This window comes from Magnolia sinica, chromosome 17 (assembly GCF_029962835.1).
Source record: "Magnolia sinica isolate HGM2019 chromosome 17, MsV1, whole genome shotgun sequence".
In the NCBI taxonomy this organism is placed as follows: domain Eukaryota; kingdom Viridiplantae; phylum Streptophyta; class Magnoliopsida; order Magnoliales; family Magnoliaceae; genus Magnolia; species Magnolia sinica.
The window spans coordinates 11,935,136-12,052,186 of NC_080589.1; the positions used below are offsets into that span (position 1 = coordinate 11,935,136).

Here is a 117,051-nt window from a genome sequence, read left to right on the forward strand (position 1 = left end):
AATCTATCATGATATAACTCAAAATCTAAACGGTTACTGTTTTTTTTTTTTGACGCTGCTTGTTGGGTGACGTCACCTAGTTATGTGGCCCCATCATGATGCATGCGTTGTATACACACTGTCCATCCATTTAGAGAGATCATTTTAGGAAATGAGCCAAAGAACGAGTCAGATCAAAATCTGGAGTGTACACACCACAGAAAACAGTGGGGAGAGTGATGCCCGCCATTGAAATGTTACGAAGGTCCACCGTGATGTTTATTTGAGATCCAACCTGTTCATAAGTTGACAAAGACATTAAAGAAGGGGATAAAAAATATCAGCTTGATTGAAAACTTTTGTGGCCCTTAGAAGTTTTTAAGTGAATGTGGCTCTCTCAACTGTTTTCTATAATGGGGTCCACTTGAAGTTTAGATATGACTCAATTCTTTGGCTCATGTGCTGAAATGTTCTCTCCAAATGGATGGATAGAAAAAATACAACAGGGTGGGACCCATAGAACTAGGTGATGTCACTTTAATAGCAAGTCGAGTTCGTTTTTGGAGTTTGAAAAAATTTCGAGCCCAGTACGAGCTTGCCCAAGCTCGACTCGGATTGAACCTCAACTCAAACTGACTCGAATCAAATTAGATCGGTGACTCGGTTATTTTCATATGGATGTTGCTTGCCGAGTGTTTGATGAAATGACTTAATGAAGTGTTGGCTTAGGGAAGAATGAATATGTTGGGTCTTTGATTTTTGATGCTGCTTTCTAGGCATTTGATTTTGATGCTACTTGTTGAGTGTTTGATTTTATTTGACTTTGATGTTGCACGCCGAGTATTTGATGAAATACATGTAAAGCGTTGTTATTGTTTTGCATTTTATGAGAAATTTCAGATGCATTCCAAGTGTTTGATAAAATGCCACACACGCTCAAACTTGGCTTGAACTAACCCGAGTTGTTGACCGAACCGAGCCGAGCTGGCCAAGCAAGCTCAAACTCAGCTCGAACTAGCCCGAGCAACTAACCGAACTGAACCGAGCTAGCCAAACAGGCTTGAACTCGGCTCAAACTGGCCCGAGCTGCTGATCGAATCGAGCTAAGCTGGCCAAACAGGCTCGAGGACAAAGCCGAGCCAAATTCGAGTTGGGGTTAGCTACTGGCCAAGCCGAGCCATGCTGTGCCAAGCTCGACTCAGATCAACTCATGTACAGCTTTATATTTAATATCATATTCTTAATATTAAAATTAATTTATAATAATAATTTAATAATTAGTAATAATTAACACTTATTATTTACAAATCCATATAAGGAAAAAGATGTTGGATCTCACCTTCTTTGATATAAAAAGTATGCCCACCCTTTGAGTACATTGTGTATGCCATTGGGATTGATCCACCTAAGAAGTGGGCCCACTTTGGTGTGCGCTTTATACATACCATACAATATAGTCCCTCTGATGGTGCTAATTCACCATGTAAGTAGGCTTCTCAAAATTCACTAAATCTAACAATAATTTGAATAAACGCATTCCATGTGTACATTAATTAATCATGTAATGAATACAAAGCATAGTTAACATATTTTAAAATTTAAAATTTTAATTTAAAAATCATGTTGTTATTTTTTATATTTTTAAATAAAATTTACGTTTTTTTTACTAAAAAAAAATATATTAACATTGATTTTTTAAAATAATAATAATAGTGGGTACCCAATACCCTAATTGGTCCCTACTATTTCAGACCCAACATGTAATGAATCCAAAACATCCTTAAATATTTTAAATTTTAAATTTTTAATTTAAAAATCATGTTACTATTTTTTATATTTTTAAAAAAATAATACTAAAAAATTAATTTTTATATTAATAGTGATTAAAAAAATAGTGGGTACCCAATCGTCTAATTGGTCCGTACTTTTTCAGACCCAACATGAGTGTAGGTATGGTATGGGTGCGTGTATATGCCATCCAACCCCTTCATATCCACCCCACCAGGATTAAGTGGCAAACCCCAAATTTGGTGGGACGAGGTTTGGCTACTGACGCTGCCACCAGCCAGGTGGCTAGTGGTCGGTTCTATGTGGACCCCACCATGATGTATGTGTTTTATCCACGCCGTCCATCCTTTTTGAAAGATAATTTTAGGGCTTTATCCCAAAAAATAAGGTAGATCTAAATCTCAGGTGGACCACACCATCGGGAAACAGTAGTGATTGAATGTCCACTATTAAAAACCTCCTAGGGCCCACCGTAATGGTTATTTGAAATCTAACCTGTTGATCAGGTCATACAGACTTGGATGAAGGGAAAAAATATATATCAACTTGATCCAAAACTTTTGTGGCCCCCAAGAAATTTTTTAATGGTGAAAGTTCAATCAACACTGTGCGGTCCACTTGAGATTTGGATCAACCTCATTTTTGGGCTCATACCATAAAATGATCTAAAAGAATGGGTGGACGGCATGGATGAAACACATACATCATGGTGGGGCCCACAGATCACTGACCACTAGCCATTGGCTAGTGGCAGGGTCAGTAGCCTATCCGTTTCCAAATTTGGTGAACCACACCACGTGAAGATAGAGGCTTGATTTTACGTTGCTTCGTGAGAAGTCCCCCACCTGAGTTTTGGACGAACCTGATTTTTAGGCTTCATCATCGGCGTACCTTACAGATGGGGTGGATGGATGTCATCACATATTTACGGTGGGCCCCCCAGAGCTCGACTGCTCTATGATAACTTACGATGGGATGGGGCACTAGGTGGGCCACCTCGGTCCCCCCATAAAACAGGAACGTGAATTTCCAACCACTGTTCTTTTGTTAACCCATGCAACAAAAAACTGTGGGACCCACAATGATGTGCACTTGAAATCCGGTCCGTCCATTGTTAGGATGCGAGCCCAAAACGGCCTGAGTGAAAATTCAGTTGACAACGGTGGAGGGAAGAGTGAGGATGGGATGCCCACCGTTGAAACCTTATTAAGCCTACAGTGATGTTTATAAGCAATCCAACCTGTTCATGAGCCCAACCAGGATGAACGGACAACCATCAGCCTGATCCAAAACTTCTATGGGCTCCAAGAAGGTTTCCATGGTAGGCATTCCCACACCACTTTTTCCAGTTGTGTGGCCCACTTAAGTTTCTAAATGGCCTTAATTTTAGGCTCACGCCCTAACTTGAGCTGCCGCAAATGGATGGAGTGGATGTCAAACACACATCATGGTGGGGCCTACAGCATTTTGTTGCACAGCTCAACAGGCTCCCTGCAACTATTGTTGGAAATTCACTACTCCCAAAAATAAGAAGCACCCAAGTGGGCCCCCACGCATCCAAACGGGCCCTAACAGCATACTACAAAGGGAGAATAATCCAATGTGGTGCATCCTCACATATTCTGATGGAGTTGGATGCTGCCCATTGGATAGGAGGGCCCACTTGAATCTAAATGTACTCTGAGTGGATTGCACTAACCAAGGATCAAGAGCCTGAAAATCGACAGTCCGTACTCAAAATTGAAAACCAAAGATTTAAAATAAAAAATAATAATCCGACTCCAAATCCCATTGATCCGTCGGTAAGGATCAGCACCCTAACTTACAGACACTGGGAAATCCAAGGAGCATCCATCCAACAGTCAGGTCAATCAGGATGCAGCTGACCTACCTGACCCAACGGGCCAGATGAGTCAAAGCAGGCCACCTAAATGAACACAAGAAAATCTGCACCATAATGTGGATCAGCAGTGTCTTCAGAAGAGTTAACAGATTTTGATTCATGTGAGAAATGCTTGAAAAAGCTATGATTCACTATGCTTGTCCAAAACACCATCAAAAAGCAGAAGAAGAACGAGGTGGGGCCCGCTGAGGAGCATGGGTTCCATTTCTTAGCTCTAAAAGCGAAATACTGATTAAAACATTGAAATTGATGGCACCAAAATGAGAAATGTACAACGAGAAGATATTTGGAGATTGATAGGAAATACCAAAGTAGGAAGACATCACAAGGCATTGATCATCCCCTTCATCTCGGATGACCTCCTTGGATCAGGCTCATCAATTGCTCTCTCAGTAAGCACGTGCTTGATCCGGCACATTGATTTCCTCACCTGCATTTCAGCAAGAATGTGAACTGTTGATGAGCTAATAGCTAACATAAAATCATTTGAAATAACAACAGCAACTAACTAAAATCTGCTGAGGACAGAAAAGAATCATGATAGCACCTAAGGACGGAAGGATGGGAAATGGTGGAAAAGAAAATAAAGGCAGAAAAAGCTGTATACTCTTGTCTAATATCCTTTTCAATTCAAACAGGAAGGAACTTCTGAAGCACTTCTCCCCTTTCAGAGAGAACTGATATCTTCATCCCATTGAACAAAATCTTAGGCAGGCATTACAGTTTCACATTCGTAAGATTCAGACAGGAATGGGAAGCCAAGAGAGCTGAACATATATCAACCCTAAGAGTGTAGGCCAATATTATTCAGCGTTACAGGGTATGTGGAAAGAACTGAACATATATCAACCCATGTTGACTGATTATGAGACCATGAGATATGACAGAGAGAAATTTCGTGTTGCCAAATTCGTCTCTAGTCTTCGTTTGGAGTTTAAGACGATGCGAGCTCAGATTCTTCGAGATAGAAATTCCATCCATTACGGAGGTGTTTGCCCATGTTCGACAGGCAGTTAGTATAATACAGTGTTCATCTACATCTGATCACTCGGTGTTTGTTTCTTCATCTGTTACTGAGATGGAGGAAATTGTGGTGGCTATGCTCATGACCAACAGTTTGGTGGTAAAGATTCAAGGGGAGGTTTTTTTGGAGATAAGAATAATTGAGAAGGTCATGGTACAGATTTTGGTGGCAACCACAGATATGGTCATGGTAGTCGATAGCGTTCTCATCGTGATCTTTCTAATCACACTGTTGATACGTGTTAGAATCTCACTGGTAGGCCAAATTGGGCAAATCAAGTTTGATCTTCTTATGACAGTTCTGAGGGCTATGTCTCTCCAAGCCCATCTCAACCCATTCCAAATCAGGTACATAGGTACAGCAAAGAAGGATTCCCTTGTCAAGGCAGGAAACGCTTCCACGGCAAGCTTCAGATCATTGGCCAATTCTCCTCTGCACAGAAGAGATGAGAAGTGAGCCTCAACCTTTTAGATTCGAAAATAAATTGTTGGGCTTTCAAATTTTCAAATTGCTAACCGAAGAATGGGGAGAAAACCGTGAAACACGAGAATGGGCAGCTCACAGGGTTTTGAAGAAATTCCAGTGCATCAAAGCAAACTTAAAAGAGTGGAGTGCAACGATAAACAAGGCAAAAACAACAGGACAGATCCATCGAAGAAACCATCCAGGCCCTTGGCACAAATGAAGAAGTGGATCAATAACCAAATGAGAAGCTGTTGATACTCAATTATATATGTGACCTTAACAAGTTCTCCCTACATGAGGAGAAAACATGGTGCTAGAGATCGAAGGCAACTTGGCTTAAAGTTGGAGACCGTAACTATGATTTCTTTCACAAGATAGCAAATGGCTGAAAAGGAAAATTGTCATATCCAAGATGATCGTCGCTAGATAGCTTTTGGAAGACAGAAGAAATCAAAGAGGAAGCAGCAAACTTCTTCTAGCAACTATATGTAGGAGGCAATCTTCAAAGACCCACCACCTTAGATGGGATATCCTGCTTAACTCTTTCTGCAAAGGATGCAACAACTTTGAAGAGAGAATTTAGCAAGGAAATTCACAAAGCAGCCATGGCAATGGGTTCGGACAAATCCCTAGTTCCAGATGGATTCTCTATGGGAATCTTCTACCATTGTTTGGACATCATCAAAGATGATCTATTGGAAGTATTCAAGTAATTCTTCTCCAGAGCTAAATTCAGCAAAGTTTCATTTGCTTAATCCCTAAGATTCCAGGAGCTAAAAGAACGTCTAAATTTAGACCCATCAGTCTGCTAAGTAGCATTTATAAAATCAATGCAAAGGTTCTTTCGAACAAGCTAAAGTTGGTCATGACAAAAGTTATCATGCTTGCCAAGGAGCCTTCATCTCTAATAGGCAAATTCTCATGGTTGATGAATGCATACACCCTACCAAAAGAGAAAGCATAAGGGTGTGATGTCCGAAATTGACATAGAAAAAGCTTTCGATCATGTTGATTGGACCTTCCTATAATACATGCTCAGAAGAAATGGATTTGGGGATAAACGGTGCAGTTGGCTTTATGAATATATCTGTACTACATCCATTTCTATATTGATCAACGACTCTCCGATGAGGTTTTTTCCGGCCCATGTTGTCATGCATATGCGATCGGAACATGTATGCAATCGCATACTTATACATGCGATCCTTATGCGATCACATACTGCATATGAAATCGCATAATGGCCCAACGGTCAGAAATACGACAGTTGAGACTTCTTCTTCTTTTTTCTTCTTTTTTCTTTCCTTTTTTTTTTTTTTGACAAATTCAGCCACTTTTGCCTATAAATAAGCACTCGAATCTCTCCATTTTCACTTTTCTCCACACTAAAGCTTACAATCTCTCTCTCTCTTACTATAATCTCTCTACAAGACTGCAACTCCTTCAAGTTTCTCATTCTCTATTACATTTACTTTTCATTTTTCATCCAAGATCAAGACTCGAGAATACCATCAAGATGAAGTATTACATCGAAGAAGGAGACAACTCTAATGACAACGGTGGTGGCGATCAGATGCCAATCATGCCATAATGGCAACTGGATCAATGTATATAGTATTAGTGTATTACTATAATAGTAGCCTATGTTAGTATGTTTATGTTTATATTTGGTAAGTTGTGCTTGTTTTTTGTAAATTGTATTTGTACATAAAGTAGTAAGTTGTAAGTTGTTTCAAGTTATCAAGTTATCAATTTATCAATAAAATTTAAATGTTCGAATCTTTTAATAAGTAATTCTCTCTTAATGAAGCTTGTCGATTGTTTTGTGAAAATTTATGTAAATATAATATAAGTAATTAAAAACATAACTTAATAAAACACTCTAGCAAAAATGAAATTAGTGAAATAAGGTATCCAATCACTTAGGCAAGTTTTCCCTAATTTTTTAGAATTTTTTTCCGATTTTTCAATTTTTCATTTTTTGTTTTTCAAAAAAAAATAATAATAATAATGCAATTGCAGATGACAACAGCAAATGTTCATCGCATGCAATCACATATGCAACTTGACAACATTGTTTCCAGCTCTAGAGGCTTAGATACAGAGATCCTCTTTCCCTCTTCCTCATTGCAATTTGTTGAAGGCTTGAGTTACATAATAACCAAGGCGGAAGAAATGAATCTGATCAAGGAAATAACAGTGAGTGCCTCCTTCTCTACTTCACATCTTCAATTTGCCTATGATACCCTTGTCATGTGTGAAGCTAAGGAATCCCAAATCCAAAATCTGAGAGGCATTCTAAGAAACTTCGATGTAATTTCTGGGCCTAAAGTGAACCTGAGAAAAAGTTGGTAGGCAGGTATAAACATCTTTAAGTTTGAGGGTGAATACTCTGGCTTCGGTCTTGAGCTGCAGAAGCAGATCACTTCCTATTACCGTTAGGAGGGAGAGTGCCTGCTAAATCTACTTGGAAGCTGATCACAGAAAAGTTATTAAAAAAAAAAGGCTCGTAACTTGGAAAAGATGTTACCTACCTCTTAGCAAGCATATCACCTTGATAAAGGCTTCCTTAGTGATTGGGCCAATCTGCTACCTCTTTCCCTCTTCAAAATCCCTACTAGGGTGGCAAAAACTCTAGAAAAAATCCAGCACAATTTCCTCTGGAATGATTTTCAGGAAAAGAAGAAAATTCATCTCGTAAATTGGAAGAATGTTCCAAGATCCAAAAAGTATGGAGGCCTAGGTGTAGAGGGCATCCAGGAAAGAAACTGGAGTCCTTTGCAAATGGTGGTAGAGGTTCACTACCGAAAAGCAAGCTCTTTGGACAAATATAATGTTGGACAGATACGGGGTAGAAAACATGGGCTAGGGGCTTAAATGTAAGCATTCAGCAGCATCTTCTAAAGGAGGGGAATCTGCGATATGGGGGACAGTAACAAGATTTCAGGTAAAACACTCAAAGCAAAGCCTTCATTTTCAGGTTAAAAAAGGAAATAATGTTTACCTAGGGGAAGATGAATGGATTGGGGACAAATCTGCTGTTGAAGACTCAAAAAACTCAACAAAGTTATTCGATTTGACTTGACAAATTTCGAATAGAGTAGAGTTTTCAAGTTTTAAAACCTTGGTCTCAAGAGATGATGGTCATTCCAAGTAATTGGGTAAAGTTTCTCAAGCGAACCCTTCGACCTTGAGCAAGCTGTGAGGAAATTTAGAAAAGCTCTCTCTCTCTCTCTCTCTCTCTCTCTCTCTCTCTGATGCAAGGACATGTGATAAGCTAACCCTAGATGCATGTATAATCAAGTTAAAGAATGTTCAAATAAATATACCAATTAACTAACCATTTCCAATCAAAGGGATTAGGTAAGTCTCAACACAAAGATGAGATCATTCTGTCAGGATCATGCCCCTTAGCATAAAATTACGTAAACAGTAAAAAGGGAGGACCTAGGGATATGAGGATATCTCAGATCTAGCATAAGTCAGTCCACAGTCAAGTTTGGATCTGATTCTACTGACTATCTATCCCTCTTCTTCGCTCAAACTAGAAAAGGGATAATATCCAGAGAGGAACGAAAGGGGTAAAGAATGAAGGGTTTGAGATGAAGAAAGTACAAGTCATTTTGTCGTCAAAAGAAAAGGAGGATGATTCTTACCTTTTCCTGCACCTCGAAGATCTAGAAAGAAGGGAACCTGAAATCAGGGTGGAATCCTCAACACCCAAGGGCCAATCCTCGAACCCTAATCTCTTGAATAAAAAGGAAGAAAATATACGAATTTGTATTCATTCAATAATAATGAAAATAGGGTTTCTCACAACGTATATATAAGATATGGAAAAAGTAAAAGTGCACTAAAGCCCTGAAAACAAAAAAAATAACAAAAAGACGAAATTCATCACGATGAGGACAAAATTACAACAATAAGCTTAAAAATTAAGTCAGGCTGGCTACAGCTTTTGAACTTAGTAGTTTTGGTAGCAATTTTACGTATGACTATATGACTAAATGAGCTCTTTGATTAGGGCTGTACACGAACCGGGCTAGCCCGGTTAACTCGCTCGACTCGGCCCGACCCGGAACTGAGTTCGGGTCGGGACGGGCCATTTTCTTCAGCCCGAAACTGAGTTCGGGCCGAGTTCGGATAGGTCCCAGTTCGGCCCGACTCGGCCCGAAACCCGACTCGGTCGAGTGGGGTGTGTGTGTGTGTGTGTGTGTGTATTCAAAACCCTACCCGTCCCTTTCCCCTTTACCCTTCTGGGATAGTTCACCGCCCATCTTTGAAGTGACAGTGACTCATCCACCTCACAGACGTATAACTTGAACGGCCTAGATTCATCCAAATACAAAAAGGAATTATAATGTCCTGACTAGTTAGATTTTTTGTGGAGTCTATAGTTCAACTATCTAAACCGTTGATCGAGGGCCTTGTAATGGGACGCGGATTACCTGCCAAAGCCCTTCCCATGAACTTGCTGTAAGGTCTGAAACTGGCCCGAACTCGCCCGATTGCTGACCGGGCCGAGTTCGGGTTGGACATGTTGGGCCGGGCCGGGTTCGGGCTGGGTTTGGCTGGTGACCGGGCCAGGCCGGGTTGAGCCCAGTTCGACTAGGATCGACTCGTGTACACCCCTACCTGCACTCATAGCGTGTCAGAAAATGGGTCTGATGGACCCAACGTCCATACACATCAACTTCTCCGCTCCGGTACTCTGTCAACAACGCCGCCTCCTCTGGTACACTCTAAAGGGTGCACCACTGATCTCTCTCTCTCTCTCTCTCTCTCTCTCTCTCTCTCTCTCTCTCTCTCTCTGTGTGTGCTGAAAAAGAATAAATCACACCATTTTGGGTTGCTACCAACAGCAAGTGAGACATACCTTGGGGATCCGCTCCGGATTGGGAAATCGTAAGTTCTGGGCATGGAGCATTTGGCGCTGAGTCATAAGCATGTTTTTCTCCTTCAGAAGAACATACCATAGCTTCTGAAGATCATCCCAAGATTTAAGACGCAGTTCAGATGCCTTCCAACTTCGGCCTAAACACGATAATGCAATATGAGAGCTCTAGAAGAACCTCCAGACAAATAATTAGCCTACATTTCCAAGCCCTATTGAATTGAATTGCAAAAAATAGTTAAATAAAGCAAAAGCACCAAACCTTAATACCCTTCTCGATATTCCTATTTTGCAATGAAATGAGGCTCCAGCTTGTGGTTACATAACTTTCAAGGTGGACCTGAAAAGAATGGAACTAGGCTGCTTTCTCTTTTTGAATACCCGGAAGTCTCATTACAATTCACCCATGCCCCCTTGGCTGAACTGAATGTCTGTGCTGCAATTAGTTGTGTATGCAAGCACACACTTAGTAACCCACCAGCAATGCTATGTCATGAGACAGCATCTCTCCAACATTGTTTGTGTTGGATACTTGATAATATAACAAGCATCTCTCCAACATTGTTTGCGTTGGATACTAGTTAATATAATAACCTGAAAAGTCTTTAACGGAATTTAGCTTTTCCTTTCCTTCTTGCATACATGTACAATCTGTACATTGGACATGGACCAGGTCTGTGATGAAAACACATCACCTAATTTTTCACAGCTCATGTAAGCAAATGATAAATTGATTGCACCAATAATGCCAGACGGCTACAACAAGAGTGTGCAGTTTCAACAAGTAAGCAAAGGAGTATATCCTGCATCTCGACAAACTTGGATAAGACCTCATTGCTAAAATCAATCGGGCAGTCCATGAGAGGCCTTTTTTCTTCTTTTTTTTGGAGAAATACTTTGATACTTTGGCAAAGCGCAATGGGTGATAACAAGCAGTTAGAAATTACTAAGATATTGCATTTGTGGCATTCAATTAATTCAAACTAACCATCCAAATTATGAGCACCAGTTTAGATGTATCATGAACACAATATTAATACCAATTATCCAATGGTCTTGTTTGAAACAACAAGTGTCCAAAAATTGGAGGTTGGATGGTTAAATCAATCTAATTTTTACACTAACTTAGTGACAATGTGTTTCACAATTTAGTCAGTTTAATTTGAATTCGTACATGACATGTGTCCTACTGTTCGGATTCATGATGAAAGTTATGGCATCGGTATGATGACAACTGCCAACCTGACACAACCCTCCTTTATGCAGGCTGGGGACCGGCAATGAGAGCACAAAACTCCCACAGGTGCAATGTAATGGCTATTACATAGGTTGATTATAATCAAGCGCTATCTACTAGTCTACTATATAAAATAATATCCTCACATTGGATAAGGAAAAGACAAATGATTCTTCCTATCGGATGTATTTTATGCTTCCAAGATGAGGAAAATGTGGACCATCTTTATTCATTTTTCTTTTTTCTTTTCTTTTCTTTTCCTTTTTTACTTTTTTCTTTTGGAATTGCATTGCACTTTCTCAAGGAAAATGTGAGAAAACCTCTTCTCACAGTTAGAAGTTAATCTGGCCATGCCTTTAATGCAAGGGCATTTTCACACCGGGCTCAAGCGGGGTAGGCCGTGGGATGTGGGGACACACTCAGGGGGGTGACCCATGTGATTTGGGGCCCACGGGGGAGGTCTCATGTTCGACACTCCTCACCGAGGGTGATTAATGCGCATTTCACACCGGGCTCGAGTGAGGTTATAGAGAATGCTAGTGTATTGTGTATGTGGTTAGTGGCCCCTTTTAGTGTAAGTGCATGTGCACACTTCCCTCTTCTCTTACAGTGTACTATATGCTTTATTATAATAAAATATTATGTGTTAGAGCAATCGTGGGATGCGGGGACACACTCAAGGTGGGCGGCCCATGTGATTTGGGGCCCATGAGCCCACGAGGGGGGTTCAGCCAAGGTCAATAATTCCCAACAACAACTCGTATACTTTTTCCTTTTTTTCTATATAAATATTGATTTCGATTAATGAATTTTGGGAATTCGTTTGTTGATGCTGAATTTGGAGGTTAGAATCATCTTATATTCTTTAATCATTGAGCTTAAAGGAAATCATAAATTTAGGAATCTCAAGATTTGTGACAAATGTTTCATTACAATTCGAGTCAATACACATTTTGTTATGGGCTAGATTTGGGTGCACTGCTGGATTGAATTGTCATTATTAGACTAGATTTTTATTATTACAATTACATTACTTTTGAGTTGGAGTTGAAATGAAAGCAGTGGAAGCTTGTGTGCTCATTACGAATGATAGGAAACTCACTACAGTTCAGTTATATCTAATTGCGAATGATAGGAAACATCACTACAGTTCAGTTATATCTGCTTTATCGAATTGGTTTTTTACAATTCAATTCAGTTGTGCATCCAAATACACACAGGACCAATCAAAATGTAGATGGTGTTTGCTACAGCATTTGAAGGATGGGCACTAATGGCCTAGTCCTCTTCTTGACTATTTTCACACATTCGTTTCCACATTACAGGTATTTTGAATACTTGGGCACACTTTTATGGCCTACCTGATGATTATTTTAATCTAAGAATTGGCTCAACCATTCATCTAGATGGGCTCAACAAAATAACATACTTTTATCCAAGCTTTCTTATATGTCAATCTAATTTTTGAACAATTTCCTACTTCAAGCTCTGGTTGGTGTGAATATACAGCTTCTTACCTATACTAACTTACAAGTTAACCAAGCACAAAAACCAACTTACCTGTAAGTGTAGGGAAATATTCCTAAATAAAGAATTTTGTATACCAAAAAATAAAATAAAATGTTGATCAAAATCAAGCTAAAGCATGTATCAGATACATTGTCCTTAAAGCGTGATTCGTCCCCTCCTCTGAGATTAGAGATCGTTGGCAAGTTGCTGAAAGATTGCTTCCAGGATACAACAAGCCTTGTTTGGTCCTGTGCATAGCAATCACGAAGGGACCACCGTAGGAACTAGGCTAACGCAATCGCTATCTTTGGCAGACTCAGTGAGTTTTCATATTCATAAACTTAGTGAAGTTGAGAACTCAGTTTGTTATGCAACTAACTTGGTAAAAAGGGAAAAAGAGAAATTTTAATCTTGTTTATTTTTCTTTTAGACGTAAGCACTGGATTCTGGATTGCTCATGTCTCTGGACCTGGAGGGGTCAGATTTATATAGACAAAGAGAGTAGACCATTACACCTCAGGCTATCAAAGTTCAGAACGTTGCAAAAATATTTCTAAACGTTGGTTCATTAATCTAAGCGTTTTAGACCGTTGGATCCTTAATTTGATCATTGGACTAAAGATTTAACCATTTGGATCACTGAATGTTTGGTCGTTTTCAGACCGTTAGCATTAAGCATCATTATTTTCTAGTCGTTCTCCGCAATGGACTAATTAGACCGTTTTCAAAAACTAATATAAGTTAGCCTCTCTCACACTTCGCACCTTTCACACCGTCTCACAACGATTCGTGTTAGGTCGCGAGGGAGCGACTACTCGCGACATGATGTGCACTTGCGAAGCGCCACTAGTGCCACTACAGCCACAGCCACACTGCCTCACTACCCACGCCCTCACTAATGACCCCAAGTTCTCTCTCTCTCTCTCTCTCTCTCTCTCTCTCTCTCTCTCTCTCTCTCTCTCTCTCTCTCTTCTAAGGAAGATCATCAGATTCATGAAGATTTGAGCGAATCAATGTAGAATCTAAAACGATGATGACAAAATCTATTTTTTTACACTTTTTCAAAATTGATTTAGAGGGGAAAAAAAAAAAACTTCAAAAATTCAAAACCTATTATTTATTTTAACCAAAAGAATTCTCAACAATCCTCCACTTGGTCAAATTAAATAATGGAAAATTTTCCAGACGTAAGAAATAGTTCTTATGCATAAAGAAAGATATCTTTCGATTTGAATCTTCTCTTAGTGTAAGTATTTCAAAATTTTATCGAAATCCCTGGTAGCCACAACCTTAAACTAGTTATTGCTTAATGACAGAACCAGAGATACCACACGCATAATTACATTTGCATTATATGAGTTCACTTATATTACTCACTTAATACTTTTAATGGCAATGTGCTTATCATGTTTCGTGAACAATCCCGAGAGAAACTCTAACTCTATGAAAAGCAGCACCACCTCTACGTTTGCATAGGTGAAATCCTTATAGTGTCCTTGTTACTATAACACTTATCCTTTAGACTGGATTTCATTAAAAGTTCTAAGACTCAGTCCTCTATCTGTAACGGCCAGCACTATTTAACCCGGATGAGATCATCTTATTTTTTAATGCTGAAACTTTCCACTTGTCGGTGACTTGTTCTTACCTTTTGAACCCGAACTTAAAGATTTTCTAATGTTGGATTGGGTTTCCATCACTGGTGGAACTTTGAGTGAAGAGTTTTAACCACATCCCTCTAGATGATGTCCTTACTACCTCTCTTATTAGAAGTTTAGTAAAAGAATCACCCAAGTAATTGCTTGACTTCACATATGAGATCGCAATGATTCCATCTCAAATCAACTGCCTTACATAGTCATGTCTCAAACTTGTGTGCCTGGACTTTCCATTATATGTGCCGTTGTAGGCTATCACTAGAGTGGCTTCACTATCACAATGAAGTGAAATAGTCGGTATAGGCTTCGCACAGAATGGGATTTCTAGTAGAAGATCCATTAGCCATTCAGCCTCTTTACCTGTTGCAGCCAAAGCTATGAACTCAGATTTCATCGTCGAATGCGTTATGCATGTCTATTTCTTGGATCCCCAAGAGATAGTTGCACCTCCTAAGGTGAATACCCACACTATTGTGGACTTATTGTCCTCTGTACTCGATATCCAACTCGCATCAGTATATCCTTCCAACATGGCCAGAAATCCCGAGTAAAATAGCCTTAGTTCTTTGGTTGCTTTAAGGTAACCAAGAACCCTACTAATTGTCTTCCAGTGTTGGTGTTTCACATTAGGATTACCAACATATATTATATCCGGTCTAGTGTACTACATAACATACATAAGACTACCCATAACACTCGCATACTCAAGCTGTGCAACTACTCTTCCATCGTTTTCTTTCAACTTGATACTTGGATCAAATGGGGTATTTGCCTCTTTGATTTTCAAGTGGTTAAACTTGCTCAGTATTAACTCCCACTATGTTTTTAACTTTGATACCTAATATCGTATCCAGGTATCCAAGATTCTTCATTTTAAAAACGGAATAAAGAAACCTCTTTGTTTCAATTACACATTTTATTTTATTATTGATGATTAGCATGTCATCAACATATAGATATAATAATAATGCAATTACTAACACCTTAGAGTAAATACACTTATCAGCTACACTATGCATGAAACCATGAAATAGCACTTTTGAATTGAATTTTTCATGCCATTGTTTAGGTGCTTGCTTCAATCCATACAATGACTTAATAAGCCTACATATTTTCTTTTCATTTCCTGGCAGAACAAACCCTTTCGGTTGCTCCATGTATACCTCCTCATTCAGGTCACCATTCAGGAATGTTGTCTTTACATCCATTTGGTAGATGTGAAGATGATGTATGGATGTCAATGCAAACAAAATTCTAATCGATGATATTCTAGCCATAGGTGAATATGTGTCAAAGCAATCAATTCCTTCTCTCTAACGGAATCCTTTTGCTACTAGTCAGAGCCTTGAAGGTCTGGATAGTACCATCAGTGTGGTCTTCCCTCCTGAATACCCACTTGCATCCTATAAGTTTGAAACATGAAAGTAGATCTACAAGTTCCCATGTTTGGTTTAACACAATTGAGTCCATTTCATCGTTAATGGCTTCATTCCAAAAAATGGAATCTCTCGAAGACATTACCTCATTAAAGGTTTTAGGGTCATCTTCTACAGTTAAAACTATAAGTATCTTCCTAATAACCTTTTCGCTATCACCCTCAACAAGATTAAATGAGATATGCTGAGAGTCTATCTGATTAGGGATCAAGAGTCTTCTTTACCCTAGCCTTATGACTTCTACGAGGTTTAATAGGAGTTTTAATCTCTTGTTGAGTTTCCTCAATAGGATCACTATTAAGAGTTCAGATCGCAATATCCTTAGTCTTCATAGAGAGTGTGTTCTCAAAGAACTCTACGTCTCTAAATTATATAATCATATTAGATTCTAAGTCTAGGAGATTATAGGCTTTATTGTTTTGTACATAACCGCCCACAAACGCGCACTTTACAGCTCGAGGACGCAACTTGGTTCTTCTAAGATCAGGTGTTCTGCAATACGCGAGACACCCTCATACTCTAAGATATCCTAAGTTTGGTTTTCTTCCTTTGCATATCTCATATGAAGAGGTCTTAGTCTTTTTAGATGGAATCCTATTTAGGACATGGTCTGCTACTACTAGCGCTTCCCCCCACAAAGTAAATGGCAACTTTACTTGTATTTAGCATTGAGTTGACCGTTTCTACCAAGGTTCTATTTTTCCTCTCTGCCACATCATTTTGTTGTAGTGTGTAAGGTGTTGTGCATTAGTGAACTATGTCATTTTCTTCACAATAGCTAGAAAATTCATTGAAGAAGTATTCTCCTCCTCGGTCACTTACAAAGAATCTTTATTTTCTTATCCAATTGATTTTCTACTTCGAATTTGTAGATCTTAAATGCATTAAATGTTTCATCTTTTTATCTCAACAGGTACACATAGACATATCTAGAGCAACTGTCTATAAATGTTATGAAATACCTTTTGATGCAGGACACCTAAAAATTTGCTCTAAAAGCTCGAACTGATAGAGCATGGCAAATCAATCCCTTTATCTCATAACCCAGGCCCCACATCCCATGGGTTAGGTCCTCGGCCAAACCCCCTCATGGACCCCACATCACATGGGTTCCGCCTCACACGGGTTAGGACCGCCTCACACGAGCCGCCCACCCCAAGTGTGCCTCTGCATCCCACAGGCCACCCCACTCGAGCCCAATGTGAAAATGCCCATGCATTACCTTTTGCATCCTCGGGTAAGAATGTTATTTAACTCATATATTTCAGTGTGCACTAGGTCCAACATTTTATATGATCTCTCAACACTAGGGAACGATTTCTTAGTCATCTTACATCGTATGCACACTTCACATTTATCGTCCACACTTTCATTGTAGGAAATTAAGTCATTCTTAGCCATGAGTCTTATGGTAATATAACCTACCTTTGTTAATCTACCATGCCACAAGAATATAAGCTCAACCATATAAGCAGAATAATTATTTTCATTCAGCAGGAACTTAATCATCCCATTACAGGCATACCCTTTTTCCAACAAAATTCTCATTTCTATACGAGATCAACTTACCAAATTCATATACAACCCTAATCCCGAGTTTGCTTAGAAGATCCCCTGAAACTAAGTTCCTTCTCATGTCTGGAACATGCAGCAAATTGGTTAGGATTACCTTCTGTCCAGAGGTAAACACAAGTTTCGCGGTTCCTTTGTCGATGACCTTCAACCGACCTTCGTTCCCCATTTGAACCCCTTGACCATTAATCACGTATTTATAGGTTTTAAAGGCAAATTTGTCGTAACATACATGGACTATGGCAGTTGTATCATACCACCAACCGAAAACTTTCCCTTGAACCATGTTCACTTCAGTGATCATTGCAACAATGTCATCTTTCGCTGCACTAGCTTCTTTCTTAGGCCTCTTGCGATCCCTATAAACTCGAGCAAAATGCTTGGTCTTTCCACACACATTGCAAGACCCTTTGGGTTTTCTGTTCTTCTTCTTTTGAGACTTTTTGATTTCCCGTTATCTTTATTAGGTTTTAGGGATTTGTTTTTCTCAGGGTTATTATTGTTCTAGGATAGCCTTTCTATTGCATTTACCTTGGATGAGGACACACCATTTGCATCATCTTTCTTGTCTCGGTTGCGAGATTCTTCCTCAATTCAGAGATGTTTTTTAATCTATTCCAAGGTGAAATATTCAAATTCATGCAGTAGTTTATTCTTGTAATCTTTTCAACTTAGAGGCAGTTTTGCTATAATGGCTCCGACTTGGAAGGATTCAGGAAGATCGATTATTAAGGCATGCATCTTATTTACGATCATTTGCTATTCTTGGATCGGTACCAGTAGAGGCTTATTGTCTATCATTGTGAAGTCGAAGTACCTGGCAATTAGGAATTTCTCTACTCCTTCTGCCTTGTACTTGAATTCCAACTCATTTCAAATTTCTTTAGCTGAGGATGTTCCTGTGTACAAGTCATATAGATGGTTGGAGAGGACATTCAGGATGTGATCACGATACAACAACTCGTCTTCTTGTTGCTGGAAGTTGCAACGATCTGTTCTGAATAATCGTTGTCAGTCACTTCTAAAAGTGATGGCAGGTTCGGGTCTAAGATGTAGTATATCTTCAAGGTGGTAAGGAGGAATTTCAGCTTGTTTTGCCACTTAGTGAAGTTAGTATTGTCAAACCGGTCAAGTCTAATCAGGTCCTGATTCATCAGCTTGATTGACGCAACACTTTCGGTATCCATGTTGGAATCACGCTTTAAGATTGTTGATAATTCTTTTGGTTAAAATAAATAATAGGTTTTGAATTTTTGAAATTCAAATTTTCAAAAAAAATCATTTCCCTCCAAATCAATTTTGAAAAAGTGTGAATAAAATGGATTTTGTTTAGTCCCACATCACTTAGAGATAGGATCTTTTTGTGGCTTATGAACCTTCTCGAGATTAGTTTACTTACTTGGAAAATAGAGAGAGAGAGATAGAGCGAGAAAGAGAGAGAGAGCTCCGCACTGGAACGCACGCACACATGCACGTGCCCTGGCGCTAGCGAGGACAAGGGCATGGGCAATGAGGTTGTGGGGTTGCGTGGTTGTAAGGGCGTTAGTGGCACTTTACACGTGCACATCGTGTCGCAAGTAGTTTCTCCCTAGCGACCTAACGTGAACTGTCGCGAGATGGTACGAGAGGTGAAAGTGTGAAAGGAGGCAGCTTATATTAGTTTCTGAAAATAGTCCAATCCGTCTATTGTAGAGAATGGCTAGAACTGATGCTAGATAATGGCCAACAGTCCAAAAACAGTCAATCATTCAATGATCCAAACGGTTAGATCTTTAATCCAATGGTCAAATTAAGGATCTGGCTATCTAAAACGCTTGGATTAATGAGCCTGTATTCATAAACATTTTTGCAACATTCTGAACTTTGATGGCCTCATGTGCAATGGTCCACTCTCTTGGTTTATATCCCCTCCAGGTCAGAGACACAAGCAATCCAGAATCTAGTGCTTTCGTCTAAAAGAAAATTAAACAAGATCAAAATTTCTCTTTTTCCCTTTTTACTAAGTTGCATAACAAACTGAGTTCTCTAACTCACTAAGTTCCTCAGTCCAATAACTCACGGAGTCTACTAGAGACAGTGACTATATTAGCTGAGTTCCTATGGTGGTCCCTTCATGATTGTTGCAAGAATGACCAAACAAGGCTTGTCGTATCCTGTAAGTAATTCGCCAGCAACCCGCGAGCGATCTCTAATCTCATGGGAGAGGGAGCGAATCACGCTTTAAGGACAGCATATCTGATACATGCTTCAGCCTGATTCTGATCAACATTTTATTTTAATTTTCGGTATCCAAAATTCTTTATTTCGGAATATTTCCCAACAATAAGTAACTTACAGCTTATATCCAAACAGAATTGGCTGTAACTTACTTTCACATGTAAGTATACAACTTTAAAAAGTTTCAGGCATCCAAACACGCCCTTAGCCCACGACCCATTTACGCATGCATTTTGTATATTTCCAGTGGAAATATTGGAAACGATAAAAAAATCCAGGTGTAGAAAAAGGGATGTGCCATAGAACCGGTTGTCGGTGAATACTTCTCGGTTGTAAATAGTAGTTCCCGTAAATAAAATATAGGTATGTAGAAGAAGGCAAAGTGTAATACCATAGACAACAGGTGTGTCCTCGTCTTGGCTTCTGTCTGCCTCAAAGAACTCCTCGAGGGGGTTATGGTGTATTGCCTTTACTGCTGCTGCTGCACCAGAAGCTTCGGCTCTGGATGCGGCAGCAGATAATAGCGTCCTACCGAAAATCCTTGAAATGAACATTGTCGCCCTCTCTCTCTCTCTCTCTCTCTCTCTCTATCGGCCTCGAGTCGAGCAATGGACTCTGGGTGTTTGTGGTTTTGCCCCAAAGAAACGCCTCTAGCTAGTAGGTGGAGAGCTTGGCATCTAGACATTTGAGGGAGGGCAATATGCTTTTAAAGGGGCAGTAGCCTCGCGCCGTCCCTGCTGCTGTACGCGTTTCACTGGTAGCGGATTCGGTCGGGTCGGGGTAACACCGAGTTCGGTCAGGCCGTGATGTGGGGCCCACCTTGATATATTTGTTGTATATCCACGCCGTCCATCCGATTTTCTATATCATTTTAGTTCACGATACCAAAAATAAATCAGATCCAGGTCTCAGTTGGACCACACACACAGGAAAAGTTTTGATTGAACCCTCACCGTTAAAATTTTCTCAAAGCCCACCGGAATGGTTATTCTCCATCCAACCTGATGATAAGGTCACACAGACCTGGATGAAGTGAAGACAGAAACATCAGCTTCATCTACAACTTGTGTGGCCCACGAGAAGTTTTTAATGGTCAATCAACATTGTTTACTGCAGTGTGGTCCACCTGATTTACTAATTTATGATCATGTTTAGAACACATGTCATACATGTATAAAATTCTATCTATCCAATGCATTGGCTCACCTATGAAGATTGCTTGTACAGTCAAAATTGGCCCATTCCACTCAACGGTCATGATGTCTCCTTTCGATCCCATCAGGGGTTGTCCATTGATTTGCATGGTGCGGCCCATCTACTAGGCTAAGTAGTCTTCGCAGCAGAGAGGGACAAGTTCAATATTGCACACTTAGGCAAGAAGGAAATTTTGACCTTAATTCAAATATTTGAAAGTTGTTTCCTTCACGGGCCATCTAATCCGTTTATATGGTCAAACAAACATGGACCAGAGGAATACACTAATATCAGCTTGATCCAAAACTTCTAAGGGTCCCAACACGTTTTTATCAGCAAGCATTCGATTCCCACTGTTTTCTATGGTGTGGTCCATATCGACCTGATGGAATCTTAAAAAATAATTATGCTAATAAGTCACATACATCATGGTGGGCCCCACATTTTTTTAAAGTATTGAAAAGTAAGTTGTCACCGTTTGTATTGAAAACGATGCAATAATTACCTACGTAAGTAATACTTATAACCCATTTACAACGTAATTGCAGTTGAGCTGAAAAATCAAACATTCCCTTGAGGCATGTTTGGATACGACCGAATAAGTTACTATACCACTAAATAAGTTACCTTCATACTTACACTGGTATATAAGTCACTTAATTTCGAGTACATAAGTTTGGTTCCTGAACAGTCATAAGTAACTTTTTTATTTAAAAGTAAATAATATTTCAGTTATTTAATTTTTAACTTTTCTACTTTTCATGGGTTGCCAAAGAGATGCATGAGGAGAGAGGAAAGAGATGAGAAGTTGATAAGTATGTTGTTGGCCGAATGTACCTATCTTCTCAATAAGTACGTGTTAAGATGATAAGTAACTTATCTCAAAAAACTTACCATCAAAATCCCCCTTAATGACTTAAAAAGTAACATTTTTGGTAGTATCTAAATAGGTGCTAAGGGGCGTTTGGATCTTAAGTTACTTGAGATAAACTACTTATGCCTCGAGTAACTCGTCTCTAATTTATACCTATTGAGTTGAAGGGATAAAATAACTTTGAACAAAAAAAAATAATACTAACAATAATAATTTTTTAAAAAAAAAAGTAGAAGAAGAAGAAGATGTTGTTTATAAATGATCATAAAAATAAACTTATATCAAATAAGCTACTCATCTAAGTAGAGAAAGTAACTTATTTAGTAGCATCCAAGCAAGCCCTAAGTTACTTTTATGAGTTAGTTCGATGCCACATGATGGATAACCTTAGATTAACGTGGGTCCATATAATGGGTAGTTCATGTTAAAGGCTAACCCCTAATAGTTAATGACTTACATCCAAAGTAGGTTGACATGGTGTATAACACACTTCGAAGGTGAGGCCTACACGATAGACGCTCCATAAGTTGGGCTTCATGTGATGGGCAATGGACACTAAAATAGGGCCCACGTGATGGACACTCCACATCAAAAGTCGGCCATTAACGATGAATGACCTACATCTAACATAAGCCCTGCATGATAGGTGACCCGCATTGAAGGGGGCTCACATGATGGATGGTCCACATCAAAGGTGGGCTCCATAGGATGGGCAATTAATAATGAATGCAGGACCCACAAGATGGATGATCTACATCAAGGTGGGCCCCACACGACGAAAGGTCCACATTAAAGGTTGGCCCTAATGACCAGTGGCCACATCCATAATGGCCCCCCATGATGGACAGTCCTCACGATAGGTTGTGGATATTGATGGTAAGCCCCACGTGATGAATAATAACATTGATAGTGGCCCCCACATGGTGGATGACGAACATCGAGGGTGGGCCTTCATAGTTGTGAGTGCACATTAAAGGTCAACCTCTAATGATAAGTGGCTCACATCTATAGTTGGCCTTGCATGATAGACAGCCTACATGTATCAAAAGTTAGCTCCTCACGGATGATGAAGGTGAAAGTGGGCCAAATAAAATTGAGGGATAAATACTCACGTGACACAATAGTGCTTGTTGGACATCTATACCATGCATTTGGTAGGTTACATTTAGATTATGGTATGTCTCAAAAATCAGTGAGTGGGCTTGAATGCTTCTAGATGCATGTAAAATCATCCCTTAAAACATCTAAAAGCATTTGTTGGTACCTGTCTGCCTGAATTTTGAAAATGACGTGAAGGGTAGCGTGACCTCTCATTCAAGTGAGATACAAATAATGAATGGGTTAGATGTCCGAACTAAGGAAGCGGATTGGCTGGTGTACCACACACCACCAACCTAGCTGGTGTAGATACGTGTCATGCGAAGACGAGCGCTGACGCTCCTCGAGCTCTGCGTGTTAGGAATGGTTCGGAGCAGATAAAAGTTAAATGGGCCTAACAATGATATATTTATCAGATCCAAACCGTTTATCCATTTGTCAAGATCATTTTACACACTGAACCCAAAAATGATTCATATCCAAATTTCAAGTGGACCACCCCAAAAATAGAAGTGGGGACAAAAATTCTCACCATTAAAACACCGACAGGTCCCACCATGTCATTTATTTTCCATCCAATTGGCTCATGAGGTCACACAGACCTGAATAAATAAGAAAAACGAATATCTTATCGGTACAAAAAATGTTGTGACCCTCAAAGGATTTCAACGGTAGCCATTCAATACCTCATTGCTTTTTATAGTGTGGTCCACTTAAATTTTGGATCTGTCTTATAATTAGGATCAAGCCTTAATACTAGCTCGCCAAGTGGACAGATGGTTTGGATATAATTCATACCTCATGATGCGACCATAGAACTTGGTTACGCCGATACACCAGCCAAGTTGGTGGTGTGTGGTACACCCGCCAATCCGCTTTCCCGAACAACATGAGTCTTTGATTTTCCTAATTGTAAGGAGAAAATTACTACTGTAAACTCTACCTTTTATCCAGAGTCTTTTATGGGAAATCCAAAACTTACCTTCTCAACTTAGACCTCTTACGTACCGACAGAGCATTTGAGGACGAAAATACCGCTGCTTTTCAAAGTGATTAAGCGGTCCTGTAGACCTATAGCTACGGATTATGACCGTAGCTATCTGTAGGTTAAGCAGTGGCATTTTCGTCCTCAAATGCTCCCTCGGTCTAAGTTGGGAAGGAAGTTTTGGATCCTCCATAAAAGACGCTGGATAAAGGGTGAAGTCTACAGTGGTAATTTTCTCTAGGAAAATCGGAATAAATTTTTGAGCCCTACCATGATATATATGATATATCTTTACTGCCCATCCGTTTTATTATAACATTTTTGAAGCATGAGCCAAACAATTAAGTTGATCCAACACTCAAGTAGCCCACACTATAGGAAAAAGTGGCACCAATACATTTGTAATTATAGACGTTCGATTCCTTAAATCTTACAATATGGTCTACTTGAACTTTCCATCAGCCTCATTTTTTATAGTCAAGCCCTAAATTCAACTAGCATAATAGATGAGCGGTATGGATAAAACACAAACATCACCGGCTGTGTGTGATTTTCCAAACCTTTGGTAAATACACTCAAATGCGTCCACATTCGATGCTGTGAATGTGGGACCCATACCATATGGGCCCATAGAGCTCCAGCTCATGGAACCTTTTCACACACGTGACGGCTGCGTGCATGATTTTATATGGCCGTGCCATTAAAACTCATTAGTTGAGCTGATTAGTGCATGCCCCTTCTAGGAGCGAGATGCAACTCAAGCCTCCTCGGTTCAGTTCTAGAGTGCATCAGTTCCAGTTCCAAAAATTAAAGAACTGTTTAGTTCGGTTCGGTTCCAGTTTGGGAGTATGTAGAACTGAATTGAACTATGAATCCGAATCGTGGAACCGAACTTGGAACCGAACTGTGGAACCAAACTTAAAACCATGAGTATACAATATATTTTAGGTGTATATTTGACTCATAATTTATGGTTTACAATGCACCCTTTGCGTGTTTTCATAAATATATTTTTTTACACTATATACAATATCTAAACCATTCATCAAATCGATCACAACACGAATAGACATGAGCTAAATTATAAAATAGAACATGCAATTGGGCAGGATTATAAAAAGCCTAGAACCATGGAACACTCAAATGCGTCCACATTCGATGCTGTGAATGTGGGACCCATACCATATGGGCCCATAGAGCTCCAGCTCATGGAACCTTTTCACACACGTGACGGCTGCGTGCATGATTTTATATGGCCGTGCCATTAAAACTCATTAGTTGAGCTGATTAGTGCATGCCCCTTCTAGGAGCGAGATGCAACTCAAGCCTCCTCGTTGTACAAATGGCTCAGGCCTTTCAATGGTCGGGCTGGGGATTGTTTGTTTTGGCTCGTCACAGGCTCACAGCCAATCTTGGCCATGATTTGATATATGGGCGAGGCTTGAATAGACCTCGGGTGGGCCAGTTGAATGTGGACATTTGCTGTACGTAGTTTCATAAGCATCATTCTCTTGTCCAAAAATCATAAACCCAAGACTATTCCGTCAAGGTCATATACAAAACACAGTACATCGACGGTGGAAACCAACAGATCAATGGTCCTGATCACCGAACCAAGGGTCCCACTGATCGAAATTGGAAACCGGTGCACACTGCACAAAAAATCAAGCACGCATCGTACGATTCACCCCGTCCTCGCTCCCCTCTTATTTTCAGCCAATGGACACTCGGATTCGGATCCTCAGCAACACATGTTTTACTCATTGCACAAAACGCCCAATTTTGTGGGTCTACCATGTCGTGCGGAGACCGAATTTTAGGACGAAAATACCCCTCCTTTTTACATATGCATTGCTTTCAGCGTTGCTTTCACCCCCTTAGTGGAAAAACAGGTGCTTCTAGTCCTACACTCTCTTGGAACTAAGAACCGGAATACGAAGGATTTTCTTCTCATTTTCCTGAGTGAAATATCTGTGAATCATTTAGATATCATCATTCTATATTTGTCATTTTTCATCTTGACTAGGGTTACGTGAAATCCCACGAGCTGGTTGCATCTCCTTGAAAATGTTCAAAATATTCTCTCACTCTAAAGCACCTCTCTTCAACTTGTATTTGACCGATACTGCAACAGTTGGAGGTTCAGATCTTGAAAAAAAAATGCTACACTTGTACAATGGCATTGCATGCGAGGTTCGGTCAATTCCATGCGTTAGGCTTAGTCAATTTCATGTATTAGGCTTAGTCAATTTTATGCATTGATTGATCAAATCCATGTCAAACTCGCTCAATTCAATTTGAAGCTCACTCAATTCCATTATAGGGCTCACTTGATCTCATGCTAGGCTCACTGAATTCCATGTTTACCCTGCTCAATTTCATGCTAGGATCGCTCAATTTAATGTTTACCCAGCTTAATTTCATGGTAGATAAGGTCAATTTAATGTTTGTCTCGATAAATATCATGCTACGATCGCTCAATTTAATGTTTGCCCAGCTTAATTTCATGGTAGATAAGGTCAATTTAATGTTTGCCTCGATAAATTTCATGGTAGGATCGCTCAATTTAATGTTTGCCCAGCTTAATTCCATGGTAGATAAGGTCAATTTAATGTTAGTCTCAATAAATTTCATGCAAGGATCGCTCAATTTAATATTTGCCTAGCTCAATATTATCCTATGCTCGCTCAATTTACAGTTTTCCCATTCAATTTCCATGCAATGCTCGCTCAATTTAATGTTTGCCCCGCTCAATATCATGTTATGCTCGCTCGAAGAAATGTTTGCCCAACTCAATATTACGCTTTGCTCGCTCGAAATATCGTTTGCCCACATCAATATCATGATATGCTCGCTTAATTTATCGTTTGCCCAGCTCAATATCATGCTATGCTCTCTCGATTTAATGTTTGCTTGCATAGTTGAATTTATAGTTTGTCACGCTCAATTTTCAGTTTGCACCATTCAATTTCATGCTTGCCGCGCTAATGTTTCGAATTTTCCCGCTAAATTTTTCAGTTTGCCCCGCTCAATTTCATGTTTGCCCCGCTCAATTTTCATGTTTACCCCGCTGAATTTCATGTTTCCCCGCTCAATTTCAGGTTTCCCCTGCTCAATTTGTAGTTTGCCCCGCTGAATATAATTTTTTCCCCGCTTAATTTCATGTTTGCCCCACTGAATTTCTAGTTTGCCCCGCTGAATTTCATGTTTACCCTGCAAATTTTCTAGTTTGTCACGTTAAGTTTGATGTTTCCCCACTGAATTTCATGTTTGCCCGGCTCAATTTTCAGTTTGCCCCACTCAATTTCATGGTTGGCCCTCTGAATTTCATGTTTACCCCGCTCAATTTCATGCTTGCCCCACTCAATTTCATGTTTGCCCGGCTTAATTTCTAGTTTGCCCCGCTTAATTTCATGCTTGCCCCGCTGAATTTCATGTTTGCCCCACTTAATTTCAAGTTTGCCCCCCTTAATTTCATGTTTGGCCCGCTCAATTTCCAGTTTGCCCCGCTGAATTTCATGCTTGCCCCACTCAATTTCCAATTTGCCCCATTCAATTTCCAGTTTGGCTGCTCATTTTGATGCTTGCCCCGTTGAATTTCATGTTTGCCCCGCTCAATTTCTAGTTTGCCCCGCTCAATTTCATGCTTGCCCCGCTCAATGTCATGTTTACCCCACTCCTTTATGTTAGTCGAGATCTTGTCTTAATTCTTGTGAAAATCCTTCCAAAGAAAAAAATTTCCTAAATAATACACTCGAGAAAAGAACAATTGGGCATTTTTTATCTAAGACATACGAGGAAACTTAATTTTTTACTAATATAGTGAGGAACTCATGTACTTGTTAATGGAATAACATGTTCATGTCCACCAATTAATTGACATGAAAAAATTAAGTGCCAAAATGAATGATATTGAGAAAGACTTGTGCTAACATATGTTACTTAATAAACTAATAGGGAATGGTTACGAACCTCTGGATTTCTTGACACCTAGTACATGTCCCCATCAAAATCACTATTTGCCATCTCATCTGCCAATGATCACGGCCCTTTGGTTGGAAAGAAAATAGCATATTTAGAATTTCCAACAACATTTATCAAATTCCCGATATAAGTCGCAGTGAAAACATGAATATCTCCAAAGTGTAGTCCAAGAGCCTTGTATACTAATATATTTTCTGAGATTTGCCCATTCTCTCGGTATTTTAGTGAGAAATAAAGCATGAAAATGTTAATTAGGTAACAAATGCAAACATATCACATTAGTCTAAAACAATCAGAGGAATCACATAAACAGAGTAATATAGCAACAAAATTAGAAATATATTAACACAAACTTCAATAGCTTTTAGCATTCCAGTCGGATCTGCAGTTCCCATAAAATAGTAACACTCACTGGCATGAAGCCTTCCTCCCTTGAGACTTTTCAATTCTTCTATCATTATCACTGACAAGTGAGCTTTCAAATACAGTTCATCAAGAGGAATTCCACAGAGAATCATTCTCAACGTAAGAAAATCATCCATGTCTCCGTGATTCAATGCAGCTGCAATTGTAAGGACTAGTAATTAGTGGAATTTATCATAGAGGGTGTCAAAAATATTTTCTTAAAGAACAAATTGCCCAAAGAACACTTTTTACCTTTTAGGTAATTCAGCTAGAACAAGTGGATGGCAACATGTTCAATTTCCTATTTGGCCCACTCAAACAAGTGGATGACAACATGTTAAAGCAATATGGAAAGCGTACAATGATTAGTAAATCAGTTGTTTTCGTCATTCCTTTGAATTTCAGATGTTCTAATTGTGCAACTATACAGTTCCTTGTTAGATATTTATTTGTCAACACATTAACGAACAATATCTTCAATAAGATGTATCAATGATACAAGTAGGCACTATTTTTGAGTAGGGAGGTAGACCCAAATTTACAAATGTCATGTGAGACTCAACCATGGATAGATTTTCAACTGGCATCAAGTTTAGATTGCCCCGCTGAATTTCATGTTTGCCCCGCTAAATTTCATGTTTGCCCTGCTCAATTTCCAGTTTGCCCTGCTCAATTTCATGTTTGCCCCCCTCAATTTTTAGTTTGCCCCGCTCAATTTCATGCTTGCCATGCTGAATTTCATGCTTGCCCCGCTCACTTTCATGCTTGCCCCGCTCAATTTCATGCTTGCCCTGCTTAATTTTATGGTAGATAATATCAATTTAATGTTTGCCTCGATAAATTTCATGCTAGGATTGCTCAATTTAATGTTTGCCTACCTCAATATTATCCTATGCTTGCTCGATTTACAATTTGCCCATTCAATATCCATGCAATGCTCACTCAATTTAATGTTTGCCCCGCTCAATATCATGATATGCTCGCTCGAAGAAATGTTTGCCCAACTCAATATCATGCTATGCTCGCTTGAAATATCGTTTGCCCACATCATTATCATGATATGCTTGCTCAATTTATTGTTTGCCCAACTCAATACCACTTGAAACCATTCGTTAACGACGAAGGCTTAATCTATATAAGATCTGGTTGGTTTTTTTTTTTAAATATAAACGCGTAGCTTACATTTCATTTCCTTAAGCTCTTTATCATCCTAATCTATAATAGAAACTGAGCTGTTGGTCCTTCATTATTTAATTGAGTTTTGTCATATGGCAAGGTTCCATTGATTTACGATTCACTGATAATGTGTCATTGTATTGGTTTTCAGATAATGGCTGCAAGAATCATGTGCTCTTTTGGCGGGGAGTTAGAATTTGAAAACAAGCGATACTCGTACACGGGTGGAACATCAAAACAAATGACGCTACGTCTAAAGACTACGTACGAGGAGCTTCGATCTAGAATTTATAAGATTATTAAGAGCAGACCAGAAGATTGTGATATTAGGATGAAAGTATTGAATCCTTGCACTAACGAATCAATGCCTCCAATCGAAATTGAAGACGACGATGACATTCACCAAGGCAAACTAGAAATTGAGCGGGGCAAGCATAATATTCACCAGTTAGTCATCGAAACAATCCAATACATCAATACCACAACATACGTGGACAGTGTGGCTGATGAGTATGGTATGGAATTCAAATACAATCCTTCTCCATTACAAGTGGTAATAAGCAATGATCAATTACCCGAGCCGCCGTAAGCATTAAACGTCGTGACTACGCAAGTCAGTGGTGTAATTGACATTAAAAGTAATTATGAATACAAGACACCGCCGTTAGCATCAACAGCGGATCTGCCATCATCATCCACCATCCCATCTGTGCGTGTAAGCGACATTCTGCTTCGAGACCTTCTCGATACATCAAACCTCATGACTCGTCAAGTTCTCGCGTCATGATGATGCATTCACCAATACAAAAATGTTGGAATATACTGATTTGTTATGTGAATCGACCGATATAGCTGTTGGGCAAATGTTTAAGGACAAGAGTCAGTGCCAGTATGTTTTGAGTCAATTTGCAATTCGAAATAATTTCCAGTATAGAGTAATATACTCAAATTCCAGGAGATTTACCGTGGTGTGCTTCGAAGATGCATGCGAATGGAGGTTCATGCATCCCGGGAGATACAGGTATATTCAAAATATGGACTTATGAATCAAAACACATGTGCGGCATGGCATGGATGAAGAGCGATCACCGGCAAGCCAGCAGTAAGCTAGCGTGTGATCTGGTTATTAGCCGCATTGAACAACGCCTAAGGTTGAGGCCAATTGACATTATCTTCGCCATGCAAGAGAAATATAATTTTGTATCAGTTATTGGAAGGCATGGAAATCTAGGTAGCTTTTAATTAATCACGTGATGGGATCTTACGAAGAATCCTACAATCAACTCCCTTTGTATTTACATGAGTTGAGGAGGGCCAACCAAGGGACAGTTACTGCCGTTTCTGCAAACCAACAGACTTGGAGGTTCGAGACATGTTTTCTAGCTCTCGAACAATGCATACAAAGTTTTCAGAAATCATTGCGGAGGGTATTGGCTTTTGACAGGACACACTTAAAGGGCAAATACAAGGGTGTGCTATTCATCGCCACTGCCTTAGATGGGGACAATCATATATTTCCACTTGCATTTGGCATCAGGGAATCAAAGAACATCAGTAATTGAAATTGGTTCCTTACCCACCTTAACAATGTGTTAGGGTCTGTGGAGGGTCTTGTCATTATATCCGACCGACATAAAGGTCCAATGAAAGAGGTTCCCCAAGTCTTCCCGCGTGCAATCCATGGGTATTGTGCGTACCACATCTACAGAAACTTGGTGGACACTTTTAAGGATAAGTCGTTGGAGATGTATTATTGGATGGCTGTGAAGACTTGTAGGAGGGCCGAATTTGAAAAAATAATGCATGATATCGAAATGGCTAATCCCCCAGTACATGCATGGCTGACAGAAATTGGGTACGAGAGATGGGCATCTTCGTACTTTCCAGGAAGAAGATTCAACTTGGTCATGATGAACATTTCTGAGTGCGTTAATACCCTTTTCAAAGAAGCACGCGAATACCCCGTTACGAAATTGATAGAGGCTATAATATTGAAGATACAGGAATTGTTTTACAAGAGACAAGAATCTGCAGCATCATTTGTGAGTCCATTAACACCATGAGCGGAGAAACAGTTAAAGGATATCGTGTAGAAAGCGCGAGATGTTCACTGTCATGTTATTTCTCGAGATGAGTACTATGTCGTTGGAGATTATAATGATACGGTGAAGCTTAGTGAGTTTTCATGTACATGTCGTGAGTTTGGCATGAAGGGGTACCCTTGCATGCATGTCCTGTCAACCTGCATAAACTACAATCTGGTTCACTACTTATACTACTCCCCATTCTACACGACGCATAATTACTTGGCCACGTATAGTGAATCGGTGTATCCAGTACGCGACAATAGCGAGTGAAAAATTTCAGCGGGGATGAAGGAGTATTGTGCGCAGATTAAACCACCAAGATAGAGGAGGTCAGTTGGAAGACCTAAAAAGCTTAGAATTCCATCGCGTTGAGAGAAATCAAAAATAATAAAGTGTGGGCGATGCAAATAAACTGGGCATAATCGCCGGTCATGCAAGTTTTCGAAACCCGGTGTGTAGCATATCGTGTAATTTATGTACTTTGTATGATACATTTAATTGAAAGTTATATATTGCTCCTAGTTGATCTTCATGTATAACATATCGTGTAAAAATGCACCAATTGTCAACCCTATCTATACATGCATTCCATAATGCCCCCTTGTATTGTAAAAAGAAATTATCCACTATATTACCTTCTGGATAATCAACACCGTGTGGAAATACATCAGAAGTCACGAGAATAAGACCTTTTGACTTCCGGAACTCATCTCCAACCCTGGTTCTATAGCTCTGCGGCTTTCTATAATGGATCTCCCGCACATTCAGGTTCAACTCTGAAAGAAGGTTAGCAACCAGTCTTTTGACCATTGCAGTAGTACAAAAGACAAGAAACTGCAATTAACTTCGACTAGTATAACTTAGAGGCTGCGGACTGAAGAATCTTGGCAAGAGGAGTAAAATTGATTCCGGTAACTGCTACGAAGTAATGATAGAGAGATTCAAATTAGGTCCCGAGTGCCCCATCAGCAAGGCATCCGATTAGATCAATGGTCCCAATCAACATACATGTTTGCGATGGGTGTGGTGGTAGAGCAACACCTAATAGAACTTTACGAAGCACAACATAATAGCATCTCTCTATGCCACATTGCATTATTCAGTACAGAATCGTTATGCATATTATTGCATCAGAATGCACGATTAACATAAAGATTATCTGAAATCATTTGCTAATGTGGAGTATAGATAATCAAGAAGGAACATATGACATGGCTTTAAAGAAAATGCCTCTGATATATAGTAGGATACCAAATTACTACTTCAATGAATCGCTTATAACAGATAGAAGGATCAATTCCATGTTGAAGTTATAGTTCGGGTTTAGGCTAATTTTGCCTTAGATCCAGCTTTCCTGCATGATTTCTTTTGATCATGGTCATCCATGAAGTTATGTCACTTGTTCTATATGAATCATCCATGGAGCACACGATCATGGTTGGTGATGGAGATGAAGCTGTATCATTCCCAATCCACTTTAACTTGTACTCTTAGTTATGAAGGGGAATGTGAATATATTCTTCACAAACAACTTCCCCTACCCTAGCATTGCATATGCAAATCTATAGTTGAATATTGTTGAGAGAAAAGGTCTTCTTGTTTTGGTACTAAACAAATAAAGGCCTCTTTTGCTAACATACATCTTCTCCACTTACCTTTATGTGCATCACCTATTGACAACGTGGCTGATGTATAAGACCTCTGATATGAAAAGATGATGATTTATTTTTTAACTAACATTAAAGTATTTTGAGTCGATTTTCTTTAAACTCCATCATGGCCACCTCATGATGATCCCAATCTTAGTTATCCACTGCATATTTAATAAGAACACTCAAATAATTGGTAAAAACTAAGTAATGAACTTGTTGAAATCAACCTATCTAATAGACTATTTGAAAGCGGTTAATTGTAATCAACCTATGTAACAGCCTATCACATTCAGCTAGAGGGAGTTTTGTACTCTCATTACGGATTCCTAACCTGGATTAAGGAGGAGGATTATATTAGTTTAGCAACCGGTTTGAAACTTATACTGTGGCTTTTATCATGAATCTGAAAACCTAACATTCCCATCTCACATTAAAGCATTCCCTGTATGTAACGTGCGACAATAAAACCTGGGTGTAGTGACAAATGGGCAAAAGTTGGCTAGAGTGTCTGGAAGTGACTCGTCGCAACACGTTAGATTCCGATCCTGGGATCCTACAAGGAGGATTTTCCAACGTACATTTATCTCGTAATGAGCATAACCATAAGATCACCCAAATCACAAAAGCAACATCATCATCACATATCCACTAATATAATCGTTTGAGTACAATACTGAAAGGGAAATACATATATAAAATAAATGAAAGCTCCAGAAGACCGCTGCACGCTTCAGGCTCAATGTTGCTGCAACCTAAATCACCTGCACACATCTATCGTGCATAAGCTTATAGAAAGCTTAGAGGGTGGTGAAAGTGTATGTACAAGATAAGTGCCAAGTATACAATACAATGCCATGAATCAGACAATGGAATAAATAGAAATACTGACAAGATATGATGTTAGAGTAATGCAAAAACCTACTGATAGGGCCATAAATACCATCAGCCTTATCCAGACTATACGATATAGAAATATAATCAAAACAATATCATATACTGATGAAGCAATGCAGATCAGCTATGCAATGCGGAGATAGCAAGCCAAATATTAGATGCCGATGATGCAAATGCAATATACAAATCCTGATGAGTCCACCTATCAGTCGTATCTATGCCGTATAAATGCATAAACATAGTAACCCCAGTTACCATATGTTGCGAATGTAATGTGACATGCGGTGCAAATGGAATGACCATGCTAGAGTGTGAAGTCGGGATGATAGTACGTAGTATCGCAGGTCACGGGGTCCATCACAAGGGACTTCTATCCAAACCAGTCCATACCTAAATTTGGATAGTCGACTCAATGTGGTAAACCCACGATCTCGGGTTAGTCGCGCAAACCGAAATCCTAGTCATGCGAATGTACACGTAACAAATAGTTGCGCACCACCGGCTGAGTGGATAGTGAATGAATGAATGAATGAGTATGCAACGCTGCTCGAATAAGTCCACATATCGATGCAGTTCCTCTCTGGGGAATCACTGGGGTCTATTACACTCCAAACCAGATTGCCGCCCCATCGCGCGCAACAAGGTGAGTGGAAGAGACCTCACTATCCGCCTGCCAATATCGGGCCCAGCTCGTCGATAGCAGACCCATTCCTCGAGCTGGTCAGACTCAGCCTAGTATTGCCCCCTCCTCTCGGGCGGGTAAGGCCGTACCCCCTTCCAACCGACCACGACACAGTGGGAGACGCGGTCTAACGGTATATGACCCTCATGCGCTCATGCATCCACTCGGTCTAGACGTTGGAGCAACCTCTGGAACCAAGAGGGTTTAGGGACTTTCACCCAGGGATATCTATAGCACCCCATGTAGAACAGATTTCCGGTGTCCCATCTGGCCATCCACAAAATACCTATGGAGGCTATGGCCCTGATGTCGCTAGGGCGTACGATGGTCATGTCACATAAATGCGAGATGCATGAGTCACACAGTCCAATCATGCATCAATCCTGCACATGTCGTGCTCTCATGTCAGGCACTCCGCCTATCAGGAAGCCTCATGAACAACTTACCATACAGCATATGCAATGGTCAATCACATCTCATAACAAACATGCAGATGATGCGTATGGGCATGTATCATGATACTATGTTGTCATATACTCATAATCGGTATCAAGAACCGGCATCGACAATCGATCTCGACAATGTGGACATTTAACCAGCATTACCCTCAAGGAATGACCCACATAAAGCCTAATATATAGTAGACTCATGGCTTCACTCAAGGACCTAATATATAACACCATGGGCCTTACTCAAGGGCCACATATACACAACAGGTAGGCCCTGCTCATGGGCTTTAAATACCTGAAATGTGAGCCCTACACATGGGTCACGAATACATCAAATGCGTCACACATCATGGGCCTAATACATATCACAATGGCCTTGCCCATAGGCCACAAATACACCACAATGGGCCTTGCCCATGGGCCATGAATACATCGCAGTAGGCCTCGACTACGGTTCGCATATACATCATATAGGTCTCGACAATCGGAATTGACACTTGGAATCGGCCTCAACAATCGGAGTCGGCCTAAACAATCGACCTTGACAATCGAAATCGGCTATAAAACTTGGCCTCGACAATTGGGATCGATCGATAATCAAAATCGGTAAATCGGTCACGATAATCAGCCTCGATCGCTAATCGGAATCGGTAAATCGGTCACGACAATCGAATCGATCGATAATCAGAATCAGCAAATCGGTCACGACAATCGGATCAATTGATAATCAGAATCGGTAAATCGGTCATGACAATCGGATCGATCGATAATCAGAATCAGCAAATCAGTCACGACAATCGGGATCGATCGATAATCAGTCTCGATCGATCCGACAATCGGATCGATCGATAATCAGAATCGGCAAATCGGTCACGACAATCGGGTCGATCGATAATTAGAATCGGCAAATCGATCACGACAATCGGATCGATCGATAATCAGAATCGACAAATCGGTCATGACAATCGGATCGATCGATAATTAGAATCGGCAAATCGGTCATGACAATCAAAATCGGTAATCAGCGTCGATAATCGGCGTCGGCCTCGATAACTGGCACCGGTAATCAGTAGATAAATAAAGCGGGGTCCATAAATAATCAGCCGATCAACCATAGTATAAAGATCGACACTCAACCGTGGTTATATCAAATCCGATAGCATGGAGTCATCCGTCTATAGTGAATGGGGCCCACTGATTAGGGTTAACACATTAAGAGAATGATGAGAATGGACCTAACAAAACCTAAGGAAATGTCACAATGTGGACATCCAACCATCCTTGCTTATCAATGTGGATATCTAACCAACATTGCTCCCAAGGAGTGGCCCACATAGAGCCATACGCATAGTGGCCCTTGGCATTACGTACAATCACGATGGGCCTCATTTACGTCACATAGGCCTCGTCATATGAGCCAACATACATCTCATTGGGCCTCGAATACACAACAGGTGGACCTCGCACCTGGGCCTCATATGTTAAGTGGGCCACCTCACATGGGCCGCATTATATGGGTCACACCATCGGCTTCATGTATATCAAATAGGTCGCATCGGTGGGTCTCATATATATCAAGTCGGGCCCGCCCTTATGTATTTTAAGACCCGACCTATTCATAAGATAACATAGGGATAAATGGAGTGAAAACAATATCAACTAATTGGAAACTACCGTGGCCCTTAAAAGTTTGAAGGGTGGATGTCACTATCTACTATTTAAATGGTGGGGTCCACTTGAACTTTAGATCTGACTCACCACTATCTTCCCATGCTGTAAAATGATCTCACAATTGGTTGGACGGCATGGATACAACACTTACATCATGGTGGGCCCCACCGTTCAAATAGTAGGCAGTGCCGATATACATAATGTTGGGCCCGCTGCCAATAAAGGAGTAGCTAGATGGCTGCTACACCACAGCTGGCTGTACTAGGAGGGCAAAGGTGGGTCCCACGTAGGGCCCACCACCGTACACATATTATAAAATATATATGGTATATAATATATAATATATACTATAATATATATAGTGGGTGGGACCCACAGAATTCGCTGTCCCCGGATGACAGTGGCCCCCACCAACGAAACAGATGGACGGCGTGCCAAAACACATACATCATGTGGGGCCTACAGCCCGCTGAAGTTCAAAGAGAGAGAAAGAGAGAGAGAGAGAGAGAGCAGCACGTGGCTGCCTCTCCTCTTTTCTTTCCTTTTTATTTTATTATTATTATTATTTTTTCTTTCTCTGACACAACCACAGACACAGCAGAGGTGGGTTCATGCACGGCCCACCATATATATAGGAAAAGGTATAGCGTGCTCATCGAGCTGTGTGGGCCCCACCGTTATGTGTGTCAAACATCTAACCCATCGGTCATGTGCACCATTCTAGCATGGGCCTAGGACTCAAAAATCAAGTCAGTCCGTGACTTGTGTGGGCCGCACCAGATACAACAGTTAAGAAGGCTATCCTCCATCGAAAACATTCATAATCATTATCAGGCCCACTGAGATGGGGTTTACAAATCCAGCCCACCCATTGCGGGTGTCCCACTTAAATGAAGGGTCCAGAGGTCTTTCAGCCGTATCCAAATTTCAGGTAGGCCCCCACCAGGTATTTTTATATGTTTTAGGCTTATCTTTACATGATTTTAGATTCTGTGGCCCACCTAAGTTCCGTATACGGTTGATTTTTGGGTTATCCCATAATTTAAAAGGGACGTGCCAAATGCACGGTGTTGATGTCCGAAACAGCCCACAGCTGGGCCGTGAGGTCCAGCCTGTTCTTCATGCCAGCGCAGCTGCTGACAGCAGCAGCGCCTGCTGCAGCAGCCTCCCTTCTTTGTTTTTTTTTTTTTTTTTTTTAAATCGTTTTCTTAAGGTTTTTTTACATCCGGGACCCACGTTAGGGAAATCCATCCCAGCTATTAGATCCCATGGATCAAAACAGACCTATCAAGCCCAATATCCATGATATTTTGGTGTATAAGAACATCAGATTAGTTTTTAACAGTAAAACAACTGTTTTCCCTATGGCATGGCCCGCCCAATAATCAGATTGGCCTCATATTTTGGCTCAACGTCTAAATTGAACTAGGGAACGGAATGGACAGCGTGGATTAGACCGATACATCAAGGTGGGGCCTGCATGAGGGGTCCACCCAATTTTATTATTATTATTGTTTTTTTTTTCAAACTGATATCCTTGCTTTGACGAACAGGACCACACTGTCCGTTCACCCTTCACTGAAGACGCTGGATGGGTTTTGAATACAACATATATCTAGGTGGGCCTTGCTCAGGTAGGCCACCAAATGTATGGGATGGTGTGGATGAGACATACACCAAGGTGGGGTCCATTTAAGTGGGCCACACGGCCACACCATTACAAAGAAATAAGGAAAGAGAGAGAGAGAAAGAAGCACCCACCTCAAGGCTCTAGATCTCCTTCTCCTTCCACCTTCGGTCTTCTCAGCTTCAAGGGAGGGATTTTAACGGTGGAGATGGGATTTGGATGGTTGGATTAGGAGAGGCTAAAGCTTGAAGTTGCTAGATGTGGGAGCTTTCATGGCCGGTTGGAGATTTCAAGCAAAATAGAAATGGAGAAGGAGAGAGAGGGGTAAGAGAGAGATATGTAATGATGGCTTTGTAAGGCCATCATTAATTGTAAGGAGGCATGCCATAATGAGGTGTAAGACAATCAATGCTTTGACTAAAAAGCAATGATGACTTTGGATGATGTCACCCCAGTTGAGAATGGTGCCATATGATAAGTGGGTCCCGCAACATGCGGTCCACGACCTTTATAGTGCGCGGGCCACAACTTATGATCTAGACGTCGGATTGGCGCACCAGACGCGTCGTCGGAATCACGGCGACGACGCGGTCGCAATGGCGTAGGTTTAGGGCTAAATCGCTTCGGGTTTACAGGATGAAACTCAAGGTCATGCGCAAATGAAATTTAAGGGTCGCAAGTCACTGAGATTTGACTGGAAGGACCGCGAGATCTTACGGAATGAAATGGACACTAGAACACGGGCTTGACATGAATCACGACATGCGACAATAAAACCTGGGTGTAGTGACAAATGGGCAAAAGTTGGCTAGAGTGACTGGAAGTGACTCGTCGCAACAATAGCCATTTGTTAAGAAAAACAAACAAGGATTAATTTCCACACCACTCTGGATGCGAGTGGGTAAAGAAGCTAGCCTAGGAGAATTGTATTTATCTTGCTACATGGAATTTAAAAACACTGATGGGTAAGAGACATGTAGTAAGTAGATACAAAGAAATGAAGAGAGTAAACATAGGGGGCCAATCAGGAGAGAAAGTGAAAATGAGTCCGAGAGAAATTGATGGATAAAAACTTTGATATATAGGAGGAGAAAATAATAAAATGGGATAAAGATTGTGGTAGAAAAAATATAAATAAAAAAGTTGTAGATGATAGGAAAGAAAGTGATAGAATTTATTAATAAAATTTGTATTAGGAGAGGAGACGATCAATGTTATTATTATATATGCATATTAGGCCTTATTTCTTTTGTTTCCTTCATCCCGGCCTGCATGGCTGATTTCTCTTGATTTTGCTCCTCTTTTTTTTTTTTTTTAAAAGCATGGCCATGCCCTAAATCTTTGTTAATAAGAATAGATGATGTACAAGCTACACTTTCGAGTGGGCTCCACACAAAAGAGCAGGCCTCACCTATCATATCGGGAAATCAGAAAAACTAAAAATAGAGAAAAAAACTAAGAAGAAAGCTAAAGCTACCCTTTCTTCGTATCACAACAGGGCTTTCCAGCATGACATTTGATGCCAAGCAGCCACTCAAAAGGTAGAAATAATTTCCAGAACATCGCCGCCTCACGAACCAGCAGCAAGGGGACATTTCCCGACTCCTCCACTACACAAGCTACAATCATACCCACAGCCAGATGCTGCCACCCTTCTTGCATTTACAAGAACATAGCCACCTCACGAACCATCAACAAGAAGAAAAAACCCGACCCCACAATGCCCAGAGATAGACACCCCCTGGATAACCTCACTATATATTTTCCAGCATCTGCCCTAGAAAGAAACTACCTTCACTTCACTTTCCATTCCAGAAAGCTACTTCTTGCGAAGATCTAAAGCTGAAGCTAAGTTGAACTTGAGGTAGCACAAAAAATCACAGATCGAACCACGGATAGTAGAGAACGCAGCATTTGCATGCGAGGACTATAGCCATATCATATGATTGCCTTTGACTTGCCATACATCCTAGAGGCACCAACATTCCAATAATGTTATTGTGGTCTTTAGGAAAGATGCGCGCTCGCACACAAAAAAAAGGAAGAAAAGCCCAACAATGTTATAATGGTGTCATGTTATAATGGTGAGGTGACCCCACCATTATAACACCAAATACTATAATCAAAATAAGTACCCCAAGTATAGGCACTAAAATCATAGTCCCCTGAATCAGTCAAAGTAAAATTAATGCCACTATTTAAAGAAACAGTTCGACAATAATATCCCATAGGCTTGGCATCCCAAAAAGATACTTGATACACAAGCCAACAGACATGACTAAATGCAGTCTAGCTAGACGGACCGCCATCCGGTGGAGTGACATCATCATGCCGGCAGGTGATTGTGGCAATAAGGGTGTCAATCTTATGCTCGACCCGTTCCATACCCTTCTGGATGGCCTTAGAAAGCTGCTCTAGTTGCGTGAGTTGTCTGTCCTGCTCATCCATGTGCCTGACAATGTATGTCATGCGGTTACGGTATGACATCCTTCGACTAGTATGACCATACAAGGATCGTGGCTGCTCTCCCTCTGTAGGATAGTCGGTGTCGGCTGCCTCTGTCTCAGCCGCGTCCGTCTCTACAGCCTGTCTCCGTTGCCTCTGCTTCTGTCTCTCCCATAAAATCTTCACTGTGCCTTACTGATGTCGAAGCCCCTTTCAACCCCAATTTCATGCGCTTGATGTTGTTTTGTGTAAACAATTTCACAGGTCTGGGTCAGTCAGTGGTGGGCATCAGGCCAACATGACGGGAGAGTAAACATAATAGGTGTGGGAATGGAATGGCATCCCTTCTCGTGGTTACTATGCTGTCAGCAATTATTTGAGTAATGATGGTGGGCAGACACAGACGAATACCATGACAGATGTTGTATAGAATATCTAACATAGATGAAGTAATGTCAGACTTGTTCGAGTCCCTCGGATAAACATTCCAGGTGAAGATACTGTGTAGCACCTTGTACTTGTCTTCCAGGTGCGTTGCTCTCAGTGCATTATCCTTATGCCAAGGAACATTCTGTCCTTTACAAAAATACTTCATCATTTCTAGCCACACAGCTAGGTCATCAATGTCGTGATTCATTAAGCCTCGAGCTGTGGCTGGAATCCTTAAAAGTTGTGCAACCACCCCAGTATCAATGGTGGTGGTTGTCTCTCCAATGGTCACCTGAAATGAAGCAGGGTGCATTACCGGCGAGTGACAGTATGATAGAAATATGATCACTTGCTCATTTCTAACTGTCCCTCCAAAATCTAACAGGTTACTCCACCCACATTCTCCAAAATCTGTGGAATCTCAAATTGCTGGATGCACGCTCGATCGATTTTTTTTCTCATATACTATTTTTCGGACGTGATATTTGTCGTACATGTTCGCAGGGGGAGGAGGAACCTGTGTGATCAATTGTTCTGGTTGAATTGGAGTACTCCTTTGAGTGCGAGCTCGCCTAGCTGGTAATTCGGTCGGGGAAGTCCGTTCCTCTGCCCGTTCTATTCTACGTCTTAAACGGAGTTTAGTACGATCTCCCTTGGATGACTCTTCAACCATGACCTTTTTTCCTTTATCCTTAGGTATTATGACGGTTGAGATGATAGTCCCTGTTACAAACAAAGGAAATGATAAAATAAGGCAATAAAGGTAATTAAGGTAATTAAACCATCTGAAGGAAATCTGTCGATATTTATGTGTGAGAATGTTCCCTTTATTCAATACTTACTCAAAATCAGTAGGTGGTTCATATGCATGAAATTTGATTGCAGCCATATTCTTAAAAAGGAAACATTTAAAGATTTCTATATTCAATTAAGAAATTTCTTATTAAAGAAAGGAAAACACATCACAATGGAGGGAAAGAATTCTCAATGACAAGGAAGGTATGGCTAATCCCCCATCCACGAGATTGGCCATTTCATGAGCATCTTTACAAAACACGATCGTCATTGCTTCACATGGATCCTTGCAATGGCCAACTACTACTTTCCATCACACCCTTCAACCAAATTAGTCCCTTCGAAAGCAATAGATCAAACAACACTTGGTGAATCAAAATATAACAAACCAATGATGGATCACCAGGAGTTAAAAAAAAATAAGAAATAAAACACCAAAGTTTAAAAGAGAAATGGATTGGTTCCAACAGCCCTAATTATATTTCTATTAATTTGGAACTTTTGGCCGGTGGCAAGCTCAATCAATGAATCAATGATGTTTATGGTGCACCTGCTCCCATTGCTAATGATCGAAAGCACTAATGGGTCACTCACCACCCATATTACTTGAACATGAAAAGGCAGAAACAATTCAATTAAACAATATCAGTCAAAATATACAAATTGTAACAAAAGAGCACAATGGTTGGAAAATAATTCTCAATTTTTTAAATAAACTAATTCACCTCTGAAATGCTGTGAATAAGTATATTAATGAAAACGTAGTCTCTACATATGCATGCAGATTGACATAACATATACGAGAAAAACAGATTGTTAGAATAAAAGAATGGTAGATATTCAACATTCACATCCTATCAGCCCAATGAAGATCTGTGCCCCGACTGTTGCCAAACTTTTCATTTGCTGGCTAAGGCAATTAAGGTAATTCCCCAACACATAGTCAATTCATTGCTCCCCAAATTGTATGGTCAGTGTTTGCAATCTTGATAGCGTCGGTATCACAGTTCACACGAATTTTAGATATTTGGTCCAACCAAACACACCCAACAGCAGTAATGATTTTTTTCCTTTATTTCCAGGTTTTTTTCACATAACTTACAATGGCAAAGGCAGGTTAGACCACATTCCTCTGTTCTTAAACCAAAGACCATCATCATAGGCTCATAGATTTGTAACTGGGGCATCTCTTTATAAGAATGATGAATGACTTCACCATCATTTCAAAAATGGTGAGGACACGACCATCATATATATTATATGGCACGTTTCTCAAATCAGAACCATGACAAGAACCTGTAGAAAACAAACATACATTTCATATCGATTGCAATGAAGATAAACATACCGAGATGGTCAAAGAAGAAATCCCTCGAAGAGCCCCATTGTTAATGTGGAGAAATCCGGTTGAGATGAAATGGAGGGAAGGTTTTGGAAGAAGGATTCTAAAAATGGAATATGAGAGAAATAAATGATGGTTGGTGAAAGCAGTTAATGTAGTTTTTTTTTTCAAAAACGATAATCGTCGATATATCGACATAATGTCGATATATTGACACTATCGGGATTTCAACGGTCAGAGCACTGGAGAGTTCAGTTCTTTAATCGATATTATCGACCACTAGTCAATATATCGACAATATGCTGTCGATAGTATCTAGAACATGTCGATATATCGATTAAAAATGGAATTCTTGGTCTTTCGTTACTGGATACATTTATACGTAAATCGATATTATCGACAATATGTCGATATATCGACAACTTACGTCGATTATATCTGTGACATGTCGATCATATCTACAACTTACGTACATCATATCGACGATATATCGATAATATCGACCGTACATTTCTGGTTGACAAATGAGGACATAATTCGATATTATCCATAAGATGTCAGTATATCTACATGTCATCTCCTATTGATATATCTACATGTTGTCGATATATCGATAAAATATGGAATTTTTGGTTTTGCTCGCTGGACAAATGAGGACATAATTCGATATTATCCACAATATGTCGATATATCTACGTGTCATCTGCTATCGATATATCCATATGTTGTTGATATTATCCACAAGATGTTGATATATCGACCTACAAATATATCGACATTGTGTCGATATATCGATAAATAGCGTCGATATTATCGACGATGTGTCGATATTATCTACGACTTACGTCGATAAAATCGATGATATGTAGATTATATTGACTTATGTAAAATTTGGTATTTTTTGGTGTTTTTTTTTTTTTGAGAATTTATTCATGTACCTTTTTGTTGGTGTATTTTTTTTTTTGTTTATGTTTGGGTTAGTTTGTTGTACATACCCTCCATGTTAGCCACCCCCACTAGGGATCGATACGAACATGAGTAAATTCCATCATTATTTATGTTTGGGTTAGTTTTTTTTTTTTTTTTGCTTTGACTGCTTGTATTTTTTAGCAACCAGCCAAGAAAAACGTACATAAATATCATTTTAATTTCACTACTAAACTATGGATGTGTCCCAAAAGAAAATTTTAATGGATCTTCTAAGTAATGCTTTGAATGATGCTTGAAATGTTCGTTCCAATAAGCATATTGCATTGAAAGGTATGTTTTGTACTTAAGACCTATTAAATGTGTTGTTGAAAGCGATGGGGACATGTACTAGGTGTCAAGAAATCTAGGGGTTCGTATACAATTGTCAAATTATAGGAATGCATGCTTATGATTGTTCAAATTGAAAATGTTTCTTTACAGGAATGACAAGTATAGTTGCATGAGATGTGTGGGTCTTCTGCAGCAGCAACGTGCTGCACACTCACCGGAGCCCGTTTTCTTCATTCTTGTGAACGCATCATACAGCCCTAGCCACTAACTTTGCATGGGCGAATGGATGATAGTCGGCGGTAACTTTTGTTTCTACCATTAGCTTTGAAGGTCATTTATCAGATTAGGTAGGATTAGTCCATCGAATAAGAAGGAATCGATGATGCGTGATGCTGCAGCCTAGGAGTTGGTTCCTTTGAATAAGAAAAGGAATCAAAGCATGCCAATTCCTAGAGAAAATAACTATAAAACATAAGCAACCTAAGAAATGTGTAATAGGAAATCTCCATTTTGATTTTGAACTAGATGACGCGTAATGCTGTAGCCTAGGAGTGGACCCCACAAGCTATTTGATTAGAGATTAGGTCTCACCTGAACTTGATCATGCAAAACACAAAAGAAAAACATACGTCGAAGTGACAAATCTCAGTTTGTATTAGTTTGTATTTTGTAATGGTATGAACCAAGTAACAAATCTCAGTTTGTATAAGCCTCATCCCAACTAATTGGGCTGGCAACATGAATCCTGTTCCGCCATTCCACTCTATCAAGGACCATATCAGTTTTTATTTTTTTAAAATAAAAAAAAAAAAAAAAATCTAAAACAAGATAATGCCCAAGGCAGAAATGTGAAATCCATCTAAAATAAGATAATGCCCAAGGCAGAAAAACAACTGTTTGTGGAGTTGAGTAATTTTCGAGAACATCATGTGACACTTCTCACCCCTGTCTCACAACCTCTTCTTTCTGTTGCTAGTAAGGTGTTAGAGAGACTTGACAGTAAGTGTCTTCATACACTGAATGCAATGCGCAAAATGCTCACAAGTACCCCAGTTGTGCCTTAATTGCAATATATCTTCTCTGGCTGGTGTAAAGATCATTTGCTTGCACAAGTTCGAAAGACCTGCAATAGGATGTTATCTAGGCTTGAAGAAAGAGATGAACTGCCAAAACCATTGGCTAAACCATATTTGTTCCCTACATTATTTCTCACTAAAATAATGCAAAGAATGAGCAAATCTCGGGAGATATTCATGTTGTCACTGCAACTTACGTCAGCGATTTGGAGAATGTTGTTAGAAATTATAAATATGCTATTTTCTTTTCAAATCAATATAGTTCTTATTGTAGTGCACTACTTATTGCTATTATTAGCTGCAAGGTAAGTGCTTCTCAGGCACTCCATTGAATCTGCAGTAGGCCTGAATCAAGACTGCACATTTCAACCGTTCACAAATCCATGTCGAAACCTAAGCAGAATATAAAAAAAAGTAAAGAAAATCTTCAAAATATCTATGCGCTGTGAAAGTAATCATGCGAGGATCAGATGCTATGTGCTCTTTCCTTATTCATATTATTGAACTGGTTTGCGTAATCCTTCATAGTTGACATATGTTGCATAAGGTATAGATTTTTTTATTAAGTTGTGTTGTGTTGGCTTATATATTAGCATACAAGGCTCTGGGACTACACTTTGGAGATATCCATGTTGTCACTGCGACTTACATCGGGGATTTGGAGAATGTCATTGGGAATTCTTAATATGTTATTTTCTTTCCAACCAAAGGGACATATACTGGGTGTCAAGAAATCGAGGGGTTCGTTATTAAGTAGAGAAAAGTCGAAAGAAAAGCAGAGAACGCATTGGCTCCTTACCCCTAGCTCGAACATCAACCTCTAAAGCGGTATCGGCGAACAGCTCCTGCAACATCAACCGCTCAATGGGAATTGAGCGGGGCAAACATGAAATTCAGCAAAGCAAGCACGAAATTGAGCGGGGCAAACTTGAAATTTAGCGGGGCAAGCATGAAACTGAGTGGGGTAAACTTGAAATTCAGCGGGGCAAGCATGAAATTCAGCGGGGCAAAGTAGAAATTGAGTGGGGCAAGCATGAAATGTATACAACACAATGTATATTCAACAATGTATATAACACAATGTACATTGTATATTCAACAATGTATATAACACAATGTATACAACAGGAAATGGTACATGAGTGGGACAACAATGTACAATGTATATTCAATAATGTATAAAATACAATGTATATAGTACAACATTTCAACAAAATTACTCCTATGACCTTGACAACTATCATTTACAGACTAGAGACAAGCAGTCATATGCTATTGACTTCCTCCAATCAGCATTGAATTTTTGCATGTCTATTCTCGCTAGGGTGAGACCGCTACACAAAATGTCGATGTGTTTCATTATGAATATGCCGCAGTCATAACCGTTGTCCTGCTTCGGCGCTGATTCATCGACTCTGACGGTCCATTTCTTCCCTTCAAGTGCAGTGCTATCTCCAATGACATAGAAGAGAATGGGGACTACATCGGTCATCTTCCTCATCGTATGCTTGTACTTTATTAATGGATTTGTGCTTAAGCTATCCACAATAACCATTTCCCTCTCTCTTGGATATATGACCAGCAAAAACTAATGTGAATTTTCATGGTTTATGGGCGCGTACACCTGTCCATGATTGAAAAAATAATATATTAGTAAAAAATGAATAGAACACATAACACTCACAGAAGAAGTTCTAGGACGAGTGCAATACCCATTTATAACAACAAATTGCTTTGGTGTATGGTTTGTCTCGCTGCTTCGCAATTGCGCAGACCGAGTTTAGCTCGGCCATTAGTCGGCCTGTTCTGACCTGAGTCCGATGCCTGGTATGCGATCAAAATCGGCAAACACCTATCAATCATTGGCTGTTATAGACAGACATGATCAAAGATCAATACATGTAAGAAGTTGAAAAAGTGAAACATATTAAGTATTGTCCGAATTAAACAGTCACCATAAAAAACGTTGGACAGAACTTGCAATCCTGAGGATAGACTATTGCCAGGTCGGTCCGCCTCTTCTCAAGGAAATCAATGTATTTGTCGATAGCCTAATCACTAGAATAGTATGATTTAGCCATGTATTAATATAACAAATAACTCCATGTCAATCAATACATGTAGAGAATAAATTAGTGATGCCTACCACGCTATCAACCCATGCATCCTTCACCCATATCATGTCAAACCAGGAGTAGGCTATCGTGGCCTTGTTCACTTCATACCAGTCCTCTACCTCTTTCAATTACTGCGCGGATAGTATCCTGAATGGATCCATCTGTAGAGGAAATGGTATCGAAGTAGTGGCAAAACTTGTTGCAGCCTTGGGTTCGAGAACCAAACCAAGGGTTGTATCAAATGTAGACAAAGACAAGTACGGAGAAACCTTATAAATTGATGGCTTCAGTACCCTTTTGGGTCTCCTCTGATAGACAGGATGAGAAGTGGATGCATCAAATACATTACCCTTGGCGAAACCAAACGTGTGCACATCGAATTCCCCATGCATGAAGCGTTCTTTCTCTTTAATATCATTTTCTTCCCATCTCTTCAACTTCTCACCCTCCTCCTCCATCGTACAATCTTCCTTCTCCTTATTAAACTCCTTTCTATCCTTCGCTAACTTTTCTTTCTCTTCAAAAAACAAATCCTTCTCCCTTTTCAATGCTTCGTTCTCTTTCAGTAACGCCTCCCTCTCATCAACCCTCGCTTCTTTCCTTCTCAAGTCTTTATTCTCTTTCCTCAATTCTTCCCTCTCCTTCTTTAATTCCTCTCTCTCCTTCTTCAACTCTTCCTTCTCAACTCGAAATTCCTCCATAAGAATAATACCCCCCCTCGGTCCCTCTCCCTCCACGCCTTTCTTAGTATTTTTGCCCTCTTCGTCTGATTCATCTTCCTCCTCATGATCACTCTCATTACCCTCTTCCTCTTCTTCCTTGGTCTTAATGAGCTACACTGCATAACGATGGGTATGTAAGAGGAATGATGCCTTTACAAAAGCAGAAAAAATATAGTTCATTTTTCCATAACATCTTACCTGGAAACTTTGACGAACTGATCTTACCGCATCCGTTTCCCATTCTCGAAGGGTCAGTTCTAATTTCATTATTATTGATGTCTGCAAAAGAATGAAGAGTATTGTTAAATATAAAAGCATATACCTGTTAGAATTAAGCAAAGTAAATGCCAGAGAAATATATTAACTTACAGCTTTATTTTTGAGAATAACATGTATTTTGTTGTACCTCCAACCCTTCCAGCCTCGATATTGATTGAAGCGTGGAATTTGATGGGGAACATACGAAACAACACAATCTTGCAGGGCAGGTAGTATCTTTACTGCCCATACCTGTTAGAATGAAATTGCACCGACTTAAAAATTCATAATTGTATATAGAGGATAAACATATAAAAAATAAAAGGTGTTCTTACTTGTAGAGGAAGGAGGCAACCACATACAGTGTACCGAGGGGCACTTGATGCGGCAATGCCAGATTCTATTCCTTGCGACATTGTATGGTACCCCAAACTACCCCAAGGATAGCTATAGAAATCATCTAGCGAGTCCACCAAGTGAATATAATCCATGTTGCACATGGTTTTTGGTTCGGTTCCCCTGAGAAAGAACTCTACAACCAGGAGTAGGGCAACCTTCACGACATCCTCATGCTTATTACTGTCAACTAATCTATCAAAAACGTCCATTAGGTCCTTCTTTAATACTGGATATTGCTTGAAGTATTTGTCTCTTAATGTACTCGTAGTGCCACAAATTTTCGGTACAGTAAGATCTCCAGTTTTAAGGCCCGTAATGAGGGTGAAGTCCATCTCGGTAAACTGCACTCGTCTCCCTCTGATCTCAAATACTAGATCACCTTTATATCGTTGAAAAAGAAGGTGAAATAGAGCCCCTAAAAATCTAAAGGATGTAGCATGTAATAGAAATGAAAAAGGGGATTGGCTAAACAAATTTAGCCGACTATCGTGCTTTTCCAATCCACCCTTCACCTTCTCAAACCACCATTTCAGTGTACACCTAGACGTTGGGTTGGGGATTACAGCTGAATATTCATCACCTACAAAGATGAAAATGAACAACATATCAAACATAAAATTACAAACATAAACATATTGTACAAAATCAGAAATAAATGAAAACAATGTAGCATTTCATGAATTTGAACAAGGTTCATATGAAATATAGATAGAAATTGAGCGAGAAAATACCAGAAATTTTGCAATACAAACTATCAAAATAAGCGAGGCAAACATGAAATTGAGTAGGGCAAACTAGATATTCAGCGGGGGACATTAGATAAACAGCAGGGCAAACTGAAAATTCAGCAGGCTAAACTACAAAATTGAGTGGCAATTACATGAAATTGAGCGGGGCAAACATTAAATGAGCGGGGCAAACTAGAATTTTAGCGGGTCAAACTTGAATTTCAGCGAGGAAAACTTGAAATTCAGTGGGGCAAACATGAAAATGAGCAGGGCAAACATGAAATTCAGCGGGGGAAACTAGAAATTCAGTGGGGCAAACTATGAATTCAACGGGGCAAACAAAAATATCAGCGGGGCAACTTGGAAAATCAACGGGGGAAACATGAAATTGAGCGGGGCAAACTAGAAATTGAGTAGGGCAAACTATAAATTCAACGGGGCAAACTTGAATTTCAGCGAGAGAAACTTGAATTTGAGCGAGGCAAACTTCAAATACAGCAGGGCAAACTTGAATTTGAGCAGGGCAAACTAGAAATTGAGCGGGGCAAACAAGAAATTGAGCGGGGGAAACTTGAATTTGAGCGGGGCAAACTACAAAATCAGTAGGGCAAACTAGGAAATTAGTGAGGCAAACATGAAATTGAGCGGGGGAAACGTGAAATTCAACGGGGCAAACTAGAAAATCAGCGGTGCGAACTTAACAGATAATTTCATGTATGGATCCCAAAAAACTAAACGTATCCAATGTTCAAATGGACCACACCACATGAAAATTTTGAATTGAACTTCTCATATTGATCATTTCTTAGGGGCCACAGAAGTTTTGGATCAAGCTTATAATTGTATTTTCTATTAATCCATGTCTATATGATCTTATGAATAGGTTTGATAACAAGCAAACATCACTGTTGGGCCCATTATGGTTTCAACGGTGGAAATCATTATGCCCACTGTTTCCTGTAGTATGATCCACTTGATCTTTTGATATGCTTCAATTTGGGGCTAAATCGCTAAGATTAGATGGAAGAACGGATGGACGCCGTGGATATACTACATACATTCAATCTGGCCCCAATTGAGTTTAAAATATACCTGTGGTGGGTGATTTCTTCCCTGGACCGACCATTTTCGGAAGAAGACAATGCTGATAAGGGGGCCCACAAAATGAGTTTTTTTCGTCTTTCTCATGGAACTGGAGCATGGAAGGGAGGGGGGTGAAAGCAGCGTGAAAGCAACAGTGGAAAGGGAGATGAAAATCAGACAGTGAAAAGGAAGAGGAAAAGTGGACAGCAGTGAAAAGAAAGGGTATTTTCATCCTGAAATTCGTAATCTGCATGTGCAGGTCTAAGTTGCAAAAGAAGGTTTGTCTTCTTTCATAAAAACAGCTAGCTAAAAGGTGGGGTCCACAGTCCTAAATTGAGCAGGGCAAACTTGGAAATGAGCGGGGCAAGCATGAAATTGAGTGGGGCAAACTAGGAAATGAGCGGGGCAAGCATGAAATTGAGCGGGACAAACTAGGAAATGAGTGGGGCAAGCATGAAATTGAGCGAGGCAAACTAGGAAATGAGCAGGGCAGGCATGAAATTGAGGGCAAACATGAAATTGAGCGGGGTAAACATGAAATTGAGCGGGATAAACTGGAAAATCAGCGGGGCAAACTATAAAATTAGTGGGGCAAACATGAAATTGAGCAGGGGAAACATGAAATCAGTGGGGCAAACTAGAAAATCATTATGCCCACTGTTTCCCGTGGTATGATTCACTTGATATTTTGATATGCTTCAATTTAGGGCTCAACCGCTAAAATTAGATGGACAGCGTGGATATACTACATACATTCAATGTGGGCCCATTTAAGTGTAGGTTATAGGTTTAGGTTTAGGTTAAGGAGTTGAGATTAGGATTAGGTGTAGGTTTAGGTATAGGGATTTGAGAATACATTTAGGTTACAGGTTTAGGTTTAGGTTACAAGTGTCGGTTATACGTTTAGGTTTAAGTTAGGTCATAGGTTAAGGGTTAGGGAATTGAGAATAGGTTAAGTTTTAGGTTTAGGAAATCGGGTTCGGGACCGGGTTTAGGTTTGAGTTTTCAAGTTTAGGTTTATGTTAAGGAGTTGAGATTAGGATTAGGTGTAGGTTTAGGTTTAGGGATTAGGTGTAGGTTTAGGTTTAGGGATTTGAGAATACATTTAGGTTATAGGTTTAGGTTTAGGTTATAAGTGTCGGTTATAGGTATAGGTTTAAGTTGGGTTATGGGTTAAGTTTTAGGGAACTGAGAATAGGCTAAGGTTTAGGTTTAGGAAATCAGGTTCGGGACCGGGTTTAGGTTTAGGTTAAGGAGTTGAGATTAGGATTATGTATAGGTTTAGGTTTAGGGATTTGAGAATACATTTAGGTTACAAGTTTAGGTTTGGGTTATAAGTGTCGGTTATAGGTTTAGGTTTAAGTTAGGTTATAGGTTAAGGTTTAAGGCCCATTTACCCCGGCGGATTGGAAGGGATTGAAGGGTATTAGGGTGGATGGCATGGATTTCTAGGTAATGATGGTGTTGTCGGTGGATTGTTTCGAGATTCATGGGATTGCTATATCCAGTCTGTTTGGCATGCCCGACCAATCCTGGGATTAAACCTTCTCATCCCTTCCAATACCTCAAACCAAACACATCCCACACAAATTTGAAAGGATTAGGGTGGATTGGATGGGATTTAAAGGTAATGATGGTGTTGTCAGTGGATTGTCTTAAGATCCATGGGATTGGGATCAGATCACCGACTCTGTTTGGCACGCTAGGCCAATCCTGGGATTTGACTTCCAATACAATCCAATCCCTTCCAATCCGACTGGCCAAACGGGCCCCTAGGGAACTGATAATAGGTTAAGGTTTAGGTTTAGGAAATCGGGTTCGGGACCGGGTTTAGGTTTGTGTTTTCAAGTTTAGGTTTAGGTTAAGGAGTTGAGATTAGGATTAGGTGTAGGTTTAGGTTTAGGGATTTGAGAATACATTTAAGTTTTAGGTTATAAGTGTAGGTTATAGGTTTAGGTTTAAGTTAGGTTATAGGTTAAAGTTTAGGGAATTGAGAATAGGTTAAGGTTTAGGTTTAGGGATTTGAAAATACATTTAGATTTTAGGTTACAAGTGTACAATATAGGTTTAGGTTTAAGTTGGATTATAGGTTAAGGTTTAGGAAATTGAGAATAAGTTAACGTTTAGGTTTAGGGATTTGAGAATACATTTAGGTTTTAGGTTTAGGTTTAGGTTTAGGTTTTGAGCGGGGGCAAACTTGAAATTGAGTGGGGCAAACAAGAAATCAAGGCAAACATGAAATCGAGCAGGGAAAACTGAAATCGGGGCAAACTAGAAATCGAGTGGGGTAGGCATGAAATTGAGTGGGCAAACATGAAATCAACGAGGCAAACTAGGAAATGAGCGGGCAAGCATGAAATCGAGCGGCAAATTAGGAAATGAGCGGGCAAAACTAGGAAATGAGCGGGCAAACATGAAATCGAGCGGGCAAACATGGAAATATGAAATTGAGTGGGTCATACTAGGAAATGAGCAAGGCAGGTATGAAATTGAGCAGGAAACATGGAAATGAGCGGGAGAAACATGAAATTAAGCGGCAAGCATGAAATCGAGCGGGTAAACATGAAATTGAGAACAAACTAAAAATTAAGTCAGGCAAACATGAAATTGAGCGGAAAAAACAAGTCAGGCAAACATGAAATTGAGCAGAAACATGAAATTAGCGGGGCAAAAGTAGAAAATTATTATGCCCACTGTTTCCGTGGTATGATTCACTTGATATTTTGATATGCTTCAATTTGGGGCTCTACCCCTTAAATTAGATGGAAAATGGATGGACGCGTGGATATAATGACAGAAACGGATTGACTACTCCTCCTACCACCAGCCACTGGCTGCTGTGGCCCCATCATGATGTATGTGTTTCATCCATGTCGCCATCTATTTTTATAGATTATTTTATCATATTATACAAAAATTGAGGTATATCCCGATCTCAATTGGACCACATTACAGAAATAGTGTTTAATGAACATCGATCATTAAAAACTTTTTGGGGCCATAAAAGTATTAGTCAAGATGATCTTTGTTTTTAGCCTTCATCGGGTCTTTATGATCCAAACAGATTGGATTTCGGATAAACAATACGGTGGGCCTCGGGAGGATTTAAATGATGGATATCCAATCACCATTGTTTACCTGTGGTCACCAACCAAATTTCCATCTAATTTGGGGCTCAACCCCTTAAATTAGATGGAAAATGGATGAAACACATATACTATGGTGAGGCCCACAAAGCACCCACCACTAACCACGTACACCATGGTAGGACCCACAAAGGAAGGACCACCACACATACGCCATGGTGGGGCCACAGAGCACCGACCACCAGCCACGTACATCATGGTGGAGCCAAAGAGCACCGACCACCACCATGTACACCATAGTGGGGCCCACAGAGCACCAACCACAGCCCCGGACACGGTGGGGCCCACAAAGCACCGTGAGGAGTAGCCAATCTGTTTCTATACCCATACATTCAATGTGGGCCCAACTGAGTTTAAAATATACCTGTCCGTGCTTTCTTATTGGACCGACCATTTTCAGAAGAAGATGAAATGTTGCTAAGGGGGCCCACAAAAGGGTTTTTTTCTTTCTAACGGGGTGAGGAAAGGGGGTGAAAGCAACGACAGTGAAGCAGCAATGGAAAGGGAGAGGAAAAGCAAACTGGTGGTAGGCGGAGTACCCAATCCGTTTCCGTGAAAGGAGGGGTATTTTCGTCCAGAAATTCGGTCTCAGCATGTGCAGGCCTAAGTTGCAAAACAAAGTTTGTCTCCTTTCATAAAAACAGCTGGCTAAAAGGTGGGGTCCACAGTCCTAAATTTCTCTATTTTCAGCCCCGGGACACTCGGATTCGGATCCTCAGCAACACATGTTTTACTCATTGCACAGAACGCCCAATTTTGTGGGTCTACCATGTCGTATTTAAATCCACTCCGTCTATCGGGTTCTGTCCTCGATGTTAGGCTTTACAACCAAAATGCAGATAGACACACAACTCAGATGGGCCACACCATACAAAATAATAGGGACGAGATGCTAACCGTATGTTTGTTTGTGCGACTTCATGTTTATCTTTCATCAAACCCGTTAATCAGATAAGAAATACCAGGATGAAGAGAAAATACAAAAAATAACCCAATAAAAGACTCATATAGGCCACACCACGTGAACTCATCAGTTTCAAGACTAAATTCACAATTTTCCCATCGGGGCGATGATATTTTATTTTTACGGTTAAAATAACACTCATCACCTTATGGACGGAGTGGATTTAACGTATAAGACATGTTGTACCTCATACAGCCAGGGTGTTTTACGCGCAGGCGCAATAGGCGATTCGGGCCGTCTCTTTTCATTCTCTTCAAAATCAAATCATCCGTTCCTCTGCTTCGCTCGATGCACCAAAGCCTTCCCTTTTTTTTCTTTTTTTAAAAAAATAAAAATAAAAAAATCTTATCTACGCTATAAAAATGCTCAGGCATGTGGCTATTCTCCTTCAGGTTCTCGTCTTTCATTCGCTCTATCAAGAGCAACATCTACCCCTCTGGAAATAATTTCCATGGACGCTGCTTCCTTTCTCAAATTCGCCGCATTTCCGTCAATCTCCGTCTCTCTCAAATCCTCGAAAAGGGCAATGAAAACGTCTTCTTCTTACAGAGTAAGTTTCTCTTTCTCTGGCGATTCCTGCTTTTTCATGGAACTCGTATGGTTGCTTTGATTCTGTATTTAGATGAGAGACTGATATTCACAACCCCATTTTTTTTATTCATGCCCCCTTTTCCTACTATTTGTACTGAAACATTCCATTAATAAATTTACTTTGTTGGCAGTAAAAAGTAGAAAAAATGAGTATTTGAATCAAAATGTGGGCTTGTCACTGAAGTTGGGAATTCCGGAAATTTTTTTTTTTGTACCAGGGATTGATATTTACACCCTATCCTTTTTAGTGTGCACACCCTTTTTCTACTCTTTGTACTAAAGTAGTGTGAGCGTTGTACTGTTCCAGTAGTAGTTTGTGATTATTGGGAGTATAAGTAGAAAAAGAGAGTGAGCTATAAAATATACGGCAGTATTTGTGAAAGTTGTTTTTATCTATCTAAGGTATAAAATATTTCATTTAAAAAATCTTTGGAATTTGGATGTTTGTCAAATGTTTCCAGAATGGGACATAAAACTTTGGCCCCGCATTGGAAAGGGAAGAGAATTGATTTGCAGTTATAAATGCCTCCATTTTATTTCACCATGTTTTCAAACACCAAAGGGACAACATTTGCAAAGGCTGCTTTCCACCCCTCATGTGGGGAAGGGCTTGGGTAAGGGCACTTGAGATGCACTTTGCATGTAGGCATCCTTGCAAGGAGCATCGGGGGGTTTGATTGGCTCGAATCACTTGTGTATGATTGAATAAAGGGTGTTGCCACTTGCTCTTGCTGATTGATGTGTGTAGAGAGTTAGAACTATGCAAGGATGAATAGGAAATGACCCCAATCTACTGACCCACCAAAAATTATGTGATAAGGTATTGTTCGGTTATGAAGGAAGAAGGGGTTAGAAATCTCCCTTCACCTGATCTCTTGGTCTCCAAGCTATCGCCATTGCATTTGAAGTGCATACAAATAGGAGATACAATGACTACAAAAGAAAAATGAAAATGTCCTCCTATTCTTGTGCTTGGGTGTTGATCTTCATTGCATCTCCCAAATGCTTTGAATCCTCAAGGTGATTTCAGTTAACTGAAGCAGAGTCACACATTAAAATAGCCGGGTCATGCTCCTTTTAGACTACCGTCTTCCCTTAGTCTTCTTCTCCATGAATTCTTCTTGTGCCCCTCCAACCTTTTCTTGAACTATAGATTTCTCAGCACATGGGAAGGATCAATAAGCCTGGATTTTGAGAATTGTAAGGCTATTTATAGACTCCTTCAATGGCACTCATACAAATTTAAGGGAGTTGGTGATTAGAGGGGTATTGCATAAAATAACTGTTTAAGTCCCAATCCTAGGATGCAAGGATAGGATTTTAATTGTTAGGATTGAGGATAGGGTTTATTAGAGTGAGGCTTGGGCATCCTGTATCAGTATTTTTGGGTTGTAATAAGGAGTTCTTTGATGTTTGTTGGGGACTTAACTCCGCCATCTTTGTTGTGCGATGATTCCTCATCATCCCAGCCTTTTTGGCCTTTCGGCATCTCTTTTTAATAAAATCCTTTTGGCATTTAAAAAAAAAACTGACTTGGAGCCATGTTCCTTAATTTTTCTCTTGACATCTAAGTACTTGTATGTAGTGTCTCATATAATAATTTTGATCTCTCTCTCTCTCTCTCTCTCTCCTTGTATGGTTAAAGATGAGACCTGAAAATTCAAATGAATGTTATGCAATCAAGGTATTCAAAATCGGTTACCATTACGTAACGGCAACGGTCATAACCATTACACGTCATGGGGTCGAAACAGCTATAACGGCTGTTACAAAAAAAAAAGGCCGTAACGGTGGCCCAAGTAATGGTCCTGTAACAGTTTTTTCATTAAAAAAAGGGCCATAACGGCCGTTCCGGCCCGTATCATAATGGTAACAGTGGTGGCCGTTACGTGCACTGTTACCGTTTTCGAACATCTTACATGCAATGGCCTAAACTAGCTGCTTGTTTTTATGCAACAACATTTGTAAGGGTGGGACCCAACATTCAGTGATCTAGATCATTCATTTGATGAGCCCCATTGCCGATGGTTGATGGATGAAAATATACTCCATCAGACTGCCCAAACCGTCAATCTGTGTATTTTCTTCTCTCCACTTTGCATAGGAACCCATGCAATATGTGAGAAGCATTACTTATTCAATGACCATTTTTGTTGAGGAACAAATGCCTGAATCAAGAGGCATGTAATCATCATGCCTGCAAAATAAATAACAAGTTTTCCCTCATGCTTGCCAAGGGCCAGCTTGCAATATATTCTAAATGTAGAAGAGCATGCATCTACCATCTGAATGAGAATTGGATGACAGTGGGTCTAGCATGTTCCTAGCACATTCTCATTTTGGGAGGATTCTGCAGAAAGGAGCCCTTCGCGCCTTGCGGGATGCACCAAATAGTACATACACAGGGCCTTATCCATCCATGGCACATCTAAACAGGTCCAAATTGTTGAATGACTGCGGGACTTTTCGTATTATACTCATTTCCCACCGTACATGCATTACAATTCGAACAGTAAAGAAATAGATGTGAACATGACCAATTGAGTTGAGTTTCAAGTTTGACCTGTCTTGCATATTGATATTTCTGAAGTATTTGATTTTGTTGTCCTTACTTCGATCTTTTGTAATTGTGGGTTCCACTCAATCAATACTAATGTTAAAGTAATACAATTGTTTATTTATGTTCAGATATTGTCACATAGAACTTGCTGGTCGATTAGCAAAACTGCTTCTGTGAGCACTTTTTACTTCAAGAGCTCACTCCATAAAGACTCTCTATTCTCAAACACAAAGCCTTTTTGTACCTATCCTAGCGAAGATTCAGGTTATTTCTCAAAGCGAAGAGCCCGTGGACCGGTCATGGCACCGAAAAAAGCATCGGAAGGTAGTGTCTTAGTTACTCTCGTTGGCACAATATCAAGATGATCACCCTGTACCAGTCCTCGGTGCTTTGTGTGTCTGTGTTATTATTATTTTTCATTTCGATCATATACTTTAGGTAATTGATATTTACACCTACCCTGCATGGTAAATACACCTTGTCTCTGCCGTTGGCAGTGCAATTCTGTACCCTTGTGACCTGTATCTTTGCATTGTCAAAAGTAGAAAAAGTGTGTACCTATAAAAAAGTTGGTGTAAACAGTGGCTCCCTGCCTTTCTCTCTCTTAAAAAAAATGTGGCTCCCTTTTTTTTTTTTTTTTTGAAACAATTATGATATTTCATTAAAAAAGGATGAAGCCTAAAAATACAAATATACAAAAAATAAACCTAGAACAGGAAGAACATCCCCCGAAAGAACTTGCAAAGGGAAAGAAGAAAAACTAAGCTTCCGCCCATTCCTTAGCATTAAGGATAGCCCTTCTAAAGACTTGAAAAGCATCTCTTTGCTTGTTTCTAAAGCACTGCTCATTCCTTTCCCACCATAAAGCCCAAAAGATCGTTAACAAGCTTAATCTCCACATCCTTTTTCCAGATTTCCCTATCCCCCCACTGTGCCATGCTAAGAGAAATTCCTTTATCGAAGATGGAAATGCCCATAAAACCCCGAAATATTGTAGCAAGTGATCCCCGACCTCCCTTGCAAATAAGCAATGGATAAACAGGTGATCCACCGATTCCACGTCTTTAAAACACATCAAGCACATGTTTGGGAGGACCGTATTCCTCTTGCACAGATTGCCCATCATTAGCACTTTATTTCTCCCTACAAGCCAACCAAAAGCTGCCTCCTTCAAAGGTGGTGCACCATAATGCCAGAGAATAGCTGTTGAAGATACTCCAATGTGCTCCTTTTTTTTTTTGCTGGAGAGTTAATGCAATACCACATTTTAGAGTTCTGGACTGGCATGCATGATATTGTTCAGGTGCAAAGCAGGATGCTGGAAGGTATAAGGACACTATTGATTTGCCTAAGACAGCCTTTCCCATGAGGGCAAATTCTGTAGTAAGGGAGCCAGAAATTCAGAAACTATGGGACGAAAATCAGGTGTTGAAGAGGGTGGTTGATAGGAATAATGGGGTGGGTTGCTTAGCTTACCTGTTGTTGTTTTCTGTGTAGTTACATTAATTTATTGTTTAACACAGAATTACATATGCAGGGAGCCTTTACTCTTCATGATGGTCCGCCATATGCCAATGGCGATCTACATATAGGCCATGCTTTGAATAAGATTCTAAAAGATATTATCAACCGCTATAAGGTCTTCTTCCTCTGGATCTGTACATTTTTCTTTTGATTGTTTTTAGTTATAGTTTATATACATATATGTGATAGCTTCAGTTGCATGCATATACCGTCTTTTTCTCTTGCGTTTTAATAATTGTTTATATAGATGCATGCATTTATAATTATATTGACGTTTTAGTTTTGAACTTCAGAAGTTCATCTGAGGAGAAACTTGAGAAGTGAGAAAAGTAACTGTAGTTATAGAGGGGCAATGCTTTTATTGCCTGAACTGATCCTAAATCAATTACCTATGGCTCATTGAAAAGAATCAATCACCATCAGCAAAGTCACACACTGTTGTTTGAATAAAGGAAAGACCAAATTTGCCGGGACGAAAAAATATGCCCCTGCATATCTGCATTGTCCTCTTTCACACCGCTCAGAGGGCAACTCGTACAAGTGTGAATGTAGGCTTCACTAGCTTATGCTACCCTGCTATGGAATCAGGTACTGCACTCACACATAAAACTGAAGTGTTACAAAGAGGTGGGACTCATTTTTGAGTGTCCAGGTAACGAGTCAGTAGCTCGCCCAACAAAATGATCCCAAACCATGTAAGCATAGGCCCCCCACATATCCACCCTCGGGGGTGGGAGTCTATAAGCCATTGAGGTTGTGCTATTGTTCATTTGCCAGCAGGGAATATAAGAAGAGTTCAACAACTCTTGTATCCAAGATTAATTTCTCAAGAATTTGAGTTCTTCAGGCCTTTCTGTCAAAGGTTCATGAGGTAGTTCCCCATTTCCTCTCAAAATAGTGTGCTTTTTTCCCATCCAAACAAAGAAAATTTCTTCTCACAAAGTGCTTGGCCAATATCACTCCAATGCAATGAAATTTCTTCTGCAGTTACAGGCTATGTTACTTGGGCATTTCAGAGGAGAAGCCATATCCCTACCATTTATTGTACCAGTATCGAACTTGGGCAACACTGGTTGTATCGAACTTGGGTAACACCGGTTATAGATTGTATTGTGGCACTATGTGCTTTGGATTCTAGTATGTATGGGGAGATTTGGCTCCCATTATGATTTGCTATTCCACTTCCATTTTCAGTTCCTGCTTAGTGGGAAACTGAACCTAAAAATTATGAGATTTAGAAGTGCAGGGAACTATACTAGGTAATTAAGGAGTTTAGATTTCAATGATTATGGCAAAATTTTCAAAACCAGTAATCACTAATATGTGCCCACTCACTTTCAGCGTATTAGATCATATGAATATGTAGGAGACGGGAAATAAAGAAAATGAGGAAAGGATAGGATGGTGGAGTCTCACCACCAAGTTCTAGAGGAGTCCTACCCCTTGACCTGGCAATGGATGGGCTTGGGTTGGTTTAGGTTTGGATTTTGAACTTGTCAATCAAAATTTGATTTTGCTTGGCCTGGGCCCAATGCGTTGCCAGCCTCACTTACCCCTAGTTTTGAAGATGATTGTCTGAAGAGGAACAAGTTCCCGAGAGACTGGAACTTGCTCTGATACCAATTTGATGGGAAACTGAACTCAAAATTAAATTCTAGATTCAAGTTCAGATTTCAGAGTGCACAGAATTTTGTAATGGAAATCATATTTCAAGAATTCCAGCAAGAATCCAAGGTCTTCACTTTCAGCAGATTAGATCATAAGAACAGGTAAGAGACAGGAAATAAAGAAAGGACAGAATAGTGGAAGTCCTGTCACTAATTTCTAGAGGAATCTCAACCTTAGTTGAGGAGGATATCTCTTCTATAACAAATTTCCATTGCGGGAAAACAAGGTTTCATTTACAGTTGCAATCAAGTTTCCATAACCTGATCATGACCCCTATTTATATGTTATTTTTGAAAGCTTATTTTATTACAAATGAGCAGCAAATGTTTCACTAAGGCTACAGCTAGGAACATTTTGACAAGAGACAGTCTGGATACACACCATGGACTTTACTCCCTAGCTTTCTTCACAAAAATCCACAGGAAAATTGGCAAAGACACTTAGAGATTTGGCCCAACTGACCACCCTATTTATTGGGTTTTCTCCCTTTACAAAATAAAGATCCTTGTATGAATGGGAAACATAAGAAATTACATCCTGGTTTGCTTGGAGAGTAAGTTTCCTCCTACAACCTTGTTAAAAAAAACTAAAAAGAAGCTTAACAAAAGTAATTTTCCTTGTATAGAACACACATGGCTTTATAGGGGACATCTGGGCCCCATGGTTGGTCAAATAGTCCAACCATGTGATCAACAATCCAACACATGACCTAAAGGGCCAGTCAGATGAAGATTTAGAACTATTAGGTCCACATGCATGGGCTGGAAAGCCCCAATTTTTTAAATTTATTATTTAATTTTAAGATAATAAATTTTTATTCAGGAAATCCGACAAAGCAAAAGCTAGATGGAGAAGGAAACAACCCCAATATACAACTTGAAAATAGACAAAATATTATAAACGACCACAACTTTCACGCTAGGCAACCATCCCACCTCTTACAACTTAAATTTCCTCACCACCTCTTCCACAGATCCGCTCTTATCCTGAAAACAATGTCTATTCTCCTAACCCTAGATCGCCCACAACACAACCATAATGACAAGCCACCCCACTGCCTTCCCTTCCTTCCCTATGCTCGATTCTTGATCGGATGCTTTGTGGATCCCAACCTTGGCTATACGTGTGATGAGGACTTCACGTCACGTACACCCTTACGTACGTATCAGAGGAGGAGGTGGGCCACACCGATTTTCCTGTGGCTAGACAAGTACCCGTGATCGTGCTAAAGACCCCACACTGGGAAGATGCACATGGACTGCTTTATGGAGTGATCCAGACCATTGGATCGGAGGGACGCGATGATCGGGCCGTTGGATCGCATGGATTACATGATTAGGCCATTGATCGTTGATTGTCCACATTAGTTTTAGACTTTATCATCTTTTAGGATACACACACACACACATATAGATAGATAGACACATTATGAGTGTTTTGGTTGATTTTATTTAGACCAGGGCTATTTTCGTTAAGATTCACAAGACATGGGGATTATTGTAATTTTTGAAACTTCTTTGATCTATGGGGGGGGGGGGGGGTGTGACCTCTCTCTCATTGGATTTTGTGATAAAAAAAGAAGAAGAAAAGCTCTTGCTTTCTTCATCTTTATGTGATTTGAAGATACTTCCATGCGATTTGGAAGGAAGATTGGTGCGAGGCTAATTTTCATCAACGGAGGTGCAAAGTCTCCATTTATCCCCACATCATCTTCTATTTTCTCCCCCATCCAGGTATTTCCTTCAGGTTCTTCATTCTCCCCATCCCAGATCTTCGTATTCTCCCAAACTCAACTTTTCCATACCCATCCATAATCTAAACCCCAACTGACCTAAACCCATCCTCCCACGCCACATGTGTGACCGTACGTCAACACGTGTGAATCCCACCCGCCACTTCTGGTTTCCCACCATTATTATCAAAACCCCTTCCTTTCATCCCTGAAACCCTAATCCTAAACCTAAAATTCCTAATTTTCCTACTTTCCCAAATTACCCAAACTATAATTTTCACCCTAGGTTGTATTCGGTTTCCCATTTTGAAATAGACTATACCCTATGCTAATTGGATGTCCCTACATCTATTAGATCCTAGTTTCTTTTTATTTAATGATCTTGTGTTATGATGTTGGTAGCTTAGGCTAGGATTATGCATGATACTCTTCTGATTTTTCATGATATTTGTGATCATTATAGCGATGTTTGTTTATTTTTGTTAAATATCTTAATTCGGCTACTTGATCTCACAAGTTAATTGGTTCATACATCGGTCCTGCATCAACGTGGGTATATTTTCATGGTTGGGAACCTTCCTGCTTCACTTCTTGTTGCCACTTCTGTTAACTGCGTTTCACTCCATCACCTCTGCAAAACCCAATTGCTTGCCAAAGGGGTATTTTTGTTCCTTTTGACCACCACAAGTTTTGAATGTAAATGGCTGGAAATAAATCTGCTAGATCCTTGGTTCGATGCTTGCCATGTGAAATATTTATGTCTTTTAGCGTAGGATGGAACACAAATGTCAAATTGATTTGCATGCATACTTATTCATGAATATCTTAAATTTTAAAAAAGAAAAGAAAATAAAAGAAAGAAATGACAAATATATTAAATTCACACTCACATTTTTAAATAAGAGATCTTTCTGATAATGTCCTTACACCATCTACTTTGTTTGCACAGCTTCTTCAAAATTATAAAGTCCATTATGTGCCTGGTTGGGATTGTCATGGCCTGCCAATTGAATTGAAAGGCAAGTATTGCTTGTGTTACAAGTTTCATCATTTATTAATTTTAGTTAGTGCATAACACCTGCTCCTAAATTATGAGTACTTCTAATGCTATTGGCTTTGCGTTTTGCCATAACTTCTGAGCATATCAAGGGCAAATGTTGAATATAAGAAGAACAACTGTTAAGTCATAAATACAGTTTCCGCTTACCAGGAGACTTCTTTTGGGTCTCAGCATCCACTTAATGAGAAATTGGACTTAGGACATATACACGATCCACATCCTTAAAAAGACATGCAGGAACACATTTCCACAAAATATGCAGGAAATGCATTTCTTGAAAACTGGAAGAACTGCTTCCTAAAACTGGACGTGTTTCCTGAAAAATATAAATATATTTTGCCACTTGGAAAAATGACACAAAACTGCAGCTTTGCAATGAGAAATGACACAGTGTAGAAAAGGCAGCAAGGCAAACAAAAGGGAGGTTATTTTTTCTAATTGAATTAGTTATACTGGATTGTTTCAGTGAGAATCCCCCCTTTAGCATCTTTGCTCCCTGGAATTTTCTCCACTACATTTGTGTTACCTCTTTTTAAAGATACAGTTTTGCATAATTTCCATGCTCTCTAGTTAATTAAAGACTTCCATGGACCAGTTTACAATTTCCAATTCATACATGATAACAAAAGAAAAGGTCACATTATACTGCAAGGAAACTACTTCAGAAATGTCATGAAATATTGACAAATGTTGAAAGAGTTCTGAAGTGTTGGAGCATCTGCTGACACTAGTTCTGGACATTTGTTTGCAGCTGCATCATGGTGTTTGTCACTATGTTTCTCACTAATCTTTCCTATTGGTTTATTTCGGTTAGAAACTTTCTTTGATTTGTTTGACAATTGTTTTAAATGTTTCAGTTCTGCAGTCAATGGATCAAGATGCCAGAAAGGCTCTTACTCCCCTAAAGCTGAGACAGAAAGCTGCCAAGTTTGCCAAAAACACTGTTAATAATCAGATGAAATCTTTCAAGGTCATTACTTTGTTTATATATATATATTTATTTAATGGTACAAATGCTTATATGCTTATCTTCAATTAGAAAGTAGCCTTCCCTCTGGTGACCTTCTCTTCTCCCTTCATCTTAAAGTTACATGTACTGTTGTCTTGAGATTAATCTCACATGAATGCAGACAGATGCTGTTTTTTACACACATGAACATGTGTGCTTGACAGTGTGACTAAGGGAAATAAATAAACTTAAAATTTTGTTCTTTAAATACTTGCAGCGCTATGGGGTATGGGGAGACTGGAGCAATCCTTATTTAACACTCTCTCCAGAGTACGAGGCTGCTCAAGTGAATACTCTCTCTCTCTCTCTCTCTCTCTCTCCCCTTCCGTTGTTTCTTTCCTCTTAATTTCTGAATGGAACTGCGACCTTTTGTTGTCTTGTCTTTTGGCTTCTTGATATTCAAGATATTAGTTTTAAACTTTGGCATTTTTCATATTTGTGTATAGTTTTCATGTTTGCTGCCATCGTCTATGATGACCACATCAGTAAATGTTTTTTGCTGCAGTGGCTACTGATTTTCTATATTTTTTCTTTTGTTTCTGCCTGATCTGGAATGACATTGTTAATTCTGATTGCACAGAATCACTAATAAATTGTCCTTTTTTTCTTCTTCTGTGAATGCTTTCTCTATTAGATTGAAGTATTTGGTCAGATGGCCATGCATGGGTATATCTACAGAGGCCGAAAGCCTGTGCACTGGAGTCCTTCTTCATGCACTGCTCTTGCGGAGGCTGAGTTGGAGGTAAGGTTCACTCTCAACTGTGTGCACATCTTGTTTTGCCAAAATTGCATGTTATTATTCTTACGACTGTTGTATATTGTAACATTAAAGAAAGGACTTCTAATACTGGAGTCAGCGCGCGCGTGCGCACTCACATTTTACCATTGTGGCTTTCTGCATAGTGGTAAGTTTTGTATTTAGACGTTTCGAAGTTGAAAACTACCCTGGGTTTACTGCTCAGTCCTCCACGGTTACATTGGTTTCTGAATCTTGAGCTAAGAAATATGGCTTTTTGTAGGCACCTCACCTTTTATGGGTGGTCTAGATTGTTCAATCCAGCTTAATTTAGGTAGATGGTCTTGTCTTGATTTATAATTATGCAGGAGTTAGTGAGTTTGAGTAGTGCCCCTCACCCTGAACCAATTTATAGTCAAACCCCTTGGAACCTTCAAAAGTCTTTCCAAGAAAGCCTAAGAGGTGTGGAATCCAGCCTTACCAGGTGTGCAACCCAGCCTTACCCAAGTCTGGGTCCACACTCCACACTACTCTTAGGTTTTTGAGCCTCTTGAGATTTCTGTGCCCAAGAGAGCTCAATTTTTTCTATTAATATGTGTTTTTGAGTCATGGAAATTCAATTTCTCAACTCTGATGACCCTTGTTTTCCAAGTTTCGCCTTTGCAACCCCAATCACTCATCAAACCACCTTTAATTTGCGATCTAACCCCAATGAATCCCTTAGATTGTACCATGTGTCACTCATCTAATATACCCTATCAGCTTTTTTAAATTACCAAACAACCACCCTCATTCTCTATAAATGGGGACCCATGTCTTGGAGAAGGGTCTTGATCTTGCATCCCTTCAAGCCTAGTCATAGGAGCTCTTCCACCTTAGGAACCTAGCCACTCTCTAGCAAAGTTCCCTAAAAAAATAGAAAAATGCAGGAACAACGGAGAATGGCTCTAGGATTTGAAAACTTGGGAATTTTCTAAGTCCTGAGTGGCTAAGGAGACCACCCCAACCCATTGTGTTTCAAGCAATGGCTTTTGTTAGCTTCTGAATTAGAGAATTCTTTTGATCTCCTTTCCCATCCAAGACTCCTAGCACAAGTTCTACAAGAAGAGCTTGAACAAGACAAGACCCTTCGGTGGATATCAAGAACACATGCACCTTTCAACGGAAAATTCTCCATAACCCCATTCAATCATCTCATTCTTTGTCTAATCCTCTTCATTTTTATTTCTTTCATTTTTTGTTGCCAAAATTCTCCTTAGATGAGCTGGTAGAGATAGTGTAGTGTGTGTGAGTGAACCAAGGTTCAAGCCCCAGTAGCGTTACCTTTCAAAAAATAAATAAATTTCCATTCTAGGAATTTCATGAAGTAGAGACCATGTGTTTGCACAGGTGGAGAAGGATGCTTAACACCTTTCCCCATGATCAAGGCCCTTCCCTGGGATGTTAGATTTAAGACCATATAATTGGAGAAACTTAAAAAAAGAATAAGAAAAAAAATCACATTCCTTTGTTTTGAGAACTTAGATCACTATTCCAACATTGGCTCATCGCAACTCCGTAATTTTACACTTACAGCCTTCTAGTTGATTTCATTGGTCTTTTCACACTTGCTAATATAATCTGGGAACCAAAATTCATATCGATATTAAACATGTAGGTGTAATGTATATTTGGATTACTTGAAAAGTGCGTGTAGGTGGGGCTTTATATGGAAAGGATCAGATGGCAACCATAAATTTCATCTTATGAAGTGGGAAGAGATATGTAAGCCCTGGAATCAGGGTGGGGCGACTATTAGGAGCTTGGAGAATATGAATCTAGCTATGCTAGGAAAATGGGTTTGGAGATTTGGGGTAGAGATGAGCTCTTAACGGAGGGGGGTGATCGCTAGGAAATACGGGATAGTGGACTAGGTCGTCATTGTTTTATAGGGCATCACTCATTTGGAAATCGGTTGCAGTTTGGGAAATGATCGGTTTCGTGGTGGGAAGTGGGAAGAATATTAGATTCTAGGTCGATAGATGTGTGGGGGATTAAAAACTCAGCGATCTATTTCCACAAATGGCGGGAATTGCATTGGAGGTGGGGTTGAGGGTAGAGAAATGCTTTTCAATATGAGGGAAGATCGTTTGGTCCCCACCGTGTAGGCGGAACCTGGGAGATGAAGAACTTGTAGAGTCTATCAGTTTGTTGGAAATGCTCTCAAAGGTTTCTCTTGTTTCTTCAGATGCAGATTCTATGATTTGGTTAAAAGATAAATCTGGTAATTTCTCAATGAGATCTTTCTACATCTTTCTTAGTGAGGCTGACTCTAGTGGTGGGGTTGCTTCCACATCGTTTATTTGGAATTATGGTGCCCCTCCAAAAGTTGCGGCATTAACATGGCTAGTGAGGAGGAAGAAGGTGCTCACAGTAGATCATCTGCATAAATGAGGTCTCATTCTTCCAAATATTTGTTTGATGTGTATGTGAGGCGAGGAATTGGTGAATCACTTGTTCCTTTACTGTCTGCTTGCAAAGAGGTTGTGGGATCAATTCTTCATGACAGCGCTAGAATCGGTTGATAATTTCTTCCTAATGTGGCAGGGAGGGGGTTCAAAAGTAAGGAGTAATTACTAAATAGTAAATATCAAATTAGATATTAGTTACTAAATTAAATAGTAAAAATACTAAATACTAATTACTTTACTAAATAGTAAATACTAAATATTAAATGCTTAGAGAGAGAGAGAGAAAGGAGAGAGTGTCACTAGGTTATGGAGTTACAATTGTTTGTGTGTGTGTGTGTGTGTGAGAGAGAGAGAGAGAGAGAGAGAGAGAGAGAGAGAGAGAGAGAGTTACAAATCAATCTTAAAATCGCTTGACATGAAGTCTTGAGTCTTGATTTGAGTCTATTGATTCTTGAATCTTGAACTTGGAAGTCTTGAAAGTTGAAAGCCTCTCTTGAACTTGGAAGTCTTAAAGTTGAAACTTGAAAGTCTTGAAAGTTGAAAGCCTCTCTTGAACTTGGAAGTCTTAAAGTTGAAACTTGAAAGTCTTGAGTGTAGAATCTTGATGCAAATGAGTATAAACTAGAAACTAGAAACAAACAAGAAACTAGAAACTAGAAACTAGAAACAAATAAGAAACTAGAAAGTACAAACAAACAAGAAGCTAGACAATAGAAACAAACAAGAAACTAGAAACTAAAAACCTGAAACTAGTAACTTCAATTGCAAATTTACAATGAAACAAAATAAAAGACTTTGTTGACTTGACTCTTGACGTGAGTTGTTGAGTCTCTTGAGTCTTGATAAATGATAATTCTGATGAAAGAAATCAAGAATAGATCAAACAAGGTAGAATAGAGATTAGAAATTTAGAATAAGAGATTAGAATAAGAGGAGAGATTAGAGGAGAGATTGAGAGAAAGAGCAAGAGTGAATAAGAAAGTAAAAGAGAATGAAAAAGAAAGAGAGAGGTGGTGTTCTTCTTGTCTTCTTGCTTCTTGAAGAATGAAAAAAGAAGTGATTCTTCTTCTTGCTTCTTGGAATCTTGATCTTGATTCTTGCTTTCAAGTGAAAAATAAATAGTAAAGACTAAAGACTAAGAGATTATGAAAGAGATTAAGAGAATGGAGGGCTTTAGAATGATGAAATGAGAGCAAGAGAGTGTGTATGAGAGCTTTAGTGAATATATCTTGCAAATGGAGAAGGGGGGAGTGCCTTTTTATAAGTAGAACTTTTGAAAAAAAAAGAAAAAAGAAGCTCCAATGGTCAGATTTTTGACTGTTGGAGGGTATGCAATCGCATATGCCATTATGCGATTGCATGATCGCTTTATGATATATGCAATCGCATGCCATCCATATGCCATATGCGACCATCGCATATGCCATATGGATGGCATTATGGGATTATGCAATTGCATAATCGCTTATGTGATCACATATGACAACATTGTTGATGTTATCTTCCTAAGCCATATTCTTCTTAATATGTTGTTACAAGTTTTTATTACATCATGCAATGAAAGTCACAATGTAAATTTGTCACTTATTACTTGTAATTCTGTTGCTTTTGTTTTATTCACTTTGTCACTTACGTCCAAATTTGTCACTCTGAAAATGGATACTTGTAGCAACTCTCTTTTTTAGAAGTAAGTTGGCAGGTAATTGTTTCATCATGAGGATGAGCATATAATTATTGTTTTTATGTTTGGACTCTGAACATATCCCGGGAGCTCCCCCTCTCCCCTTCTTACACTCTCCTAGGTTTAGTGTTAATTCCATTTAATTTCTATGCAGTATCCTGAAGGGCACGTTTCAAAGAGCATATATGCTATTTTTAAGTTAGTCGGTGCACCTCCAACATCAAATGGCTTATTGGAGGAATTTTTCCCTGATTTATGCTTGGCCATATGGACCACAACTCCTTGGACAGTTCCTGCAAATGCTGGTAAGCGTTTGATAAACTTCTCTTCCAAAAAATTTATGGTGTTGTAAATTATTTTTAAGTCAAATAATAGATTCACCTGAAGAATTGTTGTGACGTTGATCACATGATTCACATATTTCCTTCTAGAACTGACCATGCAATAATATATATTTTGCTCCATTGTTCAGCTGTTGCAGTGAATGCTGAGCTTCTATATGCGGTCATTGAAATGCACCTAGAAGACATTTCTAAATCACCTGGAACTGGAAAACTGGGCAATGTTCTGAGAAGCGAGCAAAGGAAGCCTTTTCTCATCGTGGCAACAGAGCTCGTGCCAACATTGCAATCCAAGTGGGGAGTGAAGCTTTCAGTCAAGAAGACGTTTTTGGGATCGGCACTCGAAAATTGCAGGTTGCATCTGGAAATGGAAAGTATGAAGTTCTATTATGCTTATGAATGAACTTTGGCATGTAACTGCTCATCCATTGCTAATGTGACACGTGCACTGTCAAAGTTGTTCCAGGACTATGTATTTGATAAATTCAACCAATACATATGCCTAACTTCTGGTTGCTGACAATAATATCAGGTACATACATCCGATTGATAACAGAGAATGCCCTGTTGTTATTGGGGGAGAATATATTACAACTGAATCAGGAACTGGATTGGTCCATACTGCCCCTGGTCATGGTCAGGAGGATTACATAACGGGCTTGAAATATGGACTACCAATTATCTCTCCTGTAGATGATGGTGGAAAGTTCACAGAAGAAGCTGGTCAGTTTGGCGGTTTAGATGTCCTTGGAGATGGTAATACTGCTGTTGTGAAATATTTGGATGAAAAAATGTCAATTGTCATGGAAGAGCCATACAGTAAGTTGAAATCTTTTCCTGTGGAAAGGATCCCAGTTGTTGCTTCCTTTCTGATTTGAAACTGAAGCAGGAGGCTTGAGCATAGTTTCATGAACTCTCCTGCTGATTTTTGCTCGTCTTCTGCAGAACACAAGTATCCTTATGACTGGAGGACCAAGAAGCCCACTATATTTAGGGCAACTGAGCAATGGTTTGCTTCTGTGGTAGGGTTCAGGCAGGCTGCTATGGAGGCCATAAATCAAGTAACATGGATTCCAGCACAGGTATTGTTTTCTGTACACTTTATGCTGATATTTTGAGTTGTGTACTGCTTTCAACTTGTCTTTGAGCTATGTTTATTGCCTACTCGCTGCCATCCTGAGCATCAACCCATCCGCAGAATCAAGATGCAATCATTGTTTTTGTCATCGGATGTTGATATCCTTGAGTTTATTTCTTGCTTATTCTGCATTGGCCTTAGACGGAGCAATATGTATTGCTAAGAGCTCATTATGCTCGACATTTCAACAAAAGAAACGGCCATACCGTTTTGATTGTAAACATGCTTTGGCACTCTGCTAAATTTGATTGCTGCCATCCTTTAACTGATGCTGCCAATGTGCTTTTGAAAACTTCATGGCACATGAAATTCTAAAAATGATCCATCTTCCTCTACAACTTGTATCTTATGTTTCATCATCATCATCATTGTTGCCTTGCGCCATTATCATCATACACCCAGCTCTAATTTTTTTTTGAAACATCCCCATCAATTTCTCCATCCTTTTGCATTATGAAAACAGGGTCTGTAACGAAACAAGTTGACGTGAGGACTCTTCTAGTAATCAATTTAACTATATTTGCATTACATATACAGATATACTCTCTATTGGTTCTACTAATTTTTAATCCTCAAATCAAACATTACCTGGATTGTGGGTCACTCCAGTATATGGTATGGAAATGGTACATGATCAGCTACCCCCATTAACACATGGCATGCTAGGTGGCTGTTTGGACACATGAACAAGTTTGGACCTGGTTAAAACATGACCAAAACAAAATATTCCGGTCACTTTTTGTTATATTAAAAAAATTAACTTTAGAGATATGTAGAAGATCAAAGGTGCAGATCATTGCCTCGCAGGAAACCAAGCAATCAGTCTGTGACAGGAAATTTCTGGACTCTGTTTGGGGCTATAACAGCAAGGATTGGGTGGCAGTTAATGTGGATAGGACGGCTGGTGGAATTGTTGTAATGTGGAATGCATACCTGTGGGATAAGAAGTGGTGGGGAGGGAATTTTTGTCTGTTGGTTATTTTTAAGGAGATTTCCTCAGGCTTTCGCTGGCTTTTCATGTCAGTTTATGGGCCAAATGTTGTGGCTCAAAGGCAAGAATTCTGGGTGGAGCTGACCAAAGTGAGGAGCAGGTGCGATGACCGTTGGTGTGTGGTCAGTGACTTCAACTTCACTGGATTCACATTTGAAAAATCCAATGGAGGAGAATGACGCATAGCATGATAGATTTTTCAGATTGGGTGAATTTTCACGAGGTGCTTGATCTTCCAATGGGGGTGGTTAATTTTACTTTGGTCTAATGGGCAAGAAAGTCAGATAATGACCAAGATCGACGAATTTCTGGTTTCTTTGGGACAGGTGGACCGTTTTCCTTTGGTGGGTCAGCACGGGCTGCCGAAGCCGGTGTCAAATCACTGTCCAATCTTATTAGAAGTGGAAGACGAAAATTGGGAGCCTTGTTCATTTAGGTTTGAATTGGCATGGATGGAAGTGGAAGGTTCTCAGAGTTAGTAAAAGATTGGTGGTTTCGTTGGAGGTGGAGAGCTATGCTAGCTTTAGGCTATGTAAAAATTGCGAATGCTTAAAAGCAAAATTAATACTTGGATTGGAAGAAAGAGGTTTTGGAGTGTCGGGAGGCGATGGGGAACATTCTTGTGGGTATTCAAGAATTAGATAGACAGGAAGAAAGTACTGATTTATCGGAGAAAGAAAAAGTTGTGTGGGCTAAGCTATCTCAAGATTACAAAACCCATTTAAAAGAGGGAAAAAATTAAATGGCACCAAATATCTAGAGCAATATGGTTGAAGGTAGGAGATGAGAATACAAAGTTTTTCCATAGCATTGCCAGTGCTAGGGCCAGATGCAAAAAAGTTTCTTGTTTGTTAGTGGATGGGAGGAGAGTTGAGGGAAAAGGAGTAGTTATGTGAGGTAGTTGTGCATTTCTACAAAAGAATGCTAGCTAGGGAAAAGTGGGAGAGGCCAAGGCTAGATAACCTCAATTTTTGTATGACAATGATCGAGTAGGAGGTTGAATCTCTAAGCAAGGATAAGGCACCTGGTCCAAATGGCTTTCTGATTGCTTTCTTCTAGCTATTTTGAGATGTAGTAAAGGACGACGTGATGGGATTTATAGTTGAGATTGCAGACGGCACCCGTTTGTCGGCGATATCGACACTTCTTTTATTGCAATTATTCTAAAGGTTTTGAGTTCAAAAAAGATCAATGATTTTAGGCCTATTAGCTTGATTGGGGGGCCATATAAAATACTCGCCAAAACCCTTGCCTCTGGATTCAGGTCAGTGGTGGGTAGTGTCATTGTGGAGAACTAATGCGCTTTCGTGTCGGCAAGGAAAATTCTAGAGTGTGCACTCATAGCCCACGAGTTCATTGATTCTAGATTCTTGGAGTGCTCGTAAGGCTTGGTGTGTAAGTAGGACATCGATAGGGCTTACGACCATGTCTGCTAGACCTTTTTGGATTACATTTTGGGAAGGATTGGGTGTGGTGAGAAATGGGGGTGGATGAGGGATTGTATCCGGTCCACAAGATTCTCCATGGTGGTCAACGGATTGCTCGAGATGTAACGACCCATCTCTTCTAGTATCCTTTCAAGCTCATGTCCACGATATCCAGTGTAATACCCATAACTCAAACCTACCTAAACTGTAAACCTCCGATACCTTCCATGGGACTCGAATTGAGCGTTCCAGTACACACCTGAGTGCATGGAACCCCGAGAACCCAAAACCTATGTCAGCGTGACCGCGTCATCGCGCCGAACTTGATGATACTCATCGCGCGTCGATGCACGCACCCGAACTTAAGATATAACACAGAGAATCCAACACCCATCCATGTGCAAATATCCATGGAAAAGTGCATGGATGACATCATCATGATGAAAGAATGAATTCATACTCGGAACTATTTCATTATGATTAATTTAAGTTAAATAAGATCTAAGTTTTAAAATAAACATACCCCGTCTTATAATAACTACATTATTAAGGAGGCTAATAAAGTAACCAACTTTATTATTTTAAAGTCAAAAGTTATTCTTTAATTTAAGGAGAACCATGATACCTAGTATGATCTAATTTAAGCTAATTCCACCAATAAGCATACATGAAACTTAGGGCTCGTTTGGCATCTCTACTCTAATATAATAAGAGCTTTTTAGATCTAATCTAATAAGTTCTTTTTATTATAGGTCTTGTTTTAAATGAGCTTGTTTGGTAAAATTAGGTTTTCAAAACTAAAAAAAGCTCTTATATGAAATAAGCACGTTTGGTAAAAACATTCAAATAAAAGCTTTTTGTAGGGGTAGATGTCATTTTGAAAGATTACAACAACTCCATTATTAGAGCAATTCAAATGATTGTTCTGGTGGATCTCATTGTAGATTGACCGTGCCCCAAATGGCAAAAGAATGGATGGCTACAACCTTTATGTTTTAAAACATTTGGGCCGTCCATTATGTCGGACATTGGATGTGGATCCTCCATCATATGGGCCCCACCTTTGATGTGGATCGTCCATCGTGTGAGCCAAACCTTTAAAGTGGGCCCTCCGTCATGCAAAGCTTGCCTTGGATGTGGACCATTAATCATCAGGGGTTGACCTTTGACGTAGACCATCCATTATGTGGGGCCCACCTTGATGTAGGTCATCCATCACGTGGGGCCCGGCATCCATGCTAATTGTCCTTTTTGTGGTTCCCCTCAATGTCCACTACCCATCATGTGGAATCCACATTTGACGTGTCCATCATGTGGGCCCCACCTTTGAAGTGGGTTGTCCATCATGGGGCCCTCTTTTGATGCCCACCATCCATCGTGCGGTGAGCATTTCTATGTGGATCATCCATCATGTTGGGCCACTTTGGATGTGGACCATCCATCATGCAAGAACTTGGATGTGGACCGTCCATTAGGTGGGGCCCACTTGGTGTAGATTGTCCATCACGAAGGACCACACTTTGATGTGGGCCATCCATCATGTGAGGCCCACTCGGTCCATTATGTGGGCCACTTTGATGTGGACCATTCATTATGTGGGGCCTTACCTTCAATACTGGTCGTTCATCATGTAGGCCCACCTTTGATGTCCATAATCCATTGTGGGTCCCACCTTTGATGTGGACTGTCCATCAAGTGGGGCCCCACTTAACGTGGATCGTCCATCATTCTGGGCCACACTTTGATGTGGGTCATCCATCATGTAGGGCCCACCTTGGTGTGGACCATTCATCATGTGGGGGGCACCTTCAATATGGGTCGTTCATCATGCAGGCCCACCTTTGATGTCAAGCTTTTATTATGTGGTCCCACCTTAAAATTGCACTATCCATCACATGGTCCCACCTTTAATGTCCACCATCCATCATGTTAGGCTCACCTTTGATGTGACCGTGCATTATGTGGCCCCACCTCAATGTGGACCATTCATCATGTGGACCCCCACCTTCAATATGGGTTGCTCATCTTGTGGGTCCACCTTAGAGAGATTGTAAAGACGAGAGGAGGGCAAGATGAGAATTACATAAAAAGTTTGAGGACAAATTTGTCTAAAAATTAACAAAAAATGTCTACCCGCTTAAGCCAAATAAGTTCTTAAAGAAAAAGTGACCTCCCAGTCACTTATTTTTTTAAAAAGCTTTTTGGCTAGTTTCTAAAATAATAAACTCTAAAATTAGAGCTTTACCAAACAGTCTATTTCCAAAATAAGAGCTTATTTTTTTAGAATAAGCAAATAAGCTCTTATTAGTAGAAATGCCAAACTGCCCCTTAAAACAAAACTAACTTAAGTAACAAATAATTAAGGAGAAACCTTGAAAGTCAAACGGTTTCTATGATTCAAGGAAGCTATGTTAACTCACCATGTTCTAAAAATCCTTAATTGCATTTAGATGGTTATTAAGATCCTTTAATCAAGTTTAAAAACAAGGTATATAGAGCTAAAACTAGAATTAATAGAGTAAGTGTTGTGAAGTCAACGGCACATCTCTTAAAATAAGGAAAAGTGTCCACATGGCCATGATTTTCTAGAAAATGTAAGGGAGCAATTGATGGTGGACTAACAAAAGTCTCTAATTAAGTAATCATCATGAGACAATTACCCAAGAATTGAGGAGAGCCATCCACCTCACAATTTTTAGGATTAATCAAGTTAATTGGCTCATGCCTATGTAAAGCGAGTCATGGCTGAATTTTTTGACACTTAGCATCCAAACTTCCTATCTTTGTTAATCATTTTCCATCCCATCTTAAGCCCCTAATTCACCTTCTAATTAACTCTAAAACAACTCCTTAACTTCAAGCAAAACAGCCCTCGCAATCAAGCAATCTAATCATACAAGGGAGATCAAACCCTCTAGCTAGGTGAGCACACCCCTTTCAGTTTCTTTTGTTTCTATGGTGCTAATAATGTTGATGATTTTGATGACGAGGATGATGATGTGAGACCCATTAACAATGGGCCCCACCATAAAGTTTGAATGCAATCCAAGCCCTTGGGCTACACATTCATGAAAGAAGGAGAGATACAAAATTAACTTGAACCAAAATATTGGAGGGACCAACTGATCGTAGGCCCCACCATGATGTTTACTAGCCATCCAACCAATTTATAAGGTCACAATTGCCTTAGTGAAGGGACCACACCAATTTTAGCTTGTCCAAATCGGGACCTACCATGGAACCTATATGCAACACGTGTATGTCAACATATATGTATATTATATTTTATGAAAAAATAATAAATAAAATAAAATGAAACAACACAACAACATTAGCAGCTGCTGCTATTGGAAGGCCACCGTGGATCAGCTGCGCCGAAGGTCGAGTTTGGAGCGCAACAGAGGTGGTATCAGAGCATGAGCCTGTGGGAAATAATCAGTTGAGAGAACTTAGAAAAAAATTGAAACTATGAGCTTTGGTATGAGAACCTAGTTGGTATTATGATCCTTGATTGAGAGAACCTAGAGACATGAATCTATGATTCCTGGCTTGAGAACTTAGCCAAAAATAGGAATCCCAACTTGAGAACTTGGATACTACACTTAGCACCCTAGTGTGTAAGTTTGATGATATTGATGATTGGGTATGAGTTGATGGCAATTTTGCATTTTGGAAATTTCATGGATGAAATTTTGTTCGGGGGCCAAATCCTTTATTGTGCCCCAAACCCGATCTCCCGCACGGCTGAGCCATGGTGGCCGTCCAATAATAGCAACTGCTGGTGCTGTTGTGCTGTTTCATTTTATTTTATTTATTAATTTTTCATAAAATATAATATACGTATATGCTGATGTACACGTGCTTTGTGTGTGTGTATTTGTCAAGATCAGTGGGGTCCGCACAATGGACAATTTGGATTGCCTATAGGTACCATGGTAGGTCTTAATTGGGACCAAGCTGAAATTTGTGTGGCCCATTCACTCAGGCAATTGTGACATTATAAATTGGTTGGATGACTAATAAACATCATGGTAGGGCCCACAATCAACGGGTTCCACCAATATTTTGGTTTAAGCTGATTTTGTATCTCCCATTCTTTCATCAATGTGTAGTCTCTATATAAGGGCTTGGATTAGTTTTAGCTCCAAATAATTTATTTTGAAGCTTCATTAAAGAGTCTTAATGACCTTCTAGATGCAATTAAGGATTTCTAGAACATGGTGAGGTGACATGACTTCCTTGAATCATGGAAACTTTTTTGCTTTTAAGGTTTCTCCTTTATTAGTTATTTACTTAAGTTAGCTTTGTTTCTTTTAAGTTTCATGTATGCTTATATGTGGAATTAGCGTACATTAGAGCATGATAGGTGTCATGGTTATCCTTAAATTAAGTAAGATTCCCGTAAAATAATAAAGTTAGCTATTTCATTAGCCTTCTTAATAAGGTAGCTTTTATGGGGCATTAGACTACGTTTATTATAAAACTTAGGTCTTATTTAACTTAAATGAATTCTAATGGAATAGTTCCAAGTATGAATTCATTCTTTCATCATGATGATGTCATGCATGTACTTTTCCATGAATATTTACACATGGACGGGTGTCGGGTTCTTCACGCTATATCTCAAGTTCGGGTGCACGCATTGATGCGCAATGGGTATCGTTGGGTTTGTAGCGAAGGTGCTGTCGTGCTGATGTAGGTTTTGGGTTCTTGGGGTTCCATTCACTTAGGTGTGTACTAGTGCCCTCGATTCGAGTCCCGCCGAAAACATCGGACGACCTACAGAAGGTACCAGAGGTGTACAGTTCTAGTAGGCTGAGTTACGGGTATTACACTGGATATCGTGCACACACGCTCGGAAGGGTACTCGAAGAGATGAGGTGTTAAACGAGAGGTGTGCAACATGATAACCCCTTAACCCTGTTCTTCTTCATGGTTGTGGCAGAAGTTTTGAGCATAATGTTAAGGGGCAACAACTGGGCCTCCTCAATGGCTTAAATGTTTATAGGAACAGTACCCCTATCTCTCACCTACAATTCGCGAATGACACTTAATATTTTGTGATGTAGATCAAGATATGGCAGATAGGCTTCGTATGGTGATCGCATGCTATGAAGCAGTGTTGAAGTGGAAGGTTAATAGCCACGAGTGAAATGTTGGGGATTAGGTAGGAAGAAGGATGGGGAGATGGGGCTTCTAGTTGGAGTTTTCGGATACAGGGTGGTATTGTTTCCCACGACGTATTTGGGTTTGCCCATGTGTATTGGGTAGCCTCTTAATTATCTGTGGAACAAAGTTGTTGAAAGGTTAATGCTTATTAAAGTAACTTTATTCAATATGCCGCTTTACTTTATGTTCCTCTTCAAGTGTCCAAAATCGGTGTTAGCTTACTTGGAGAGACTTAGGAGGGACTTTTGGAGGCAAGGTTCGGAAAACAAGAATAAGTTTCATCTTTTGGCATGGGAAGTGTTCAAACCTTATAATGAAGAGGGAGGCTAACATGAGAGTGTTGGAGTCTATGAACGTAGCGCTTCTAGGAAAGGGAATGTGGCATTTTGAGTTGAAATAAATGCTCTATGGAGAACATCAGTTGCTTCTAAGTGCGGATGCGAAGAAGGAGGTTGGTGGACAAGAGATGCTTCTCTTTATAGAGCACCTAGTTTGTGGTGGGAAAATTAAGGAGGGGATAGGCTTTATGGTTGGAAATGGAGACCACATTAGGTTCTGGAAGGGTGCTTGGGCGTCGGAGCGCCTCTTGATGCTTGGGTTCCCAAGTTTGGCGAGGTTAGCTATGGATGGAGACATTTCAGTTGTGAATTGTTGGTCAGCTGGTTGATCCTTCGGGGTATGGTTGCCCTCGTGTCGTTGGAATCTGTTAGACAACGTTTTAATAGCGTGTAGCATAACGTTCACCCCTTTGAAGTGTGAGGCATACACTACATAGCATGTAGCTTAAGCTACATGCTACTTCTAGATTTTTAATCAAGGTCATGCTTGGTTGCACCAATTTCATGATATTTTACACCAAATTAGATTGATTAAGAATGGAATTCAACAAAATTTCACGATATTTGGTGCAATCAAACGCAACCTAGAGTAATAAGAAAGTTCAATGATTAAGTATAAAGGTAAAGAAAGAACAATGAAACTAATTTAATACTGTTACTTGTATTATTTTACTAAAAGCATTGGAATGATTAATTATTTTTTATTGAAAATAGAAAAATGTAACAAATCATTGAAAAATTAATTGATTTTAATGTTGTAATGAAAAATAGCTTGTGATGTGAGCTACGTAGCATGTAGTGTAGACTATGTAGTGTGTAGCATATATAAATTATCATGTAGCGTAGGCTATACATGACTTAAGCTATTTTCATGAGCTATATAGTGTTGAGGCTAAGCTACGCTACATAGTGTAAGCTACATGCTATATAGCGTAAGCTACAAGCTACACAGTGTATCTATTTAAAACACTGCTGTCAGAAGAAGAAATAGAAGAGTTTGTCTCCTTCAAAGAACCTAGTTATTTAGCCAATCAAGTGGGGAGCAAGATAGAATGATGTGGTGAAATGTAAGCTTAGGTCGTTTTCCGTTAGCTCCTTCTATAAGATGCTTTGTCACCACTTTATTGAGAGTCGAGTCCTGACGGCTATGTTATGGAATTATGGGTCCCTCTGAAAGTGGCGGCTTCTACGTGGTTAGTTGGAAGGAAGAGAGTCTTGAATATTGACAACCTTTGTAAAAGGGGAACGATGATCCCTAACATCCGCGCGTTGTGCTTGGTTAATGCGGAGTCAATCGATCACTTGTTCATTCGTTGTTCCTTCACCAAGGGGATTTGGGATTGTATTCTCCTTTCGTTCAAGGTGCAGTGGACTATGCTTGCCTTGGTAGGGAGTTTATTGGAGGTGGAGCACGGGGTGTGTCTTAGAAATCAAGCTCGGGCGGAATGGAGATTGGGGCTCTTAGCGGCTCTTTGGTCCGTTTGGAGGGGAAAGGAATGGGAGATGCTTCAACAATCGATCACTTGTTCATTCGTTGTTCCTTCACCAAGGGGATTTGGGATTGTATTCTCCTTTCGTTCAAGGTGCAGTGGACTATGCTTGCCTCGGTGGGGAGTTTATTGGAGGCAGAGCACGGGGTGTGTCTTAGAAAGCAAGCTCGGGCGGAATGGAGATTGGGGCTCTTAGCGGCTCTTTGGTCCGTTTGGAGGTGAAAGGAATGGGAGATGCGTCAACGACATTAGTAATAATCTTTCTTTTGTTATTCATAGGGTTAAATCTATGTGGCCGAGTGGGCTTCTTATATTGCTATTTTGAAAGATGCATATTGTGTTTTGCTTGATTTAGCTTTAGGTCGCTAGCTTGGCACCCTCCTAATAAAATTCTCTTTTATCCTTTTAAAAGAAAAAAAGAAACTTTGTTTGGTAAACACTATCTGTTATTTAGAAGAATTTTGAACTATCTTTGGTAAACAATTTGTTATTATTGAATCGAAATTAAATACCAAAAAAAAAAAGCACTGTACATCAAATGTCCAGAATCTACCTTTTTAAGATGTAATTGCACTTTTATTATTGGTTCATGACCCATCCAAAATAGGGCCTACCATTCAAACAGTTTAATTTTGAGTTGCATGTTTGCAATTGTGGATGAACAATCAAAATGTTCAAGAGTATCAATCATCATCACTGTCGCCATCATCATTATAATCATCATCATCATCATCATATCGTTGTCATCATCATCATCATTGTCACAGTCACTCTTCATCTTCATCTCAAAGATTATCGTGCCACTGGCTGGAGAGGGAGGGAGGGCTTTCTGGTTTATTATTTATGCAGGAAAGGGAGCTTTACAAATAATGTTGGTTGCTCCAGCACATATTACTAACTACATGTGACATAGTTGTACATGCAAATTGATGTTGTAATTCATATATGCAATGATGATGTTATATTATATGTATCTCGTGTACTATTATAGTATACGCCTACTATTGCACACTCAAAGGATAAATCTCAACATTCTAAATATAAATGTACATTACAACCTAAACAACAATAAGATTATAGAACAAGGTGTCCAAAAATGATTACGTATTGGCCGATGGCAACAGCTAGAGCCGCTACTTGATACGGGTACGAAACGGGGACCCCCAAAATTTTTTGGATGGTAACGGCCGTTACAGGGAATAATGGCCGTCACGGTTCTGTAACAATTGTTATGTACAACAAACCTAAATAAAAAAGGGGGTAAAAAAACAACAACAACATAACTTCTTCTTCTTCTTCCTTTTCTTCTTCTTCTTCTTGAGCTGTGACTGTAGCGGCGGCAACAACTGCTGCTTTCCTTATTCTTCCTCTTCTTCTCCCTTGTGGTGCGGCCTTATTCGTCCTCTTCCTCTCCCTTGTGGTGCGGCCCTCTCTCTCTCTCTCCCCCTTGTTCCCCTTTTCCCTCTTTTCTTTTCAATTCCCTCTCTGTTAGAAAAACGAATGGACTGTGTGGCTGTTTCACTTACTTTTTTTATTTAAATAATAAATTACTCTGCAGCATACACAGGTCAGTGCACTTGCACTGTTTCACTAAGTGGGGCCCACCTTGATTTATGTGTACTATACCCATGCTGTCCATCAATTTTTCTAGTTCATTGTAGGGCATGGTCCCTAAAATGAAGGGATCCAAATATCAAGTGGACCACACACTAGGGATTGAATGCCCACCGTTAAAAACTTCCTATGGCCCACTATAATGTTTATTGTCATCGACCTTTTGATAAAGTCACATGGACCTGGATGAAGGGAGAACACAAATAATAGCTTGATACAAAATAAAAATAAAAATTGGTCCTAATAAAATTTTAATGGTGGGAATTTAATCCCTATTATGTTGTCCACTTGAGATTTGTATTTTTTTGACCATGCCCTAAAATAAGCTGGCAAAAATGATAGACCACATGGGTATACAACAAATGCATTGAGGTGGGCCCCACATTTAAGGCGCCATTCACTAGTGGTCCACCTGAGATGTAGATCTATCTGAAATTTTGGACCATGCCTTAAAATGAGTTGGCAGAACAAATTGACGGCACAACTAGACAAATACATCAAGGTGGCCCGCCTCACCCACTAGTGGTCCATTGGAGATTTGGATTTGCCTCATTTTTGGATCATGCCCTAAAATGGGTTGGCAAAACGAATGGACGACATGGATATATAATGCATACATCAAGTGGGCTCCATGTGCATGGCCCTAAAAAATTGTACATGAGGCATATATCAACTTAAAATTAACTAATTAAAATTTTGGGACCATTGTTGCTAAGTCATAATCCCAAAATTAAATTGTTTGAACAATTCTCACCATTGATTTGTAGATACTTGGTTTTTTTTTTATTTTTAAATTTTAAAATAGGACCATCTGATATTTTTCATTCTTCATTGTCCAATAAATGTCCACTAATCCATTAGTGGGATAAGTGCTAATAGATTGCATGAATTTGAGGCTGATTTGGGGCATAGAATGGTCCCCTAAATCAGTCCCAAATCAACAACACCATTTACCCGAATCTAATTTAAGTTTTTCCTTAAGATCTAGGGGAGAAATGATATTAAATTGTTAGGTATATGAATTACATAATATGACACAAAAATCCCTAGACCCTGTATATTCATAAATTTATCAGATAGCCCGATATATCATTCTTACCAAAGACTGGACTATTACACTACTATAAACATGTTCAAAATTATGAATGAATGCATATTTAGAATATTTACAATTTTCCAAAATTTTTGGAGCAACAAAAAAAATAAAAATAAAAAATTGACCGATACGGTCGTATCGTCCATTACACCCTCCGTATCGGCTGTTACACCGATTCAGCATATCCTTAATAGTGGGCACCGTTATGCCTACGTTACTACTACGGAACACATTGGTATAGAACCATAATTTCAGGCCGGTAAAAATAGTCGTTCAGATCACAAATGACTCATAATCTAGATCTTGCAATTTAGAATGTAAAATGTAGGGGGGTTGGCAATGTTAGTAACATTGCTCTAGTCTCTATAGCATTACTCCAAACCTCTAATTTAACATCTGTTGATCTGCTCCCACCATAGCCTTGTTGGTCAACACCACTTCATCCAGTAACAACATACATCAAGGAATCTCTTCCTGAATATTGACAGTAATTCATAACAAAAAGTGCAAAAAGGTATAGCTTAATGCATGGCCTTGACGAAGATCCACCTTAACAGGGAAATCATTTCTCTTCCACAAGTCATTCTCACTCTTGTTTTGACACGATACTTAAAAATGTTGTGGGTGTATGTATCTTTCTAGGGCCTCTTTTGTCATTAACACCTACCACCTAACCTTGCCAAGTTCCTTATGTATGCTTTCTATAGAACCATGAAAGACCATTGGTAGATTCTCTCTCCTCTCTATGCTTTTCTATCCATCATCTTGACAGTGAAGTCTCCCTAGCATGAAGCCAAGTAAATTTTCTGACTTTCTTGTTTCTTGTCTTAAGTCTTTTATTCTACAAACCTATCAAAGATCTTTCTACCGTGACAGCTTGATCCTTCAATTGTTGGTGCAAGTTGTATCCCCTTTGTTCTTGTAAATAGGTAGCATGGCGCTTCTCATCCACTCATTTGGCTTCTTCTTCTTCTTCTTTTCCAAAGTTTTGTTGAAAAGACTAGTTAACCAAACTAATCCAATTTCATCTGATGTCCTCCATGTCTCCATTGGAGTATTATCTGCCAGCAACCTTTCATTTCTTTTTCATTTTTGTTAGAGCTACCTTCACTTATCTAACCTGAATTCTTCAATAATGTGCATTCACTCCCAGCCTCTGGAGTTTGAGGCTTAGGGGTCATTTAGAAAGGAAGTGATCAAAGAGGGAAAGTGACATTTGGAAGTAGAGGCTTCGTTCCTCTAATTTGGAAGGGAACTCTTCCAATGCTATCTCATGGGCATCTTTGAACCGCTGCCTTGGAGACTAGTGAGTCCTATATAGGAGTTGGTTGATCTGATGGACGATCACTATGTGACCCTCAATAGGATAAATAGAGAGCCCAATGATGGGGCATGAAAAAGAATAGGGCTTGTGTCAACTCTATTTCCATTGTTGATTGGAGATAGTCCTGCTGTATTTCTAGTTTTTCTTTTCTCCAATAAAAATTTGAGGCTTCTCCTATTCTATCCCCATTCTTGGATCCTCAAAAAGCAGTTTTTATTTTTTATTTTTTTATTTTTATTTTCTTTCTTGAGTGATAAAGAAATCTTTTATTGCTAAAAAGAAAACTAGAAATATAACGGGACTCTATCTCCAATCAACAATGGAAATAGAGTCAATACAAGCCCCATTTTTTTGCAAGACCATCTGCCCCATCGCTGGCCTCCCTATTTGCCCTGTTAAGGGTCACACAATGATTGCCCATCAGATTGGCTGACTCTATTAGATCCGCTAATCTCCATGGGTAGAGCTTCGAAGATGCCCAGGAAATAGCATGGGGAGAGTCCCTTTCCAGAATTAGAGGAAAGAAGCCTGTCTCCAAATGTCACTTTCCCTCTTTCATCACTTCCTTTCTAAAGCCCAAAAGTTCCTGAATTTCACCACCTTATTATTGTGCAACTTTACCCTCACATCCTTTCTTCCGGTTCTTGATGCATACATATTCTGTGGTTGGAGTTCACCTGATATAGCTTTATAATCTTTGCATGTTGAACACTTAATCCTTCTAAGAAGGGAAAAAGTCTATATCTAATATGTATGGTCCAGTCCTGAAAATACCAAATGCTCTCTTTCTTTCGTTACCAACCCCTCCCAAAACACACCACACGCACGCTTCTTGAAAGATTGAAGAATGGCCCTTTTTTTTCTTTCTTTTTTTTTCCTGTTTTATTCATTCATGCTACATAGCATAACTTATTTCTTGTTTTCAGTTGCATATGCGATTTTTTAAACCTCCAGACATATTGCCAATTATTGAAGTGTATATTTTCTTAATGTTTTTCATTCACTTCATCAACTGGTGCCAAAGAGATTGGGAAGTCTGCCATATTTATTTTCCTCCATTATGCTGTCCATTACAAAATTGTATATACATGTGTGTGTGTGTGTGTGTCATGCTCACATGCGCACCTTTGCACACATGTCATGGTTGTCTAATATGAACGGTCCATGTGATGCGGAATCCCATGAAACCCCAACGGACAAATTTTTGCCCTGATCTAAAATTCTGGTGGGCCATAGCAAAGAGAAATGTAAATCAAGGGAGGAAACTGTTTTCATTTTTCATGGCCCACCAAAGTTTAGGATCAAAGTAAAACTTAGGCCTGGGGGGTTTCATGAGGTGCTGCTTCACATGGACGGTTCAGATTTTGGATCTATATCACGTATGATGGGTTCTCAAAAAAGTTCGCACCAGTTCCGTGCGAACTGGTGCGCAGGTGAGCATTTCCCATGTGTGTGTGTGTGTGTGTGTGTGTGTGTGTATTTGGGTTTCTGGTGTTAGATAATGTTCATTTACACAGTTCTTGCACAGGCTGAAAACAGAATTGCTGCAATGACTTCTAGCCGTTCTGATTGGTGTATATCACGGCAAAGGACGTGGGGTGTCCCCATTCCAGTTTTCTATCATGTACACACAAAGGAACCACTGATGAATGCGGAGACTATCGAACATATTAAGTGTAAGAAGCTTTGCATTGTGAAAATTCTTAACTCTTTCTGATTGTATTCGTCAAAGTTGATGTAATAGTGTATTTTTGTATTAAATCATTAAATTGGCAATTTCTAGATTTAATAATTGTATTGACTGTTCAATAATTGTAGATTCACAAGCAGTTTCTGTTATTTTATTTTATTTTATTTTTGGCCTTCTTGCATGCATGTATTAGGGTTCTGAGAAAGATTTTACTCAATATCGAAGTTGTCTTTTGCCATCTGAACTTTATGGCTAAGTTGTTTGGGCATACCTTCTGTAAAACACCTATAGTTTATGCATGGATAAGTTACCTTTTCATGGCTGATGTTCACAGTTATTACTCTTCCATGCACATTTTACCCTGAAGATAGCACTTTATGTTTGGATAACTATTTTGTCAACTTAAAAATGTGTAATTCTTTTCATGGTTGACAGATACACATACTACGCTTTGATGCACATTTTAGCCTGAAGATCTGATTTGATTCAGTTCCTTCTATTTAAGAGTGAACTTTGTGACTGTTTCAGTCAAGTACTGAATCTGTCACAGGGTTCCTCCATAATTTTCTTCCATTGAACATAATATTCCTTTAGCCATACTATTCTTGGTGCTAGTGTAGTAACTGCATCACCAGTTAGGAATTAATGACAACCTCACTAATGGAGGAGGAGGAAGGGAGAAGGAGCAGGAGGAAGAAGGAAGAAGGAAGGAGGAAGAGGAAGAAAAAGAAGGAAGGAAGGAGGAGGAGGAGGAGGAGGAGGAAGGAGGAAGAGGAGGAGAAGAAGAAGAAGCAGAAGGAGAAGAAGGAGGAGGAGGACAAGAAGAAGCAGGAGGAGGAGGAGGAGGAGGGAGGAGGAGGAAGGAGAAGCAGAAGGAGAAGGAGAAGGAGAAAGAGGAGGAGAAGCATGAGGAGGAGGAGGAAGGAGGAACGAAGGAGAAGGAGAAAGACGAGAAGAAGAAGTAGGAGGAGAAGGAGGAGGAGGAGGAGGATGGAGGAAGGAAGGAAGGAGGGAAGGAAGAAGAAGAAGAATGGCTTCTTTGGCTTCTTCTTATATTCTACCTTATGGACCCAACCATTCTTCTTCGGCTTCTTCTTATATTCTCCCTTATGGACCCAACCTGAGTTGGGGTGGGTTGTCAAGGTCCTCGGGTTGAAAAATGTCAAACTGATGGGTACCTCGAGTTGTAATTTGGGTAGGGTCGGATCCTCTTGGTCAGGTTGGGCTCAGGTTGACCCTCAACCCAAGTTCCAACCGAACCCTCCTGAGTTGCAACCCTAATAGAATTGGAACCTCTTTTCAAATGTTGGCGGAGATTCAGGGAACTAGTGGCCACATGGGGGAGGGTAATTTGATAAATGACAAGAAGATAAGTGAGAAGTTTGCAATTGGACATGCCATCACGAGATAGAAGATAGCAAGCACATTCGGTTTAAGACAGAAATTACCGCGAGGAGACAATGGCACCTCTGTAACTAAGAAGTAGTGGGAAGAAAATAAGTCCATTGCAAAATGACTCGTGAGAATTGAAATAAGAGAGGAGAGAATTCAAAGCAATCAGTGACAATAATTTCATCGATATACATAAGAAGAATGCCAAGATAAATGGGGAATCCAAGCAAACAAAAATAGATGAGAGTTTGCAAAGCCAAGATCAAGTAAAGCACTACTAAATCGTTAAGACCAAGCACCCGATGCCTACTCAAGTCCGAAGATGGTCTTATGTAGATGACAAAAACGATTTGAGCAAGTGGAATCACAAAAAGCCTTGAGGTTGTTTCATATAGGCCTCTTCACAAAGATTGCCATGAGAAAGGCTTTCTTGACATCAAGTTGTTGAATGGACAAACATCAAGAGAACAATAGTCAGAACAATGTGAGCTACTGCAAGCTTTACCACAAGGCTAAAGGCTTCGATGAAATCAAGGCAACAGGCATTGTAGTGTTCAACCGAACTATCCACACAATACTTGATTTAGTAGACCTAACAATTACCAACGACATTCATAATGGGATGTTGACGAACAAGAGTCCAAATTTCATGGGCATGGAGAGCATACATCTTGTTCATCATAACTTGAAACCAATGAGGAGACCTAGAGGCAGTAGTGTTGCTGGAAGTGTCATAATCAACTTGAAGAAAGGTAGGAAAAGCACAAAAGGCCTCAAAGTGATCAAGCGAAAAGGTAGAGGGAAGGTAATACTCTGCCATCTAGTAAATTCTATTCCAGTATATCCATCTTGCATGGCCTAATCTCATTCTGGCTAAGGAAATCTCTCCTATTACTTGAATCGTATGTTTCATTTCATCGGGGAATAGCCATCTCTTTCTCAAAAAATGCGTTTGTCATTTGATCGATAACGTTTTGTTAGATAGGAATAGATATGATAAATAATGATAAGTCCCAGATAGAGTATTAGAAGAGAAAGATCCATTAGATAATGAACTATTGGTTCTAATCAATATCTGGCGATGAATCAACAATTTAGAGTGCTTTTCTTGCATATTCTTGATAAAAGAGGACTTTGCATGACGAACATGCAGGTGAGTGGTCATGGGATGAATGAAGTGTAGGTAAAGAAGGGGGAGGGATGGTAGGTGGGAAGGGGAAGGGCAAATAGTTTTAGCCCAACGATGGCATTTCTTAAGAGGAGAGGGCGGGGAAGATGAAGGATGTGAAGAAGAATATCCATCGACTAGGGAGGAAATGGAAGGTGACTCTCTCTCCCAAATTAGAGGAAGAATAAACCATGGAGTTAGAGACATGAGAAAAAAGGCAACTGAACTTGTAGCTCCCCCTAAGATGGAAGAGTATATTGACCATTAGCATGAGGAAAGTGAGACTAGCCAAACACAATGTGATGTGAGATAAAAACTTGGTTTGTGGATGAAGATAACGATCGCCTTTATTATCATCACTAAACCCAAGAAAAGCACAAAGAAGAGACTGAGGAATGAATTTTGTCATTGGGAAGGGCATGAGATTTGGTAAGTAGGTCACCCAAAGACCCAGGGGGATGTTTGGATACGAGGAGAACCATGAAAATCCAGGGAAAGGGAAAAGGTTTTACATTGATGTAACCTTTGTGTTGTTTGGATGACCAACAAAATAGAGGAGTCCACAAAGTGATCATTAGCTTTTTTCCATAGTTAGGATTCTTTTAGCACAAGATATGAGGTGACCATTGTCTAATAAATATGAAGATTTTCACTTGCTGGTCAAGTAAGACCCTTGAAAACGTTCAATGGTGTTCATGGAAATAATCATCTGATATTATTACTTTTTTTTTTTTTCTTTTCCCTTGGTTTCCACTTATCCAAACATGCCCTGATAGAAAACTACTTAGGAAGTTGACAAGAAGAAGATAAGGGCAATCATTTTTAAGAATAGGGGCAAGAAGATGATTAATGAAGAAAGTGACATAGAGAAGGCTTCAACCCAAAGGAAAGACAAGATTTTACTATGAAGTCAATCCCATTGCTATGATATGCCAATGTTTGAAGTCTGCATTCCAATTTGTTGAGTATGAGAACAAGAGGATAACGAAGAATCCCATGAGCAGATAGATGAGATAGAAATGCTATGGTAGAAAATTCAACAACACCGTCATATTGAAAGATTTTTAATGCGACAATTAAGTTGACACAAAAGGGGGATGCACTAAGAATGCTGTCTGGCTAGAAATAGGTCGACTGATTGCCACTATGACAGCCACCATGTCATCCAGTGCCATAAAAAAAATAAAAAATCATGGCTGCCACCACGGTCATTCTGTTGAGCACTGAGGTCTGGGCTACTAAGACCATCAAAGCAACCACTTCAATTGTAGCCACCTACCCACCATGCTAAGAAGTAACAGCTAAATCCTGGCAGACCCCCATGTTGACCCTTGCTGCAGGCAAGCTTCTTGCTGAAGAAAACATATTAAGTGGTTAGACCAACAACCTGTGCAAGTTCTTCTGCATTGATATAAAACAATATGAATTGAGACAATTCCACTTTAAACTTTTGGGTTCGGAGAGATGGGTAAAAGGTGAGGAGGTAAAAGGGAACCATCAATAAATTCCTCGAGTCCCTTGTAGGCAAATTAGTCAGAGTTTATGATTTTTTTCACAAAAGATAAATGTGGTTTTCCATTCAAACTAGGTTGGTGATATTTGAAAGAGATGGGGTTTAGTAGAGGAAGAAGTAGCAGTAAAATCAGGCAGAGGAGGTTTGAGGATCCATAAATTTATTTGTTTAAATCTTTTATTTTTTCCCTGGGGGAGCCATGACATAGATTTTGGGCTTCGATAAAGAGAGAAAAAGGGATATAAAAGGAAGTGCTGAGCTTGGACTTGGGTTTTGGGCTTCTAGATAAAGAGAGAAGGGATATAAAAGGCAGAAAGAGAAGGAAAGGGGATATGCAATCAAGCAAGAAAAGAAAGAAAAAGAAGAAGAAGAAGAAGAAGAGTAATGGCTTTATATATATATATAGAAAATACTCTCATGGTATGCCAAATCGGTTACGTATCGGCCGTATTGGCCGATACGTAACGGTAACGGTGCGAACCGTTACCCGTTTCGGGGCCGAAACGGCCGATTCGATTTTTTGTTCTTTAGCTCTATTTTTGCTGTTTTTTTGAAACCTCTTGCTTCCAAACTGTTTCTAACTCCTTCTACTACTAATTTCGACCAACCTTAGCTAGGTATTTGATAGAAAAACACATTATATTATAGATTTTTTTGAATCAAAGCTCGGTGGGCCATTTTTCAGAAATTTGTCAAAAATAGGTATTTATACTTTTTTTAATATATTTTGCTGTTTTAATCATGTCATATGATGTGTTAATCATAGTAGAACATGTTAATGTGCATTTTACAGATTTGGGGTGCCATTTAATAATTTTTTAATATTTTTTTCTATTTACGCATGAATTTTGACCCCTTTTTTAAAATTCGAAAAATCAGTTTTTAATGGTTGTTTTGCTGTTTTAATCATGCCATTTGATGTATTAATCATAGTAGAACATGTTAATGTGCATTTTACAGATTTGGGGTGCCATTTTATATTTTTGAATATTTTTTTCTATTTACGCATGAATTTTGGCCCATTTTTTGAAAATTCGAAAAACCATTTTTAAATTATTCTTTTGCTGTTTTAATGATGTCATATGATGTGTTAATCATAGTAGAACATGTTAATGTGCATTTTACAGATTTGGGGTTCCATTTTATATATTTTTTATATTTTTTTCTATTTACGCATTTATTTTGGCCCTTTTTTTGAAAATTCGAAAAATCATTTTTTAATGATTCTTTTGCTGTTTTAATGATGCCATATGATGTGTTAATCATAGTAGAACATGTTAATATGCATTTTACAGATTTGGGCTACCATTTTATATATTTTTTATATTTTTTTCTATTTACGCATTTATTTCGGCCCTTTTTTTGAAATTCGAAAAATCATTTTTTAATGATTCTTTTGCTGTTTTAATGATGCCATATGATGTGTTAATCATAGTAGAACATGTTAATGTGCATTTTACATATTTGGGGTGCCATTTTATATATTTTTTTATTTTTTTCTATTTACGCATTTATTTCGGCCCTTTTTTTGAAAATTCGAAAAATCATTTTTTAATGATTCTTTTGCTGTTTTAATGATGTCATATGATGTGTTAATCATAGTAGAACATGTTAATGTGCATTTTACATATTTGGGGTGCCATTTTATATTTTTTTTCTATTTACGCATGAATTTTGGCCCTCAAAAATAATTGCAAACACCTAAATGTAAGATATTTTCATATTACATTCATTCTAATATATCTATCATTGATAGTAGATAGTTAGAAAATTAAATATATGAATTTTGTAGTCAAATTCAGGTTATCTGGTTCATAAATTCATCAGACAGTCCGATACAACTTCTCACTAAAGAGTGGACCGTTACACCACCATAAACATGTTCCAATTTATAAATGAATGCATATTTGGAATGCTTAGAATATTCCGGATTTAATCCATATTTTTTCATATTTTTTTGGCAAAAAAAAAATTTTGCGCCGTTACGGGCCGTTACGCCCCCGTATCCGTATCGGTTTTGGAGGTCACCGTTACGCCAACCGATACCGATACGGGACACCCCACATGATTCTTTGGAGTGTTTGGAAAGAATACTATAGAGGATTCTTTTACAGTCAGGTTTCTTCCATCAATAGCTTGAAGGAGAAAATTAAATTGCATTTCATGTAGTGGGGCCATGTTTCAGAAGAGTTCAAAGGTGTTTAAGCATCGGATTTCAACAGATGTTGGGGTGAGGGTAGTGGATGATTATAGAAAGCAACTGGAAAAGATGGTTTCTTGGCTTCCCCTCTTGATGGGTTGGTGGAAGATCAATGTAGTTGGGTTTTCAATGGGGAATCCAGGCCAACCCAGAGGTAGATGCTATATGGACTGCTCAAGTGCTTTTTTAAAGCAGTCCTTTTATAGTAGGCAGTTCCCTGGGCTGAATTACAAGTGATTAAGACTGGTTTTTTCTTCTCGACAGTCTGGAGCTGAGTGTATGATCTCCTGATCCAATTGTTACTCGCATTTTTTAAAGAAGATGACAATATCATTAAGCAAGCAACAGAAAAATACAAAGCAAAAAAGAAGTGACCTTGTTGTCACTCCACTGCAGAAAAGGAACAAACACCAGACAACAGACTGACACGAGAAAGAAGCAACCAAAACAAAAACAGTGACCTGGAACCTCAGTCAATCACCCAAGAACTTTTGATTCCCAATTACATCTTAAGCTCAGCCTCTGCGATTCCAAAAAGTTCCGGGAGACAACTGACCCCACTCAGAACTAAAGACACTATCGGAAGAGTGGAATGGCGGGAAAGGATTCATGTAGCTGGAGATGACGATGATGATGAACTGACCCATTCCAGAAATAAAGACACTACCAGAAGTCCGTTAGCTTATTGATGGGAGACAAGAGTTAATCACAGGTATGGGTTATATGGTCAGTCCATTAAGTATGTTAGCTTATTGATTATGATCAACCAGCTTTTCATAGATCTTATTTGCGATCTTTGGGTTGGCTTATTATTGCATTAGATTCCAATTGTAATCTTTCATGCTCGGAGGGAGATCATCCAGTTCCTTGGGAGCATTATTTCTGTGTAAATGAGTTTAAGGGGCTGGCATTGACTCTCTGCTTCTCTTTGCTTAGGTCCTTGTGAGGCTAACACATGGGCTGACATATTGGCAAGGGATGGTGTAAAGTAACGAGGAAACCATTGTATATTGGTGACACTTGTCCATTTTCATAATTGATAGTGTCCACACTTTTTCTTTTAATAAATCGCTTTTGCTTACAAAAAAAAAAAAAGAAGCCATAAGTTCCAGCTGGGTTTTGAAGATTGAAAAAGGAAACAGAGATCCTTCATTGTCAATATTCCCCAGTAAATAAGGGATAGAAGAGAAGCTTTGCCGTGCAGCTGCTTTGCAAATTTCTGTACGAGTTGGGCTTTGAAACATGTAATGAGCAAGCTGCTGATGGAAGTAAAGCAGAGTGATTCGACAGGGAGATGCACAGAATCTACCAACCTTAAGAAGGCCATAGAAGTTCCTTACCCACGAGGGGTTAATACTGCAGAAAACAATGATGTAAACATCCTATTTTGGGAAGTCCCATCCAGCAGAATATGTTGCCTTGAAAGAGTCAAACCATCCATCAGCATAGTTTTCCATAAGGGATATTAGAAGTTACCTACATGTGGTTAAATGCAATGTTGTCAAATTGCATAAAATCCAACAAGCCATCAGCCTGGGCTGTTTGCTTATGCCATCGCATAATCGCATAAGCGATTGCTTAGGCTGATGGTTTTTTTTTTTTTGAAAATTAAAAAAAAAAGAAAAGTGGTAAAAATAGAAAAAAACCTAAAAAAATAAGAAAAACTATGTATAAATTACTACACATGATTGGATTGGGTTTATTTAACTATTTGATTGTAGTTTGACTATTAGGCCATCTATAGGTTGAGTTATATTATATTATATATAACTAAACATTTAAATAATCAACAAGTGACACCTAGAAAGAATTAATTATTGAAAACTACAAATATAGAAATTGTATTGATGACTTGAATCTTGATGAGTTGATGCATACAATACAAGTTACAACTTACAACTTATTACAATCTACAAGAAACTTGACTGTTGGCCATTATGCCATGGCATACTAAAGTGTTGTGCCATGATTATGCAATTATGACATCGCATAATCATGGCATACTTCTTGCCAATGTTTTAAATGTCGATGATATCGGTTGATATATGCCACGATATGTCTTGCATCTCGCTTGTGCGATACAAAAACGCACAAGTAGTGCCGATATATCCCACATGTTCGATCCGGTGAGCATTTTTAATTTTTGATCCCTTTTTTTTGTTGAAATTATGTTAAATCAGTGTCAAATGGTTATAAATCCATTGGTTCTTCAAGTTTTGCATGAAAAATTATGAAGTTGGAGCTTTGATTTTAATATCCATTGGTTCTTCATGTTTTTTTTTTTTCAAAAATTTCCTTCAACCAGCTGTCAATTGAGACTAAATTTGAAGTATTTAGGAGTATTTGATGAAATGATTACCACATACACTCTAATTTCGAAATTTGAATGTAAGTGGTCCGATTCAGGGAAAATTCAAAATTTCTCCCAAATTGCTTGCAATGTTGCCCTCCAAACATGAAATCAAGCATGTATGAGGGCTGCTCTACTGATTTTTTATGTCTTGTCAATTTTCAGAAAAATAAAAATCACTTTTTAATTAAAAATTAATATAATATATATATATATATATATATATATATATATATATATATATATATATATATATATATATGAAAATTTCAGATCTAGACTCTATATGCGATGCATGAAACCCTATAAATGTTATGCATTCAATTTGAATATAGTTACATTAGTTCAGTCAGACAATGCATAGCTTAAGACCATATACAAAGGAAACCTATTATGTGCACTTATTTTTTGAGATGTTATGATTTAAAAGTGCATATTAAGGTCTTTTTTAACAATTCTTAATGTTTCATTGAAAAATTCAACAATTTCCCCATGTTTCCCTAGAAGTATGATAAATCACCCAATACAAACGATATATCCCGTGCGATAACCGATACGTGTCTATATCCCAAGGATGCGATACGTAATGTGATACTGATATTTTGAACACTGCTTCCTGCATGGCATATGAGACCATGACATAAGCGATCTGAGCCATGGTAATTGCTTTTGTGATCACATATGATAAAACTGGTTATATGTCTCCTCATCTTTGAACATGGAAATTATGAGTTCCCATTTGAAACCTCCATTTCTTATATTGTGAGAATTGGATTCATTTCACAAACCCATTCTCAAAAAGTTTCATATCTTTTCATATTCCCACAAGAAACACTTTTCTTGGGCAGTCATCTCTCACACGCACGGAGAGTTCCTTGGGACACGGCTCTGTGCTTTCTTGTTGTTGTGGAGGAACAGAGCGAGGAAGATCTTTTCTTATTGCCAAGGGAGGGAGATCCTACTTATTACATTTATTGGGACACGTTTTGTCTCTTCTCATCATTGCGTCATATGAAATAATTACTTTTTCCCGCTGTTTTCAAGTTTTTGGGATTTATACCATCAGAATTATAGCCAATTTGAGTCATGGAACGCTGCTTTGTGTTTTCTTATTGTTTCAGCATATGAATCCACGACTTTTCCCCGCCTCATTTTCATGTTTTTTGTTGGGTGTGATCCTATCAGAATTATAGCCCCCATTTTAAAGTCATTTGTGCACGCCTAATTATTTCTTCTTGCAGCTATAATATCGAAAAAGGGTAGTGATGCATGGTGGTACATGGCAACAGAGGAATTACTTCCAGATAAATATCGTGATAATGCCTCAGATTATCAGAAGGGAACTGATACAATGGATGTTTGGTTCGACTCGGGTATATAAATTATTACACGTTCTAGTCTTTCTGCTGCACTTAGTCTATTGGATTTCTGGCACTACAATTAGAAGGTTGGCCTGTTTTTACTTGGTTGTATTGAAATATCTGCAAGCATATATATCCTGATTTTTCTTTTTTGTCTACTTGCTGTTTCCTCTTCTATTTCATACGAAGTATAATCAATAGCTGGTGGATTTCTATATATTGAGATCCATAACGTTTCTTTTCTTTTAATTTAGTATCCATTTTTATTCATATTTCAAGCAACAGGTAATAATCTTCTTTCAGATGCTGAGCCACTCCTTTAATCTAATAAGAAGGATCATTCCAGTGATTCCTGCTTACTCAAATATATTCCTGCCCTGATGTTACTGGAGAACTAATGTTATGAGATGATTAAAAGATGTAGCAGATTGTATTTGGCATCAGCAACTTGACCAAACATGGGAACATAGATTTTTATTTATGTATGGGATTTGGGCTCACTATGAAACTGTCCAGAATATTTAATTCATTATCATTTTCCTTGAGTCTAGTTTAGGAGTTAGGACAACATTTGTAGCAAAGTGATGCTCTGATGTGGCAATGTGATGAAAATATAAGTAGGCATGAGGATGCAAAGTGGCAGTAGAAAAATGCTGTTGACCAGATTTGGGCCTTTTGGTCTTGTTGATTATATGAAGCTTGTCATGTATGCAGAAAGAGTTAAAAGAAAAGGATTTCTACAGTTGACTACCTTAATGTTTTGTAATTTACATTCAGGCACCTTTTTTAAAAAGCTTTTTATTTAGATACCTCATTAACTTAGGAAATTTTCAGTCTGGTAGTTTCCAACTAATTTTTCTCATGCCAATTATGTGAAATAGCTTATTTTTTCTAAATGGTGAAAATGCCCTCAAGATTGATCGTGCGGTTAAAAAGGTGTAAAAATATAGAAAAACTATATGGAGTTCGTTTATCCTGTATGGTGACTCTGGATCACCAACATATGCCGCCCCACTTTGCCCCGCATGCAAATATGATCAGGTGATTGGAACTATCCATGTTTTGTGTGCTACCCCAGACACGACTTAGTAACAAATTAACAGTGATTGGATCTCTAGCCATTTATTTAAGTAGATGAAAGCGGACGATTGAAAAGAAATGTTTCGATGGTTCACATTCAACTCTATAAAACAATACTCCTGACTAGTCCTTTAGATTAGTCATTGGACCATGGGCCATTCAAACTTGTGCGCACAGGATGGCCGCACCAGATTACCTGACCATCTTTTCATGTACCCCATGGGGCCACACATTTTGGTGATCCCGACTCATAGAGACAAAAATGATTAGGACCGTATGCTCCAGCCACATGACGATTGACCTTCAAAGCAACAACATTGAATAAAGCAAGGTATTCCATAATGGTAAAAGTGGTGATAACATCCACTGCCGTTATTGTTACGGTACGAGCTGTAACAGCCATTATGTTTTTTTTTTTTTAAAACCTATTTCAGCCCCATAACGGACTGTTACAGGGCCATTACAGGTCAATTTTCTGTATCAACCATTACAACTCTGTAACGTGTATCAGTTACCATTGTTACCCTTATGTAACAGTCATTACGACCATTAATGTAACCATATTGGAATAACTTGGAATGAAGTTAACAGTTCAAATTCAGACGTCTTTACTAGAGATTGAACAGAAGCGACAGATAGGATAATCTAAGATATCTTGTATGTAAGATTTTTTAATATAGTTACAGGAAGCATGAAGGGAAGCGGCGATAAATTCAGGTGCAGGAGCAGGGAAGTCTTTTCCTAGATGCGAATAAGTATAAATAGGTGGGAAGCTAGAGCAGGAGCGAGAGTCTGGAGTGGGGATTCAAAGCAGGAGCGGCACTTAGAAGGATCTAGCAACTAAGTTTTTGACATATGAGCCATCCGTGGTAGAGGCACTCTCCACAGCACACATGCAAAGCTGATGCATCAATCAGGCCATCCATCTAGTGGAATCTATCATAGACGGCTCATGTTCAAATCAATCCACTTCATTGACTTTCTTTTCCATGACCATTGGCCAATTTGTCTTCTACCATCACTTTGAAGGCCACTATTCTAACGGCTCTGGTTAACTGTGTATTTTGGATTTTTCCATCATAGCGGAGGCAAGAACATGATCGGCCCCAAATTATAAGGCAATCTACAATGTCTTCTGTGGAGAGATGTGTCATCTCCCTGCTGCAAATTTCCCACAAAACTAGCAGCAAAGGGTCTTTATTTGGTGCAAAGGCACTGGATTGCACACATGGCATATATTAATGCAAATCCAAACTGACTGAATTGTGGACCCCACCATCCCTAAGCCAGAGTCCCACAATCATCTGTTGAACAATCCTAACCCCTGATTTGTGGACACTTGTTTGTTGAAATAGGACCATTGGATATGTGTTATTTTTAAAAGTTCAAATAAACCGGGAGGGATTTTCGTCATTTAAAGCTACTTAAATCTAATGGAACGTCAGAAGGAAACTTACCTACACTAATGAGTTATCTTAATGAAAAGGTTATTTATTTATTTATTTTTATTTTTATTTTTACTTTTTATTTTAAGGTACTGGTATGTACATTCGAAATAATTAGGTAGGTCTTTTATAAAAATCCAAAAAAGGTCACACAACTTAATATGTGTAATTTAAACAAACTGCTTGTATCCAAATCAACTTCTGTTTATACTGTTTTTTTTTTCCCCTCACATATTGCATGCATGAGATGTCTTGTTTATCTGTAAATTGACATAATTATTTGGTCCAGACTTCCATCAACATTTTGCCATGTTGGGAATCTTGGTGTCACATAATTCCTTGTGTTCTGTTCTTAGGTTCTTCCTGGGCTGCTGTATTGGAGAAAAGAGATGGTCTCAATTGTCCTGCTGATTTGTATCTTGAAGGCACAGATCAACATCGTGGGTGGTTCCAAAGTTCTTTGTTAACTAGTATTGCAACGAAAGGTATGCACTAAGTGTTCCTGCCTTTGGCATTTCGTACACAGTTTTTGAGCGTTGAAAGATGCAGTTCATTGATGCACATACACTAGATGGGTGAGGCGGCCATTGCTATATTTGGCCATGGAATATCTTATGGTATAATTTAGTTGTCCCTTTTATCATGTCCTCTGTCAAATACTGCTATCTTCCTTGGTACTGTTGCCATTTCCACTAATATCCAATTTGGTACTCTCATTTCCTTCTGGCCACCAACAAGAGAGAAATAGAAGAGAAGGTTGGAGCCTTTCGGAGCTTTCGTAGTGATACTCTTTAGTCTTTAGTATACATTTCCGAAGAATTCCTTGCTCGAATATGAGATTCTTTTGGTTGTTTTGGGCGAGATACAATAGGCTCCAACTAGCTATCAGGGCCTTTCTCTAGATCCAGGGCATCACGGGACACGTCAATGACACTTTAAATCCATCTCACCCTAAAGGACCTCACATTGTATTAGTTGCACGTTAATGCTGTTCCTGAATAAAACGCACCCATTTTGGAAATCTGCATTTGTTCAGATAAAAAGCCTTTGTCAAAGAAAAAAAAGGCTACGATTACATTGCCTTTTTTGGGTAATATTGCTTTGAACTATGTAGAAAAGGGTGTTCATTCTCCAGGACATTTTATGTTATTCTATTCTAGTATGCCGTTATTCATTTGTTATCCAAGGAAGACGTGCCTTGTTTTTTGCCATTGTAACTTTACTATATCTACGTAGTCACCAAAGATTCACACGTCTGAATCTGATAGTATTCACTCGTAGTCATTAACTAATAACTAGTGAAGCTGTTATCTTTGAAACACCGCATTACTAAAATAAAAAGAAAAGATGTTGTATTTGAAACTGCTTACTCGTTAGCAATTGCACAAGCTGGTCCCTAGCCCGGGCAAAAGACAGTGGATGTCAAGTGGGCAGCTAGTTGTTGAACTTTTGTCAAGCTACCTTGACAATTCCTGTTATGAACTTCCAGTGAAACAGGATTACCAAAGCTGACCTCATTTAACTGGGACAAGTATATGATGATGATGATGATGTATTTGAAGTATGAAATAATAAACTGACTATCTGTCACCGTTTGCAGGCAAGGCTCCATATTCAGGTGTTGTAACACATGGATTTGTGCTAGATGAGAAGGGTTTGAAGATGAGTAAATCTCTGGGTAATGTTGTAGATCCGACGACTGTGATTGAAGGAGAGAAAAACAATAAGGTTTGGAATGATGGGACTACCCATAGAGGTTGTTTTCTCTTTCTTATGTACTTGTGCTTCTGAAAGTTGTCTTTGTCTCATATGGTTCATAATTTGCTTGTTTTGGTAGGATGCACCTGGTTATGGAGCTGATGTCCTGCGGCTTTGGGTATCCAGTGTAGATTATACTGTTGATGTAATGATTGGGCCTCAAATCCTTCGTCAGATGTCTGAAATGTATAGAAAGCTACGAGGAACCTTCCGATATCTTTTGTCAGTTCTGCCTGACTGGAAAGTATGTTCAGGTTGTCAACCAATTGTGGCTTTTGTTTTGTTCAGGTGACCCTAGGTTGGGCATGCATAAAGAATTTTCTGCTCTAGTCATTCTCCACTAATGGCACCATTTATTTTCATCTCTAGAAACTATACTCTCCTTTTGCTTTCCTTTTCCCATTTTGAGAGATAATAGTTGGAACTCTTTTTTCCTGGCCTCTAATGCATCTTATTATGTATTAGATCATGTTATTGTAATTTTCCCATGGTCTCCAATTATCCACTGTCATGCAAGGAGCCATCTTCATTGTCTTTGTGCTGTTTGGAACATTGCACAATGTGCTCATCTTGCTCTATATGTTTTCATTCATATCATCCTCTTCATCTACACTTCGTTATACTTTTATTTGTGGTGTCCAGTGGTTTACCTAACTAGCTGTATTCCGTGGTTGTGTAAGTGAGATGATCCTATGTTGTTTATTTGTTTATTTATGTATTATATGTTGTTTATGTATTATGTTACCCTCAAGACATCTATTTCTTATGCTTGTTTGCTGTGTTGTTGATATTTAGCCGGAGTATGCTGTTTCCCATAGCGATCTTCCGATGATTGACCAGCATGCATTATTCCAACTTGGAAATGTTGTAAGCAACATTAAAGGGAGTTATGACAATTATCAGTTCTACAGGATTTTCCAGGTACTTTTTTTTTGTCTTATTTTATTTTATGTTATTCAAAATATTTTAGAGCTTTCAACGTTCACATCTTAATTATTTGTGATTGCATCCTTCATAAGTTAGTAAGGTAATATTCTTGCATTCCTACTGAAACTGAAGGTAATAAAATCGTGCCACTCATCTTTCTCATCATATGCATTTTTACATTGAAAATATTAGCCACTAATATGATGTCGGTCGGTGGACATTGTGAGAATATGTGGTGAGTGTACATAGACATGCCGATGTTTATAGGGTTATTTTTCTTACCCTGACGCTGTGTGAAGAGGGAATCCAGTGTGCGAGAAAAATGTGGTGTTTGGCACTTCACACTTCACACTCATGTCAATACAGCTATTCGAAAGAACCTTAGTTTATCTTTTTTTCTTCTCCTTTTCTTTAGAGCTATACTTCTTTACTATTTTTGTAGTTCTAAAATTTGTTAAGCTATTTGAAAGAACCTTAGTTATGTAGATAGTTTGTTCTAAAACCTTTTCAAAAGCATCTTTTATCATTGCGTCTACATGAAGAATGTCGGCTTTTTAGGCTTTCTAGGTTCCACACCTGACCACTTGTGTCCATGTTCAAAACTGACACGTGTTCATATCGAAGTTACATAGCTTTCAATGCCTTCAAAGAAACATCTCCAATATGCCACTAGACATGGTTCCTCCATGTTCAACTCTCTAATCAGAGAGATATCTGTGAATTACCTATGGTCACTGAGGATCAGTCATGCCTTCTAGTAAAGAATACCGTGTGTGCGTCACTTACAGCGGCATACTGTTTTTATATATATATATAAGGGCTTTTCCCTAAATATAACTAAAGGTCCACTCAAAGAAAAGAAAAAGAATAAAGGGAAAAAAGAAAGAAAGAAACGTTCAATCATGCCGCTATCAACATCCAGGGAACTTTGCTACTGAGATTAGCTATACATTTCTTTTCTTTAACAACACCTAATGCTTTTTTGAAAGAAAAAAAAAGGGGAAATCTCTAAATGCAAGGCACTGAGGAGCTGATCACAAAGAATTTCCTTCATGTTAGATGCATTAAGAGCTATTGAAGTGGCATTTCATCAACCTAAATAATATTTGAAAAAAGCGACGAGACTATAGTAATCATAATCAACACTAATAAAAAGACCACATATGACATTTTACTTCTGAACAATTTTACTCTACCCTGTTGAATCTACCTCTATACTTCATGTCTTTGTTTCGTTGCCCGAAATTGGTTATGGCTAGAATCGATGGGTTGCGAAGGGATTTTCTTTATTAAGGCAGAGCGCCTAAAGGAAAGTTTCATTTGTTGGAGTGGGAGGAGGGGCGTAAACTGATCAAGGAAGGTGGTGAGTGTATTACAAGGTTAAAGGATGTCAACTTCGCTCTATTGGGGAAGTGGGCGTTGAGTTTTGGGGTAGAAGAGGGTAGATTGTAGAGATCTGTTATTGTTGGAAAATATTGTGTTTCTAGTAAGGGATGGTGGACCAGAGATTCTTCCCTTTATAGAGCTTCCAATTGCTGGAAGTTGGTTGTTAGGTTGGCACCTAAAGTCTTTGAGGGGCTCAGGTTCTCTGTCAGAGATGGGGAAAGAATCAGATCTAGGATAATATTTTGGTTGGAAAGGTCCTGCTCCGGTTAGAGTTCCTAGTCTTGTGAAACTGTCCTTTCAAATGTCATGGACATCTCGATTTCTCGGTGTTTTTCGTGTCTGGATGAAGGTGTTTGGCTTCCTCCTTGCAGGCACAATCTGTTGGACTTCGAAGTTAAAGAGCTGGTGCGGCCTCTCTTGCTCATGTGATCTTCAGCCCTTCTCGAGAGTTAAGGACTTGTTGATATGGTTGAGAGATTGTTCCAGGGATTTCTCAGTGCACTCCTTTTTAGGCAGGTTGTCCTAGTCTGCTTCTGAAGTGAGCAGTTGCCACACGGGCATGTTTGGCATTACGGAACTCCTCCCAAGGTGGCTGCCTTTGCATGGCTTGCAGGTAGAAATAAAGTGCTTATGTTTGATAATCTCCATAAGAGAGCGATGGTGCTCCTGAATGTTTGGCTCCTTTGTTTGAATGATGCAGAATTGGTGGAAAATCTCTTCATTCACTGCTCTTTCACTTGGGGTGTGTGGGATGACATCATGTCTGCTTTCAAAGTTCCATGGGTTATGCAGAGATCAGTTGAGGGGCTTTTTCTCATGTGGCATGAAGGAGAGCCCTGGTCTAAGGGCAGGTCGTGATGGCGGCTAGCCCTGCTTGCTGGTCTTTGGTCTTTTTGGGGAGAGGGATAATTTTTTTTTTTTAAAAAAAGGAAATCGCAGCATTTCTTTGGTCAAAAGCTTTTAGGAAGGTTTTTACGTTGATTAGGGAATGGAATTCCTGAGTCTTTGGGTGCTGGCTAGCCTAGCTGCTTGTAAATTTTCTTTGTACACTTTTGGCCTTCTTAGCTTAATAAAAATTATTATTTCTCAAAAAGTAATTTTACGGGTGACACTTTGGTTACAATAGATGGTCAAGAGATTCCTTGATGCAATGTGTGTCGTTTCCTTGCTTCTATTTCTTGGAAGGATTGGGAGATTGATGAGTAGAGTTGGATAGTTGAAGTGAGAGTGCCTTTGGGGTGTTGTGTGATCGTTGTGTTCTTTTGAAAGTAAGGAAACATATTATCAGTATTCAACTCTAATATGGGGTGGAGTGTTGGGTAGTCAGAAAGTAGTATGAGCAGAGATGAGTGTTGCAGAGATGAGGATGTTGAGACACGTGTGGGAAGACTCCTAGGGCTAATCTGAATAAGAGATAAAATGTTGGATAGCAGATTGAGATGGCTCCATCATGTGCAACAAAGACTAGAGTCAGCTCCAATAAGGAGGGGACCATTGATTAAGTTTGAAGGGCCAGAAAAGAGGGAGAGGAACTAAAAGGACTTGGATTGAGGTGGTGAGAAAGGATATGAAGGCCTGTTCACTTACTGAAGATAGGGTCTTGGATAGGATTGATTGGTGAAATCGGACCCCTAAAGCCGACCCCAAATAGTTGGGACATGGCTACGATGATGATGATTGTTACTTTGCTTGATGTTAAAATAATCTTTACCTAAAAGCATCATTTTTGTAATTGCCGCTCTCATGTAAAGATGTGAATTGGTACTGAAGCAGAGTTGGTCAGAAAGGGAATGAGCGTTGGAATCTCTCTTTTGGAGGGCCATGGTCTATTTGGGGGAGTGGAGTGATTGGTGCTTCCATAATCGATGTAAGTTGCCAAATGAGGTGTTTAGGAGGGTTAAGTTGGATGCAATGGCGTGGGCCTACTCTATAAAGGCCATGGCTAGCTGTGCTTTTGCCTCTTCAGCTTCTTGGTCCTTTGCTTTGTACTTAGTAGTTTGCTGTTCTCTTTTTCTAATAAAACTTGATGCCTTTCAGAAAAAGAAAAAATGTATTGTGACTAGAACCTCAAAGGTTTGCTGGTGAGAAGCTTTTTTTATTTCAATCCATTTCACTCCTGCCATGACATCTACTACTTGATTGCTGAATGTTTGTTGACAAAAATGGAGGAATGATAGTCCTGATGCATCTGAATGCAGTAGAACATGAATGGTATACTGATGCAACCATTCTGTACAATTGGTTCCCATGTTTTGTCAATCCAGGCCATTGATCTCATGGGACCACTGTAGATGGGGGATGACCAAAAACCTTTCCAAATTGGATTCTAGCCGTACAGTCTCTGGCCTTTTTCCTATAGTATTTCTATATTTTTCTTCTAACCCATTTTTGGGTCATTGATTGATGGAATAGCAACCTTTGATTGGAGATATTTTAGGGTAATCTCTTGTCCAGGGTTTGCCCATAGATCACCAGTCTGGATCAACAAACCATGGGCTGCATTTGGTACATGATGATGCGTGCCGACAATATTCACGTTTTGATGCATCAAAACCATATAATTCCTTTGCAGTAACATTTGGGCTTTCAATTTGTAGAATAGAGGCCCATAGATCAGTTATCCAAATGATATGATGGCATCATTGTCAATAGCCCATCATGCACCATAAATCCCCCAGATAGAGAAATCCTTAATTCTTTAATAGGTGGCCAAGAAATTGATGCTTTCTACCAGAAGGAGCTCTTATCTGAAGGAGGATATAGAGATATCTATTTCACGAGGAATTGGTGTGAATTGTGAATCATCGAAGAGATTATAGAATGACTAACTAAAAGGCCAAATATTTGACTTCTAAGATCTTGCAATCTAGACTGCATGGTCATCCCCATAGCGCTTCAATGGATCAGTTGCTGGTGTACCCATATCTGGGCCAACTAACAGAATTAGATTTGGGTCCTGTAGTATTTGGATGCAGATACCATGCATGAGGTGCTGGATCCGAAACCAATCGTATTTAGGTACCCCATTGCGTCTAGTTTCAAGCACAAACTAGAATTCAGAATGAGGCTTGGATTTGGAATTGGGTCTAAAATTGGATCTGGGCTCTTGTTCAGGTTGGGATCTGAATTCAAGTCCATACTAGACCCCTTTTGCATGGTTTTTAAAGAGTAAATATAACTAAATTATGGGTCAGACTACAAAAGAGTATACCTTTACCCAACCCAACCTGATTTCTAATAGGATATGAATCCATGGACCCAGACCGGACCCAAGGTGGCTTCCTGCCACAATGCCCCTGTTTGATCCTATAAAGTTTCCCCCCAAGCTGTCAGCCTTTTTCTGGTTGGTTGAGAGAAACAAGGTGCTGACAGTAGACAACCTTCAAAAGAGATCGATGGTGCTCCCTAATGTCTGTCTGCTCTGCTAAAAAGCGGTAGTCTGTCAATCATCTGCTCATCCATTGCTTGTTCTCCAGAATTGTCTGGTCTGATATTCTTAGAAGCTCAGGTCTCTCATGGGTTATGCCGGGCTCAATTGAAGGACTGTTTCGGTCTTGGCATGCTGAAGGGGGTGGCAGCCTAGGCAAGTCAAGATGGAGAGCTGTGTTGCTTGCTGTTTTGTGGTCCATTTGGAGTGAAAGAAACAGCCATTGCTTTCAAAATGACAGGAGTTCTGCTTTGGGGGTTCTTCATTGGGCTCTTTTGGATACGAGGGATTGGGTTCCCTTGTCGTGGTTTCTGGCCAGCTGTTTTGGCCTTCTCCTTTTGCTGTAGTTTTTTAGGATTCTTTCTGTTTCTTGTTTTTTGTTTTAGTCTTAGTTTGTGTGTGTGTGTGTGTGTGTGTTTTTCTCCATTTCTCTATCTTTTCCTTTGTTTTTCTTGGCCTTTGGCCTTAATAATATTCGTCATCTTTCCAAAAAAAAAAAAGAGGACCCAAACCCAACCCAAGTATTTATCGGGCCTGAAATCTAGATAAAGATCTAATTAAATCAGTTACAATAATGTGTTGCGTATCTACAGGTCCAGTTTCACATTGACAGCCCTAATCCACAGCGAGGCCCATTATATTACTGGTTTGGATCACTGAACCATGTGTCCATATGCACAAATGAAAGTCAAAACATTGCTCTACAAGCATTTGGCCCTAGGATGGGCCACACAACAACAATGTGTGAGCATTTCATCATCATTTAAGCCTTATCCCAACTAACTGGGGCCAGTCAAACAGTATTGTTCAAATTTAAATCCTGCTTGCAATGCTGCCGTAATGGTATATTTCTACTAATAGGTTTAGGTTATGAAGATCTGTTTGAATTTGTGAAAATTATGGTGTTTATGTGTCTATCAACTTGGAAACATTCAGTGTCATCTTCTTGAATATATAATTGTTGCAAAAGAAAATAAGAAAAACAGAATGGCATAGCTATCAGATGATGCCAATAGAAAACGAACAAAAATGGCATAGCACAAAACATTGCAAAAGAAGGAAAAACAAGTTCCAGTTGCAGATGGACGGGGAAATTTTCAAGGTTGACAGGAACTCTTTACACACTTGGGACTGTGTCTTTGCTGGTGAAAACTTCAATTTATCCTAAACTTGTCCATACGCTGAATGTTTCAAGTTTTCCTTGGATGTTGATGTTTCCTCACAAGTTTCTTTTCTTATGAGCCTTTTTCGGCTGAAAATATAGCGCTGCTTTCAAGTCTATTTTTTGTAACTGCAATCTCACATTTGTCTTTTCTGACCTAGTTTCTATCTTTTCCAGATCATACAGCGCTTTGCTATTGTAGATCTTTCAAATTTCTATTTCGATGTTGCTAAAGATCGACTTTATACTGGGTATGTATTTCTATCTCTGCAGAGCCTATGCTTTCAAATTCTTTTCCTTATTACCCTTTTACTGGCCATGTATTTCTTTCTCACTTTAGAAATATGTTTCCACAATATTCATCATTGCCTTTCTCCCTTCTTTTCTCACTACACAAATTTTGTGGTGATTCAGGGGCACAGCAAGTTTTACCAGGAGAAGTTGTCAAACTGTTCTTGCAGCACATCTCCTCTCCCTCGTTAGGGTTATTTCCCCGATATTGCCTCATTTGGCTGAGGATGTATGGCAGCACCTTCCATTTGAGTATATTTTGGAAGATGGTTCTGTTGCCAAATTTGCTTTTGAGTCGAGGTGGCCAGATGCTAATGAAACATGGCTTGCATTGCCAGCTGAGCATGTCGATTTCTGGGGGAAACTACTTGAGGTATTACCTACCTTATTTTTCATAAAAGGATTTTTAGTTTTTTTCAGTGTTCTTTTTTTTTTTTCAAATTTTGTCTAGTTTTAGAATCATGTTCTTGTTAGAAGTCTTGTCTAATTGCAACTTTTAAGTACCCATACCATATACAACTGACATTTGAACAGCTTTTTTAAGTAATTTATTTAAATTTCCATGGAAGAGAGGTATGCATACCCTGCATTTTCAGAACTAAGTTGATAACTGGGGTGTCTATACCATACTGATCTTGTCATCTTGAATGCATTGAACATTATCATTTCTGCCTTTCTTAAATATGTAATTAACTATAATAATTTGTAATTCCTCTAAGGATGGACCATTAACTAAAGTGCATGTAGTGGGACCTGGAGAGGACATACTGCCTTCCAGACAAGTTTCTGTTGCTGTTCCTTAGCTCAGAATGAAGTTCATGTAAAAAATGGGTCCATGTGGGTAACTTGTGAGGCCTGCTCATAAAAATGGCTTTGACCATACACCAATCACCTGGTTGAACGAATATGCTTTCTGATCACATTCCTTAAAAGAGTTTCCATCAGTAGGGAGTCTTGGGAATCACTTATGTACTGCCTACTAGCAGTGTTCCGAGTATATACCAATCTCTTTGGTTGAACAAACATGCTTTCTGACCGCATTCCGTAAAAGAATTTCTATCAGTAGGGAGTCTTGGGAGTCGCATGTGTACTGCCTGCTAGTCGACCCAATCATGTGGGAGGAACCAGCCAAGCGAGTGAACTCATTGACTTGCTAGCTTAGATACATCTACTTTGTGGACTACGGATTCAAGTGCTATCCATCATTTATTTGGACTCAATGTTGCCTTGCTCAAATAAAGTCATGGTCCATCCAATGGGTGAGAATGTTTTCAGTAATCATTAACAGCCTGTTTGGTAGTAGTCAAAGTTCTCTTCCAAACTGACTATCCTAGTGATGCAGGGATATGTGATGGCCTAACCCTAGATGCATGTATAATCAGGTTAAAGAATATTCAAATAAATACACCAATTAATTAACCGTCTCCAATCAAAGGGCTTAGGTAAATCTCAACACAAAGATGAGGTTATTCCGTTAGGATCATGCCCCTTAGCATAAGATCACGTAAACAGTAAAAATGGAGGACCTAGGGATATGAGGATATCCCAGATCTAGCATAAGTCGGTCCACGGTTAAGTTTGGATCTGATTCTATTGATTAACCATCCCTCTTTTCCATTCAAACTAGAAAGGGAGTATTCAGAGAGGGACGAAAGGGGTGAAGAACGAAGGGTTCGAGATGAAGAAAGTACGGGTCCTTTTGTCGTCAAAAGAAAAGAAGGAAGATGATTCTTACCTTTTCCTGCACCTCGAAGATCTAAAAAGAAGGAAACTTGAAATTGTGGTGAAATCCTCAACACTTAAGGGCCAATCCTGAAATCCTAATCTCTTGAATAAAGAGGAAGAAAATAGATGAATTTTTATTCATTCAATAATAATGAAAATAGGGTTTCTCACAATATATATATAACTTATAGAAAAAGTAAAAGTGCACTAAAGCTCCTGAAAACAAGAAAAATAACAAAAAAAGACGAAAAGTAAAGAAAGTGCAATAAAGTCCCTGAATTAAGGAAAAGAACAAAAAAAAATGCCTAAAACTAAAACACTCATGTGGTAGGGTGTGAAATCCGACCCATGGATCTATAGTCAGGATGCGGTCATGCTGCTCCTGCACTCGTAGCGCGTTAGAAAATGGGTCCGATGGACCCAACGTCCATCCACATCAACTCCTCCGCTTCGGTACTCTATCGGCGACATCTCCTCTAGTACACTCTAAATGGTGCACCACTGATGTTCGCATCAATTCTCCCCGGGTAGGAAGAATTCACCACTGGCGAAAGTGAACTCCTGTATCTCTGGAGGCTGTCCCTGCACAGAATCCAAAAAGAAAAAGAAAAAGTGAGAATGGCCTATCTACAGTTATAAGCATTATTGAGGATAGTGTTGTCTTCAATAAAAAGTGAGAATGCATCTATTCCAGTTGTGGTACACGTGCTACTGTCCATCTTCAAGTGCCGCACATGAGCCAGCCATATTCAGCTTCAAGTGCCCCGGCCGTGCCAATGCGCAAATATGTATATGCTCTGCATGTGCCACTGTGCATCTTCAAGCTCCCCAATGCCCCACCCTCCTTAAATCACCTCACATCAGCCACATGTGCCACCATTGATCTTCAAGTGCCCCACATATGTGCCAAGTTGCCAACGTGCGCATGCACCACATATGCCACATGTTCATTTCCCTATTCTAGGGTGTGTATGTGCCAAGTTGCCAACATGCACATGCACCACATTTACCACATGTTCATTTCCCTATTCTAGGGTGCTTGACAAACAACATATAGAATAGTAGAATAGCAAGTCCAAGACATCATGACCCAAAGTCCTAGATAGCCTATCCAAGACAGCATGACCTAGCTTCCCCATCTAGGACAACTTTTCCGGCTGCCAAATGGACCCTAAGGGCTTGCAAAAAAGGAGATGAACTAGCTTCTGAGCCCCTCCACAAATTCATGTAGAAACACCAGCAAGGAACTAGAATAATTTGGACCATGGTGTGCTGTAACGGCCATTATGGGGCTGTAAAGGCCGTTACGTAAAGGTAATGGTGGCAACCGTTACACACTACGGGGTCATAACAGCCGTTATGGAAAAAAATGACCTCGTAACCGCTGTTACAACCCCTGCAACGGCCCATTACACCCCACCCCCCCCCCCCCCATAAAGGCCGCAATGGCCCCATAACGGTCCATTATAGGGCCAATACATGTTTTGCAGAGTTTTTTTTTTTTTTTTTCCAAAAAAGAAAAAGAAGAGAGACCCTAACTGCCATTACAGCCTATATCGTAAAGGTAATGGTGGTTGCTTTTACAACCACCATTACTGTTACAGAATACCTTGATTTGAACTCATTTTAACAATCCACTTAGAACTCCTTACATTGGGGTGGTGCACTCCAGCACGAAAGTAGGGTTAGGACCTTTCAGCGCCCTTCCTAATCAGGACATTTACACACCTGACTTGTGCCAGAGAAACGATGCATATTTTTGGAAAATTATAGAAGCAAATAGATTCAGTGCACATCCATGATTTGGTGGATCATGGGTGGTCCCTTTTCTTTTTTATTGGTATGGGTGGTCCAATGTCTCACATGGTAATTGGGCTGAATTCGTTCTTGTGAGACTTGGCCACATTATTGTAACTATTATTAAAAAAAGAAAACTATGAGAATGACATCAAAATCACAAAAAGAAATCAATGGATTAACATATCTATGCTCTTAGTTATCGGATAATTCAGTTATATTCAGAAATTAAATGGAACAGACTATCCATATAAAATTGGAGGGCACCAATGAATTTAATTTCCCAAGGCTCTGTTTGGTAGACACCTAAAAATGAGTTTTTAGGTGAATTATTATATAAAATTATGAACTAAAATGAGATGAATTCATTTTTAGGTGTCTACCAAACAGGGCCTAAGAATTGATGGATCTCAGGTTTTTTTTTTTGTACGTGTGTGCGCATGCGCGCATGGAAGAAAGTCTTAACTTTAAACTATCTTTGACTAGTTGAGAACGGAGGTGAACAAAGTTCTTGAGATAGCTCGTGGCGAGAAGCTGATAGGCTCCTCCTTAGATGCAAAGGTTTATCTCCACACATCCGATAATGACTTGGCCACCAGGTTGGAAGAAATGTGTGCTGCCCGCAGAGATGCAGACATGCTGCATCATATATTTATAACGTCTCAGGTAGATAAAGCTGTGATTTGTTTCATAAATTTTATCATTATCATGTATTCAAAATGCAAACTGCTACCGACCCCTGCGAAATGATGGCCTGCAGGTCAAAGTTCTGCCTTCTCTGGAGAGTGGATTTACTTCAAAAGTTCCTTACACTGGACAATACCTTATTCAAGGAAAAACCAACATTTGGATCGGTGTAGCACGTGCGGACGGTGACAAATGTGAAAGATGCTGGCATTACTCCCCTCAAGTTGGTTCATTTCCCGAGCACCCAACCCTCTGTGGCCGCTGTTATGATGTCATCGAGTGCCAGCCCATTGCTGCCATGGCAGGGGTCAGCTGATACAAAATAGAAAGGTAAGATGAACACACCGATATTGTTTTCCAGCTGACAAAAGTCTGGATACACTCACAGAAATGGTATCCACTCAAGTTTCTGTCGGCTGTCATTTGAAAGTCTGGTGCAAGCTCAACTGGTGGGAAAGTGGGGAGTTTTAAAACTGCCTGCCATATCGGCAAGAATATCCACATCTTATATATCTTATATGGACGTGGAGCGGCATATTATGAGATTGCACAAAACAAAATTTGTTTATTTAAATGCAAATGAGAAGCCATTTGGGCGGATTTCAAGGGCTTTGAAGTGATTGTTATTTTGCATGGATGGTTATCTAACATCTTCGTTACGAAGTGCATGTTTTCTTTCCTTCTACTTTGAAAATGTACTTCCGACATTTGAGTCATTACTAATTGCAGATTTAGATGTAATTTGTCTGCTCATCTGCAGTTTCCTTTCAGAGTTTTTTTTTTTCCCTTTGTTTTTTTCTTTCTGTTTTTGGTTGCTGTTGAAACCGATCAACAAGAAATTGGTACTTATTATATAATCAAAGCATGTCTCAAAGAGGTTCTTTTATGGTCTTGGTTTGACCCTATGGGGCTTTGAATGGCTTTACACCTCTAAATTTTAAATAGAAAGTCACTGATTGCCGGGTCCAATGCCTGGGCCAGATACTTGGACCAGAACTATGCAGTCCCAGAACTTGCTTCTCAAGTGATTCAACCCATTATCCTGCTTGGTTCTACTCTAAACCAGTCTTAGTGGCCTGATCCATGTTTTGAAACACATAACCAGCTGGTGCAAGTCGCCAATGCTCCAAATACTCGAGAGCCTAAACTGTGGCTGGCGCTTTAGTTATATTAACATAATTCTAAGATAGTTCTGCCCAATAAAGAGAATACAATACAAAATATGTTGATAAGCAAAAGTCAAACTAACTAAATTATCACAATAGTATATAGTTCTGACTATAAAGAAGTGCATATGCAGTTGCAACTTGCTTCCTGCAGTTAAGAATCATACACAATCAAATGCTAGAAAATAGAATGGCAAGTGCATAAGATTGTTTAATCATTTGAATTATAAAATTGTTTTGAAAAGTATTAAAACTGTTCTAGAATTACATATTACAAGAAAATGCCATTTACATATGCTATAATCATTTTGAGACACTTGGAGTTTACATGTTTTTTTGTAAATCTTGATCAAACTGAACCTAAACTGCAGCAACGGTGAGTTCGGCTTTAGTGATAAGCTTGGCTCCATTTGGAACGTCTGCAAGCTCTTGTTCCAAGGAAATGACATCAGTCTTATTCTTTGAAAGTTCAAATTCTTCGAGCTCCATTATACTCATGTTCTCAGTGATACTTTGTCTGGATCTCAGTTGGTCTTCAAGAATAGTGATTTTTTCATTAATTGAAGCTAGTGTCTGCTCAGAAATTTTCGCTTGCTCTTGAAGGGAATCACGTGCTGTTTGGTATCCAGAGATAAGTGAATATTGTCTAGATATGTCATCATTAAAAAGTGACAATTCTTCTTGGCGATGCAATTTCTATGCTTTAAGCTGATTCTAATTGCTAAAGAGAGTCACAAAACTGAGATAGGGAATCATGAATGCTCAAAACCATGATTTTGGCGAGTTTTGCAATACTGTCTAAAATCGCCAAGGCATTGCCAAGGAGGGGCCATTGCTTTGAATATTTAAACATGCAAGCGATCGTCGAAAGCATATTTTTGAAAAGGATGAGTTTGTAGGGGGAACTTTCTATAAAGAGAGAACATTAGATGTGGTCGCCATTGAATTTAAGCTTACAGGGAAGCTCAGAATTGGTGCAATGATAAGTAAAGAAGAAAATACAACATAAGATAAAAGAGAACAAAATAATTTTATTAAGAAAGAATACTGAAAATTTAAAATCATACCTGTTGACGGAACTACTAGTGAAGGAGTAGATGAAGCCGAAAGTCTGACGACAATCAGGAAATTAGATGATTCGGGAATAGCCACTTTAGGAGTAATGTTGAAAGTGGGTTCCTTGGCCGCGGTACGTGAATCCAATATTGTTGGAGTTGTCGTGAAGATGGGCTCTGACATAGGGGGATAGCTGGAAAGGCAGTTGTAGATGGAATGTTGGAAGATGTGATTGTGGTGTTATCTGTCAAGATATGTTCCACATCAGTTCCATCTACTTCCGTAGTTGCTAGAATAGTCGTTATGTTCTTATCATATTCCACTCTCCTTGGAGTTGAAAGAGGCCTATTTGGAGATATCAACACCTTTGATGCATTCTGCGTCGATACATATAGTTCTGCCCCCTTGATGAAGAAACTTCCATGATCATTGGAAGCATTTAGGGGTTGGTCGGAGGAATATCGATCGCAGTACTGTTGATTTTTCATGAGGCAGTGGGGAATAGTTGGCATTGAAAGTCATGATAATGTTGGCCATCTGCGAGTAGCTGAATTCCCCATTGTCTAGTGGCTCTTCTTCCACAGGGATGTTTGCTTCGCCAATTGGAGCTACCATCTTGAGGGTTTTCTTGGGTTACTGCAGCATCTTCAACTTCAATATCATATTCATTAATATCTCCTGTCTTGTTATCCTCCGAGAAACTGTAATCTTCATTGGAGCTGCTACTGGCAGTTGATTCCTCATCCCCGCTTTCTCTAGAGGACTCCTATTGGGCAGGTTCTTCAATCATAACATGTTTGCCCTTGTGAGATGAACTAGCCCCGCTTGCATATGTCCTCAATTATGTAAGGGTTAGGGAAATGTTCCGCATGCTCTGTTCAATGGGAGGAGCTTTCATATGAAACATGATATGAAAAACTGTCTCACTGATCTCATAATCAAGGACGCGGCTGAAGGCTCAGGCCTGCTCTCAGTATGAACTGGAGTTTCTCTGGTTGGGGTGTAAAGTCCAGTTGTTAGTGTTTGCAGGGTTGGATCATTACCCTCCTCTTGTGGACTAGGAATTGTGGCAATAATGAGTTGTTCTACAAATCTTCTTAGTTCTTTTAAAGGAATTCCATAAGCTATCCAGCCTTCCAAAGTGTTAGCAGGCTTGGCTTGACAGATTGGTTCTTCCAAAAAAATCTTCAAACAAACTTGGCCGTGGGCATGAGCATGATCTTTCTCTACTGTAAAACCAATTCCCTGCTCAGGTCTGTAGTTCTTTAGCTTTTGTGGGCCTATCTAGACTGGGTAGTTTACTGAGTGGCAACGATGAACCAAATAAAATTGGTGCTCCCACCAGCGCATCCAACTATACAAGTCTGGATTGAACGATTATATCCTAGCAAAATGAAGCGAGACCTGTTGTGCACTATCTCGAGCTGCTTCTAGATGAACGCCCAATTGTAAGGACCGATGCCAAAGTTTCTCATCACTTGGGTAACAACGCCACAATTCTCTGGTATGGTCTGATCGTAGCCAAACTGACGCATGAACCTATTAGGATAGTAGGGCTTGCGCCAAAATTCGCTACTTGCTCATGGGGAGACTATTGGATTTTGATGCTTATGAATAAGTGGCGTTCACTCGGTGATAATGAATCGTCGTCTATGGCATCCATATCTTCAGGAATGTTGGAGAATGGAAGAAGATGATGAATTCTGTCCTCTTGATTTTCTCTCCCACTCAACTATAGGTCTTCTTGATCATCTTTTTTCATTGATAGTGCTAGAGTGAAAGATGATCTGGGTTGACGTGTGCCTTTTTTGGTTCACTGTATGTCCATGGAAAGTATATTCCAAGCCTGCCCGCGAAGTAATGTCAAGGTGTATAAGTTGATGCTCCAATTGAATGACTTTTACAATGAGTCACCACATCACCAAAAGCAAAATGAAGAGAGCAAAGAACAGGAGGGGCCATTGAATATTTTCTTCCTACTGCCATCGCTCTGGCAACTATAAATAGAGTGGGTCTGATGGGGTCTCCTTGGAAGTAGGAACCACCACCGAGTTGAGCTAGTAGACAAAAAAAAACAGCTAGCTCGCAGGACTTGGATGTATTCCGCCTAGCCCCTGATCCTCTATCTTAGTTCATTCAGTTCCTAGCTATGATTCTTGGCAAAACTATAAGACAAAAGAAAGATGATTTTATGAGAATCATTAAAGAAGTGTGTGAAGATATAAGTAAATCAAAAAAGGAATAGGAGTATACCGAAGTTCTCTTGTGAAATGCGCTAGCCAGATGAGATTTAGAATTTTTCTAATA

At 39.4% G+C, this 117,051-nt stretch overlaps 2 protein-coding genes across 2 annotated transcripts; one reads left to right on the plus strand and one right to left on the minus strand.

The window, feature by feature from the left end:
• Nucleotides 1–3,738: 3,738 nt before the first annotated feature.
• Nucleotides 3,739–20,372, minus strand: LOC131231286 (uncharacterized). The gene is made up of 3 exons (XM_058227430.1): nt 20,074–20,372; nt 10,036–10,193; nt 3,739–4,100 (listed from the first exon to the last, which is right to left on the minus strand). The coding sequence occupies exons 1-3, from the start codon at nt 20,234–20,236 to the stop codon at nt 3,993–3,995; spliced, it is 429 nt and encodes a 142-aa protein (XP_058083413.1). The 5' UTR covers nt 20,237–20,372; the 3' UTR covers nt 3,739–3,992.
• A 35,127-nt stretch (nt 20,373–55,499) lies between these two features.
• LOC131231605 (isoleucine--tRNA ligase, chloroplastic/mitochondrial) lies at nt 55,500–113,275 on the plus strand. Its single transcript, XM_058227857.1, has 22 exons — nt 55,500–55,774; nt 58,504–58,699; nt 59,679–59,833; nt 59,913–60,014; nt 64,249–64,318; nt 65,217–65,329; nt 65,586–65,654; nt 66,003–66,110; nt 70,390–70,540; nt 70,708–70,930; nt 71,109–71,395; nt 71,522–71,658; nt 86,692–86,839; nt 96,718–96,849; nt 99,719–99,847; nt 100,963–101,090; nt 101,200–101,364; nt 101,916–102,041; nt 108,200–108,273; nt 108,437–108,686; nt 112,322–112,501; nt 112,596–113,275. Exons 1-22 carry the CDS (start codon nt 55,676–55,678, stop codon nt 112,836–112,838), a joined length of 3,285 nt encoding a protein of 1,094 aa, XP_058083840.1. The 5' UTR covers nt 55,500–55,675; the 3' UTR covers nt 112,839–113,275.
• Nucleotides 113,276–117,051: the final 3,776 nt, after the last annotated feature.

Coding starts and splice junctions, on each gene's coding strand:
- LOC131231286 (XM_058227430.1), bottom strand. CDS start 20,236: ATGTTCATTTCAAGGATTTTCGGTAGGACGCTATTATCTGCTGCCGCA. Junction 10,194..20,073: donor GGACACACCTGTTGTCTATG/GTATTACACTTT, acceptor TATCGTGTTTAG/GCCGAAGTTGGAAGGCATCT. Junction 4,101..10,035: donor ATCCGGAGCGGATCCCCAAG/GTATGTCTCACT, acceptor GCTGAAATGCAG/GTGAGGAAATCAATGTGCCG.
- LOC131231605 (XM_058227857.1), top strand. CDS start 55,676: ATGGACGCTGCTTCCTTTCTCAAATTCGCCGCATTTCCGTCAATCTCC. Junction 66,111..70,389: donor TTGCGGAGGCTGAGTTGGAG/GTAAGGTTCACT, acceptor ATTTCTATGCAG/TATCCTGAAGGGCACGTTTC. Junction 71,659..86,691: donor TAACATGGATTCCAGCACAG/GTATTGTTTTCT, acceptor GTTCTTGCACAG/GCTGAAAACAGAATTGCTGC.